The sequence below is a fragment of the Scardinius erythrophthalmus genome, assembly GCF_964197995.2.
Source record: "Scardinius erythrophthalmus genome assembly, chromosome: 8".
Taxonomy (NCBI): Eukaryota; Metazoa; Chordata; class Actinopteri; order Cypriniformes; family Leuciscidae; genus Scardinius; species Scardinius erythrophthalmus.
This window is the reverse complement of record NC_138228.1, coordinates 46,227,705-46,370,018: the sequence shown is the minus strand read 5'-3', so window position 1 is coordinate 46,370,018 and position 142,314 is coordinate 46,227,705. Positions and strand designations below refer to the sequence as shown.

Below are 142,314 nucleotides of genomic sequence, written 5' to 3'. Positions count from 1 at the left end.
TATCACACTGCACTCAAACACACACACATATCTGGAGAATTATCACACTGCACTCAAACACACACACATATCTGGAGAAATATCACACAGCACTCAAACACACACACATATCTGGAGAAATATCACACTGCACTCAAACACACACACATATCTGGAGAAATATCACACTGCACTCAAACACACACACATATCTGGAGAAATATCACACAGCACTCAAACACACACACATATCTGGAGAAATATCACACAGCACTCAAACACACACACATATCTGGAGAAATATCACACTGCACTCAAACACACACACATATCTGGAGAAATATCACACTGCACTCAAACACACACACATATCTGGAGAATTATCACACTGCACTCAAACACACACACATATCTGGAGAAATATCACACAGCACTCAAACACACACACATATCTGGAGAAATATCACACTGCACTCAAACACACACACATATCTGGAGAAATATCACACAGCACTCAAACACACACACATATCTGGAGAAATATCACACAGCACTCAAACACACACACATATCTGGAGAAATATCACACTGCACTCAAACACACACACATATCTGGAGAAATATCACACAGCACTCAAACACACACACATATCTGGAGAAATATCACACTGCACTCAAACACACACACATATCTGGAGAAATATCACACAGCACTCAAACACACACACATATCTGGAGAAATATCACACTGCACTCAAACACACACACACATATCTGGAGAAATATCACACAGCACTCAAACACACACACATATCTGGAGAAATATCACACTGCACTCAAACACACACACATATCTGGAGAAATATCACACTGCACTCAAACACACACACATATCTGGAGAAATATCACACTGCACTCAAACACACACACATATCTGGAGAAATATCACACTGCACTCAAACACACACACATATCTGGAGAAATATCACACTGCACTCAAACACACACACATATCTGGAGAAATATCACACAGCACTCAAACACACACACATATCTGGAGAAATATCACACTGCACTCAAACACACACACATATCTGGAGAAATATCACACTGCACTCAAACACACACACATATCTGGAGAAATATCACACTGCACTCAAACACACACACATATCTGGAGAAATATCACACTGCACTCAAACACACACACATATCTGGAGAAATATCACACTGCACTCAAACACACACACATATCTGGAGAAATATCACACAGCACTCAAACACACACACATATCTGGAGAAATATCACACTGCACTCAAACACACACACATATCTGGAGAAATATCACACTGCACTCAAACACACACACATATCTGGAGAAATATCACACTGCACTCAAACACACACACATATCTGGAGAAATATCACACTGCACTCAAACACACACACATATCTGGAGAAATATCACACAGCACTCAAACACACACACATATCTGGAGAAATATCACACTGCACTCAAACACACACACATATCTGGAGAAATATCACACTGCACTCAAACACACACACATATCTGGAGAAATATCACACTGCACTCAAACACACACACATATCTGGAGAAATATCACACTGCACTCAAACACACACACATATCTGGAGAAATATCACACTGCACTCAAACACACACACATATCTGGAGAAATATCACACAGCACTCAAACACACACACATATCTGGAGAAATATCACACTGCACTCAAACACACACACATATCTGGAGAAATATCACACTGCACTCAAACACACACACATATCTGGAGAAATATCACACTGCACTCAAACACACACACATATCTGGAGAAATATCACACAGCACTCAAACACACACACATATCTGGAGAAATATCACACTGCACTCAAACACACACACATATCTGGAGAAATATCACACAGCACTCAAACACACACACATATCTGGAGAAATATCACACTGCACTCAAACACACACACATATCTGGAGAAATATCACACTGCACTCAAACACACACACACATATCTGGAGAAATATCACACTGCACTCAAACACACACACATATCTGGAGAAATATCACACAGCACTCAAACACACACACACATATCTGGAGAAATATCACACAGCACTCAAACACACACACATATCTGGAGAAATATCACACAGCACTCAAACACACACACATATCTGGAGAAATATCACACTGCACTCAAACACACACACATATCTGGAGAAATATCACACAGCACTCAAACACACACACATATCTGGAGAAATATCACACTGCACTCAAACACACACACACATATCTGGAGAAATATCACACTGCACTCAAACACACACACACATATCTGGAGAAATATCACACAGCACTCAAACACACACACATATCTGGAGAAATATCACACTGCACTCAAACACACACACATATCTGGAGAAATATCACACTGCACTCAAACACACACACATATCTGGAGAAATATCACACTGCACTCAAACACACACACATATCTGGAGAAATATCACACTGCACTCAAACACACACACATATCTGGAGAAATATCACACAGCACTCAAACACACACACATATCTGGAGAAATATCACACTGCACTCAAACACACACACACATATCTGGAGAAATATCACACAGCACTCAAACACACACACATATCTGGAGAAATATCACACTGCACTCAAACACACACACATATCTGGAGAAATATCACACTGCACTCAAACACACACACATATCTGGAGAAATATCACACTGCACTCAAACACACACACATATCTGGAGAAATATCACACTGCACTCAAACACACACACATATCTGGAGAAATATCACACTGCACTCAAACACACACACATATCTGGAGAAATATCACACTGCACTCAAACACACACACATATCTGGAGAAATATCACACAGCACTCAAACACACACACATATCTGGAGAAATATCACACTGCACTCAAACACACACACACACATATCTGGAGAAATATCACACTGCACTCAAACACACACACACACACATATCTGGAGAAATATCACACAGCACTCAAACACACACACACATATCTGGAGAAATATCACACAGCACTCAACACACACACACACACACACACACACACACACACACACACACACACACACACACACACACACACACACACACACACACTCACACACTCACACACACACACACACACACACACACACACACACACACACACACACATATCTGGAGAAATATCACATGCGTTCGTGTGGATTTAACGATGAGTGACTCTCAGCTCTGACCAGAATGCAACAGATTAGCCATTATCTCCACACTTTACAATAAGGTTTAATTTGTTAAAATGAGTTACTAATAATGCACAATACTTCTACAGTACTAATGCTCATTTTAATATTTAATAATACATTTTTAAAATCAACATTAGCAGTGTTATTTTGAAATAGCTTTTATTTTTATATTTTTAGTTTTCATGTTCATTTTAGTTCATTTTTAGACATTATTTTATGTGCATTTTATTATTGTTTTATTATTATTATTTAATATTGCTGTTTAGCTTTCATTTATTTTTATTTCCATTTGATGTAGTTTTAGTCTTTTTTTTGTTCGGTTAATAATTTTAGTGCTTTTCTAAGTTTTTCAACTGATATTTATATTTTAATTTACTTCAGCTTTAGAAATGCTTTTAATATTTTTAGTTAACGATAATAACCCTGCACATTAGTTAATGCACTGTGAACTAACATGAACAAACAATTAACTGTATTTTTTATTAACTAACATTAAAAAAAGATTAATAAATGCTTTAAAAATATACATTGCATATTGTTAGTCCATGTGAGCTAATGCATTATCTAATGTTAACACTTTATTTAACAGTGTCCTTGTTACATTATGTAACATGTAGTTACCGTAGTAATAACAGTAAATTATGCATAATTACATGAAACTAACCCTCAACCAAACCCTAATCTTACCCTAACCCTATAGTAAGTACATGTAGTTGCTTAATATTACTCATAACTTAAATATATATTTACACCTTAAAATAAAGTGTAACCTCCGTATTAAAGTGTAATTATGCATTTAAGTAATAATAATTAACTGCATGTACTTACCATAGAGTTAGAGTTAGGATGAGGGTTAGTTGCATGTAATTATGCATCATTTACTGTTATTACTATGGTAAGTACATGTAACGTGTAACAATGACACTGTAAAATAAAGTGTTACCGGGTTTGGTTTAGTGTTAGTTGCATGTAATTACGCATAATTTATATGTATTACTACAGTAACTACATGTAACATGTGTACCTGCAAAATAAAGTGTTACCAATAATTGAACTTAAAGGTTTTATTGTAGTAGCTGAATTAGCTGAAATATTCTCTCCTTAACTTTACACTGACGTGGACTGAATTCGATCAATGAATGGAGTGGCGTGTGATTGGACTAAACCCCTCAGAGATCCTGTAATTCCAGTCGGAGAGCTCAAATTAGCGGCTGTTTTGAGGGTCAACAGTGGAAACAGGGAAATGAAGCAGACTTGATGTTGCGGGAGTGGTTTGTTGGTGTTTGCAGTCAACTGCAGAGAAGGAATGTCTTTATATGTATTTACACACAACACTGAGTATCTGAAAACTTCAGTGGACTACAAATGATCAAAACGTGCAATCACTGCTTTCATGATTGCATCGGAATAACTCTCCGTTAGAAGGCATCGTGTAAATGTGTTGTTTTGCAGAACAACTGGCCTTGATGGAGTGATTCGCAGTTGGCCTGCTTGTCGTTTTCGAGGATTTGACCTGTCAGTTATGAGAACCCATCAATAGGGTTTTAATCAGCATGCATCTGGATTAGACAGCTTGACTCCTCCCAGCCCGAGCATCACTTAAATAAACCTGCTCCCCCTGAGGTCCTGTTCAGTCTCTCTCAGTCTCATCCCGTTCAGATCTCGCTCACAGACGCTTCAAACGCACAATCCCTGGGGAAAATAGTGATGGACATGAAGGAGTTTTGCCTGAGTGAGAACTTCCAGTTTCTAAACCAGCACAAGTAAGTGTGGGACTATCATTGTCTCTTTAAACCTGCGACACTGTAGAAAATGTTTCATTATTATCTTTGTTTACGTGCGGTAAACTTCACAGTAATAATGCTTATAACTGTCACCATAATTTCAGCCTAAATTGAGTTTCATCTACATTTTTCCTTTTCTTAATTTTCATAGTAATAGAGTTTTAAGAAGTGAAATTAACATGTGCAGGTTACCACTTTTGCAACTCTGATTTAACTGTAAAACGCCAGTAATTAAGCTTCAGTTTACTGTTTTAATGGGCTGAAATGTTTGTGGTGTGCTGTTTGAACATTGCATGTCATTACAAATATGTAAATAAAGCTTCATTTGTCATTAGATATCATACAATCACTATGCAATGCTTATGACAACTATTTGCTGTGAAATGTATCTTAACTGTATACTGGCACGATAATGTTTGTTAGCTGTGCAATAATTCATTTCTAATAATTTTGTACTGACGCATTGATGCATCCTTTATGCATGTTTTAGCATTATTCAGTTGTTTAATTAGGCTAATTCAGTTGGCATAATTCATAATTCATTTACACACTGTTGTGCCACTCTGATATGGCACAACTTTCATTTAGGAAGTGTGTCATGATAGTCAATGATGACTAATCAAATATTTTGGTTACACTTTAGTAACACTATTTTACAGTGTACTTGTTACACATGTTGCATGTAGTAAAAACTACAAATGATGCATAATTACATACAATACTCTAAACCAAACCCTAATCCTAACTCAATAGTAAGTACATGTAGTTAATTATTAATATTCAGACCTTAAATCTATAATCAAACTGTAACTTGAACACCTTAAATAAAGTGTAACCGTGTCCTTGTTACACAGTAATTATACATTTAAGTGTCCTTACTCTAGAGTTAGGGTTTTGGTTTAGGGTTAGTTGCATGTACTTATGCATAATTTGTAGTTATTACTATAGTATGTAAGTGTAACAAGAACACTGTAACTAGCCTCTTAGGTCATTACACTGACGGTAACACTTTATTTTACAGTGTCCTTGTTACATTACATGTACTTACCATAGTAATAACAGTAAATTATGCATAATTACACGCAACTAACCAAATCTTGATCCTACCCTAACCCTATAGTATGTGCTTAGGCCTATACTTAAATATATAATTAGGCTACACTGTAACACTGACACCTTAAAATAAAGTGTAGCCAAATGTGGTTCCAAACTAACACTTTAAACTCACTCCATCCTTGTCAGCCTCTTGGATCCGTCCACCTCTGATGACCCGCCGTCCCCGACCGATGCGCCGCTCAAAGCCGACCCGCTGAGCCCCTCGTTCGGCCTGGACAGCAGCGCGACCCCGTTCAGCCCCGGGAGCGCGTCGGACAGCAGCGGCTACAGCGTGTTCTCCCGCAATCCGTCTCTGAACCCGGACTCCCCGGTGAGCTCCAGCTCCATCTCCAGCACCAGCGCCACGGCTCTCTTCCACCCGACGGGACACACAGAGTCTCTCCTCAGCGACTTCATCCCCTTGCTGAACCCCGGGCCCAAGCGCCTGTGTCTGGTGTGCGGAGACTTCGCGTCCGGGTACCACTACGGCGTGGCGTCGTGCGAGGCGTGCAAGGCCTTCTTCAAAAGAACCATTCAAGGTGAGCACAACCGCCACAACACATTATCACTATATTCACAAGACTAATAAAAGTCAATATGAACTTATATGAGCAATGCATAATGTTAATTCTTCTTCAAAAGAACCATTCAAGGTAAACACAGCTGTCACACACACACACACACACACACACACACACAAAAGGTTTTGGTTGCACTTTATTTTACAGTGTCACATGTAGGCCTATGTAACATAAATAAAGTAAATTATGCATAATTACATGCAACTAACGCTCAACCAAATCCTAATCCGGGTTAGTTGCATGTAATTATGCATAATTTATAGTTATTACTATAGTAACTACATAACATATGTAACGATGACACTGTAAAATAAAGTGTTAGCCTACTAACATTTTAGTATATTCACAAAACAATAAAAGTCAGTATGAACTTATATGAGAATGCATGATGTTAATTAGTAACTTAATGAAAATGAGAGTAGGAGTGTGTGAGAGAGGGGCTTATGCTGTTAATGAATGCATGCAATGATCAATATCACACGAGCTAACTATCTGTCTGACATTGATTTGTGTGTGAAGACTCAGTGTGCTGTTTTAATCAAAGCACCTCAGACGCCGTGCTCTATACATTTGACATGGTTTTAGTTATTTAGGATGGTTTTAAATAAGTAACACTTTATTTTACAGCGTCCTTGTTACACGTTACATGTAGTCACTGTAGTAATAACAGTAAATTATGCATAATTATATGCAACTAACAAACCCCAATCCTAACTCTAACTCTATAGTAAGTACATGTAGTTAATTATTATTATTCAGTACTTAAATTGCATAATTACACTGTAACATGGACACCTTAAAATGTGTAAACATTTAACCAAAAGTGTAACCAAAAGTGAAAATGATGAGGTATTTGATGAGGTACTGCTAAGAACTATTGCCAATGATTAATAATAATTATTTAATAAAAAAAAACTTTAATGTAAGAGAATACATTTTTATAAATAGAATATCAGCAAGGATATAATATTATAAAGAATTAGAATTGTTGCATATTGGCGCACATCGAATATACAGTATATATATGGAATATAATCTGGCTGTGATATGTTGTCTAACAATTTAAATCTTTACTATCACTTTTTATCAATTTAACACATCCTTGCTGAATAAAAGTATTAATTTCTCTCAAAGAAAAAAAAAAAAAGATTGATCCCAAACTTTTGAATGTTAGTTTATATTTTTACAAAAGATTTCTATTTTAAATAAATGCTGTTCTTTTTTAAAACATTTTATTCATCAAAGAATCCTGAAAAAAGTATCAAAGGTTATAAAAAACATATTAAGCGGCAAACTGTTTCCAACATCGATAATAATTCATCATATTAGAATGATTTCTGAAGGATCATGTGACACTGAAGAGTAATGATGCTGAAAATTCAGCTTTGATCACAGGAATAAATTATATTTTAAAGTATATTAAAATAGAAAACCCTTATTTTTAAATTGTAATAATATTTCACAATATTACTGTATTTTTGATCAAATAAATGCAGCATTGATGAGCAGAAGAGACTATAAGACTATAGTTTCCAAACTTTTGACCAGTACTGTATATATATATAAAGTTGTGTTCAAAATAATAGCAGTGTGTTTAAAAAAGCTCAAAATCCTTATAATAGCTTTTATTTCAATACACGCAAATGCATTGGGAACACTGCACTTCACTTCTCAAAACATGAAGAACAATTTATCAAATCTGTTATTACTTCATAGAAAGGGAAGAAAAAGGAATATTATATTATATATTATATTAGGAATATTATCCTGTGAACAGGTATTCCAGCCCAGGACGACTGCACTAGACCACAGTTACTCTGCATTTCTTGGTTTTGCCTTAAAAAACAGCATTTGTGATGTCTCCCCACAAGTCCTCTACTGGATAGGGTCCGGGGATTGGGCTGGCCACTCCATAGCGTTACTCTCGTTGGTCTGGAGCCGAGACGCTGCGCTCTTACGGTGTGTTTGGGGTCGTTGTCTTGTTGAAACTCCCGTCTCAAGGGCATTTCCTCTTCGGCATGAGGCAACATGACGTCTTTAAGTATGTTGATGTACTCAAACTGATCCGTTGTATGCGATAAATAGGCCCAACACTAGTGTGAGAAGCATCCCCATATCACCATGCGTCACTCTTCACAGTGTACTGTGGCTGGACATCAGTGTTTGGGGGTCGTCTGAACAACAATCTTGCTTTCATCAGTCCACAAAACTCTTTAGGCCAGTCAGCAGGCGCACTTCCATTACAGATTTGCACAAAACTTTTGGGATTTTTTCTAAATGTTGACAAAAAACTATTGTGAAATGACGGCGTTTCCATTAACCGATGTTATGCGACTAAAACTTCATTTTTCCTCTCGAGATCAGTAAAATAATTCCAAAAACCATGGCAATGGACGTTGGTAGGATTCTGTACTATATCCCGGCCACTGCACTGGCCATTATTGTTAATCGAAGGAGATGTATGTGTGTTTTCCAAGCATTAATGGTGAGGAACGACCCTTATTATACTTGAGAGAGGCACATATGAGGTGTTTCTCCCTCAGTTCTGCTTCGAGGTCTTGATTGTGGCATTTCTTTGAGGTTTAGAATCCATTATTGCTGTAATTATTTATGAATTTAATAAAGAGCTCTGTCTCGTATTCTGTCCAAACACACCGCGTCATCACGTCAGCTGACCTGTAAATGCGCAAAAACTGTTTCCATTGCAGTTTTGCGAAATATTCCTTTTTAGAATTGCCTGTAAAACCTCCTCATGCGAGCAGAAAAACTTTTTTGCGATAAATGGGAGTTTTTGCGAAATTGACGTGTTTCCATTGGGCGTATTTTCAATTCGCAATTTCAATTTGCGCAATTTGAAAGGTAATGGAAACACAGCTACTGTGTTCTTTGACAAATTGTCCCCTCTTCATCACATGTTGTATTTTCAACAATGGGACTTTGCGGGGACTTCTTGCCGATAGCTTGGCTTCACGTATCCGTCTTCTCGTTGTTGCTCACGGGTAACTTCAGATCTTCTTCGCTCACCCTGGAGCTGATCATTGTCTGAGTCTTTGCCATTCTTCGATCCATTCAAATGGCAGTTTTCCGTTTTCTTCCACGTCTTTCTGGTTTTGGGTTGCCATTTCAAAGCATGTGATATCATTTTCTGCACTTCTTTATATGTTTTCCCCTCTCCAATCAACTTCTTAATCAGAGTACGCTCTGAACAATGTCTGGAACGGCCCATTTTACTCAGATTTTCAGAGAGAAATGCACTATAATCCAGTACAGTACGGCCTTCGTCCTGAGATAAGGGCCACTTGTTTGACACCAGTTTGAATAACCTCACTAATTGAACTCCTTTCAATTAATGATTCAGTTACACAGCATTTTGCTTGTCATTGCTGTTGGGTCTGCTGTTTTCTATTACATACTTGCTAGTACATTATTTGCCATGTAGAAATATAATTTCTACCAACAACAGTGATTGATCTGGTTAGTGATGTTGGACTGCTATTATTGTGAACACAACTGTATATAATTAGGCTTCTGACTGATGGATGATTTTTATTGGCTTTGGCCTTGGGCAGACAGAGCACAAGTGTAAGCAGTGTGTGTGTGTGTGTGTGTGTGTGTGTTAACATATCAATATATTGATAAAGTGTTCAATCACATAATGGATGCTCTAATCACACAGAGTCTTGTCCAGTGTTGTGTTTCACACACATCTATTGATCATTCTTAACTGTGGAAATGGGGGAAAAATGCAGGATTTGCTTCTCTGGCGTTAATGGGTGTTGAACAGCCGTCAATACACTCAACACAAACTTTCTACGTCTTGCTATGATTATTAAATTACGAGGCAGTGCAAATCAATAGTTGAACTCTGTCTGGACTCCTATGGATTTCTGTGTGAAAGCTCAGCTTGTGAAGCGTGGACTCTCAATGTATATATAATAATATAAGCGAGTGTTACAGCTCTCAGTGTTGTGCTTTTATTAACAGTCCACTAACGGCGTGTCCTGAAGAGAAGTAGATTGCTGTAGAAGTATTCAGAGCCACTGAATAAACCTTTGTTCAGCCTTTGACGAGAGTTTGATGTGTTGGTGTTTCAGGAAACATCGAGTACAGTTGTCCCGTGGTGAATGACTGCGAGATCACCAAGAGACGGAGGAAGTCTTGCCAAGCCTGTCGTTTCCAGAAGTGCCTGCGCGCCGGCATGATAAGAGAGGGTCAGTCCAACATGAGTCGGATAGATCTGAACAATGACTTTTATTTTAGCTTTAGATGTTTGCTTTGCATGGGTAAATAAGCCGTGCCCATATACTGTATTCCACACTGGCGAAAAAGCTCATTTTGTTATGCAATATTTCACAAGATATTAGCAGCAAACCAATCCGAGGGAATATCGTACATGTGCTTATTTTACATTAAGCCTCCATTAGTCAACATTGTCTACATTTGTTACTGTATTATTTATTCACGTTGGTAAATTAAATGCAGCTGTTGATTGTTAGTTCCGTTAAATAATATGAACAGATGCAACTTTGGATTTTAATAATAAATAAATGTGGAATTTAACATTAACTAAGAATAATTAATGCTTTACAAGTCATTTTCATTGTTTTTCATGTTTACCAATGCAGTTGTTAATGAATAAAGTGTTACTGCTTATAATGAAATTGAACACAATCTTAAATCATTATTCTTCATTTTATGTAAAAAGGTTTCTTTGTTTTGCATATTTGTTTATTATTATTATTTTTTTATTATATTTTCACTCACAGGTTTTATGTTTCCATCCACCATAAATTCTGAAAATGCACATAAAAAACGCAATAATTATAATTATTATTTACCGAATAAATCCCTCGATTCCCATGACTTTGCCTCAGCAGAGGCTGTGATTGGATAACTAGACTAACCAGCGGACCAATCGCATCGCAGCATCTCAGATGTTAGTTTGGTGTTTCTGAAACGCCGGAGTCGAAGTGTGTGATCAGGATGATTTGGTTTAATTCCCTCCAGAAGCGTCTCACACGATTGCGTTCCCGAACACGCTGCTTTATTCTCAATTGTTTTATGCAATATTCCAATTTTGCATTTGTGCATGTCTTTGTATTTTTTAGTAAAGGTGTCTTGACAAGAATAATAAACAAGTAGAATATTGATTTGGCTTAAACAAGGTGTTGTTTGCCCGTACCTGTTCAGGTGTGCGCATGGACCGCGTGAGAGGAGGCCGACAGAAGTACAAGCGCAGAGCCGACTCAGCACTTTCTCTCTTCACCAAAACACCTTACACACATCCGAGCAAACCAATCAGTGAGTCTCACCACACACGGGTCCACATTCATTACAACAGCCTTTGCTAACCACTTTTACATCTTTAACATCAACAACACTAGAAACTGTCGTCAGTGGATTATGTGTGAGGATTTAACATGATTAAGGGTTTAACTTCATCAATAAAGCATCATCTTTTCCCTTCCAGGAAACAAAGTGATCTCTCAGCTTCTGGTGTGTGAGCCGGCTCCTCTGCGCGCCACTCCTGACCCCGCGACCCCTGACAGTGACCTTAAAACACTGATGACCTTATGTGACCTTTTAAACAGGGAGCTCCTGGTTATGATTGGCTGGGCTAAACACATACCAGGTACACATTTAGACGTTGTTGAGCTCAGTATATCAGGGTTCGCACAAGTGCTTGAATTCGGCTTTATGAAACTTAAGTCCTGGAAAACCCTTGAAAACAGTCATATTTACTTTAAAAGTGCTTGAATTATTGAAAGAAAATATATGTGAAATTAGTGTTTAATTTTTTTGCTAAAACAATCTATTCATGCCAAATTAACGCTCGTCTGATATATAGAGCCATTTCGCATGTCTATGACTGTGATGTTGCTCATATAAATATCCAAGTATATGATATGATATATACATAGATGTGTATAAATATCCAAGTATATGATACAGCGTTCATTCTTCAGCTAAAACAAGGCTTCATGCTTTTGTAAAACGGTTACTCATACTCATTCAAAAAAATCATTTTAATATTTATTTTATTCCTAAAATAAACACCAGCAACAAAAAAATATAACGTTATAACACATTTATATGTTATAACACGTTTGATGAGTAATTTACAGCGGCTTCGAACGCGGCTCAACCAATCAGAATCAAGGACCGGAAACTATCCGTTTTATAATAAATCAGTTTGAATAAGAAAGCGATATCTTTGTCATAGTATACTTTCAGTGGTTAAAGTTACCAGTCATTGCATCCGCTGCACTTTATTTGTACCATTTTGTTTATTTTTATTTATCCATTTACATTTTTTAGAATTTGAAAGACATTATTTAACAAGAAGTCCTTTAAAACCAAGAAAGTAGTGCTTGAAAAGTCCTTGAATTGTATGTGCCAGTGTCTGTCTGAACCCGGATATACCCCTGTAAAGCCGGCTCTCTCCCCGCTCCAGGGTTCTCCGGCCTGTCTCTGGTGGATCAGATGGCTTTGCTCCAGAGCGGCTGGATGGAGACGCTGGTCCTGAACGTGGTGTGGAGATCTCAGGCCTCGGCCGACGAGCTTCAGTTTGCGGAGAACCTCCGCCTGAGCGAGAGCCAGAGCCGAGCCGCGGGACTGCAGGATCTCTACACGGCCCTCAGACACCTGACCCTCAGGTACCAGCAGATGAGCCTGACCCAGGAGGAGATGCTCACGCTCAAAGCCATGGCCCTGGCCAACTCAGGTATACATCACCATAGCTCACACACTTACACAGATGCTTCCGATATATAAAGCCTAGAGTTGGCTTAAGCTTAATAATCAGTAATAAAAATAAAAATGTGTTACATATTATATTATATATTACAGTTGAAACTCAAAAAATGAGAATATCGTGCAAAAGTTCATTTATTTCAGTAATTCAGCTTAACAGGTGAAACTAATATATTATATAGACTCATTACATGCAAAGTGACATACTTCAAGCCTTTATTTGTTATAATTTTAATGGTTATTATGGCTTACAGCTTATGAACATTTTAAAAATTTGGGGTTTTCATAAGCTGTAAGCCATAATCATCAAAATTATAACAAATTGAAATATCTCACTTTGCATGTAATGAGTGTGTATAATATATTAGTTTCACCTTTTAAGTTGAATTACTGAAATAAATGAACTTTTGCACGATATTCTCATTTTTTGAGTTTCACCTGTATATAAATTCAATATTATAAAATATAATACAAAGCTAATTACATAATAAAAGTAAAGTTATATAAAATTCAAAAATATTAATTACATTATTATGTATTATCATAAGATAATGCTATACTATGTTATATAATATTATATATAAAATACATAAATATTAATTATATTATTAAACTCAACTAAATAATTTTAAAAATATGAACAATAAAACAAAATATTTTATTACATTAAGTTTTATATATACATATATAATATAAATCTCTCTCTCTACACACACATATATATGAATAGAAATGCATTATTATAATTTTATATCATTATACAAAGCTAATTATCTAATTACAGATAACAAATACTAAAACTGTTATATTTTATTGTATTATGTTATATATAAAAATACACAAAAATGATATACTATTATAATATTTATATTATTATACATGTTATAGAAGTATTATAATAGTTATACGAAACTACATATATATTCATAGAAAATCGTTATAACATATTATTATTTTACAAAACTAGTTTCAAGCGCTGAAGCGAAGTCTGTAGATCAGAAGGTTATAAATACAGTTATGAGTTCTGTATAAACAGATTCAGCGCGTCAGAAGTGTGACTAGTGGATGTGCGAAGAGGTTATGTGTTCATTAACTGTGTGGCGTGTGTGTTTATGGTGGTATTGATGCTTTTATGGTTGTATTGTGTTTATGGTTGTATTGTGTTTATGGTTGTATTGATGCTGCTTAAGAAGCGTTCAGGGATTGCTTAAACTCTCTAAATCTGGTTTGTTTGATAGCAATTCATTCTACTTCATTTTAGTTCCCATTTCCAGTCTCAGACTCAAAAACAATCAATAGGGATCTAGCCGTGCGGAGCGCAGATCAATAAACCATTAGCCGTGTCTCCCAGCCTGCATCTGACCACAGGGCAGATTCGAGTCGGACAACACTGGGAAACTATTGTTTTTGCTCTGGACACAGAGAGATCTGGACAACAGACTAGCTCTGCTAGTCCATTAAGCATCAACAATGGGAGTCGCATCGGCACTGATCCTCCACTCGTCTCCGCACTCCGACCTTCAACCAGATACATATTCTGAATGTTTCAATCCAGTCTGACTTCTGACCTATAATGCTGCCTGAACCATAATCATAATCATAATCATACTCGGTTCGCTCGCTGGCCAGAGGAGAACTGAGTCTGGCTTCTCCAAAGGTTTTCTTTTCTCCATTCTGTCACTGATGGAGTTTCGGTTCCTCGCCACTGTCGCCTTCTCTCGCTTTAGTCTTGTGGCTTGCTTAGTTGGGGGCATTTCATTTAATATTCAACAATATTATTAATCTATTGCATTGACAGCATTATATGAGAACTGAACTGAGCTGGACGATTTTCTCGGTTTTCTCCAGAGCGGCTATATATATATAAATAAATGAACTAAATTAATAACTTTTTTACAACAAAAATGAACCATCACTGAACTCACTTAAGCTGGACTGTGCATATTTTCTCCTAGAAACAAACTTTGTTGCATTATTTTCCTGTTATCACTGTAAAGCTGCTTTAAAACAATCTGTATTGTAAAAAGCGCTGTATAAATAAAGCTGACTTGACTTTAACGCTCAGTCGGATGCCGTACATGACCTTGCCGATGGTTTGCCAAATAGATGTGACTGGGAAAACTATTGTTTTTGCTCTGGACACAGAAAGATCGTAGTAGGCCAGTCATTTTATGAAAAAAGGTTGAACAAATTGCAACAGAAGCAAACTCAACTGATTTTGTATCCTCAGTATGTCCTGAGTAAGGAAAAAACAAGTCCCGAAGAATCCCATTAGGGGAAGTTTAGAAAAAGACCCAAATATAGCCATTCATACGCCTATTCATTCTTTCTCTCACGTGAATAGGGTAAAATTTTTAACCTTTAGATATCACCATGACAATTACTGAGTTGATTACTTGCATCAAGACAAACAAAAAATGTATTACAAGTTTTTTGAAATGGTTTGTTAACATGTACAAATGGTGCATAATCTAAACCGTGCATAAACGGTGCATGTGGTATTTATGCAAATTAGCACATACGTAATTAGATTATTCACTGTTTGTCCATGATGCATTTTTTGTTTGTCTTGATGCAAGTAATCAACTCAGTAATTTTCATGGTGATATCTAAAGGTTACAAATTTTACCCTATTCACGTGAGAGAAAGAATGAATAGGCTATATTTGGGTCTTTTTCCAAACTTCCCCTAATGGGATTCTTCGGGACTTGTTTTTCCTTACTCAGGACATATTGAGGATACAAAATCAGTTGAGTTTGCTTCTGTTGCAATTTGTTCAAGGTTGACCCCCATTCTGGCTTAAAATGACTGGACTAATAGCCGTGCTCTGCTAGTCCATTAAGCATCAACAATGGGAGTCGCGCAGCTTTAAGCAAACACAACAGAGTGTTTAACCCTCAGTCGGATGTGGCATGTGACCTTGCCGATGGTTTTCTTCCAGACGCGGAGAACGTGGAGTGCGCAGACGCCGTGCAGTGTTTCCAGGACGGGCTCCACGAGGCGCTTCAGGAGTACGAGAGCGCGCAGAGGCCGGCGGAGCCGCACCGGGCCGGGAGACTCCTCATGACGCTCCCGCTGCTCCGACAGACGGCTCACCGATCCGCTCGCTGCTTCAGCCGGATACACACGCAGGGACGCGTGCCCATGCACAAACTCTTCCTGGAGATGCTGGACGCCAACATCTAGACCCGCACACTGTGGACTGAGAAGGGGCGCTGATAGACAGTGTGGGCCTGATGAAAGAATATGAGGATGGGTCCGTTACACCCGTTCCAGTAATAAAGCCGCGTTTCAACAATTTGTCCCAGGAACTTTTTTTTCCCCAACCTGATGCTGTCTGCGTTTCCACCGCGATCTAAAGTACCGTGAAGATTAGGCAGATTAGTCCGGTGACGTAGGACTGGATTTCATGCGCTGATTTTAAAGGTGCTGTGTGTAACTTTTTAACTCTACTAAAGCATAAAAATACCTTAATATGTTTGAGGAAACATGCTAATTTCACACACTCGTTTCTCTGGAAAACACGCCTACAGCCAGTTATTTTACTTTGAAACGTGCGTTTCTGGGCTGGAAAGTTAGTTTTTGTTTTGGTCTGTGTGTTTCTGCACCCAATTTTCATTGTCCAATGCGCTCGTTCCTGTTGCGTGTGCTCAGACTGGCGACCCGCGTGATCGCCGTCGAGTCTGAGGAGGCGGGAGAAGCAACGATCTCAGATATTTTGAGTTTGGACTGCAGTACCTATTTCGACCACTAGTTGTCATTCTTACAGACTGCACCTTTAAGCTTAATAAAGCCTGAACCTCGTCATCGGTCCATCAGTCGTATTTTTTAAACTCCATTGTTTATTCGAATAGCAAACAACTGTTACTGCACGAAACCAAGTCAATCAAAATGCGGCATGAACTCGACCAATCAACATGCTGATTGGTCGAGTTCATTACGCATTTTGATTGGTTGGTCGAGTTCATTCCGCATTTTGATTGGTTGGTCGAGTTGGTTGGTCGAGTTCATTCCGCATTTTGATTGGTTGGTCGAGTTGGTTGGTCGAGAACCATGACTGTTCCCTGCTGGTGGAATGATCTGCCTAACTCAACCAGAGCGGCTGAGTCCATAGCCACTTTTAAGAAACGGCTGAAGACGCTTCTTTTTCGACAGCACTTGATCCAATAATACTAACACTTTCTCTGCTACTCTATTCTATTCTGTTCTATAACAATAAAAAAAAAAAAAAAAAAAGTTCTGCGTTAAATTAAACTGAGAAGGGTCATAGCACTTGCATTTTGTTGTCCTACTGTTAGTTTAACTGCTTCTATTGTTCTCAGTTGTAAGTTGCTTTGGATAAAAGCGTCTGCTAAATGAATAAATGTAATGTAAAATGTAATGAGTTCATGCCGCATTTTGATTGGTTGGTCGAGTTCATTCCGCATTTTGATTGGTTGGTCGAGTTCATGCCGCATTTTGATTGGTTGGTCGAGGTCATGCCGCATTTTGATTGGTTGGTCGAGTTCATTCCGCATTTTGATTGGTTGGTCGAGTTCATGCCGCATTTTGATTGGTTGGTCGAGGTCATGCCGCATTTTGATTGGTTGGTCGAGTTCATTCCGCATTTTGATTGGTTGACTCCGCGCAGCATTTTATTTCAACCACCTTCTGTTGCGTTGCGTGCAATAACAGTTGTTTGCTATAGACCTTATTCACAGCAGCGCCATCTTTGATTTTTAGGCTGTGAGGGACAGACATGCATCTCTTCAATGGGCTGTACTGTTATTTCATGTGTTTTGGGATTGTTCTGCTCATGAAACACTGGAAAAATATCTTTCCAAGAAATTTCAGTTAACAAAAAACTCCCGACAAGCCGTGGAAAACCGTAAGTAATCTTTATACCGCTTTTTACAGCGGATGCCATTGGAAACACGGCTAGTCTATCACTCACAGCCTCGCTTTCATGGCGCTGCTCTGAATAAGGTCTATTCAAATCAACGATGGAGTTTAAAAAACACGACCTATGGGCCGACGACGAGGTTCAGGCTTAATTAAGCGGATGAAATCCAGCGGGAACTGTAAAGTCGCGCTCAGTCCTACATCACCAGACTAATCGCCTAATCTTCACGGTACTTCACGGCAACAGGCGAGGAAAACAGTTCCTGGGACAAATTGTTCCGGGTAATTTCGGTGTAAACGAGGCTAAAATCGATCTCTGGGGGCCAAATGTGCGAAGGCCCTTAGAATAATCCTAACGTCCCACAGCGGCGCTCCTGATAAGGCTCTGGGATGCTGTTATAAAGCAGAAGAACCTTTCACACAGAGGTCAAGGGTCACGTTTAACACAACAAAGCAGCTCTTCGGAGTTTGGCAGCTAAACTGCACTTGAAGACGAGAGGTTAATATCTCTCTCTGCCTCGCTGAAGCACAATCTTTTACTATTTATTTGATATGAAATTCATGGAGATTATTGTTTTATAAGGTGTTGGCGATAGTTTAGTTTTTTTAGCATTTTACATGATATATCAATATTTTTCTTTTTTATATATATATATATATATATATATATATATATATATATATATATATATATATATATATATATATATATATTTCTGTAGGGTTTCTTTTTTGTCTAGATTTGGGAATTTGGTTAATATCGAAGACGCTATATTTCTGCATAACAGTCCCAGCGCTCAGCATCATAACACAAATATAGTCGGCAGGACATCGTCAAGCTATGGAGCCTTTCTACTTATTGTCTAATTTATTACAAGTACCATCTGCTGTTATTTATATGAAAATAAATTATTTTTTGGGAAATTTCAAGAGTGCTTTTTTCCTGATATTGATAACTGAATGAATGCATTCGCATACAATAACTTAAAAAGAGTTTTATTCAGTGTTCTAGAAGGAATACAGTAAAAAAAAAGTAATAACTTATCAAATGGTTCATGTTCAACACAACAAGATTCGTTGAATTCACAGCGTCCGAGTGTCATTACAATCATCACCATTCAGTTTACATTTAGGGATCACAACTATAACAGAATTATATCTGGTATTGATACCACATTTTCAAGCATTACCATAAACGGGGTAAAATACTAGAAGGTTTTTAACAAAAAAAATCTGATAATATGAACACTGATCATTCAGGACTGCAGCTTTCTGCATGTTTGGGGCTCATATTCGGCCACAATCAAATTCAAGCCGACTTTAAGGAGTAATTGAGGATTTTACTATAGTAACAGTCCATTTATAGGCAGACTGATCCTATACAGCAGTGAAGACGGTTCACAATCACCCAGAACACAGTCTCAGGCGTGACAAGCTGCCAGATCTGCTGGATCAAGAGTCGGACGGGTGGAAATTGCACTGAATGTTTGCTGAATATATATATATATATATATATATATATATATATATATATATATATATATATATATATATATATATATATATGAATATAGATTTGTGTTGTGTGTGTGACAGAGCTGCTCACTCCAAGCATTGCTTACACTATTGCCGTCCTCATTAACTCACGTCTACACTGGCTTACACATGGTTTTGTTAGTTATTGACGTAAATGCATTTTTTTGTGGTAACACTTTACAATAAGGTTTCATTTGTTCACTACTTTAGTTAAAATTAATTAAGAATGAACAATAATTCTACAGCATTTATTAATATAAATTAATGTTAATTTCATTTCATTACTAATACATTATTGAAATTAGGGCTGCACGATATTGAAGAAAAATGTGATAGCTCATTAAATAATGTGATATTCGATATGATAATGCTTAAAGTGTGTAAAATAAACACAAATTATCTTTAATATATATTTAAAATTATATAACCTACATACGCGTTTCACATTCTTTATGAGACTAGAAAACATCCCCACAGCTTCTGACAGTGGACATCAGTGTTTTACTGTATATAAGAAGTGTAAACCGCAGGTTATCCTACATTAGGGTTATTTAACAACAGAAACTGAATAATCAAATGTAAAAATAAAAAACTGCTTAGTTTTCACTGTATGAATTAAATATATCCTGATTCTTATTAAAGCTACAAAAGATATTCAGCCGAGAGCAGCGAGTGATTTTCTCTTCATGTTATTGTCACGATATACACATCTGCGATATTTCGATATATTGTGCAGCTCTAATTGAAATCAAAATTTGCATTTGTTAACATTAGTCAATGCACTGTGAACTAACAGACATGAACAACTGTATTTATATGAACTATTGTTTTGTTCATTGTTAGTTAACAAATGAAGCCTTATTGTAAAGTGTTACCATTGTTTTTACATATTCAAATAAATATGTATATATATATATATATTTAGAAGAACTACTTATTCCAGACATAAACAAATTGTTTGATATTTTATGATTATAGTCATGTAATCACAGTGTCTGTTCCCAATTTGACCAGTGGGACTTTTTTGTTTACAGATACTTTTAGTGAATTTTAAGTAAGCGTTACATAAAATAAGTATTCATTTAAATTCATCTATGTTTTGTACATCTTATTTTCTACCATTATATATTTATATATGCCCACCCTGCTCTATAGATATCAGTATTAGCATTGACTATTAAAAACAAAGTTAGCAGTCGAGCACAATTGCATAACCCTGTTAATCTGAACAATGTTCACAGATATTGGCATCTGAGAGCTCATGCTGTAATATTAACCAGAGCTCAACTAACCAGAGCTCAACTAACCAGCAAGACGTACTAAACAACAAAGCCTTGAGAAGCTGAAGTGTGTAATGTCTGCGCCAGATGGAACTGATAAACCAATCAATAATTCAGAGGCTGAAGAGACACACCCCTGATCTGCCATTGGCTGGCTAAACACACAGTCCCGCCCCCAAACTCACTCGATTGGTTGAGCCAGTGTTGCTGATGCTCTAGAGCCACAGTGTTCCTACGTTTCAGTGATTTTCAGTTGTCTCCGCATATTTACGCTTGGGAAGTTTATAATCGCGCAAAAACATAATAATCAGCTTTAAAGCTTGTCCATTTTTGTATAACAAGATTAAACAATCCTGCCCTCACATTAACATGACCAATAAGTGTCAGGAGTAAATATAAAATCACATGTTTCTTTGTTCAAAAGAAAAAGTTACGGAATGTGAATATTCCCCTCATTTACATGCGATAAACATAATCTCATAACTCCACATTCAATATTATAAGGCACACTGTGATACTGATATATTGTAAAGTATAATACATCTCTCAGAAGCTGGTTTCATTCATATGAGGTTTAGGGCTGGTGGAAGGAGGAGAGGCGGGGCTTTCTGGCCCGGGTGCGTTCTCATTGGACGGGCTCTCGCTGGTCGGAGAGGTCAGAGGTCGTCTGGGAGACGTGGGCGTTTGTGATCTAACTGGACTGAGGGGTGAAGGAGACGCGTTTGGCGCCGCAGGAGCTGGTCTTCTCATGCATGGTGCTGATGATGATGATGATGATGATGGTGGTGTTGATGATAAGCACGGCGCTGGCAGGGCTGAGAACGACGATGGTATTCTGAGTCCGAGCCGGGCCTCGAGCTCGCTGCACACCGCTAAGCTCCGCCTCCCCGGGTCCAGGCCGCCCGCGTCCGAGCACTTGGCCCGCTCCTGACAGCGCTCCACGAAGCTGCCTCTCCGGATGGCCCCGAGGCCGTCCCGGTCCCGGCCCGGGTGAGGGCTGCTGCTGGCGCTGCTGGCCAGAGAGGACTGGCTGAGGCCGAGGTGGGCCGGCAGCTCGCGGGGCTTACTGAAGGGAAGCAGAGGGACCTGACGAGGAAGACTGCCGGAAAGAGGAATCGGGCCCCGGAAACCAGCGCCCGCTCGAGTGCTTTCACTGAACTGAGACTGGAGGCTGTGGGGAAACACGTGAGAGGCGAATAAGCAGAGATAGAGCCAAGCACTTTGTATATTATTGATCTGCCGGCATTATAAACAGTTAATCGGCTGATGGAAAGTTCCCTAACTCGCCATATGGTAAAAAACTGCAATAGATCTAATGGGATATTTAAAGTAGTTTTACAGCAAATACTATTAAATACATAGACTTTGGAAGTAAAAACGAATGATTATCGTATAATTTACAACAAAAAAATTAAAATAACTTTTCATAATGCTTATTTGGGGACACTTAATATTCAACAATATTATTAATCTATTGCATTGACACCATTATATGAGAGCTGAACTGAGCTGGACGGTGACATCACGGTTTTCTCCAGAGCGGCTATAAATACAGTACCAGTCAAAAGTTACTATTTTTAATGTTTTTGAAAGAAGTCTCTTATGCTCAACAAGCCTGCAGTAAAAAAAAAATAATATTAATATTATGAAATATTATTACAATTTAAAATAATGGTTCTCTTTTTTAACATACTTTAAAATGTAATTTATTTTTGTGATGCAAAGCTGAATTTTCATCAGCAAGTACTCCAGTCTTTGGTGTCTTATGATCCTTCAGAAATCATTCTAATATGATGATTTATGATCAATGTTGGAAACAGTTGTGCTGCTTAATATTTTTTTTATAACCTGAGATACTTTTTTCAGGATTATTTGATGAATAAAAAGTTCAAAAGAACTGTATATATTTAGAATAGAAATCTTTTGTAACAATATACACTACCGTTCAAAAGTTTGGGAACAATAACTTTTTTTTTAAGAAATTAGTACTTTAATTCAACAAGGATGCGTTAAATTGATAAAAGGTGATGGTAACGATTTATATTGTTAGAAATGTTTTTATTTTGAATAAATGCTGTTTTTATGAATAAATGCTGTTAACGTTTTACTCATCAATGAATCCTGAAAAAAAGTATTCCAAAAATATATATTAAACAGCACAACTGTTTCCATCATTGATAATAACTGAGTATCAAATCATCATATTAGAATGATTTCTGAAGGATCATAAGACACCAAAGACTGGAGTACTTGCTGATGAAAATTCAGCTTTGCATCACAAAAATAAATTACATTTTAAAATATATCAAAAAAGAGAACCATTATTTTAAATTGTAATAATATTTAATAATATTACTTTATTTTTCTGCAGGCTTGATGAGCATAAGAGACTTCTTTCAAAAACATTAAAAATGGTAACGTTTCCGAACTTTTGACTGGTACTGTATATAAATAAATAAATGAACTAAATTAATAACTTTTTTACAACAAAAATGAACCATCACTGAGCTTTAAGCTGGACTGTGACACTATTTTCTTCTGGAAACAGACTGTGTTGCATTATTCTCCTGTTATCTCTGTAAAGCTGCTCTGAAACACTCAGAGCTGTAAAAGCGCTGTATAGATAAAGCTGACTTGACGTACAGGACAGAGAATATAAGTTTAATACTAGAACTTCACTCTGTGTAAAATTGTTCAAACTGACATTTTAGTGATGGGACTGCTTATCTACTCAGTCTGGATGATGCAGTAATTACAATCACAGGGTTTCTGCAGGTTTTATGAAGGTACTTTTAAGACGAAGTAAAGAAAATGTAAGGAATAATTGAAGGCAAAACAATTACATCAATATGTTCTCTGTCTGAGAAACACAATGAGCTGTAGTAGCAACTCTTCAGAGTTTGAAAATACAACTTCTTCCTACAGATATGCAGGATTACTTGTTCACTCATTTTACAAAGAAGTGGCTTTAATCACTCTATTCCCAACCAATAGAATATGGAAATAACTTTTACTCGGATCACTCAGCAGAAAAGTATTTTATCTTCACAGTCTTCCAAAATGTTTTCCAGTGCAAACGTCTAACGATTCTTAAATCAAGATACATTTACTAGAGATACAAAATTACATTAAATATTAAGTCTTGTTTTGTGGTATTGGAAAATAGGACAACAACATTTTTAATAAATGTATGCAACATTTAATGCGATTACTTAATGAATTTAAGACATTCTGCTCTTATTTAAGACCTTTTTAAGGCCTTAATTTGTGTAAGGGCATTTAAGTATAAATGAAATGGTTAGTTCACTTAAAAATGAAAATTCTGTGATCATTTTCTCATCCTCAAGTTGTTTCAAACCTGTATGAATTTCACAAAGGAAGACATTTTGAAGAGAGTTGGTAACCAAACAGTTTCAACAGCGATCCATCAACTGTTTGGTTACAGACAATCTTCAGAATATCTTCCCTTTGTGAAATTCATACAGGTTTAAAACAACTTGAGGATGAGAAAATGATGACAGAACTTTCATTTTTAAGTGAACTCTTCCTTTACTGAACCCGTGTCCTTTACATATAAGTGTGGGAAGGTGTGTGTGTGTGTGTACCTGCACATAGAGTTGCGAGAGGAGTGTGTGAGAGAGGCCGCGGGACTCATGTCTGGCGTTCGGGTCAGAGCCAGATCACACTGGTCCAGAAGCTCCAGAAGCTCCTCTTCAGTGGGACCGCCCAGAGCTTCAACACACACACACACAAACTTATGATTACAGCACATACACTGCATTTCACAGTCATTATCACACGGCTCTGTGGAATACTTGATTCTGATTGGTCAGTCGCTCCATCCAGTGGTGTGTTGTTCCCAGATAACAACGGCTGAGAACAGAAACACAGGCTCATCCGGGTCACTGGAGTCGGCAGCGCTATACGCTCGCTACGAACGGGTTTTCTTCATGGAAGTTTTGCGTTTGGTGAGCTAATAAAATATTAAAACTCAGTCGAATCAATATTTTGTGTAGAGTTATTTAATTATGCCATCCAGTATCGTGGACTCGCTCTCTCTCTCGTTTCATACAAACGCAGCAGCGGCCATTTTGTGACTATTGTTTTGTTCACTGTTGGATTATAAGATACAAACAGGCACGATTTTAAAACAGTTTAATCTGAATTCAATATATCTGTGACCTCCATAATTATTTATGTGTTGAAATGCTGTGTAATAAGGTTATGACTGTATACCATATCTCGCCGCTGAAACTGCTCTCTCCACGGAAGCTCTGCGTTTAAGAGCTGATAATATATTTCAACTCAGATCAATATTTTGTGTCTAATTATTTACTGATGTGGCAATTAGCCGTGTAATAAGCGGGATAGTGTACATCCAGCCGGTTATTATCTCAGAATAAACCCCTTCAGGTGTGTGTGTGTGTGTGTGTGTGTGTGTGTGTGTGTGTGTGTGTGTATGTATGTGTGTGTGATCTCAGAATAAACCCCTTCAGGTGTGTGTGTGTGTGTGTGTGTGTGTGTGTATGTATGTGTGTGTGTGTGATCTCAGAATAAACCCCTTCAGGTGTGTGTGTGTGTGTGTGTGTGTGTGTGTGTGTGTATGTATGTGTGTGTGATCTCAGAATAAACCCCTTCAGGGGTGTGTGTGTGTGTGTGTGTGTGTGTGTGTGTGTGTGTGTGTGTGTGTGTGATCTCAGAATAAACCCCTTCAGGGGTGTGTGTGTGTGTGTGTGTGTGTGTGTGTGTGTGTGTGTGTGTGTGTGTGTGTGTGTGTGTGTGTGATCTCAGAATAAACCCCTTCAGGTGTGTGTGTGTGTGTGTGTGTGTGTGTGTGTGTGTGTGTGTATGTATGTATGTGTGTGTGATCTCAGAATAAACCCCTTCAGGTGTGTGTGTGTGTGTGTGTGTGTGATCTCAGAATAAACCCCTTCAGGTGTGTGTGTGTGTGTGTGTGTGTGTGTGTGTGTGTGATCTCAGAATAAACCCCTTCAGGTGTGTGTGTGTGTGTGTGTGTGTGTGTGTATGTATGTGTGTGTGATCTCAGAATAAACCCCTTCAGGTGTGTGTGTGTGTGTGTGTGTGTGTGTGTGTGTGTGTGTGTGTGTGTGTGTGTGTGTGTGTGTGTGTGTGTGTGTGTGTGTGTGTGTGTGTGTGTGATCTCAGAATAAACCCCTTCAGGTGTGTGTGTGTGTGTGTGTGTGTGTGTATGTATGTGTGTGTGATCTCAGAATAAACCCCTTCAGGGGTGTGTGTGTGTGTGTGTGTGTGTGTGTGTGTGTGTGTGTGTGTGTGTGTGTGTGTGTGTGTGTGTGTGTGTGTGTGTGTGACGTGTGTGTGATCTCAGAATAAACCCCTTCAGGTGTGTGTGGGTGTGTGTGTTTGTTTGTGTGTGTGATCTCAGAATAAATCCCTTCAGGTGTGTGTGTGTGTGTGTGTGTGTGTGTGTGTGTGTATGTATGTGTGTGTGATCTCAGAATAAACCCCTTCAGGTGTGTGTGTGTGTGTGTGTGTGTGTGTGTGTATGTATGTGTGTGTGATCTCAGAATAAACCCCTTCAGGTGTGTGTGTGTGTGTGTGTGTGTGTGTGTGTGTGTGTGTGTATGTATGTGTGTGTGTGTGATCTCAGAATAAACCCCTTCAGGTGTGTGTGTGTGTGTGTGTGTGTGTGTGTGTATGTATGTGTGTGTGATCTCAGAATAAACCCCTTCAGGGGTGTGTGTGTGTGTGTGTGTGTGTGTGTGTGTGTGTGTGTGTGTGTGTGTGATCTCAGAATAAACCCCTTCAGGCTGATGAACACCCCGCGGATCACCCTGTCGGGGTTTATTCTGAGATAACCACCGGCTGGATGTACACTAATGCGCCTATGCTCACCTTTGATATCCACTTTCCCAGCGATCTCCATTGCCGTGGTGAGGTCCCACATCTGGATGCTGCCGTTGCTGTGTCCGCTGAAGAGATACCGGCGGGGCCTGGAGCCGATGCGACTCGATCCCTCACACTCATGCACCACAAACGCTGTGATGGACGTCCCGTCAACTGAGCGCACCTCACACACCCTTCAAAGGGGAGATCACGATTAGCACCTCCCACAAGTGTTGCTCAATACGCAGTCCAAGGATGTCTTCTAATCAGTTCATTTAAAGGGTAACGCTTAAAGTCGTACAAAATCTTTCTTTTTAGTAAACTCTGTGTGCACAAACAATGTTCTCAATGCTTCATGTGTAGAGCCCCTGGTGACACTTCCAGCACAGTTTCATGTTGTGTCGAGCCTTCTTAGTGTTTTAAAAATAGTGATTTTTGATGCTATCATAGAAGTTCCCCATTCACTCCCATTCAAAAGGCATTTTGACCGAAAATGAAAATACGGTCAAAGTTAAAAGTGGCGTTTCCATCCTAATTATGCTTTTAAACAAAAGTTTGACTCGGGTAGATTAACAAAAAGACCCTAGGTTACATTTTGGCGAGAGTTACGCTTTAAGCAGTCAGAAGTGTTACTGTTGGACATGTAGTTTGTGTAGAACAACAGTTTAATGGCGGTTATATTAAACTGACCTCTTCCCATTGGAGGAGAGCCTTACGTAGAGTTTATCAGTGTCAGGAACCACACGCTGGATGAACACCTGCTGCTCGTCACGCTCCCCGTACGGCCCTGCAGGAACAAGCGGCAGGCACACATCTGACCCAGGACCAGTGCAGCACATAAATACATATACTCTAGCGGTCAACATTTTGGAATAATACGTCTTTGAAAGTGTCTTCTGCTCACCAAGACTGCATTTATTAGATCAAAAATAGAGAAATCAGTAATAGTGGGAATTTGTTTTATATTATTTATTTTAATATATAGTAAAGTAGAATTTATTCCTGTGATCAAAGCTGAATGTTCAGCATCATTACTCCAGTCTTCAGTGTCACATGATCCTTCAGAAATCACTCTAATATGAGGATTTGATGATCAAGAAACATTTATGATTATTATCAATGTTGAAAACAGTTGCTGCTTCATATTTGTATAGACTGTGATGCACTATCCAATTTAAAAGTTTGATATAAGATGTTTCGTATAGGAAATGAACACTTTTATTCAGCAGGGACACGTTAAATTAAATAGATCAAAAGTGATAGTAAAGATTTTAATGTTACAAAGGATTTTGTGTTATTAAATAAATGCTGTTTATGCAACTTTCTATTCTATATATAAAAAAAGGCAGTTTCCACAAAAATATTAAGCAGCAAAAACGGTTTGCAACATTGATAATAATAAGAACCATTATTAATAATTGAGGACTAATCATAACTGATAACTGAGCAGCAATTCATCATATTAGAATGATTTCTGAAGGATCATGTGACACTAAAGACTGGAGAAAATGCAGCTTTGCTCACAGGAATAAATCACTATATATCACAATATAAAACAGTTGTTCTAAATTATAAAAAATAATAAAATAAATCCAGCCTTGGTGAGCATAAGAAACTTCCACTGAAAGATCTTAATTATTCCACACGTTTGGTCCTGAAGCAATGAGGCTGTTTGAGAATGATCATTTCACCGTACCGATTTCAGTCCCGGCAGCGCAGCCTCCATGACCGTCGATGTCGTCCAGTGAGAGGATCTTGAAGGAGGTGAGAGGAGTGGAGCCAGGCTGGGTGGAGATCATGCCTCGAAAGCGCGTCACCGTCCAGGTCCGGACGTGATTGTTGTCTGCACACACTGCATGGAGGAAGACATATCAGCATGAAACGCTGAAACCCTATTGTAATTGTAAGGATTTGTAAAACTGATCGTGCAGGCCGAACCGTAAGGCCTTGAGACTTGACCAGATGGTAGGCCTCAATTTGGGGACAACCTATCAGAGTATGACCCCGATTGGCCCATAGGTGGCGCTACAGCAACCAAAAGTACAAAATCACTCATAACTCTTGTGTCTAGTGTCTTACACCACTGTGATCCCTGGTGATTCAAGGCAGACAAAATGTGTATCTCCAATTTCAATTTAGAAAAATTTTCTGCTATGTCGAATTTTGTCCAAAACCTACTTTTGCGAACTAGTCCCTGGTTTTTCGCCCGATCGGAACCAGACCAGTCTAGGACAATTCTCTGTACTCTCTAGATCAATAATTATTGAAAAAAAAGTTTAACTTTTGCATTTGGATAGCTAACATTTTATGGAGATCGGACCATAGGTGGCGCTATAACTGTTAAAAAGCTTTAAAAACCACATATTTCATTAGTAAATTGCCTTATCTGCTTAAAGGCCTTAAATGCTTGAACCCCGATAAATGCTGCTTGCTGCTTTAATTATACTAGTGATTTTACACCTTCTATCCGCACTGTATTCTGCATATGTGATATGTGGAGCACAAAACCAGTCACATGGGTCAATTATCTGAAATTGAGATGTATACTAGAGGGCTGCAGTGGGATTGAGTCCCGCCGGGTCCCGCGGGACCCAACGCAAATCTCGCGGGAGAGGGCGGTTTGAACTTTGCTGAACTTTTTTTTTAAAAAAAAACACTGCGGGATCGGGAGGTAGCCTTGCAACATGATGGAGATGTCAATAATGGCGCTTTTCCACTACACAGTACCAGCTCGCCTCGGCTCGGCTCGACTCGACTCGCCTTTGTTTGGTTTTCCACTGTGTAAAAGTTGTAACTGTATCTGCTTCCAGGTACTTTTTTTCGTACCACCTCCGGCGGGGTTCTGAGCGAGCTGAGGCGATACTAAAATGTGACGTGAAAACACGTGCAAAAAAAATCTAAATATTGAGAAAAATTAAAGTTGTTCATTTATGTTCAAGATATTGCTGCATTCACTCACAAAAATATTTGTTTTATCTATTTTTGGTAGTAAATTTACTAAATATCTTCATGGAACATGATCTTTGCTTAAGGCGAGACACGGCAGGCAAAAACATCGGGTTTTTTTTACTGGTCAATTTTGAGATTTTTGGATATTTGTCTTCAATAACATGTCTTCTTTCAGACTTGTGTTGAAAAAAAGTCTGAAATACACATTTACGTCTTTATTTTACTACACGGTGTCTGTGCGCGTCTGTAGATTTCTCATAAATTCAACAAAAGTTGGCGTTCTTAATCCTCACGCTGCTCCTGTCATCACACACCGCTGGAAAGCTCTCTCTCTCTCCTGTACAATGCTGTCGGATCCAAATATGGTCATTTCCTTTTTATCAGCAACCAATCGTGAAAGTAAAAGGGCTGAATGCGCAATCTCATTGGCTGATGATAAATCTTTAAAGCCCGTTTTCTCAAAATGACTTTTCTCTCCGAAATCTCCACTTCAGTAGCACCGATATACACTAAACTTTCCAGTCTTGTACCTAGTTATATTATGAAGACATTTACTGAGGGATTTGTAAATATATTATTCCTAGCCTGATTTATATAACATTTTATTCCAAAAAACATGGCGAAAATATTTTTTTAAAGGCTATTGACAGTATATTCTGAATTACAGGATAACGTTTTTCGTCATTTGTTTTTTTAAATATATGCAAATTAGTGCATATTTAATTAGATATTGCCTAATTTGCATACAGAAAACTTGTAATACATTTGTTTCTCATCTTAATGTAGGTAATCAACTGGGAAAGTTTCATGGTGCTATCTGCTAGTTACATTTTTTACCCTATTCACCTGTAGTGTCTCGCCTTAATATCCTCATGATTTTTGGCATAAAAGAAAAATTGATCATTTTGACCCATACACTGTATTGCTGGCTATTGCCACAGATAAACCCGTGCGACTCGTGACTGGTTCTGTGGTCCAGGGTGACACATGACCGAGGCATGGCCTCCTCACCAGAGATGAGGTGTTTCTCAGACAGCATGATCTTGGTGACGGGACTGCGGTGAACAGAGAAGGTCTGGAAGAGCTGGGGACCGGATCCCACCGTCTCCGGATGCTGGACTATGACACGCACTGAGCCTGAGCTGGTGCCGTACGCGATCTCGATCCAGTTCCCACTGTCACCTGAACAAACACACTCATCACACACATGACACAGCACTGTGAAGAAGAACAAGTGTGCTTAATTATGCTGAATGTGCACTTGAGTTTCAAATCTTAAAAGTATATATATTACAAAAAACTGTTCTTGCAGATAATATAATATTAATGAAATCACTTAAGTACACTTAACTACAATGATAAAGATAGATCTACAAATCGTTCTTAACATAAAAGAAAAGCAGAGTCCACACCACAACTATAACGATAATTTCCAGATAAAGACACTGACAGCCAATCAGAATCCATCGTGCTTTAAAGAGCTCGAGCATTTAAAGCGGCAGACGACAAAACCGCAGCGCACACTTATAACATCGTGAACGATCACATGCGCTGGTGTGGACGCTAATATAGTTGATCATAATCAACTTGGTGTGAACGGGCCAGGCTGGCGTGTGTGTGTGTGTGTGTGTGTACTTGTACAACTATCTTTGTGAGGACCAGTTTGAGTTTTAGACCATTGGAGTGAGGACAAAGAGAGTAAAAGTGAGGACATTTTGGCCAGTCCTCAGTCTCTGAGAGCCTTTAAAGGCCTGTTTGAGGGTCAAGACTTGGTTTTAGGGATAAGGTTATAATGAGGTCAAGGGTCGGTTTAGGGTCAGGGGTCGGGTTAGGCACTTAGTTGTGATGGGTAAGGTTAGGGTAAGCGGCTAGAGACTGCATTGTGTCAATGAATGTCCTCATAAAGATAGATGTACAAGAATGAGTGTGTGTGTGTGTGTGTGTGTGTGTGTGTGTGTGTGTGTGTGTGTGTGTGTGTGTGTGTGTGTGTGTGTGTGTGTGTGTGTGTTACTTGTTTTGGGCGTCAGGTAGACACTCAGAGCAGTTATAGCATCTTCAGTGGGATCTCGGTACAGCTCGGTCACCAGCAAATCATTATCCTTCATCCGCAGCGGGAACTTCTGCACATCTGAAAGAGGATGGGTGATGACGTCAGTGATGAACATCGGAACAGTCATGAACACACAGTAGAGCTGGACGCTATTCTTTAATGTATCCCAATAAATGACAGCTTCAGCAAGTATAAGCTAACGGCATCCAGTACATCACAATATCACTGTCTTAGCTTCAAACTCAACAATAAACTGTTTATATTTTATAACCCAGTAGAAATGCCTTTATTAGTGATTACATGTGAATAAAAGCCTAAATTAAACATGCTAATCATATAAAGCAATCGTGTCTCTTCAGAAGACTTGAGTTAAACCGTCATAATTCATATGGATTTATTTTACAATTTCTTCATGATTGTTTTGAACTTTTGAAACTTTATGATTGTTTTGAAGCATCAGAGTTTTGGGTGAACAGCTGGACTGTCAGTCGAGGTTTATATTTGGTTTAAATCGTCAGTTGTATTATACTCTGTTAGTGCTTTGGTTGTGAGAAAAGCGCATAATAAATTAAATGTATTATTATTATCTTTATTTGTGTTTTGAAGATGAATGAAAGTCTTACGGGTTTGGAATGGCATTAGGGTGAGTAATTAATGACATTAGATTATTTGATCTGATTATGCATTAAAACTTGACAAACATAAAACAAAAGATTATTCCGGTTTGATCGTCACTTTACCTATATAGTAAATAGATCCATTATTACATCCCAAAATGAGGAAAGATCCGGCTGTGTCACAACTGTTGATGGGAACAACATCCTGGTTCTGCACAGAATGAAGACATCATGAAGTGAGCACTTCCCTTAGTTTAGATGCATCAGACGTAATGTGAACAAATGCAGAAACATCAAACTAATCCCGAACAGTCCTGGAGCTCGACGTACCTGCCAGTGTTTGGTGACGGCGTTCCAGACTCCCACTTTACCCGTGTGACTGGTGGCAATCAGCTGATTCCCCACAAAGAACAAAGCCTCAACCGGCACATTCAAGCTGAACACACCTGTGGATCAGAACACACACACACACACACACACACACACACACACACACACAGATCAGGAACTTTGCTTAACATTTACACATAAAAATAAATAAATGTATGATATAAGAACGTACCAATTTCATTGCCATTGCCATCAGGGCAGATCGCCCACAGAATGATCTCAGTGCCCGACGCCACAGCAACCATCTTATCGTTGTCTCCCAGTGAGCCGCCCATGACCTTGGCATTCAGAGCCACCCTGTCAATCACCCAGTCCAGTCGAGGGCTGGTGAAGACCTGCTGCCATCCAGTGGACTCTTTGACCCTGAGCGTGAGGGATGCCGTATGTCAATGTGTGCATCCAAATCATTTCTATTGGTGACGCATCTTTACAGAGAAACCCTACCTGTAACAGACCACAAACTGGGCATAGCCCACGGCGATCCAGTTATGATGACCACATATGATCCTGACCATGCCTGGATCCGAGACCGGACCTGAACAAGAGCACACGAGGACAGAAATTTGCAGAAATTAGCATTTTAAACTGGTATGAACTAAGGGTGCACACCCCTTAAATGAGTCAAATATAATGGATTAAACCACAGTAGAATTGAGAAAAATAGAATGCAACAAATCAGAGTAGAAATGAGTAAAGTAAATCAGAGTAGAATAAACTAGGGTAAAAATTATTTGAGTAAAATAGAATAGAATAATCCAGAGCTGAGAAGATAAGAATGACTAACTGAGTAGAAATGAGCAAAATAAAACAGAACTCAATATAAAAAAATAGAATAGAATAGAACCAACCAGTAGAATAAAACAGAATAAAATAAAGCATAGTAGAAATGAGAAAAACAGAATGCAAATCAGAGTAGAAATGAGTAGAGTAGAAATGAATAGAGTAAATCAGAGTAGAGTAGAATAAACTAGAGTAAAAATTATTTGAGTAAAATAGAATAGAATAATCCAGAGCTGAGAAGATAAGAATGACTAATTGAGTAGAAATGAGTAAAATAAAACAGAACTGAATACAATAAAATAGAATAGAACAAATCAGAGCAGAAATTTAGAGAATAAAATAGAACCAACCAGTAGAATAAAACAGAATAAAATAGAGCATAGTAGAAATGAGAAGTATATCCAGAGTATAATGGAATAGAACTGATTAGAGCAGAACTGAGTAAAATAGAATAGAATAAACCAGAGATGTAGGACTGAAGAGTAGAAATGTGTAAAGTAAAACAGAAATGAGTTGAGAATAAAGCAAATCAGAGTAGAAATTAGGAGAATGAAATAGAATAGAATAGATTCAACTAAACCTAAAAAAAAATGAGAAGAACTGAGTATAATGTTACAGAACAGATCAGTAGAACAAAATCAAATAGAATAGAGCACATCAGAGTAGAAGAGCTGAACTGAGAAGAGAAAAACAGACTAAAAAAAGAAAAGCCAGAATGAAGTACAATAGAATAAAACAAAACAGCATAAACCATGCACAGCAATTAGTAGGATAGAATGAAAGTGAGTAGAGTTAACCTGAGTAATAAAATAAAATAGAATAGAAATAAGTAGAATCTAGCAAAATAGAATTGAACCAAGTAGAACAAAATAAAATAAAATAGAATAAACCACAGAATTATGGAAGATTGTTTCCGCCACTGAATAATAAATAAATAATGATAATTGCGACTTTTTATCTCACAATTCTGACTTTTTTTCTCACAATTGCGATATATCAAGTCAGAATTGTGAGAAATAAAGTCGCAATTCTGAGAAATAAAGTCGCAATTGCGGGATATAAAGTCGCAATTCTGAGAAATAAAGTCGCAATTGCGAGATATAAACTATTCTGAGGTAAAAAAAAAAAAGTCCGTCTTTTTTTTTCCTTAGAATTGGACTTTATATCTCACAATTGTGAGTTTATATCTCACAATTCTGAGAAAAGATGTCAGAATTGTGAGATATAAACTCGCAATTATGTGTTATAAAGTTATACTGTTATACTTTTTTTCTGACTTTATTTCACGCAATTCTGACTTTATAACACGCAATTCTGACTTTATAACACGCAATTCTGACTTTATAACACGCAATTGCGACTTTATTTCACGCAATTCTGACTTTATATCTCGCAATTCTGACTTTAGAACACGCAATTGCGACTTTATTTCAAGCAATTCTGACTTTATAACACGTAATTGCTACTTTATTTCACGCAATTCTGACTTTATATCTCACAATTCTGAGAAATAAAGTCAGAATTGCGAGATGTAAACTCGCAATTGTGAGATAAAAAGTCGCAATTATCTTTTAAAATGTTTTATTTTGTGGCGGAAACAAGCTTCCATACAGAATAGAGTAAACCAGAGGTGGAAAAGAATAAAATAGAGCTGAGTAGACCACAGTTAATCAGCAGAATAGAAAATAGAATAACTAAAAGTAAACAGAATAGAACAAAGCATGTCAGAGTAGAATGGAATATAACATTATGTGGAACAGAATTGAATAGAGAAGTAGAACAGAACACCTGGCACTCGCTCCTCGATGACCGCTTTACCCAGAATGCCAGCGTTGCCCAGGTTCGGTGGCATGGTGTTGCTCCTCCTCACAGGGGCTCTTTCCACCGGCGCCGAACGGCCACCCATGAACTGGGGTCCTGCCACGCTGTGCCTGTTCCTGCGCTTCACTGGGTACACTGTAACACACACACACACACACACGTGTTCATGACTGAAAGATGCAGAAAGGCGTCGTCAGAGCTGGTGTGTTCTGTACCTGGAGGCGGCAGGTATCCATTAAACAACACGTTCCCACAGGAGGAGCGATCCAACTCATCACACAACTGCAGCTTTCTCACTGAGGAGGAACACACACACACACACACACTGAACCTTCATTTCCTTTCATAAACACATGGATAACACCATGAGAATGACGGCGGCGCAGATCTTACCCAGCGGCGTGATCCCATAGAACTCTGCCTCGTGCATTAATAAGTGAACCTCTATGGACCTGCCATAACAACACTTTCTATAATAAGAGACTTCATTTCACAGAGTTAAATAATCCATATCACCGTTAACAGACTATCTAACACATTTATAAAATATACAAACTATCTGACACACTGGTTTACCTGGGGTGAAGCTCTTTCGTGCGCAGGAAGTTGAGAATGGGCGCAAACAGAGATGGATCTCTGTCAATGAAAATCTGAAAAGACAGATTTTACATAATGAACATTTCAATGGCTCAAAGAGTAGAATATAAAATGTAAAGACAGACTGATCTGCAACATATATTATTATTATCAGCAGCATATGAACGGAAGAGAGTAAACCTTACCGCTCCTGTCTCATCTTTCAGTGTTGATATCCGTCCACTTAATAAACTACACAGAAAATAACAATACTTATTTATTATGTATGCAGCTGAAATTCAACATCAATTTTTAAATGTCCTAATGAGACCTATGACAAAATCTCGGTAATCATAGAGGAAGGAAGGGTTTGATCAGTTTTAGCTTGATCTGACACACAAACCTTGAGAAGAAGGAGTCGGGAACCCAAGTCAGAGTCTGTCTGGAGGTGCTGAACCTGAGTGTGTATATTCACACAGAGAAAGAGAAAGAAAAGCGGTTTGAGGGTTAGAGATCAGGCCTTTCTGCTGCTTCTGTAGGTGTGCAGATGTTCATTACTGTCTCAGTGAGCGGGATGATGCTGAAACGCTACTGCAGACTAGGCCTAGGTGTTATGAAGACTACACTAAAGTGTCTAACAGTTCTTAAGTGTGTTAATGAAGTGTGTGGCTTGTTTCGAGCAGGATATACAGTTGCTTCAATACACAAACCTTTTGCCCCCGACGTTAAGATGAATGATTTCTCCAATCCTCGCCATGATCATCGGTTTCAAGGCAAAACATTCATATTGTATTGGATATTTTAATAGGTATTTATAATTTCGTCATGATGAAAGCTATTTACTTGTACTAGCCGTTGTAAGGAAACAGCGAAAGAGCGGATGTTGCAAATTACTTGCGGAAGTGGAAAGGCTCTGTATGTATTTCAAAATAAAAGTCATTGACTATATAATATAAACCTCATAAATGCCTTCAAAGAGACTGATCTGCAACATTATTATCTCTTATTATCAGCATATAAACAGAAGAGACAAAAGAAATGTAAGTAAATATAATTATATATGATCAACCAACAAAAAATAAATAAAAAATAATTAACCTTAAACTAAACATTACTTCGTATGAGTTACTTTGTTTGCAGCTGGAGTCTCAACAAGAGCCCCTCGCTTTCTAAGGTGGCTTTTGCAAACTTGTAGCATCTGTAAAAGGGTATTTTAATGTCTGCTTTCCTTTAAAGAATTCTATTTTGTTCCCCTAAATATTTGCATGACTTCAGAGGGGCAATAATCTTCGTATGTGTGTTATGAGTTGCTCACAGATCACATTTCTCATGCATAACAACACACATAGATATATACACCTATGAACAACACAAAGCACTGCTCTTTGGGCATTACGGTATTCACATCTTTTGTGTTTTTTTTATTTATTTATTTTTATTTTATTTTTTGTGTGTTTTCAAAGAACTTCGTGAAGAAATGAATGCATCCAGATGTATTAAAATGCAATTTATTAGTATCAAAAGATGACGCATGGAATTTATTACATTTACTTTGCGTAGTGTTTCAAACTCCACAAGAGTGTAAATGGTGCAAAAGTAAAGTCATGAGAGCTACATAGTAACTGAGAATGTGAGAGAATTGTATGTAGGCCTACATTTTATTTTCAATACTTGCCTAATTTCAAGGGGCAGTTTTATGTTTATGAGGAGATTTCTTATATAAAAACACATGCCATCCATTTATGCAAAATACAAACTTATACTAAACTTGATAAAATGCAATATATTGAAACATTTTAACGCCTGACAAATGCTAATATTTATGACCAAAAAGTAAGATGAAGTTCTGATGCTTGTGATGTGAATAAATTAGGTCTTTATAACAATATAGCAACAACATTAACTAAGATATAAGGTATATGGTGAAGAAGTCACAGCTGAAGGGCGTTATAGGCACGACACGAAGCAGAGCGATGGATATAAATATCAGTCGTCACTCTATATCTCTCAATACTTGTCTTAGTATGATGTTATTTAAATGATTAGTAAATGTGTACATATATATATATATATATATATATATATATATATATATATATATATATATATATATATATATATATATATATATATATATGAAGAGTTCAGATGCAAAAGCCTCTAAGTGCCATCTGAAATTTTCTTCTAGAATGATCATTTTTATCAAGCTTGTATATTTAAGTTCAATAATTTCACTTAAATGACAATTAATAACGAATCTTCATTGCCATGTAAGTGAAATTATTGAATTTAATTATATGAGCTTGATAAAAATGATCATTCTAGAAGAAAATTTCAGATGGCATTTAGAGGCTTTTGCATCTTAACTCTTCATATATATATTACATCATATATTTTTTTACATGATTAGTGTTATAAAGCTCTGTAGTTTCAAAACATATAGCGAAATGCAAAACAAAACCTAAACCTTCCTCAAAAGCCTGATGATCATATTTGAAACATATTTTTAAATGATTTTTAACGAAAGCTGTGCACGAAAGAGAACAATGGGGTTATAGACGATGAAGGTGTCTTGACATCAAGGACTGCTTGTTTCCAGAATTGTAGGAGTCCAGAGTGAATCTCTGCGGTTTGCTTTTATTAAGGCAGTTCAGGATGGAGAAAAACCTGTTACGATTAAACGTTTTCAACTGGAGTTAACAGCACGTTTATGAATTAAAGTTTGTTAAATCTGAGGTTGTTGTTGTTGTTTTTTTGCTTGTGTTTGTTGTTAAAGCGTAACTGTCGCCAAAATGCAACCTTTTTGTTAATCTACCCAAGTCACACTTTCGTGTAAAAGCATAATTAGGATGGAAACGCCACTTTTAAGTTTGACCGTATAGTTTTCGGTCAAAATGCCTTTTGAATGGGAGTGCTTGGGGCACGACTATGATAGCATCAAAATCGCTATTTTTAAAACACTAAGAAGGCTCGACACAACATGTAGAGCCTCTGGTGATCCTCCCAGCAAAGTTTCATGTTGTGTCGAGCCTTCTTAGTGTTTTAAAAATATGATTTTGATGCTATCATAGTCGTGCCCCATTCACTCCCATTCAAAAGGCATTTTGACCGAAAACTATACGGTCAAACTTAAAAGTGGCGTTTCCATTCTAATAATGCTTTTAAACGAAAGTTCGCCTCGGGTTAACATTGGAGCAGTCATTAACCTGTAAAATTATTGCTGACAAACTACTATCCAAATGTGCAGGTATACTGAAATTATTATCGCAGAACAAGGCATCTAGATTTCTCTATCAAGATAGTACTGGTTGTATCATTGATTCAGTGTCATTTCGATTATGCATGTTCTGCACGGTACTGTGGATTATCAGTTAAACTTAAAAACAGTCTGCAAGTGATGCAAAATAATGTTATCCGCTTCACCTGTTAAATGCACCCCCTCGGACTCATATTGGTAGAGATGCTTTTAAAAGGGTAGGACTGCTGCCAGTACATGTTAGAGTGGAGCAGTTAAAGTTGAATCACATGTATAATGTTATAAATGGCTCTGCTCCCAAATATTTACACACCCTTATAAAAATGGTTTATACTCAACATAATCATAATACTAGGGCTAGTGTCCGTTCTTGTAAAGTGCCCAGAGTCAACAATGCAGCTAGAAGTTCTTTTTTTTTATACAGGTATAAAATTGTGGAATAGTTTGCCGCTTTCCATTAAAATTGTAAATTCCAGATGGGCTTTTAGACAACAGGTTAAGGCTTTCTTGTGGAATAGAGTAGCCGACCTTTTCAATTAGAGTAGAATTTAATATTTTATGTGATTTAAGATTCTCTGATTTTAGAACTTTGGATGATTTGTTCTAAATGTTTTTGTCTTCGGCTTGTAATTGGTCTTTATTGTTAAATGTTTTAACACCAAGGACCATGTTGGAAATAAGTGTTTACACTTTAACATGTTATCCTTTGGATTATGTTGTCTGTCTAATCCAAAATAAATCAAATAAAAAAAATCCGGTAGATTAACAAAAAGACCCTATAGGTTGCATTTTGGCGAGAGTTATCCTTTAAGTAAACTGAATTAGATAATATTGTATTATCTGTCTGATGATGTTCAGTTATCCATCCATAACCAAGAGAATTACTAACTTAAGAAGATTTTACTATTCTACATGAATAAAGGTGATTTTTGGTCTTTCCCACATTGCAGATTGTCTCAGATGACTTGCACTAAGAGCACTAATATGTCTATAATTCCTCTTATGAATGAGTTATCTGAATTTTCTCTTTTGATTTGACTAGGACACATCCTGGGGTTTATAAATGGGTGCGGATTTAATGTTTTAACACATCGCAATATGTCACAGAAGTCTGAAATGTCCCACATTAGGGCAATTCACCCTATAGTAAAAAGCGCTATAAACAAAGTGACTTGACTTGAGCCTCTGTAGTGATAAACTCAACTATTTTTGCAAAGCGTTTATTGCTGGAGTCTCCATCATGAACAGTACAACGCTGTCAGTTCACAAAAATACCGACAACCTCGTTAAATCACAGGTATGTGTTCTCAATCACCACATCTCTGATCGTCTCCTCTTCACTCTGAGGCGCTGGAGAGCAGGGGTTCTCCTCCTGGACACACACGGGACTCTGCGCCTCGGGAATGTGGGACTCATGGTCCGCCGGTCGTTGGGAACAGCAGAGCTTCTCCACACACTCGTTCCCGCAGCGCAGACTGCAGCCGGACCCGCCGGAGGGTCCCCCGGGCCCGGAGAGGAGCTCGGGCTGCACGGTGCAGTGCTCGATGCCAAACACACCCAGCACTTCTTTAATCTTCGCTATGAGATCGTCGCACTCCGCTGCGGTCAGCGCGTCGGGACAGTGCACGTGCAGCGACGCGACCAGCAGCGCGTCAGACATTTGCCACACGTGCAGCTCGTGCACCGAGAACACACCGGGAACCGCGCTGACGCACCGACGCACCTGATCGACGCACACGTGCCGCGGCACCGCCTGGAGGACCAGCAGCCCGTAGCGGTGGAGCTTCGGCAGGGCCGCGGAGAGCAGCAGCAGCACCCCGGCCGAGGAGAGGCCCGCGTCCAGGTACACCAGCAGGTGACAGTCCGAGTGAGGCCGGTGACAGTGCGCCTCGGACAGCAGGAGAGCCAGCCCGGAGCACAGCACGAGGAGGGGACACAGCAGATCCTGGATCACACTGAGGATGATGCTTCGAAACCGGGACACTTCAGGAGAACACCGCGGAACTGGCAGGTTAAAAACAAACTAATTATTGTGTGATTATATCATAAAAGTTTGGAATAATGCATTTTTTAGATAAGTCTGCATTGTGATTAAAGGCTGCATTTATGTGATTACAATGCTGTAATATTGTGTAATATTATTACAGTTTAAAATAGCTAGCCTATTAACATATCATTTAGGCTATTCCTGTGATCAAAGCTGAATTTTCAGCATCATTACTCCAGTCTTCAGTGTCACATGATCTTTCAAGAATCATTCTGATTTGCTGCTCAAGAAACATTTCTGATTTTTATCAATGTTGACATTTTTTGATGCGTAAAATGTATTGGAAACCGTGATACACTACCATTTAAAAGTTTGGGGTAAAAAATGAATGCTTTTATTCAGCAAGGACACATTAACTTGATCAAAAGAGACAGTAAAGACATTTTAATGTTACAAAATGTTTCTATTTCAAACAAATGATGTTGTCTATTTTCTTTTCATCAAAGAAACCTGAAATTAAATGTAAAATCGTTTTCACAAAAATATAATTCAGCACTGATAATAATCATAAATTTTTCTTGAGCATCAATTCATGAATGATTTCTGAAGGATCATGTGACACTGAAGACTGGAGTAATGATGCTGAAAATTCAGCTTTGATCACAGGAATAAATTGCACGTTATTATATATTCACAAAGAAAACAGTTATTTTAAATGTTAATAATATTTCACAATATTACTGAGTTTGCTGTTTTTGGTTAAATAAATGCACCCTTGGAGAGCAGAAAAGACACACATCTCTTCTTAAACACAGATCCAGCTCTGTTGTTCCTCTCTCTCACCGGTGGGTTCGGCGCCGGTCGGCTGACGAGGCTCTTCTGGAAGTTTCTGAATGATTTCCTCAGATCTTTCCCCGATACTGGACTCAGGAACTGGTTTAGTGGCGCTGAGGTTTGGAGACTCAGAAGAGCCTCGATCAGGATCCAGAACACTGGAAGCGTCAGGGTTGCAGAACATCAGTGCGTCATCCTGAAGACCATCTACAACACAACCATCATCATCATCATCATCACAGACCTGATGGATCATAAGAGGCACGAAACATCCGCTCACAGAAAGTGGAACTGACTGCATATTCTGTATTCACTGTATCACTAAAGAAATGTGAAATTAAATGATCAATATATTCTCATCACTGATCATTTCTACCACTAAAGGTCCTTGCACATTGAGTCAAAAAAAAAAAAAACAAAAAAAAAAAACTCATGTTGTGTCAATCACGTTTACACACTGCCTCCGTCATTAAAAAAAATCGGACCGGGTTCGATTTCTCGCGTTTTTCGCATCCGTAGCAAGCATTCTGAGAGATGTTTTGACAATGCAGATGACGAATAAAAAAAAATTTGCATTTTCAGATTGGGTTTCTGTGGTTTAGGGCTTTTGGTTTGGATTTTGAGTGAATTTAGGGCCAACATGAAGACATTTAGCATGGAAATCTTGGCATCTTTCCAACTTTGGTTTTACAGTGAAGACCTTCTTCCTCGATAATATTGAAACTGCATTAGTGTTTCAGCTCTTTAACCTGGACGGCCATTTTCACTTTTAATCATATGATTAAACGCATCTTTGTTTAAGGGACGGCAAACAGAAAAACTGACCGGGATCTTGAGAGAGAGACATCAGAAATCCCTGTATTATCTTTCCTCTCGTGTTCTAGATTACTTCCTCAATCTCTGGTCATTAACACAAATATGTAATCAAAAACACCTTTGCTTTCTGATGGAGAATGAGCTCCATCCATCCCTCCACTCCTCCGTCTCCAGGCCAATGCGAGTACATTTAATATCAGACTAGCTGCTCCGACCACAACAGACAGGAGTGGGTGCTGAATGGCTTCTGGCTGCACGAGGTGTGTGAGGATCTCCAGACTGATGGACACACACTGAGACGCCATCAGAAGAGCGGAGATCAGGACGCCGAAGGGCTCGAGACGCTTCCTTCTGTCCAGATGCTCATCAGACGGAGCTGAGCTGGGATGATGCTTTAATGCCGACAGACACAACTGTAAGAATACGTAGAGTGTGTGAAAGCTGTCCACCGCGATCAGGAGGGATCTGCAGATTCGGCCGACCACAATCTCACACACCAGGAGGACCAAGGTCAAGACCAGCACACACATATGAGTGGAGATCCTCGCCATTGACCTGCACAACACATATATACCAGAAACAAATGATATGTGAACAAATGACACATTAGCATACATAAAATAAAAATAAAATAAAAAGTACATTTAAGAATATACTTAAAGGATTAGTTCACTTTCAAAAAATGTGTGCTGATAATTTACTCACCCCGATGTCATCCAAGATATCCATGTCTTTCTTTTTTCAGTCGAAAAGAAATGAAGGTTTTTTGAGGAAAACATTCCAGGATTTTTCTACACAGAATGGACTTCAATGGCAAACAACTATACCAATGTTCAAAGAAGGTTCAAATGTCTCAATGCAGCTTCAAAGTCTCGACACGATCCCAGTCGAGAAATAAGAGTCTTATCTAGCGAAATGATCGGTCATTTTCAAAAAAAAAAAAATATATATATATACTTTTTAACCACAAATGCCCGTCTTGTACCATCTCTGAGGTGCGCCACGCACTGCGTCATCACATTGGGAAAGTTGGTTGCCATTGAAGTCCATTCTGTGGAGAAAAATCCTGGAATGTTTTCCTCAAAAACCTTCATTTCTTTTCGACTGAAGAAAGAAAGACATGGACATCTTGGATGACATCGGGGTGAGTAAATTATCAGCAAACATTTTTTTGAAAGTGAACTAATCCTTTAAGTGCAAACTGAATGTTTCTGGACACTGTTAATTTAATGCAATTAAATGCAAATGTGTTTAAATTTGCCATAAGTTATAAACTTAAAAATGCTTGTTATGACACACTTAAGAATGACTTAAAGTCAAACAGGGCTTTCAAACTTCTTTGAAACAAGTTGTGATGATGGCTTCTAAATGTGGGCGGGGCTTGAGTTTATCTGTGGGGAATTGATTGGATGGTTGTGGTTTATTGGTGGAGTGCATGTGTGTGACAGGTTGCCCCGCCCTCATCATCAGAGAAGAGAAGTCGCTGTTATTCTGATTCAAGATTACCAGGAACATGAATTTATAACAATAATTATGATGTGCACGGATAAATCATTTAGAAAAAATACTGCAATATTCCATAAGAATATTGTTAATTGTGACTAAGTACATCTTTATGTGTCATTTGCTAATTCTATTGTCTTTGAAATGTGGTTATAATAAATGTATAATATATAAAATACGTAATAATAAATAAATGATAAAGTGTACTGCTGAATGACAAGCATTCATGGTAAACTAAAATATACTTGGTCATTTCTATTGAAACTTGTATGTCATATTTTTACAGTTTTACATAATCAAATATCACACTACATGTGCTTTAGTATTTTAGTCAACACATCAAAATAAGTGTACTTCTTTAAAACAAGACAAAATATAATTAAAACAATGATTTAAAATGCACTTTAAAGTAAAACTTTTAATTTGACATTATTGGAAAGTTCACTTTTTTAAAGTATTCAAGTGCACTTAAGTGGCCTTTAATTTCATTTATATTAGATTTTAGAGCAAATGCACAAAATTCTCGCAATTGTGAGGAAAAAAAGTCAGAATCGTGAGATGAAAATTGCCTTTATTTTTTATTCCGTGGCAGAAACAAGCGTCCATAAAAACGGGCCTGGTTAAATCTAAAGTTGACTGATATCTTGATGTTCTCCTCTTCGCAGTGAGAAATGTTGAGGAGTTTGTTGTAAGAAACACCAGAGATTGGACATGAATACTAAGTCTCAAAGAAGTGTGTAAAAATCAATGGAATGCTCTTTCTGGACACACTCCAAACGATAATAAAACACACTAAAGCAGCGAGTGAAGGTCCAGCAGGGAAAACAGCCAATGCCACTTTAATCTTTATGTGCTTAAAGCTCAGATGGAGAGACAGTAATGCCTTTACACTGGCTTAAACATGTCTGGGTATAAACACTTATATATTAACTTGCACTAATAAGCCCTTGGGTTCAGCAAAAGATCAGCAGTGTGCGTGTATGTATGTATATATATATATATATATTATGGCAATTAAATGCATTTGTACCCCCACATTTGTACTTGCTTTAATTTTAGTTAAGTTGAATAAATGTGAAGATTATTCTAATTAATGCACATTTAATGAGAATCAAGAATTATATATATATACACACATAATGCATAAATGTACTGTACATACATATATATATATATATATATATATATATATATATATATATATATATATATATATATATATATATATATATATATATATATATATATATAGGCCACTGTACAGAGAGTAAGTTGACATTAATTTCCTTGTCCTGATAAGCTGAAAGTTAACTGACACCTGTATTTTATTATAGGCTACAATTTTAGTACAAAAGAGTGCTCATTCGGATACAAACTTATGGATTATCTTATGAATACTTCATACCTCATATTTTGTTATATGTTTACCCAAAATAGGACGATGTGAGCATTATGCACCTCTAAACTTTATAATATATATATATATATATATAAAAAAAATAAAAAAAAAATGGCAGGGAGTGCTTTAAGATTTTCAGGAAGGCCTAACTGGTAGGATATAGAGAAATTAGAGATGTGACGGTGATAAAACTCTGGGTTACATCGCTTAGCCTATAAAAAGCTGGTGCAGTGTGCATTTTACTTTCACTTTCAATTCACCCTTTGCGTAGAGTTTGATTGGCAGGCGATGACCAATCATAATCCGCCATTTTTGTCCGAGAAAGTAGTCAGGAGAGTTAGTAGATTAACATCGGTGGATTTGGATAACAGTGTGTCTTTCCGCCTTAAAACATTCCTGATGTTCATTCATGTGATTCATGATGCTATAAATCAGAGGTCGGGAACCTATGGCTCGCGAGCCACATCTGGCTCTTTGGCAAAAATCATGTGGCTCGCGAGGTCTCTAACCCTTTACCAATAAACCATCGATGAAAAACAATTAAAACACATCAACAGAGATCGGCTCTCTGCAGAAAAAGCAACCAATTACAATTCCCTTGTTGTAGTACAGCCTACTGAAGTTAATGAAAAGTTTATGATAATAATAATATTAAAGTTGTACCGGCAAAAGTGCGTGTTCAGTGCTGTTCGCGAGTGTCACGAGTCACCACAGCAATCAACTAACCGCTTACGTTTCTGTGGTAACCTACAGCTCCTGCACTGGGATTCAAGCTGGCGAAAACCATTCTAGAACAGCAGCAAAAATGTAAAAGTAGACTTTATAAACTTTAATATAACATTTTATTGAAACGGGTGCTTTGCTGCGCATAGAGACATTTCACCCGCTGGTAGGCTACTTTCACTTTTGCCGCAGAGACCCTTTATGTAAATGTGTCGTATTTTTGATAATCCGCGCAGATTTCAGTTGACGAATCTGTTTAAAGTTATTAAAAACAAAACATGAATGAATGAGAAAGAAAAGAACAGGATGTGCTTTATATTGAAAAGAAATATTAAAAGCGCGATAAGTCGCGAAAGAGAACTGACAGGATACTGTGCGCGCGCTCCGAGCGCAACACGGACAAGCAGCCTTTGTCTTGGGTTGCGCGCCTAAACGGCCAAATAAACACAGAAATATATCAAAATGCTAAGTCGAGTATTCACGTAAACACAGCAGATAGTACTGTGTGCATTCATTCTCTCTCACACGCACACAAAATGGTATATGCTCATCACTTGGTACTCAACCTCACAGTGAAAGCCCTGCAGAATTAATTCCATATTCCAACTTATTTATTGTTTGCTGAATATTTGTTAATAATATTAATAATTAAATAATATTAATAATAATTACTACGGTTGAATTTTTTATTGAAAAAAGCACGTCTTTAATATTAACTTTAATAATATATATATAGGCAATTTTTTTTCCTACTGTGGCTCTTTTGGAAAAATGCATTATCCAAAAATGAAAAAATGGCTCTTTGGTCAAAAAAGGTTCCCGACCCCTGCTATAAATGAACCAAGGAAAAGATGATCGGTTCACGAGCAGGCAATTTGTCACGACACATTACAGAGCCACAAAACAGGCCTATTTATGGTTTCATTTTCTTTGACTGACCAAATTTGAAAGTTAAGACTTTGTTTCATATTAAATGTTAACTGCTCAGTCCTGTCTATCAGCGCGTTGTCAGTGTCCTAGCTGTGTATTTTTCACGGCATTAATAGCTCTAACTAAGCACATACTCGCAGCAGTCACGTATAGCCTAATGAAGAGCTTTTCTTCGGAAGAGTTTTTGAAGAAGCATGAAGAGTTTTTCTCTTAAGCGAAGAAGCCGTTCGCCGGAGATGTGTTAAAAGATAGCTGAGTGTATTCATGATGATTAGGCTGCCGTGTGGTGAACAATCGAGTCCGGTTGAAGAGATGAGTCCGAGCTGCGTCAATAGCAGAGGAGAAAGACCGCGAAATTTAAAAACACGACTGTTATTGTGTCTCGAAATGTAGTTTTAAGAGTTTCTCAGTTGAGAATGTAGTTGTTTGAAGCTCAAATATGTTGTTTATTTGTTATAAAAACACACTAACAACGCGAAATGTTTAATTTCACAATCTATAGCTTCGGTTAAATATATTAAACATATAAGTTAAAATACATTAATGACTCGTTATAAGAGCCATTCCACCGAATGGGTGACATTTATGTCCCCAGAACATCATATGTAAAAAATTGCATGAAAATTAACTCTAAAATACATTTTATTATTAAGCAAAATGTCCTGCATATTAAGCTAACTACAAATTATAAAATTTATAATTAAAAACATTAATAAAAACTACATAGAACACAAAAAAATAGCATTTTCTGCATGTCCCCACTCTCTGTCTCTAAACTTTGCCATGAAATATAATGATTAAAATCCTTCAGAAATCTTAAGTTTTGGGGATTGTTGTATGACTTAATATCCAATGTATTTAAAATGTTTGTTTATTTTTATGAGAAAAAAATATTTTATCTAATATTTTAGATAAAATACACATTTTAGTCATGTCCCCGGATTTTCACTCAGTCCTGTTACCCTAACACATCCCCCCCTCTGAAAAACTTGGAATATTCCACAAGACACATTTTCAACAGGAAGTTGCATCATCTTGATCTTCTAAAGGCAATGGGAAGATCATAAGTTAGTCCTCTTATTTTAATTTCTGTATATTTGATGAAATTGTAACTATGACTGAGAAGGTCAATCTCAACATACTTTCCTGTTACCTAAATAATTTCTTAGAATGTATTTGTTTATTTTAAAGATATTAACTTTTGTTAAGTCACTAGAATTTGCTCAGTGTCCTCATGCTATTAGCATGTATGCTATGTGGCCATATGTCATGTATTTGAGAACTTTTTGCTTAAAAACTCAATCCTGTTACTTTCAGTCCTGTTACTTATATGAAAAAATAACAGGAGTGAGTTAACGTAACAGGAGTGAGTAGAGTCCTCTGTTTTGATGATTTAATACTGTAAATCTTATTTCTCTTTCCACCTCATTTGCTGTGAAGTACTACTAGCATATAGTACATCACTTCAACATAGAAATCTAAGTCATGTACACTCTCTCTCGTGCACACACATATGGACACTCATTCCTGTTACCTGTTCCTCATTCCTGTTATGAAATAGTTCATTCCTGTTACCAAGTGTTCATTCCTGTTACTATTATTTATTTATTTTCTAAAAAAATAAAGTTAAACCACTTTTTTTATCAGTTTTGTTTGGTCCATCATTTATACAATTGTTTAATAAATTAAATTATAAAAAAAAATTATAAACTTGAGGCTTCGGTCTTCTTTAAAATGAAAAAATGGCTTTGTGTTTTTTATTAAAATACACTTTGCCTTAATATAGTGATTTTTTTGTCACAAATATCAGTTATTTGAACATATAACCAACAATATCTTTAAAATAAACACTTTCTTGTGGGGAAAACAAAGGAATAATTGACATGCTTTTAAACATGCTTTTTAAATGTCGCATGAGTTTCCGTAACAGGACTGTGAAAACATGCATCCATCTTCTGCTTAGAAACCTTGTAAAAAATTAAATAAAGTAGCCTGAGATTGACCAATACACATTTTGAATAGGTAAATATTTGAGTATTAGATTCAGTGTTGAAAAAAATAAAAAAATTAAGTTTAATTTTTAAGAGTTACAACAAGCAAATGTCACCCATTCGGTGGAATGGCCCATAACGTAGTACAAACTTCTAGAATAAAGTGATTTTGTATTATTTGTAGCCAGGCACTAAAGCGATTACCCATAAAACGTGCTTTGAACCAATCGGATTGCTTGGGTCCTAAGCTCGGACTCGATTGTTCACCACACCGGACTCGATTCTTCACCACACCGGTATAATCCTCACCCTGGCGCCGGGTCTGAGTGAGGAGAACTCAATACTTTCGCGCGTCTTTCTGTGGGTTCTTAGCCTAGAAATCTAGACGCACCCTAGCGGCAGCAAAATGTATTTCGCAGCCAGGTACGTCTAGCAACTCTCAATAAACCTTCTCGCTGCAAAAACCCAGATTGGGTCAGGCCAATCACGTTTTGTATAGAGTAGGCGGGGGCGGTCTTAACAATAACATACACGACAGAGTTGCGACGGTTACCTGGCTGCTGCTACTTGAAATGGCGGCTGCTGATGGAGAACAACGGTCTTTCGAATCGGCTTTGGCCGCGACTCTGGAGGACTTGGAGTTAAGTTTTTCTTTGAGAAAAGAGCAAAGAACGGCACTTAAGTCATTCTTAAAAAAAGGAAGATGTGTTCGTCGTTTTGCCGGCCAGATATGGCAAAAGTTGAATCTATCAACTAAGCTCCGCGATTGCGTGCGGAGGGAATTTGAAAGACAGCCGTTTATCCCGCCCCTCGGATTGAGCCGTGACTATGGTGAGTTTCCAGACCTAACATCTTGATGTAGGTCTGGCTTGCCAGGCTAGTGGGTTCTCCTTCTCTCGCTCTCTCTCTCTCTCTCTCTGCGTGTGTGTGTGTGTGTGTGTGTGTCACCTACGCAGGACAGACAGTGGGTCTCTTTTGTCTTGTCGTGCTTGAATGGTCATTAATAAGAGTGTGATCATACAACGCTAGTCAACGGGTGACAGAAAAAAACGGATAATGCCTTAACTGCGTTTAAAACTTTACAGTCTTCACTGCATAAATTATAGTTAAATATAGATTAATCCTTCTTACAGCTACAAACGTCATTCAGTCAAGAGCAGTGAGTGATTTCCTCTTTGATTATAATTAATGACAGACAGCAGCAGGTTTATTAGGCTGCTGTCACTTTAAGACCTTCAGATTTTTTCACAACCCTTTCTCTTTACATTCCTTTAAGACTTCATTTAACTCATTTTAAGACTGTGCTTGCGATGATACTCGACAAATCGGGCATTTTGGCATAATTTTGTCTATGTGACAGTAGTTTGTGTGCACAAATTATTCACTATTCACACAAACAGGAGAAACACAGACTGGTTTAAAAGCATTTGCATGAATAAGAGCGTGGAGATATATTGCAACGCTATGACAGGATGACGGGGAAAACAAATACAGCGTTAATTGAGTTAAATATTTTAGAAAAAAAAATAATCACGTGCGTTATATAGGCCTATACATATTCCTTTTGATTTTATAGGCTACATATTGCACCCGAGTTTGTTTTTTATATGTAGGCTATATGAAAATTTTAATGAAGATGAATCACGATTCAAAACTATTTTAATGTGCAATTATATATTTAAAAAGTGTACATTATAATATTTTATATATATATATATATATATTCTTAGCTATATAAATGCCTCATTCATTCATTAAAATAATGCTTGTTGAAGTTATGCAACATTGAAATACAGATCTTATTGCTCATTTATTGAATTATTTTCACAGTTAAAATGATGGAATATTGTCAAAACACAACATTATCACTCAAATGTAATTCTGTAAAATCAGTAGTACCTGTTTGAGGGAGTCCTGAGAGCTTCAGAAAGTCTTCACACCGGCATGGGATGCTGTTCCCAAGTTCCCAGAGCAGTGGAGGGAGGTTTATCCCGGGAGAGAGAGAGAGATGTGTGTGTAACTGTAAGCACTATCATGTGAGGGATCCTCGGTCTGTCCGCTTCAGGGCTGATGAACTGGAAGGAAGGAGTAAAGCACTTCTCTTCTTCTCTCTCCGCAGGATTTCACCTCACTTTCTCACGGCTTGCTCTCAGAGCTTCACGACTGACACGCAGAGGGGGAAACGTGTACGGAGGGAGTTCACATGGAAAGGCTGTGGCTGAAACGGCTCTTTTTAACTCTCTGAATGCCTGAGGGAATCTCCACACAGCTCTGACAGAGAACACTAGGCCACAAACTAACACGTCACATTGAGTTTGACAACCGAGAGGCTCTTTAAAGCACTAAACCAACAGCCGGACACAGTGAAAACACGGCATGAATGCGATGGACGAAGCTCTTACCTGAGCGGAAACACTCGTGTATAATCAGAGAGCTTGTGTTTGTTCCCCGTTGACTCACAGCACAGTCCAAACGCTCCCGATTTAACATTAGCCTGTAACTCTCGGACCAGAAAACTGTCAGGTTGATCAGTAATAGTGGTAATAACACTCTGATACTCTGATCAGATGCTAATGAATAACAGGGAACAACTTACAGTTTCCCATAAACACTTTATTATTTATTTTTGCAACTCCTGTTCTCTTGATGAAACATGACACATCTTAATGTCTAATTTTGACTATCTATCCATCCATCCATCCATCTATCTGTTTGTTTATCTATCTATCTATCTATCTATCCATCCATCCATCCGTCTATCTATCCATCCACCCGTCTATCTATCCGTCCGTCCATCCGTCTATCTATCTATCTATCTATCTATCTATCTATCTATCTATCACACTGTTGTGAATTATGGTTTTTCGCAAGCCATCTCGAGTATTTTCATAAGGATAATGTATATTTATAATGCAATAACAGCCTTTATCACTGTATATAATACTATACAATAATTTATTTTTGATTACTATTTGACTGATAGAATTTTTTTTTCTTCTTCAAGATTTCTATAGATATCGTGATATATCATTATCGTGAATTATTTTGGCCATGATAACCATGCAGTGAAAAATATGATATCTTGACTGCCCTATATAAATAATATAACAACTTTTAATGTATCTATCTATCTATCTATCTATTGGTTCATCCATCCATCCATCCCTTCATCAATGCACATTCTACTTTGAAATGGTCCATTAATTCCTCTCAGACCTCTGGGGTCTCCCTGTGCTTATGTAAGAATCACTGAGGATTACATGGAAATTCCTTCCAAGCAGATTTATAACAATAGACCCCGAGAGTCAAATACCTTAAAAATCCCTCCTATATGCACAGAACATCCCGAAGTACAGCACGGCCCGACAACGTCTAGATGACCGGGAAATAATGGGTAAAAAACGGGCACAGAATCTCAATAACTTCTGAGGACTCTATCATCAGTGCTTTGATTCCCATCTCAAGTGTGTGTGTGATTGTTTGAGGGTTTAGCAGAAGCTTGATAATCTCAAACATATTGCTCTCCTGCGGCAGGGCCGTTTGATGGTGTGTTTGCATACATCTCAGGGTGTGTGACATACCAGACGGCACGCTGGGCAACCTGTGCAAACCAACAACAGAAGCTACACGTCTCTCCTTAACACTTCATAATCACTTTCTTTAACATTAGCAGTATTATATTAAATAATTCTTAACTAAATTAAGTTAGAAATGACTTTCATTTTCATATTTTCTTCACAGACTTGTCAGCACAGAATCCCCAGAACTACAAATATGCTTTCACTTCCTTCCCAAATTAATATTTTAAGTTAACAGATACTGCATTGTCTAATTTTTGTAGTCATGTTCACATTTCAGCAATTTATACTCCTGCATATATAACTGCTTTTGAGACTAAAACAATAACCGTAATAGAAGATGCAACTTTTAGACGCAAGACGTTTCATTGTGGAAGTAAGATTTTTGATCCACTGCTGCTTCAGTGTAATGAGTGATTATAATCAAGGTATTAATCAATATTTTTCCTTCTATATATCAAATGAGTTGAATGACTTCTCTAAGCTTGTGAGATTTGACTAATTTCTAGAAGTTAGGCTACCAGTGTGATTATGGGAAATGTTCTTTCGTGTGTTCTTTAAACATCTGTATTTTGTATCTCTGAGAGGTGTGCAGTAACAGTGCGGGTTACAGAAATGAATTATGGACTTGTTTAAACGTGTCAAGACATGCATCTGCTTTTCTAGGGTACCCTAGGGTTTCTAGTGGGCTTGAGTGACCACTTCTTAGTTAAAGTCTTTACTTCACGGTTAGATGTAAGTGTCCTCTCCTTGAGAGAAAGAACATGTTATCTTGATGTTTTGGGAAGAGTCTCTTGTTTATTGTTAGAACCCGACCAAATCCAACCTTGAAGAAGCTGTGTGTGTGTGTGTGTGTGTGTGTGTGTGTGTGTGTGTGTGTGTTTGTGTTTGTTAGTATTCTTGGTTATAGGTTAAGGAACAAGTGGCATTATTGGAGATTGACTTGTTTTATTCGACTAGAAACGCGATGTATCACATTTATGTGATACATTTACTATGTTTATCTATTTCTTAGCCTTTTTTATTTTTTCTTGTGTGTGTGGTGAATGGTATAACTGCTGTGTGTGTGTGTGTGTGTGTGTGTGTGTGTTGTATGTAGGGTATAACTGCTGTGATCTTTGTAACTACTACGAACTCCTGTGTGAGTCTTGAAGCTGAACTTCTGCTGATGAAACTGCAAACTATCTTCAATAAATCTGTCTTTAATTTATTATAATTCTAACTCTTGTCTTAAATTGACTGCAGTTCTAACTTTAATTAATTATATCTGGTCCTTGGGTCTTTAAAGGGGTCATCGGATGCCCATTTTCCACAAGTTGGTATGATTATTTAGGGTCTTCGTGTAAAGTTTGTAATATAATATAATATACTGTAATATGTTAGATTTTTTAGAGTCACTTGTTTGCTTTAAAAAGTCTTTTAAAGTGTCAATGACGTCATACACATCGTACGACCAGAGATACTGCTTTACGGCAATCCTTCAGTCACTCTGGTGCTTTCAGCTCTGCACTTTCTTTTCTCTCGAGGCATCGACAGCACAGCTGACACAGGTAAACACACAACACAGCTGACACAGGTAAACACACAACACAGCTGACACAGGCAAACACAACACAGCTGACACAGGCAAACACAACACAGCTGACACAGGCAAACACACAACACAGCTGACACAGGCAAACACACAACACAGCCGACACAGGCAAACACACAACACAGCTGACACAGGTAAACACACAACACAGCTGACACAGGCAAACACACAACACAGCTGACACAGGTAAACAACACAGCTGACACAGGCAAACACACAACACAGCTGACACAGGTAAACACAACACAGCTGACACAGGCAAACACACAACACAGCTGACACAGGTAAACACACAACAGGAAAACACACAACACAGCTGACACGGGTAAACACACAACACAGCTGACACAGGCAAACACACAACACAGCTGACACAGGCAAACACACAACACAGCTGACACAGGCAAACACACAACACAGCTGACACAGGTAAACAACACAGCTGACACAGGCAAACACACAACACAGCTGACACAGGTAAACACAACACAGCTGACACGGGCAAACACAACACAGCTGACACAGGCAAACACACAACACAGCTGACACAGGCAAACACAACACAGCTGACACAGGCAAACACACAACACAGCTGACACAGGCAAACACACAACACAGCTGACACAGGCAAACACACAACACAGCCGACACAGGCAAACACACAACACAGCTGACACAGGTAAACACACAACACAGCTGACACAGGCAAACACACAACACAGCTGACACAGGTAAACAACACAGCTGACACAGGCAAACACACAACACAGCTGACACAGGTAAACACAACACAGCTGACACAGGCAAACACACAACACAGCTGACACAGGTAAACACACAACAGGAAAACACACAACACAGCTGACACGGGTAAACACACAACACAGCTGACACAGGCAAACACACAACACAGCTGACACAGGCAAACACACAACACAGCTGACACAGGTAAACACACAACACAGCTGACACAGGCAAACACACAACACAGCTGACACAGGTAAACAACACAGCTGACACAGGCAAACACACAACACAGCTGACACAGGTAAACACAACACAGCTGACACGGGCAAACACAACACAGCTGACACAGGTAAACACACAACAGGAAAACACACAACACAGCTGACACGGGTAAACACACAACACAGCTGACACAGGCAAACACACAACACAGCTGACACAGGGAAACACAACATAGCTGACACAGGGAAACACACAACACAGCTGACACAGGGAAACACACAACACAGCTGACACAGGGAAACACAACACAGCTGACACAGGCAAACACACAACACAGCTGACACAGGCAAACACAACACAGCTGACAGGCAAACACACAACACAGCTGACACAGGCAAACACACAACACAGCTGACACAGGTAAACACACAACACAGCTGACACAGGCAAACACACAACACAGCTGACACAGGTAAACAACACAGCTGACACAGGCAAACACACAACACAGCTGACACAGGTAAACACAACACAGCTGACACAGGCAAACACACAACACAGCTGACACAGGCAAACACACAACACAGCTGACACAGGTAAACACACAACACAGCTGACACAGGCAAACACACAACACAGCTGACACAGGTAAACACACAACACAGCTGACACAGGAAAACACACAACACAGCTGACACAGGAAAACACACAACACAGCTGACACAGGTAAACACAACACAGCTGACACAGGCAAACACAACACAGCTGACACAGGTAAACACACAACACAGCTGACACAGGCAAACACACAACACAGCTGACACAGGGAAACACACAACACAGCTGACACAGGTAAACACAACAGGAAAACACACAACACAGCTGACACGGGTAAACACACAACACAGCTGACACAGGCAAACACACAACACAGCTGACACAGGCAAACACACAACACAGCTGACACAGGGAAACACAACATAGCTGACACAGGGAAACACAACATAGCTGACACAGGGAAACACACAACACAGCTGACACAGGGAAACACACAACACAGCTGACACAGGGAAACACAACACAGCTGACACGGGTAAACACACAACACAGCTGACACAGGCAAACACACAACACAGCTGACACAGGCAAACACACAACACAGCTGACACAGGAAAACACAACACAGCCGACACAGGCAAACACACAACACAGCTGACACAGGTAAACACACAACACAGCTGACACAGGTAAACACAACACAGCTGACACAGGCAAACACACAACACAGCTGACACAGGGAAACACAACATAGCTGACACAGGGAAACACACAACACAGCTGACCCAGGCAAACACACAACACAGCTGACACAGGGAAACACACAACACAGCTGACACAGGGAAACACAACACAGCTGACACAGGTAAACACACAACACAGCTGACACAGGCAAACACACAACACAGCTGACACAGGCAAACACACAACACAGCTGACACAGGGAAACACAACATAGCTGACACAGGGAAACACACACACACACACACAGTGCCATCAAGCGGTCTCTCTGGTCGTAATCAGTCCTTCACTGACCAATCAGTGTTCATTAGCAGAATGCTAGCGTGTTAGGGCAACAACAACTCAACCTGTAAGAAATCAAAAGGACACAAGTACTCGTTCATTCAACTTTCGACCTATAACCCATGTTGAACTTGCAAAACCTACAATCAAATCTGAGATTTCTAAACGGCAATCGGGTGAAAGAGACAAATTTAGCCGTCTAGCTCCATAGACTCCCATTCATTCTGCACTCATGGGCGATCGCCCCCAGTGGAACTCTGGTGGAACTACAACCACAATTCGGTGCAATAGGACTTAATAGGGAGTGGCCAGGCTCTGGTATAGAGCTGGTAAGTCCTGCCCCTTCCGTAAAACCCCACTGGACCTCTAGATTGAAAAATCGTCAATGCAAGTGAATGTGAGAAAATAATTATTTTCTGGTCCCGTTTGAATTTTGCCATGAATGTGAACATATGTTGTCTGTGAATTTTTTATATAACTTTTCATGTTACGAGTTTGACAGTATATGGTATGATTCTTTGGCTAGCAGTTGTGGAAAAGACATAACGAGAAAGACTACATGTTGCCTATGTGACGTCACCTCATAAAGTTGACTTACCCGTGGTTTTCGCCAACCTCGACGATTTTGTCCTATCCCTAAAAGAAGGCGGTGAAGTGCACCAAAGACACAGCCATGTTTAGCGGGATCCGTGAGCTAGTGTCCGTGTGCTAGTGGTGTTGACGTTTCAAACGCGTCGAAAGCAGCGAAGAGTTGTAGTCCACAAAGTGCTCTCACACAAAGTCTAACCGTATCAAACTTCTACCCGCTGAATTGTAGCATTCTTTACACGAAAAGTTATATAAAAAATTCACAGACAACATATGTTCACATTAATGGCAAAATTCAAACGGGACCAGAAAATAATAATTTTCTTCCATTCACTTGCATTGACGATTTTTCAACCTAAAGGTCCAGCGGGATTAGCGGAAGGGGCGGGACTTACCAGCTCTATAGACCTTATGTAGCCCCGCCCCTTTTCAGTGCTGCGCTCGTTGTCTTGACTTCCGGTCTGTATTTTCACAGCGATTTTGCGTGTTTATTAATGATTAATGAACGGCTTGTTTTAAAATCTTCCCGGTCGACTGACATTTGTTAAGTCATCTGCTTTAAACATTACAGTCCTCATGATAACTTTCGTTAACTTTACATTAAGTAAATCCACTTCAAAAGCTAATTACTCCTGGAAAGCAGCGCCACAGAAATATACAGAGCGACCGCAAAAACGGAAGATAAAAAGACAATGTGAATTTTGCATCCGATGACCACTTGAACTGTAAGTTCCCTAACAGTCCGCTACAGGTAAATACCTAAAAGTGCAGTAACCAGTAAAACCACTTCCACTACAAACCAGTGTGTTTATGATTATAAAATAACATGATAAACCAGCTAGCAATATCAAGCCGCATGTTTTCTACAGCTGAAATAACGAAAAGCGGATGATACCAGAATTCTTGCACAATCATGATTCCACCAAAAAGTGGTGTAAAAATAAGGTCACTTTTAAAATAATAACTCCGCCCTGAAAGCAAATGTTAAGTATAACTAAAAAAATGCAATTAGTGAAGTTACTTTATGAAAACATTCACCACACATGCTACTTTTGTCATTACATGCATTTATTTGAGAGGGAAAAGCCATACACATCTCTTTGTGTTTACCAGTACAGTTTGATTAATTTAACAGGTAATTTTAAAAATTACTAAAAATAAAGCATTACAAACATTGGGTTGGGGGCACAGAAGTGTAGATCTCAAGGTCAAAGACAATCTGGATGTAGAGGCAAAGCTCCTCCGAAGCCTGGCAGACTGAGCTCTGCTTTCACAGTCAGAGCCGACATCAACCAGACGAGAAAGAGAAAGAGAGAAACCGAGAAAAGCACCAACCACAGAGCCTGGAATGGTGGCGAGTACTACATTTATCGGGTCAGGCCTCGCTGCGATGTCACAAGCTTCTCGTTTGTCCTACGTTGGTGACATCCTCTGAGGTAAAGTTTAGTCTCTAGTGTCTCCAGCGGCAGTAGCTTCACACAAGTGTAGTGTTTTCTTCATCAAGTCTTGTGGTCCGACTGCCTCTTTGTAAATGGCGGCTTTCATACCCAAACACACTCTTGATTTACATAATATACTCTCGCAGAGCTCCGCCCCCATTTATATAAATCAACAGAGCCCCGCCCCCTTTCCCAAACCCCAACCAATCAAAATAGGAAAAAACTTTAAACTTAATATTTGCTCTTTATAGAATCTGAAAATATACACCAAAAGGGGGAAAATCCCACAATAACAGATTAAAAAAAAAAGAAAAAGAAGAAGAAGAACAAAGAGGAACAGGGAGAGAGAAGAAAAAAAAAAAAAAGAGAGAGAGAGAGAGAGAAAAAAATAATCATCACACAACAGACTCGGGTTGTTTAAAATAAATACAAACTGATTCAGCCAAGCAGAATAAAGAGCTGAGAAAGGTTTAAAGGCAAGTCCTGTCTTCGGATGAGTACGTATGGTGACACACAGGGTTACCAATGGAAGACAGAATGAGTTTATGTGTATTTGTGTGTGTGAGAGAGGGAAGAGAGAGTGAAAATTGTACAATTCATTCGCCTTGAGTCGTCTGGATGATTCGCTGAAGATCAATAATTACCCAGCCGAGGCAGAAGCCGCTCGTTCCTCAGGTTTCAGGCGCGCTCGAGGCTTCAGAGGTGCTGGTTGATGGTGAGATCAGACGTGGATGTTGTGGCTGATTCCTGAGCAGCAGCAGGAACGAACGGAAAGCGGATGTGTGTGTCACTTTGGTACAAGTCTTTTTTTTGTGTGTGTGTGTGTGTGTTAAGGAGACAATAATAATGACAAACGCACACATACACTCGAGTGCAACGAAGCACTCGCTAAACAACTTCCACCAGCCGGATGAGATCTGAAAGCCAAAACCAATGAAATGTCTTTGCTCAAAGTGTTCCAGCTGGCCAGTCTTTCTAACGCATTACAACCTCCAGTCCACGAGGGGGCGACGGTGAGCAGCGGCGCGCCACGGTCAACAGCATGAAGTGGTTGAACAGAAGAAGGTCGCCGGCTAGCGAAAAGCGTTTCTCTGCATGTGCGTCTTTGGTAACTGAACACCATCGCTGGACGAACATACTGAACAACTTTACGGCAACTCACCAATCACAGATGAGGTTTTCGTAATTTGAATATAATGCCAATTTTCACAAAAGGTCGGTCATTCGAGGGAAGACGAGTTCCCGGTGTTGTTTTGAAAGTTTATGGAAAAGACACGAGAAAGACGGAAAGAGTCCAGAGGAATATGAGCCTCTTCTGATTCTCACTACACGTGTGGACCCTGAGAAGAGACAAATGCGGGTTAGCTTAACCAGACTTCCTCTTAAAGTTATTATTCCATGGATTCCTTCATAAACATGGGAATTTTCTTGCATTACCTAGGTTACAGCATTATGGTGCATCTCTGCTGGTGTCCAGACTGGCATCAAGGAGAAGCTCCTCTAAATCCTGCCCGCAGCTCAGCTCTGCAGTCACGCTCACTAACACACACACACACACACACAAATTATAAAACGGTTAGTTTTCTGTGTTCACAAGTTTCAGTCTTTTCAATATAAAAGTCTTCTCTACTGACTGACTCACTCATAAAGGCTTTGCCGCCGTCTACTGGCGAAATAATGTAACTTCGGTCAGGGACTATTTTTTCTAGCGGAAGGAATGCTTATTATTGATTTTACTTCATGAAAGTTGCATTGATACATATTTTTTGGCTTTAATATTTGTATTGTGTGGTAACTGTTTTATAAAAGCAGTCAAGGCTAGCGCTGTATCGTGAATAAGTCACGACTGAAGGGGTTTCTCCGCTTCGGGTCGTGTCTAACAACGCCCTTCAGCAGTGACCTATTCACGATACAGCACTAGCCTTGAGTACCTTATTGCTTACGTATCATTCCCGGCACGTTCAAAAACACTATCGAGAGGATATATTGTCTTTGTGCTTTCACTATACTCGGGTTAAAGGGATACTCCACTTTTTTTGGAAATAGGCTCATTTTACAACTCCCCCAGTTGAGTTTTGGCGTTTTCGAATCCATTCAGCCGATCTCCGGGTCTGGCGGTACCACTTTTAGCATAGCTTAGCATAGATCATTGAATCGGACAGGACCATTAGCATCTCTCTCAAAAAAATGACCAAAGAGTTTCGATATTTTTCCTATTTAAAACTTGACTCTTCTGTAGTTACATCGTGTACTAAGACCGACGGAAAATGTAAAGTTGTGATTTTCTAGGCTGATATGGCTAGGAACTATACTCTCATTCCTGCGTAATAATCAAGAAACTTTACTGCCGTACCACGAGTCCAGCAGGCGTAATGACATGACGCAGTGCCTGAAAATAGTCGACCCTATAGTCTACCGAGCTGGGGACTATTTTCAGGCGCTGCGTCATATCATTACGCCTGCTGGACTCGTGGTACGGCAGCAAAGGTCTTGTCCGATTCAATGATCTATGCTAAGCTATGCTAAAAGTGGTACCGCCAGACCCGGAGATCGGCTGAATGGATTCGAAAACGGCAAAACTCAACTGTTTAACTCCGGGGGAGTTGTAAAATGAGCCTGTTTCCAAAAAAAGTGGAGTATCCCTTTAAGTCCTGTTCACAGCTCAGTCCAATATGACTAAATGGTGCAAAAGTATCACTATTTCACCACAGTTGTGAGCTTATGAGTTGCGGCGAAGGATCCGGTAACCCCGGTAACAAAGAAGCTGCGCTACTTCCTGTTTCTGAACATTCAGATTTCTGAATTCCCAAATACTTAATGGGCTATTTACTTTCAAATCTGTTTATACTTTAAAACGTTTTTTTACACTTTAATCTGGAACTAAAACACACCCTAGATATTGTATTGTTTTAAAATGTTCAGAGTTAAACCTATTAGGAAAACAACACTTAGGTTTTGTAACTTAATTCAATACCGTGATAAAAGCGTCAGCAATTGTCGTGATATGAAAATCTGATACATCACATGCCTAATTTAGACCAATGCAATGCGTAAAAATTGTAAGATGACAAGATTATTTATAAAGCGCAATTAAAAACAATGTGCTGAATGAAAATGCAAATGCACTCGCTTAAATTAGGCGGTGCTTAAAGGACAACAGAAACACAGTGAGATCGGGAGACCTCTCCGTAACACCAACAGGCCTGAACCGGCGCGTTAACAGCAGATTATTCATATCCATTTATTTATTGCACCATACAGTCGCCTTGGTCTGAACAGGCCTTGATAGCAAGAAAACACAATAAACTTGATTAAAGAAAATTACTGTTATAAGTATATTACGTCCCATCTTCCAATGAGCAATTCTGGAAAAACATGACTCACTAAACTAACTGCATGTTATTACTTTCAGTGATGCCAGTCTCAAAATCAAAAGCAAGTGTAAATTTACATATTTGCATTTTGCAACAGATTTTCTTTAATATATAATAAAAGAAATGCAGACAAAAATTCATGTTTTTCGTGCATATAATTGTCTGGTAATATTTTATAATAGGGGTGAGAATCCCCACGATATGATTTTATTGTGATTTTAAACATTTAAGTCATAATTATAAGAAGTCGTAATCTGGCAGGGAGTAAATATTAATTAATAAATATTATAAAAAAATATTATATTGAGTTTAATCAAACTGAAAAGATCGATACTTAGAGTCCGTGTATCCCCACGCAAAACATAGCAATACTCTAATGTATCGACCTTTTTCCCTCAATCCCTATATTATAATGTCATCTAATCAACACTGAACAACTGAATAATGACTGTTTACTATTGTATTTTTAGAGAATTGAATTCTGTTTGCATCACTGAATCATTATGTTCCTGTTTATCTCTGTAAAGCTGCTTTGAAAAAATCTATGATTGTATAAAGTGCTATATAAATAAAGGTGACGACTTCACAGTGAGATTGATGTGAACAGGTCTTAGGAACCAAGGAAATGTAATTTAATCAAAATAAATATGCAACAATATTGTGTTTTATACAGACAATCCAAGTCTCCATTGACTTTGCATTGTGTCCTTGTCATTTCTGACTTGTCTAACAACGTCTAAAAGCTGCTATGTGACGAGGTGTACAGCAAACAAGCTAAAAAAAACAGAAATACATTTTTATAAGCTGTCAACCCCAAAAAACGAGTGTTTAAGGAGACAAAAGTGGGTACAGGCTGGAACGAATGGGTAAATTGTGGGATCCTGACACTAAAAATACACTATGTGTGCAGTAAACATTTTGTCATTGGTAAGTAAAATATCCAAATGTCAGTTTAATATACTATATTTCTGTAAGCTAAGCTATCCTGTCGCCGATTGCGTTCCCCTCCAGTGGCCGTCAGTTAGTTCGACAGCTTATAAAAACTTATTTCTGGGTTTTGTTTAGCTTGTTTGCTGTACACCTCGTCACATAGCAGCTTTTAGACGTCGTTTTGTTTTTGTTATAAGTCAGAAATGACAAGGAGGCAGCTTCACACAACGCACAGTCACTGGAGACGGTCGATGACGTGGAATATGAGGTAATCCACTGGTAACTCACCATGCTCCATAATGCAGCTGGCTGGTTTGAGTCCCTCTGCCTCGAGCAGGTGAAAGGCAAACTCCGGCTTCAGCCCATTGGGCAACACTATTCCCGTGCTCATAACCGGACAACCTTCTTCTTCTTCTTCAGGAGATCCCTCTTGTGCACTACTGCCCTCCGCTTCCAGGAGTTCATGACCTCCTGTGACCTCCAGCTCTCCAGGGTTTCGCGTCCCGTCCGGAGACGGTCCTGACTCTGATGGCTCTCTTTGGGTGGGACTCGATTCCTGCATCTGGTCCTCCTCACTGGTCTCTTGTGATGTTTTTGTCTTAGCATTTACTGGCACCTCCTGCTCTAAGTGAGTCTGACCGAGTCTAACTTGGCCTTCAAACGGCGTAGCGAGTTCCTGTTGCTGAACTTCATCAGAATGAGTTGCATTCTCTCGCTCATCTGCAAGCGAGGACGCTGACGTGTTCATTACTTCGTCGGGCGCTGGTGTCGTTTCTGCATGCGATGTTAACGTGCTGAGCTCAGACTCTGCAAGTTGTGTTGATTTCTGCTCAAGCGCTTGTGAAGGTGCATCTAAAGGTGCTTTTATGTGGATTTGTGTGGGTGTTTCAGATGCTTGGCTCTCTACCGCCCTCTCGAGGACACATTTTGGCAATGCAGTCGCTTGTTGCTGCTCAGGAGGGCTTTCAACACGCGTTACCATGAAGATTTTGTGTCCTCTACCGGGACTAGACACAGAGAAAAGGCGGCCAGGAGATGATGGGGCTCCGGAGGAAACATTGGCCTCGGTCACTTTAATTCCCGAAATGAGTGCTGGAGATCCCGGTAGAGGCGGCGCCAAGGGCACGACCTTACAGGTGTTTATTGCAGGAATCGGTATTGGAGAAGTGCTCTGTGTAGACGCACTCGACGCCGCCAGCATCTCCTCCTCATCCTCAGTGTCTGAGTCGGAGTCGTCTTGCACTGTCGTCTCTTGATGTTTGACTTCTTGGCTCTCGGATACGTCCTCTTCATTGCCCTCCTCGGTCGAGTCTCTCTGAACAGCAGCGTTTTCTTCCTCGCTCTTCTCAGCAGACGCATCTTCCTCATCCTCCTGAGCTTGCTCCTCTGTGGCGATCTCTGGCATTGAGGCGGACTGTCTCATTTTCTGTTCTGTTTCTTCCTTCTCTTTGGCCAAGATGAAGTTCCTCTTGCAGCCGTTCTGAATGTCGGCCAGCAGGCCGCGCTGTGTCTCAATGAAACTCTTCACCTGTACCAACACAGAGGAAAAAGCTGTAGTGCAGTTATGCAATAACAAGAGATCAATGCCATAGTTACGTGTGCCGAACACTGTAGTAAATAATTAACTAGTTAGTGGAAAAATAAAATAAGAGGCTCCAATATAATATATATAAACAGCAATATTTACCCTGATCTTAAAGGGCACCTATTATGGAATTTTGAGATTTACCTTTCATGTAGTGTGTAACATAGATCTAAGTGAACAAAAACATCCTGCAAAGTTTGAAATATGAAAGTGCACCGTATATAAAGTTATTGTCTTTCAAAAGTAAGAGTCGACTCTGAGTCATTTTTATGAATCGTTAGAAAGACGACTTTTTCTCTGACTAGATGACGTCAACTTGTCAAGTTATTTGAATACGATACGTCCACTTATTGCACTCCAAGGCCAGGGAAAACTTGAAAACATCATGGCGGCAAGACGCTAGGTGTGTTCGACATCGGCTGCGGCTGGATGTAACCGTTTATATACTGTCTATGGATGTAACCGTTTATATACTGTCTATGGATGTAACCGATCGGCGAGAGTAGCCGAGTGCAGGCTGTAGGAGCTGCAGACGGAGACGTGAAGTCGGACACCTTCTGGTTCCCGTAGTGACCGCTCACGTGGTGTTTGCATACTTTACCACAGCTGAAGTGAAATAAATGCAATATTTGCCAAATAATACACAGATGTTTCAGAGACATTTTCATTCAATACTTTATGTACTGCTTCATACAGCGTCTGTTTGAACAAGAATAAAGTTCAACATAAGCTACTATCAATGAAGTGGAGTCTACGTTTATTAATCAGTTTTAATTTGATAAACATGACACAATATAGCCTAACATCGCAACTACATGAAAAGAGTGTTTACTGTTATAAAAAACGGATTTGTGAGCTTTAGAGGAACTAAAGGTGTTCGAATAAACACGCAAGCTGCATGAAGTCGAACAAGCCCGCTGTGTTCTGAAGTGCGACACAAAAGCAAACTTTTCCTGCACAGAGTAACGTTATACTGATCACAACTGACTGGGTCATCTGGCCAATCACCGCAGATTAGCGTCACGCAAAGGAGGGGTTTGGAAAAATGAGTCGTTGAACGAATCATTTGGGAGTCGGTGAGCAAATCAGGTAAAAATAAATGCATATTATACGACAACAAAAGTGTTTTTTTGTCATTGCATGCATGTAAAACTGTTGTTGGGGACTCCCAAAACAACATTAGGAACATTTTAAATGTCATAATAGGTGCCCTTTAAAAACTAATCCAACATGAAGACTTTAAAGGGGTCATATAATGGTACATGCACTTTAACAAGTTGATCATACTGAAATGTGTGTTGGCAGTGCCTTAAACAACCAGCATAAAATTATAAAAATCCATCCAGTGTTTTTTTTTAATCTTCTTATATGTTTCCCCCATCTCAAATCAAGCCGTTCGACCGTGTGACGTCACATGGTCGGACGCCCCAGCAGCCTTTCAACACAGACCCACAGCAGAACACAGCAGTCAATGTTGATGTTCCTAAATCCGAACCGCTGAAGACGCAGTGGCTGAGTTTGTTTTCGAAGGGAATATTCCCCACGATCAACGTCAATGCTTTCATGTTTGCGCGAATCATTTCACACACCAGACTGCTTTACAAAGGGTCAGTATAAAGCTGGTTTTGCTAAGAAGCTGCTCCTGAAAAAAGGATCGGTACCAACTATTCGTGTTCCTGCTGCCCCTCCAGAAGAACTGAGTGAGTGTAACGTTTTATTAACCTTTATATTAATCTTTATATTAATATTATTGTAGTGTTGTCAAAAGTACCGGTACTTCGGTACCAAGTCGGTACAGAAATTTTTAAAATGTTACGATACCAGCATTTCTGTAGTACCGAGTACCGGGTATATTCGGCACCCAGTAATAAGCAGCTGCTTTCAGTCGCTCCGTGTTTATCTAAGTGCGGGGCTCCAGACTAACTTTTTTTACTAGGACTGTAGCCGATATATACCACAATATATATAGTTTCTGTGAATATTAAACCGCAAAATATTAACCCTGCATGTTCTGCTTGTCTCTGTGTGAATGAATGGCGCAGACGCGCGGTTTCATTTACCTCACACACACACACACACAGACGCACGAGTGACGCTCGCGCTGTTTTCAGTCTCTGCTGCCTCACGATATGATGACATGATGAAATTCATCTCCAGAGCCGCTCTGAGAGTCACTTCATGAGCATTTTACCGTTTAATTTGAGAAAAACTATCGTCATATCATACACACACAGAAACTCAAAGGTCTTCACGGCAACCCGTCAAAATAAAAGTTCGGTTTAACTTGAAGAAATTTACAGAAATAATTATATTAGGCTACTGTACAGTAGATGTAGCTATGTCTCCATGTATTAAAAATACTAATAATAATAACTACTAATAGTAACAATAACTAAGTAATAGTAATAGTAACTAATAATAATAATAATGTGTGCATTTGAAGGTTGCTTGTTTCACTTGATTTTTTGAAGTAATATTTACGTTTAAACAGCATGTAGCCTTCAGTGCTTTTATGTATAATTTACTTATGATTACCGTCATAAATAGTAGGCTAAGTCATTGAATTGAATTTAATATTTTTTTCAAATAGTTAAATAAAATAGAAAAATAGTTCCAACAGATTTTGCTGTGGTACCGAAATTGGTACCGAGAACCGTAAAATTTTAATGGTATCGGTACCGACTACTGGAATTTTGGTACCGTGACATCCCTACACTCAGGTACATTACGGCATGTTTTCTATGTATGACGTTCTCAATATAATTCATAATCCCACGTTTATAATGAACAACGCGTTATGGTTATTGTGTTATTGTGTTACGGTGTACGCACAGAACAGAGGGGTGGGGTGAGCAAAGCTCATCATCATTTAAAGACACATGCACTGAAACGGCGTGCTAAAAACAGCTGTTTTTGACCAGGGAAAATTAGTGTTTTCTTACAATACTAATGAGAATTTTTAATTAAAGTATATTACAAACTTTTCATTCATACCCTAAAGAATCATAATAATTTGTACAAAAATGGCATTATATGACCCCTTTAATATTTCTCATGGAAATGGAAATTGATAAAACTTACCATATCTAATGTCGTATCTGGCTTAACGCTCTCATGCACATTGCATGTTGTGAGATAAAGAAGGATCAGGAAACTAGTCTAATTAAACTGGAAACGTAATGTCCAAAAAAAACAACACCACATTGAAACTACTGTTGCGACATATTAGCATATTAGTGTTGTAAAGTTGTAAATATACTCAGTCCTACTTTATATCAAGCTAAATCTTTCCCCCTCCCCTTTAACAAACCCTCACCGTCTCTTTCTTGGGCTCTCGGTCCAGGTCGAGTCGGAGCAGAGATGTGTTGACCTTGAAGGCGAGGGAGAGAGCCATGAGGCCGCCGGTCTTGATCTCGTTCTCCCGCATGTCTAGCCGGAGGAGCCTCGGACTCTCCGCGATGAACTCCGCTATAGCGACAGCTCCTATAACATGAACAAGCACACGATCATCTTCGTGCTCACACACACTCAACACAAGCTGGCCTCTATAGGGCTGCATGATACTGGGGAAAAAACGTACATTGCGATATTTTGTTTTTCGATTGATTGATTGATTACTTTATTATCCCAATGGGGAAATTTTGTTGCTTGCTTGTGTTTCAACATAAGTACATACAAAGAACCAACAATATACATACATAAATATAAAAACACAAAACCCCCCAACAAAACTAATCATCACTGAGACCCGCTCAGTAAACACCAACACTACCTTTCATTTAACAATTTTACAGGAAGGATTTTTCCCCCCTATTTTTTAAAAATGGCTAGAAATCTCCGACCCGAGGATAATCTCTCAAATTTATCGCACAGAGGATGCCTATTGTCTGATATGATGTTTGTAGCTTTACTAAGGCATCTGGTTTGGTAAATTTGTTCAAGACCTCTTAGAGGTTTAAACTCCAAGTAGTTTACTCGCAATACTTTCTTAAGCGAACTCTGTAGTTCCACTGTGACGTTTCCAAACCAACACTCTTACATTGAGACGCTTACAAAAAATGACAACATCTTCCTAAGGAAGTATAGTCTTTGCTGTCCTTTTTTGTACACAGCTTCAGTCCAAAGACAACCCCGAGGACGTATTTATACTCATTAACACACTGAATCGGCTCCCCTTTAATAGTGGTCACACTCACTGAAGACTCCGGCGAGACACTACAGGTGAATAGGGTAAATTTTTTAACTAGCAGATATCACCATGAAACCTTCCCAGTTGATTACCTACATTAAGATGAGAAAAAAATGTATTACAAGTTTTCTGTAATTCAATGTTTAAATATGCAAATTAGGCAATATCTAATTAAATATGCACTAATTTGCATATATTTTAAAAAACTAAATCTGAGTATTGGATAAAGCCAGGTTAAAAATTATTTTTTCATTGTGTTCACATATTAGATGGGGAAAAAATTAGAGGGATTTATGGATATCTACTTTTGTTATCCTGTAATTCAGAATATACTGTCAATAGCCTTAAAAAAAGGATTTTCGCCATGTTTTTTGGAATAAAATGTTATATAAATCAGGCTAGGAATAATATATTTACAAATCCCTCAGTAAATGTCTTCATAATATAACTAGGTACAAGACTGGAAAGTTTGGTGTGTATCGGTGCCACTGAAGTGGAGATTTCGGACTTGGAGAATGAGAGGAAAGTCATTTTGAGAAAACGGGCTTTAAAGATTGATCATCAGCCAATGAGATTGCGCATTCAGCCCTTTTACTTTCACAATTGGTTGCTGATAAAAAGGAAATGACCATATTTGGATCCGACAGCATTGTACAGGAGAGAGAGAGAGCTTTCCAGCGGTGTGTGATGACAGGAGCAGCGTGAGGATTAAGAACGCCAACTTTTGTTGAATTTATGAGAAATCTACAGACGCGCACAGACTAAGTGTAGTAAAATAAAGACGTAAATGTGTATTTCAGACTTTTTTTCACAACAAGTCTGAAAGAAGACATGTTATTGAAGACAAATATCCAAAAATCTCAAAATTGACCAGTAAAAAAAAACTCGATGTTTTTGCCTGCCGTGTCTCGCCTTAAGGTTTGACATTTCACACCAAGAAATAATGTGATTTAAAACTGTCCTCGTCCCCTGAAGGAGACTGACTAATGCAGTATCATCTGCAAATTTGATTAGATATCTCCCTGAATGGGCACTTATACAGTTGTTTGTGTACAATATAAACAATAGGGGTGAGAGGACACAGCCTTGTGGGAATCCAACATGACTAATTTATTTATCCGACAGTGATCCACCCACACTCACTCGCTGTACTCAGTTACTCAGAGTCCCGCAACCACATAATCAGTCCTCCATCTAGGACAAAGTTTATATTACGATACAAAAACAATTTCACCAGATGATTTGAATAGCTCTATTTGAAAATAATTAATCATTCTAGAATAATTAGGGTGATTTTGTAGAGGATTGAATCTGCGTAGAAAATTATAAAAAAAATTGTTTAAAAGCATAGATAAATACAATAGAAGAAAGATACAATTGAAATAAGCAGTGCTTTATGTTTGTTTTAGGTAAATCTAACAGTATTCAGGTACAAAAATTGAATCATCAAATGTAAAATACCAGTCTTCACTATACAAATGAAGACCTAAAATGACACGCATCAGTTTTCTTTCTCTGTTTACGACACATAACCGACTGTGTTTACGAGGATTCTCACCGAGACGTGAGATTGTGCGTGCACGTGTCCGTTTAAGCTCTAAAGAGAGAGAAAGAGAACTGAATCCGGCGTTCACGTGCTGTGCGCTCGGCTCTGTGCGCGCACAGAAAACTCGACTTGCAAATGATAAACTTTCACTCTATGATGGTTAAACTTTCCAAATAATCCGCGAATCACATGCATTCTGAGCATCTGGCGCATGCGGATCAACTACGATCCCTATACTTGACATCGCATATCCTGCGATGTGACTATTACGGATGCGCACATCGCGATATCGATGCTAAAACGATAAATCGTCATCAAAGTCATCCATCTTAGATGAAGCAAATTCATTGTGGTCTTGTGTAAGTTCACGTTTGCACTCCAGATCTTACCTTCACAGGAGAGTTTGGTGGAGGCCAGACCCAGCCTGAGGATGGACCGGTTCGCTACGAGTCCGTCTTTCAGTTTGTGCACTCCTTCGTTCCCTACTGCGTTATGGCCCAGGTTCAGTGTTTCCAAGCTCTGAGTGTACGGCTGCAGCAGCAGAGCGAGAGAGATGGATCAGTGAAAGTAAAAGAGTGGAAATAGAAAAAGAAAAACAATTGAAGGAACTGAAAGTGGATTAAATATTCAGTGTGAACTAGGTATGCACCGGTGAGGACATCTTTACACCGATAAATAAACTTACGACAACACCGGGGTGGGGGAGGTATAATTTGCGAGAAACAGGGAGCAATCAAGAGAATCAGCTGCAATCAAAATTGAAATCGATTTTAAATGCACACTCGCTTTTTACATTCGCTTTCAAATTCGCAATCATGCATATTCTGATTGCACATTTGACAAGATCTCTCCTTACTCTTGTCATGTGATAAGTGAAATCTGACTCCAGTTGCTCGTGCTGTTTGGAGCAGAGCAGACGCTTTCAGTTCATAATTGCAGTGCCCGTTGTTCAACTGAACTAATGGTAAATGGTTATGTGATGGATATAAACTCCGAATTCAGAGGAAAAGTTCAAAATTGCGAGATGTAAACTCAAAATTCAGAGAAAAAGTAAAAACAAAATGTGAGATGTAAACTGAGAATTATGAGAAAAAAAAGTTAAAATTGTAATATATAAACTCAATTCCGCGAAAAGGTTCAGGATTCCGAGAAAAAGTAAAAAATTGTGAGATATAAACTTAGAATTCCAAAAAAAGTAAAAAATTGTGAGATATAAACTTAGAATTCCAAAAAAAGTTAGAAATTGTGAGATATAAACTTAGAATTCCAAAAAAAGTAAAAAATTGTGAGATATAAACTTAGAATTCCAAAAAAAAGTAAAAAATTGTGAGATATAAACTCAGAATTCCGAAAATTTTAAAAATTGTGAGATATAAACTCTAAATTTTAAAAAACTCACATCTGCTAGAAAAAATTCAGAATTGTGAGAAAAAGTTTTATTCCATGGCGGAAACACACTTCCATAGGAATCTAACAGGAACTACTGTATTCTTGCAGTAAAGCGTGTGGACGTACGCTCAGACACTGTTTATAAACCACACAGCCTGTTCAGAAGGCACGCACACACTGCAGTGCATTACACACAAGGCTGTGAGAATGTGTGTGCGCCTTTAGTTCTTAATTAACAAAAAGATGCCAGGACACACGTAAACACGAGCGCTGCACGGTCAGCATCTGCCAAACAGCCACAGTTTCCACTCAATCTCCATAATGACCATCTGACTGAATGAGGACAGGCCTCATCTCACCGCCATCTGATCGCGGTGGACATGCTGTAGTGCCAGTCATTTCATAAGGCGGCATAAGGGGCTTTTGTTATGTCGTATATGCAATACCGGTCAAATATTAGTATTTTTTTATGATTTTGAAAGGGGTCTTATATGCTCACCAAGGCTGAATTTATTTGATCTAAAGAGTAAAAACAGTAATATTTAAAAATACTGTTTTCTTTTTAATATATTCAAAATGTAAAAGTAAGAGTTTTTTCAAATAAATTAATACTTTTATTCAGCAAGGACACTTTAAATGGATCAAATGTGACAGACTTTTATAAATGTTATAAAAGATTACAATTATTATTTCAAACAATTCTGGTTCTTTTAACTTTCTCAAAGAATCCTGAAAAATAAAATAAAATCGAAGTACATATTTGACAGTTTAAAGACTGATTGAAGTGTGAATTTTCACAGTGAAAATAATTCAAAGAATGTAAGAAGTCAAAATTATGTTTGATAAGGAACAAAAGAAAAATGAGAACGGTCCTGTTGGTTGATCTCTGTAGTTTGATCACCCAAAACATCTGTGATTACATTGTAAGTATATCGAGCTAGTAAAAAAATATTTTTTACAACCGCAAAAATATTAGACCTGAAACCATTGATATTATCATAAAAAATGGTCAGGGTTTTTGTTGATGAATAGTCAGTCAAAAAATAAATCACCCTGATTAATCTAATAACGGTTAGATTAGTCGATTATTAAAAATCTAATAACGGTTAGATTAGTCGATTATTAAAAAAATTATTAAACTAACTAGAAATTTTCATTGTCAATTAATTGATTAATCGTTAATACAATATTACTAGTATTTTCCTATTACTAAATAATCAGCTTTTTTCCAAGCACTTATATTTAGTAGTATTAGTATTATTATTATATGTAGTACACAATTATATTTGAGTAATACTTAATTTTAGTGTCTTTGTTACATGTACTTAGTTTAGTAAAAATTTTGGTTACACTTTATTTTAAGGTGTCAGCAGGCACGTTTCCATTACAGATTTGCGCAAAACATTTGCGATTTTTTCTAAATGTCGACAAAAAACTATTGTGAAATGACGGCGTTTCCATTAACCGATGTTATGCGATTAAAACTTCATTTTTCCTCTCGAGATCAGTAAAATCATTCCAAAAACCATGGCAATGGACGTCGGTAGGATTCTGTACTATATCCCGGCCACTGCACTGGCCATTATTATTAATCGATGGAGATGTATGTGTGTTTTCCAAGCATTAATGGTAAGGAAAGACCCTTATTATACTGTGAGCGGCACATATGAGGAGTTTCTGGGTGTTTCTCCCTCATATCTGCTTCCAGGTCTTGATTGTGGCATTTATTTGAGGTTTAGAATCCATTATTCCTGTAATTATTTTGTCTTATATGAATTTAATAAAGAACTCTGTCTAGTATTCTGTCCAAACACACCGTGTCATCTAGGCTACGTCAGGTGACCTATAAATGCGCAAAAACTGTTATAGGTTATAATATTTTGCAAAAACGAAATATTTATTTTTCGAATTGCCTGTAAAACCTCCTCATGCGAGCGTAAAAACTTTCATGCGATAAATGGGAGTTTTTGCGAAATTGACGGGTTTCCATTGGGCGTATTTTCAATTCGCAATTTCAAATTGCGCAATTTGAAAGGTAATGGAAACACAGCTACTGTTACAGTGCAATTATGTTTTTAAGTACTGAGTAATATTAATTAATTACATGTACTTACTATAGGGCAGGGAACGGCAACTGGCGGCCCGCGGGCCAAAACTGGCCCGCCAGCAATATTTTCTGGCCCGCCGGATTATTATGGAAGTCCTAAATGCTGCACAAAACTCTTCCAATACTTGAGAAAAGCCGTAGTCGCGCGGCGATTTCACCGCCGCATACTGTGTGAAACACACATAGGGAATCATGCGGCGCGGGATTACATTTTAAAGTATAACTGTACGTTCAAACTGGACGCGAATAGCGCGTCAAATTCGCGCCTGCCACGTCTAGTTACGCTTGACCACTTTGTGTCCATTCGCGCGTCAAAAGACTGTAGCGGTCAGAACTCTGGTGTACTTTGGACGGAGCGGGCGGTCTGACTGACAATAGCCCATTCCAACACCTTTTGACAGCGTATCCGCACTTAATTCGGACCACCTGTAGGCTACACCTAGCTCTGAGGAGCTGTTTGGTACTGAAACCATTGTCAGCCAACAACATTCTTTTTTTGCAAGGATGTTTGAAATAGTTCGGCAGAAAATAGCCTACTTCATTTGTCAGTAGGGCAATATGATTTTCGTTTAGGTTGCTTAGAAATTTGAGTGATAGGCTGCTTTTGTCCTATTTAATTTATGTTATTTATATTTCATAATTTTTTTCTTTGGCATTTTTTTCTCTGCTGACAGTAGGCCTACAATGTTAAAATAGCGTAATATTTATATTGCCAGACCTCCTTAAACCTTAGGTGTGTATGTGTGTGTCCCGAATAAATAATAATAATAAAAAAGGAATAAAGTTCCAAAGTCGGACTGTAAGCGAATGAGGCATGATTCACACCTTTATTAAAATGGCTGTAATCTGTTACCACAATAGTACTTGATCTGTTTTAAATTATTTCCTTGATATATGCTTAAGGTGTTAAATTCAAAATAAAAAATCAAAATTAAAATTAGTCTAATCCAGTAATACATTTTTTCTATTTTTGATCTGAGTACAATCAGAAAACCCGTCGTTATTTGTTTTTTCATTTTAGTTCAGGAAATAAATAATGGAAAAACAAGTAGTTTTTCATCTTTTTATTTTTGGTTTTAATTTGAAAAAACGATTGAACGAATGATCCACGGACAGTGACGGACCCATCATATTCTGCGATTATAGGCCTATATAAGAGTATTTAATTTGTATCCATAGGCCTACTCTGTGTAGCTGGCCCGCCACCTACTGGCAAAAAAAAATATTGGCCCTCGGCCAAAGTTACTTGCCGACCCCTGCTATAGGGTTAGGGTAGGATTAGGGTTTGGTTGAGGGTTAGTTGCATGTAATTATGCATAATGTACTGTTATTACTATGGTAAGTACATGTAACAAAGACACTAAAAGTGTTACCAAAATTTTAAATCATGCATAATTACAAAAACTAACCCTAAACCAAACCCTTTAGTAAGTACATGGTTGCTAATTAAGATTGTGCAGAAGTTCATTGCATAATTACACAAAAAAGGACACCTCAAAACAAAAGTGTAACCTCTATTTCTTTCAGTGAAAAGACAATGAAAATCTGTGTTGAGCTTGGAGTGAATTTTGTGACGAAATCCCGTTTTGCTTTGTCGTGTTGCTCTTGGTGTGAATAAGCCCTGTGAAACTGTCCATGGAAGCGTTTGAGACATAATAGTGTGGATGTTTACCAGAGCGGCGGTCAGGTAGCCCATGCCATTGTGTGTGAGCTGGTTGTTCCAGAGCACCAGAGTGACCAAACCCTTCCTCTGCTCCTTGAGACCCTCACATATATACGCCAACCCTGAGGAAATACACACAAAGAGCTAAAGAGTGCTACAATTGGCTGAATGACAAGTACACAGATTTCTGGAGGAGGAGAGCAAGCGGAGACACGAGGTCAGACCTGAGTCGAGTATGTGATTGTTTCTCAGGTCCAGAATCTGGATGTTGTAGTTGAACTTCAGGAGGTTCCCCAACTGAGCCGAATCCTGCAGACCGTTCAACTTATTGTCAGCCAAATACAGCTCTCTGAGGTTCATGTTCATCTTCAGTGCCGTGGCTGCACACACACACATGAAACAAGTTGCCTTTTAGTTGCTTCATTCATTTGTGGAAAATGGTTAACCCTATAAATTAGAATCAGAATCAGAAAGAGCTTAATTGCCAAGTGTGCTTGCAATGCACACACAAGGAATTGTTCTCGCTTACATATACATAAAACAACAATACACATAATAATAGCATTTAAAAATAAAAATTTGAAAAGTATATAAACCTAGAATAGACATATTTACAGATATTAACGCATGTACAGTCAAAACGACAACAGAACTCGTTCAGATCCTCAGCCAGTTGTTGATTCCCAGCAGACTGAGGTGGCGATGTCTTGTAATTGGTGATGATCCACACTGATGCAGGATTGTTTTTCCAGTTTTTAAGAGTAGCTTCTTTTAGCTTCTCTTTAATCTGTGTTTTTGGCCTGTTTGTACAAGAATTTTCCCCCACTTCTGTAGGCATTTTCTTTGGCTTGGCAAACCAGGGTTGATCATTATTATCACGATGTTAAGTAAGTTCTGGTAGGAACGCACATGTTCTCACATAAACTGATGTAGTGAGTTCATCTAGATCAGTGGCTCCAGCTTCAAAAACACTCAGTTCAGTCGAAACAGGCTTGTAGATCACGCTGGTCCATCTCTTTACAGTCCTTACTGTAGGCCAGGGATGCACCGAATACAGATTTTTGGGGTTCGGCCGAATACCGAATCCACTGGTTAAGATTCTGCCGAATCCAAAACCGAACACCGCATCCTCAGTCCATTAACACAGTAAACACATTAATGAAGTAAACAACGTCCACGGCAGTGTATTTTTCATTTTATTTTATAAAAATATTGGCAACATTATGCCAGGATGACAAGTGGGAAAAACTATTTTGACAATTGCCATAGGCCTATGTGTACCCTATCTCAAGATCCAATCAATATCCAAAATATTAGCCTTTTAGATGTATAAGGCCCGCTGTTTGTTCGGTGTAAGGCTAGCAAAGCTGGTAATGGTCGTCTGGTAAACACAAGTTTTTAATCGTGACTGTCCTTTCTTTGCCGTTCCTGAAGTTGCTGCATTTTGGCTGCTGTCTGTCGATTCCTTCATGCACAACTCGTATTCTTTCGGATACGCAAATGTTTTAACAGCGGCGATGTTGTGTATTGTTTAGGGTCCTTGCCACCACGAGACAAATCGGCATTTCAAATTGAACATGTAGCTCGACTTGAATCGCCTTCTTTTGACTGAAAGTACTGCCAAACAACACTTTCTGCTCACGAGGTCCATTTCACTTTCTCACAGCCGACTGCACTCGAACAGTCCACCTTCGTAAACACCTTCCCGTAATCAACGGTGGCGTGACGTCGACTAGCGTAGCGCACGTATTGCAAGCCAAGGTCCCCGTTAAAAAGCCCAATACTCGGCCGGAGCAGAATCCTGGATTCGGTGCATCCCTACTGTAGGCTCAGCAGATTTAAGTTTTTGCCAGTATGTCGGGAGACAATGGACCAAACATTAGTCAGAGAGTCCCGAAACTGCTCTGGGAACAGTGATACGTGTCCGGTCCAGTATGATTCTGCCTCTGGTTGGGCATGTACTGGGCTGCCTGGATTTAGGTAGTTCACGAGGTTTGCTTAAAGTCCCAGAGAATAATAACAACAGAGTCCGGGTGATTTTGCTAGACGTCTGTGATGTGATCAGCCAGTGTTTGCAGCGCTGTGCTCACGCAGGCTTGAGGAGGGATGTCAACATTAAACCAAACAAGAAAAACTCATGCAGAAAATAAAAAGGCATTCAAAGGCCTCTAAATTATCAATGGCCAAAAACTTGTACACAATCTACTACATGCCTTCTGTCATCTGACGGATAGTTCACACTCTTTTAGAAAGTCATAATTTGTATTTATCGTTATTAATATTTAAAGATGAAAATTCACTCGACTAAAACAACAGGTTTACTTGATTATCCATACTTAGTACAATTTTTTTTTTTTTTTTTTTTTAAATCATGACAAAATGTGAGTATCAAATAAGATACATCAGACTTTTCATTAATCATTTTTATTTAGAGGAACAAACTGAGCAAAAATATGCAGTTTGGTGCCCATGCTGATATGTATATGGCCACATTCTGATGTAATGCTTCTAATGCAAACCAATGAGATCTTAATGACAGCATAGCAGACTACTTACAGAACAGAACATGCATATCGTCACTCTATCTGACAATAATGTCTCAGTAAGCTGATATTTAAATGCTTAGCTTTATGATCAAAGCAATTAATGCAATGCAATAAATTATGGTTGAGAAATGAACACAAATAAACCTTCCTCAAAAGCCTGATACTCACATTTTAACAAACAATATGGATAATCACATAAAACCTAAGTTGTGTCCACAGTGTTCCCGATAATTGTTTTTTGCATGCATTACCCAGCAGCATTAGCGGTCGTCCTGAGATGCCGGCGTTCTCCAGGTGCAGGACCGCCAGGCTGCCGCTGATCCGCAGCGCTCGGGCCACGAACGGGGCCGAATGGTCCAACAGAGGAGTGTTACGGGCGTCCAGGTACTGCAGAGAGCTCGTCTGGAGGAGACACACAGATGGATGAAGATGAGCACACCAGCCGGAGCGGGTTAAAGGAGTAGTTCACTTTAAAATAAAAATTAGCCCATGAGGTCATCCTTAAAAATATTTTGGTTTGCAGTAACAGAAAAAAAAAAGGTTGGTAGGTAGCTCTATATTTTTTTTTCAAGATTCAATGAAAAAAAAAAAAAAAAAAAAAAAAAAAAAGTGAAATTTTGGTCATGGTGATTACGTAGGTATTTATTTAATCAAATTTGCATATCGTGACATCACTGACTGGGTCTTCAACCCGTGCCTTCGGGCGCACCATTGCAAACCTCATTCTGATGCAGGTTATCTATACCACAAACAATTTGAAATCTTTGTCAAAAAACATTATTGCATTAATTCCAGCTGAAATGGAAAATTTTGAATAAACATAAAAATAAAAATGAGGCAGAATCAAGTAAAAAAGAAGCCACTAGATTTCAATGAAAGTGGATTTTCAGAGGGAAACAAATAAATTAAAATGACTTTAGAATTCACAAAATAACAGTTAAGTGCATTAACATGCAATGTAATACCTATGAGAAAACATGTTAATGTGTTACATTTGGGATGTTTACATCTGAACCTGTGTGAGTTTGAGCGGTGACCGCGAACATTTTATTTACTGCAGCCGCAGTCATCATTACCAAGCGCGAACCCAATGAAACGAGGCGAACGTACAGGTCATAGTGTGACATGCGTAAACCAATGGTGCAAACATAATCATAGATGACGCCACAGGGTTTTATTTAAAAGAAAGAACGGAGCCTACATTTGTCTGTAGGCCTAGACAATTTATATTCACAATACTTCGCTTCAGAAGGCCTTTATTATCCCACAGGAGCCGTGTGGAGCTCGTTTACGGTGGATAGATGCACGTTTCTGAGCTTCAATCTGTTGGTTGCGATCCACTGCCATTAGAGAGCCAGGACATTTTTTTTTATTTAAGTCTGATTGTATTTGTCTGAAAGAAGAAAGTCAAATACACCTAGGATGGCTTGAGTAAATCATGGGCTAATTTTCATTTTAAAGTGAACTAATCCTTTAAGGGTTTTCTTTTAGAGTGGTGTCATGTTGGCGTTAACAAGTTAATAACTAATGATCTTTGCAATGGAAGTGAATCAATCAAAACTAACTTTAGCCGGACAATAACTTTATTCTAGAGCTGCTGTAAAGCCTAAACCATCTCTGTTACTGTAATTTCCTATTATCACTGTAAAGCTGCTCTGAAACAATCTATATTGTTAAAAGCGCTGTATAAATGAAGATGACTTGACTTCAGCTGTTCCTAACGAGTGTGACATGAGTGTCAGTCCCGGTCTCACCTTCCTCATCATGTGTGCGGCGGCCTGCCACCCGCGGGTGCCGATGTGCTTGTTGCTGGAGATGTTGAGATGAGTGGCGGATTCATAGTACTCGATCATATCGAACAAAGCTGATGCTCCCTGAGAGACAGAAGAAGACATGCTCTTATTATTTTTTATTTATTCAGTACAGCATTTCAGAATAAAGAGCGAATTAATTGCTGTGTGTTTTGTTTATTCAGGAGAAGGAGAATTTGAAAGGGATGTTTGCAAAACACACACACACACACACACACACACACACACACACACACACACACACACACACACACACACACACACACACACACACACACACGCAGACAACCTGAGATACCATGAAAACCACCTGGCGCTCCTGTTCAGGGACTGATGAGGGAAACATGTCTCTATTATCGCTAAGGCATAATTAAAAACATTATTAAAACACATATTACCATGGTGCATACACAAACGGTCAAAAGTTTGGAATAATTGAGATTTGTTTTGTTTTGGAAATAAGTCCCTTCTGCTAATATCAGTAATATTGTGAAATTTTTCTACAATTTAAAATAGCTGTTTTCTATGTGAACATATTGTAAACTGATTTATTCCTGTGATCAAAGCTGAATTTTCAACATCATTACTCCAGTCTTCAGTGTCACATGATCCTTCAGAAATCACTCTGATGATGATTTGCTGCTCAAGAAACATTTATGATTATTATCAGTGCTAAAAAAAAGTTTTGCTGCTTCATATATTTTGAAAGTGTGATAATTTTTTTTTCTTCAGGATTCTTTGATGAATAGACAGCTCGAAAGAACAGCATTTATCTCTTTTATGTTTTTAAACCTTACTCCACACTTTTGAATGGTAGTGTATCTCAGTTTTGATAATATCAGAAATGTTTCTTCATTTCATTTTTTCATTTATTTTATTTATAAAGCACAATTAAAACAACGTAATGTTGACCAATGTGCTGTACAGTCACACAATAAAATTACATAAATAAAATGTACTTTCACACAAAACAATGACTAACAAACATCTGTTAAGTGCCTCTTGCTAATTGACCCTTCGCAGGGAGTTTGATTGACAGGCGATCTGACCTATCATAATCCGCCATAAAGGGGGCGGGTCTTTGCGAACGGTCAATTAACCTACTGAACCAAACACTAATTCTAGCAAATGTAATTTCAGGTTTCGTTTCAAATAAGCTAAAGAGAGAGCCAGTCTAAGATGTAGAGGTACATTATTCCAGCGCTCTGGAGCTGCTACAGCAAATGCCCGATCAAAACTCAATTCCAATCCAGTCCTCTGATTTGCTGATCTGAGAGACCTTTATGTATATGAAGGAGATGCACTAAGTATGGTGGGGCCGAATTATGCAATGCTTTATACAAAAATCAATCATTTTAAATCAATTCTGAACTGCACAGGCAACCAATGAAGTGAAATTCAGCGAGTTACAATAATCTAGTCATGCAGAAATAAAAGCATGAATAATCCTTTCAAAATCACTGGAGGACAAGAACGGTTTACCTTTGCTATTGATCTTAAATGGAAGAAACAAGATTTTACCACTGAATTGATCTATTTGTCGAATTTCAAAGAACTATCAAATTGGGCACAAGGTTCTTCACTACAGATTTACAGAAACTCAACGAGTTTTGAGTGTCAGGGGTCCCGAACCCCCAGATGATTCTTGATCATCAAATCAGCATATTATAATGATTTCTGAAGGATCATGTGACACTGAATAAATTACAATATAATCACATAGAAGAGTTATTTTAAAAATAATTACATTTAATAATATTACTGTATTTGATTACATTATTGATCAAATAAATGCAGCCTTGGTGAGCATAACAGGCTTCTTTTTGTAAAACATTTTTTACTTTTGAGCGGTAGTATATATATATATATATATATATATATATATATATATATATATTAGGGATGTTGCGGTGACGGATTTTTTCCACCGGTTAATCGACGTGTAAAAGAACCGGTAATCCCGGTGTCACCGGGGTTGCGTGTCGGGGATTTCGGTTGGCCGAAAATGCGGACGTGCACACGTCTCAATTTACTTTCACTTTAATTAGCGGCAATTCAGTAGCATTTGTTTGAATTAATCATGGGTTAATTTATTTTATTCTTAATAAAAATACACAAAACAATAAGACACTCGCTTGTATTACACACATCTTTATTGCAAAATGAATAATAACTTAACACACCATGTAAAACTAAACAAAAGCACTTATGAAACACCTTTAAAGTGTTTTTATTAACAAAACGAACCACTGCACACATCGTGCAAGTATCAAACAAGAAATTATATAAAAAAAAAATCACTATTCGTTAAATAAAGTGCCTGCCTTTTTCAGCAAAAAAAAAAAAAAAAAAAAAAAACACCGCACAACGATCGAATATGAAACGAACGAACATCAAAAACTTTGTTAAATAAGGTAGCCTACCCGAATAATCACTGGACACTTAAGTGCAAAAAAAACTAATATAAAAATATTAAACTCACGTTTGCATTTCTCTTTGAAACCAGATCTTCCGCCATTCTTTGCCAGTTAGCTCGCCTCACTCTCCTCAATGATAAATGAAATCGGACACCTGTTGCTTTACTGCGGCGCTCGTTCCGCTTACGCTAAATTACGAAGGCACGTAGTCACTAACTGAATTAAGTGCTTTATTACTATAGGCTAAAACTTCAACACGATGGGGACGGTGCCGGTGGTCAAGTGCTATGACCGGTAGGTGGGTTAAACACCGTGTATCACCGGTAACACCGACTATCGCAACAAGCCTAATATATATATATAATATAATATAATATAATATAATATAATATAATATAATATAATATATATAATATATATATATATATATATATATATATATATATAATACACGCTCGCAATACATGGCCCCGGTCATCCTCTCCTTAATACAGTGCAGTCGCCCTGTCCCATGTGCAGAAAAACACCCCCAAAGCATGATGCTACCACCCCCATGCTTCACAGTAGGGATGGTGTTCTTGGGATGGTACTCATCATTCTTCTTCCTCCAAACACGTTTAGTGGAATTATGACCAAAAAGTTCTATTTTGGTCTCATCTGACCACATGACTTTCTCCCATGACTCCTCTGGATCATCCAAATGGTCATTGGCAAACTTAACACGGGCCTTGACATGTGCTGGTTTAAGCAGGGGAACCCTCCGTGCCATGCATGATTTCAAACCATGACGTCTTATGCCTGGCTCACACTACAGGTGTTTTAAAATCCTAACCGATTTTGAAATCTGGTTGAAGCACACACTTAAGGAGAATCTTTGCAGATTTTCTTCACCCAAATCTTAAACATGCTCACACTACAAGGTTTGAAAATCGCGGTGCACCAAATGTTATTAAGATTATCGTGCCAGAGGAAGCGCCTCACGTGATCTCAGGCAGCAGATCTGAAGTGTAAAAGCATGGAAACATATGGGATATGCATTGCCATGAGACACACACACATGCACGCACATACACACGCACAGAGACTTTGAACCTACCGGTACTTTGAGTTAAGAGCTTAGATCGGGCCCAAAAAAATCAAGCCCGACCCCTACCCGAGCCCATGCACGTTGTGTCCGAGCCCGGCCCGGCCCGGCCCAACACAACACATTAACATAACTGTAATTATGAGCCCGAGCCCGATTTAAACCCGACCATTTTTTTAATACGTGGGCCAGGGGCGGTGCGAGATATTTTTTAACGCAGGTGCTGAGGGGGTGCTAGATGTATAGCATATACTATTGCAAAAATTGTCCACTTAATATTTAATATTCAATCATTTTAATTGTCACAATTAAAGTAGCCTATTCATTTTATTAAATTGACCAAGCACAACATTCAGCATTCAATCAAATATTGATTAAAGATTTATTATTATTAGGCTAATAATGTTAACATAATATACTATCGTTATTTCGACATAATATGTGTGCGTGCAACAAGCTAGATGTGCATTTTTAAATCCGGTGACGCGTGCATTGATTTTGAAATCCATTTCGTTTTAACACGCTTTTTAGTTTCGGTTTCATTACTGAACATGTAACGTTACTCGCCTTTGTGCCTGCTGACCACAGCGTAACACTTATTTATTTAGCAATAAATAAATGGAGATAAAAACGCATATCGAGTTGAGTCATTCAAAATTATCTCAAGGGAAATTCCTTCAGCACGACAGCCCTGCTGTCTTGACAGCACTGACGTAATCACAATCTTGCTCATACCGATAAATATCAAACATGTTTGATATGATCGGGGCGAGCCCGATTTGTGTGAGAGCAGATCGGGAGGGGCAAGATTCGATCTGTGAACGCCTCACATTACCAGATAATCTGCGCCGAACATCGGAACCGATCGAGGTCCTCGACAAGATTTTTTCTCAGATTCTCGGGAGGGGTAAATCGGGCATAAATCGGCCTAAAACTCCTGTAGTGTGAGCCAGGCATTAGTGTATTACCAACAGTAACCTTGGAAACGGTGGTCCCAGCTCTTTTCAGGTCATTGACCAGCTCCTCCCGTGTAGTTCTGGGCTGATTTCTCACCTTTCTTAGGATCATTGAGACCCCACGAGGTGAGATCTTGCATGGAGCCCCAGTCCGAGGGAGATTGACAGTCATGTTTAGCTTCTTCCATTTTCTAATGATTTCTCCAACAGTGGACCTTTTTTCACCAAGCTGCTTGGCAATTTCCCCGTAGCCCTTTCCAGCCTTGTGGAGGTGTACAATTTAGTCTCTAGTGTCTTTGGACAGCTCTTTGGTCTTGGCCATGTTAGTAGTTGGATTCTTACTGATTGTATGGGGTGGACAGGTGTCGTTATGCAGCTAACGACCTCAAACAGGTGCATCTAATTTAGGATAATAAATGGAGTGGAGGTGGACATTTTAAAGGCAGACTAACAGGTCTTTGAGAGTCAGAATTCTAGCTGATAGACAGGTGTTCAAATACTTATTTGCAGCTGTATCGTACAAATAAATAGTTAAAAAATCATATATTGTGATTTCTGGATTTTTTTTTTTTAGATTATGTCTCTCACAGTGGACATGCACCTACGATGAAAATTTCAGACCCCTCCATGATTTCCAAGTGGGAGAACTTGCAAATAGCAGGGTGTTCAAATACTTATTTTCCTCACTGTATATATATATAAATATAATCATTTCAAGGTAACATGTCCAAATGTAATTTTACTATATGGCAACCATTAAATAAATGTGTGATGATGATTAGTTATTTTATATTACAGTTATATTATAGATTTTAATTTCATCCTGGATAAGAGCCCAGACTGTGTCCCACATGACGCTGCAAGACATGCACGCAAACATGCATTAGCGTGCATGTTTGTACATGTGAAAGTGTGTGTCTTGAAAGAAAATATGGTTTTGTTTCCAACATCTTTACACTAGAGATTTACACTGTCCTATAAACAGCACGAGTCGTTCACTTTTCACACAGTGACCTCAGACAAGCCGAGACAAAACGCCTGAAATACTCACTTGATAGACACAATGCAGAGCAGAAGGAGAGAGATGTCGTTTACACCTGGCATTAAGATGCGTTTTGGTGGATCGGATAACAAGTAGACGAGGGATAATATTTACGCATTAGGTCAGTAGGCGGAGAGTAGACGGTGTTTTTTGGCTGTCCGGTCGAATGCGTTTTCGACTACCTCTGAAAGTGGCCGAAAGTGCACAAGTTCAAAACGTTTTAGACCCCTTTTACACCAAAACGCATCTTAATACCAGTTGTAAACAGGGCCAGAGAGAGAGAGAGAGAGAGAGAGAGAGAGAGAGAGAGAGAGAGAGAGAGAGAGAGAGAGAGAGAGAGAGAGAGAGAGAGAGAGAGAGAGAGAGAGAGAGAACATCTAATACCTATGATTGGACAGAAGAAAGAAGAGATAGACACACAAAAGTCAGTAATACACACACACACACACACAGTGATGCACTAAAATCAAACAAGCAAATAAAATGACTGACAGGTGATACCTTAATAAAGACCACATAGCTATTTTAGCTAACTTGTTGAGAGCATGTGATAACAAAAGTTTAAAAAGCAATTCTAGACACCATTTCCAAACTTTCAACAATATGTTCAAGTATGTGTAAACGGTCCAACAGAAAACAGCTCTTTCTGACCAGTTTAAGAGAGACATCATTTACTCAAAAAACATTTTACAATCCAATTATTTCTAAATAATCAAGATGGCTGCGTACGCTAGTGCACGGAGTGATATACGTGTTATTTTGCTTTTGTGTGTTACAGATCTCACTGGAAGAACAGCCTGTCACTCTTCATAATGGAGCATGACGTCCCAGTCCACGCCTCCAGTCACCTTGCACAGCTTAAAAAACAGTATTACCACTATGTAAGGCTGGGAAGGAGCGACTGTCCCGCTGTATTAGACACACTAGGCTTAGGAGTGAGTGCCACCCCTGTGCATTTTGTTTGCTTGGACATTTACAGAGCGTTCACATGCACGTTCTTAACCAGATTACGCTTAACCCGACAATGCTCTTTTGTGAGTTATCAGCGTACAGGTGTGCATGTACATGTAAATGTAAAATGTCCAGTAAATATTTAAGTAATAAAATTAATATCATAAACGTGCGATTAGTCGACTATTGGCTTAAATGAACGAGCACTAGTCAACTACATAAATATTTAGTCGGGGGAAGTTTCTTAAACAATGCTTATCATCTTGCACTTCTCTGTGAGGGGAATGTGTTTGACTGAGGCACATACACACTCTCTGAAGACTGAAGCGAAACCCAGCGGTGTTTAAAGGGTTAGTTCACCCAAAAATGAAAACTCTGTCAGTAATTACTCTCCCTCATGTTGTTCCAACCCCGTAAGACTTTCGTTAGTCTTCAGGACACAGATTAAGATATTTTTGATGAAATCTGAGAGCGGTCTCACTAGGTAATCGATATCTGCCATCCCAGAAAAGTTAGTCAAGACATCGTTAAAATAGTCCAAGTGACTACAGTGGCTCAACCTTATGTTCATCAAGCGACGAGAATACTTTCTGTGCGCAAAAAAAACCAAAACAAAAATAACAACTTTATTCCACTATTCATTTTGTTTCTGGATTGTACGTCAGAACGGAGGCTCACTATTGGCCAGCATCACACACATGACCAGCATCGGCCAATAGTGAGCCTACGTTCTGACGTACAACCCAGAAGTGCTGCTGTTACACAACATGAATAAAGTTATTTTTTTATTTCTTTTGCGCACACAAAAAGTATTCTCGTCGCTTGATGAACATAAGGTTGAGCCACTGTAGTCACTTGGACTATTTTAATGATGTCTTGACTAACTTTTCTGGGATGGCAGATATCGATTACCTAGTGAAACCACTCTCAGATTTCATCAAAAATATCTTAATCTGTGTCCCGAAGACTAACGAAAGTCTTACTGGGTTGGAACAACATGAGGGAGAGTAATTACTGAAGGCATTATCATTTTTGGGAGAACTAACCCTTTAAATGGTCCGAGCTCTGATGAGAAGCAGCATATGGTGTTGTGCTCCACCCTGAACACACACACACACTATAAACACAACGTCTGCATACAATACACACAGAGGAGGCGGGACAGGGCTCAATGTTTCTGGAGGACCCTGAAAACAAACACAAATGTGCAGTTCATGGCCAGGGTTTAAAGGTAAGGAAGATTAGGAGCGCAGCAAATGCTTTCAGACACAGGAGAACAACAAACATGCTGAGAGTTCACGGAGGCACAGCCGGGGGACACACACTTCCCATGGCCAGTCAAACGTCCAACGACTGGAGAAGGAAAAACTGCCCCCAGACAAGCAGTTACAGGCAATAATAATAATAATGCACACAAATAATATAAATAACTAATAAAATACTGTAAGTCAACAAATAAATATAAATAAATAAATGCACATTTATTTATATAGTGCTTTTGACGATACACATTGTTTCAAAGCAAAGTGTAAATATCTACACACAATAGTAATACACTATACTGTAGTAATACACTATACTGTAGTAATATAGCTATATATAGTATATACTGTATATATATATATAATAATAATACATATATTTTATTGTGCTGATTAGAATGTGTCTATATAGTACATTTAACATCTTTTATTTCACAATAGCAAATAAACAAATGAATAAATACAAGAAGTCTGTCATGGGAATAAATAAATAAATAAAACCAGTTTTCCATGACACATCTCCCTTCAGTAGTGGTGTTCAGGAGTGAGTGTGTGTTTGTATATATGGAAGACGTTGAGATATCCACCCAGCTTATGACTTATGGGAAAATGAACTCAAAGCATTAACTCAAGCTCAGTCCAGGAGCGGCCTCAAGTAACCTTTGAGAAACAGCCTGAATTTATGTCTCCAGAGCTCCTAATATCTGTGTTTATGTATCACACCAGACAAACGTAGCCAACACGGAAACACAGCACAACCAAACACACAACACAACCAAACACAACTGAGGCTGCTTAGCCACTAATTAAATGTGCATAGATGTGCAATAGGACATTTTGATAGTGTAACAGCACTGATAACTGAAATCAGAGCACTGCACACGCCATCACAGAAGCTCAGGCCGTTTTAAAGATGGAAAGTAGAGATGCGCCGATTGATCGGCTGGTGACCGGAATTGGCCGATTTTCACGTAATCGGCCGTAACCGGCGACCGGCCGGTCAGTCTGACAAATGCCGATTTTATGCCGGTCAAATGCACTCGGGCGCCGCATGATTAACATTGTGCAACATCAGCATCACACGTGCACACGGAGCACATGTAGAAAACCTCGTGAATTACGTCCGTTCAGACCGCAAGCGCGTATTTTTTTTTCGGCGTGCATATGTTAATCAATATGAGTGCATTCACAACGGGAGCAGGAGCAGCGCGAGCGTCAAGCAGGAGCGTCGCGAGCAGTGAAGCGCGTGTTTCGGCGCTGAGTCTATTTGCTGCACTGCTCGCGCTCAATTAAAGGGAAATCACACTTTTGATGGAAAATAGCCTAAATAGGGTTTCACAAAAAAAGTGCCCAAAATGCACAGAATTTGCGTGTTTTAACAAGAACTGGAGTAGGCTATGTCAGAAAAGAAAACAAAGACTAATATTTTTATAGAAAATGTAGCCATTTAAACTTGTTTTATTATTCAGTTTGAAGTGATTGCAATAGGCCTGTGTGTGTGTGTGCGCTTTGAGAAATATCTTTATACTGCAAGGCTATATATTTATTTTATTTTTTATTTATATATTATTTTATTGCCATTCCCTGTTTTCATACAGACGTTTCGTTTGCTAAATACATATATCACTGATTCTTGAGATAAGGGACAAAACATGTCCCCCATCAAAATGTTGCAATTTGCCTTAAAAACTATAAATTATTTAATTTAAAAGGCTTTAAAAGTTGGATATGAAAGACTTGTGTATGTTTAGACCCTTAGTTTTGTATATATTTATATTATTTCATAGAATTTTATAAAATACCGGCACTGCACTATGAAAGCCCATGCAAATGAACTCGTCCTCCATAGAGGTCACAAAATCAAAATGCAAAAAAAAAGTGTTTTAAAATGCCCAAAATGCACAAATATGAATATGAGGTTAATTGGATGGCTTAATAAAATATCACAAAATACTTAAAGTGAACATTGCATTATTTTATACATTAACAATAGCCTTTCAAAATCTGTCATCAATTCATGTCAACTCCGTCAGAAATGTTTCAAATTCTAAATAAATCAGGCATATTTTGGTCAACTTAACCCTGAGGACCCCCTTTGACTTCTATCTGTTGATGAATGCAGCAGTCCAACACATGGTCTCGTAAGTTTACTTTTTTATATATATATTCAGCAAACAAGTTGAAATCCCTGTGGTCACAGCTTTTATGTGTCAACACTGTCTTCAAAGTAGGGATGATTTCAATCAAGAATTTTGAAATAAAAATTGGTAGTTTTGTTTAGTTTAATGGCAGCTGGCAACTGAGGAAAATAAAAATGGCTACCATTTATTAGACGTGATTAAGTTGAAAAAACATGTTGTTTTGTCAACTCCGTCAGATGTCAACTCTGTCAGATATTTTGTCTGACGGTGTTGACATGTAAGCTGACGGAGTGGAAAAGTGCTTCCAAGGACTCATTAAGTAATGTATAACAACTACATAACATGATAATATGATCTAAGTATACATGTTGATTGACTTAAAATATCTTAATATACCCAAATGCCACATAATAACTTTAATAAAAAAGTATTTTTAGTTAGCTCTCAGCCTATTGTGTCCTCTTGCAAATCATTTGTTAGATTTACATTTTAGTTCAAATATACACTGAACAAAATTATTAACGCAACACTTTTGTTTTTGCCCCCATTTTTCATGAGCTGAACTCAAAGATCTAAGACTTTTTCTATGTACACAAAAGGACTATTTCTCTCAAATATTGTTCATAAATCTGTGTTAGTGAGCACTTCTCCTTTGCCGAGATAATCCATTCACCTCACAGGTGTGGCATATCAAGATGCTGATTAGACAGCACGTTTATTGCACAGGTGTGCCTTAGACTGGCCACAATAAAAGGCCACTCTAAGGCCTTGTCCACATGGACACGGGTATTTTTATAACCGTGACTTTTTTTTTTTTACGCGGTTCGGCCGTTCGTCCACACGGAAACACAGTATCAGGTCACTGAAACCGAACATTTTTGAAAACCCCTGCCGGGGTGAGGATTTTCAGAAACGCCGGTTGCAGTGTTGTGTGTAGACAGTAAAACCGGGGTTTTTGCTTCAGATTCAGGCTTCTGATTGGTCAACGTGGCTTTACGATTAGGGTTATATCGCCGCCTGCTGGTGTGGCATGCTCTTGACAGTGCTTGATAGCGTGTTTTTGCGTTTTCATTTAGGCGGACATTTCTTTTAAACAGAGTATGTGTGGACGGGATTTTTTTTTTTAAAACACAGGAGGAAAAACTCCAGTTATAAAAATACCCCTGTCCGTGTGGACTAGGCCTAAAATGTGCAGTTTTATCACAAAGCACAATGCCACAGATATTGCAAGTTTTGAGGGAGCGTGCAATTGGCATGCTGACAGCAGTAATGTCCACCAGGGCTGTTGCCTGTGAATTGAATGTTCATTTCTCTACCATTAACCGTAGAGAATTATAGAGAATTTAGCAGTACATCCAACCGGCCTCACAACCGCAGACCACGTGTAACTACAACAGCCCAGGACCTCCACATCCAGCATCTTCACCTCCATGATCTTCTGAGACCGGCCACCCAGACAGCTGCTGCAAAAATCGGTTTTCATAACCAAAGAATTTCTGCACAAACTGTCAGAAACCGTCTCAGGAAAGCTCATCTGTATGCTCGTTGTCCTCATCGGGGTCTCGACCTGACTGCAGTCCGCGTTGTAACCGACTTGAGTGGGCAAGAGCTCATATTCGATGGCATCTGGCACTTTGGAGAGGTGTTCTCTTCACGGGTGAATCCTGATTTTCACTGTACAGGGCAGATGGCAGACAGCATTGTATGGCATTGTGTGGGTGAGCGGTTTGCTGATGTCAACGTTGTGGATCGAGTGGCCCATGGTGGCGGTGGGTTATGGTATGGGCAGGCGTATGTTATGGACAATGAACACAGGTGCATTTTATTGATGGCATTTTGAATGCACAGAGATACCGTGACGAGATCCTGAGGCCCATTGTTATGCCATTCATCCACGACCATCACCTCATGTTGCAGCATGATAACGCACTGCCCCATGTTGCAAGGGTCTGTACACAATTCCTGGAAGCTGAAAACATCCAAGTTCTTGCATGTCCAGCATAGTTACTGGACATGTCACCCATTGAGCATGTTTGGGATGCTCTGGATCGCGTATACGACAGCGTGTTCCAGGTCCTGCCAATATCCAGCAACTTCACACAGCCATTGAAGAGGAGTGGACAAACACTCCACATGCCACAATCAACAACCTGATCAACTCTATGCGAAGGAGATGTTGCACTTCGTGAAGCAAATGGTGGTCACACCAGATACTGACTGGTTTTCAGACCCCCTCAATACAGTAAAACTGCACATTTTAGATAAATCGGGCCGATATTTGCGGGTTTGACGTGTATTGGCATCGGCCGATACGCGGCTGCTGCGTTCGCCGATAGTTTTTTCCCGGCATTATTTACAGACAGGCGTCCGTGGGCAGCTCTGTGTTGCTGGAGACGCTGCAGTTCACGCACAGCCCATGCACTGCCCCTCCCACACTAGCAGAGTGCTGGAAGCCTCTTCAAGACAATGGCAAGTTTTAAACTTTCAAAGCATCTTTTAACTGTTTGACTTAGCTGAAATATTGACATACACTTTAAAAGTGGAAACACGTTGCTCTATATGTGCGTGCAACTAAGCAAGTTTGTGGGTCCAAATGGAAAACGCGAATGCCTCATCTATAAAACTGCTTGTCATTGTATTTAGGGAGCTGCAAATAGCTAAGTTTGAGGCTATCCATATGCATACGGCAGCTGTTACGAACACTGGTCATAGGATTAAATAATGCCGACGTTGTTCCGTGATATTTGTGGGAGTTTTATTCAGCGACCACCTGGCTGAGGTTTGGACGTGTGATCATAAAAGCAGCGACGCGGTTGCGACACATCGCGCTCGTTTGTCCAGGCGCTCCTATGCCGTGGTGAGATGAAAACATCGAAACTTTTTAGGGCCTGTTCACATATCGCGTCTTTTGCGTGCTCAAGTTCGTTATTTCAAATGTAGGCGCGCGGTATGCACGCTCATTATGGAAGCGACGGGCTCGTTTTTTCCAAGCGCGTTCGCGCCGCATCGATATAAAAACATCTCAACTTTTCAGAATGCCGCAAGCGTGGTGGAATAATACGACAACATCGAAAGATCGGCCGAACAGCTGATCATAGCTGGACAGGGCGGGTTTTTATTTCTCATCTCCATAAATATATTCGTAAAGGGCAGGAAATAAATTAGTCCTTCTTCCTCCATGTCATCATGGAGAGCGCAGTTCATGGCTGCATAGCAACGACAGACGTTTATTATGCTGCTTGCTTGTTGCTACTGTGTGCAATAGTGTAATTATTTTATTCATGCTTAAATATTTATTTTCAGAATTTACTTAAAGAATTTGAATTATGCTTATTATTTATTTTCAATAATTTTAGCACTGAACTTTTTTTTACTTGTTCTACCTCACATGTTTTTAATATTTGTCAAATATTGTTTTTTTTTTTAGTTCAATAAATGTTCCTTATTTTTATTTGAGAATTGTAACATTTGTTATCATCATTGTGTCATTTTTATGATTTAAATTGAGTGAGCAAAAGCAGTATCGGCTCCAAATATCGGCCCAAGAAAATCGGCACCCCGTATCGGTCATCGGCTAAGGCTGATGAAAAAAAATCGGTATCGGCACTAAAAAATCCATATCGGTTAGTGGCCTTTTATTTTGGCCAGCCTTAGGCACACCTGTGCAATAATCATGCTGTCTAATAAGCATCTTGATATGCCACACCTGTGAAGTGGATGGATTATCTCCGCAAAGGAGAAGTGCTCACTAACACAGATTTAGACAGATTTGTGAACAATATTTTGAGAGAAATAGGCCTTTTGTGTACATAGCAAAAGTCTTAGATCTTTGAGTTCAGATCATGAAGAATGGGGGCAAAAACAAACGTGTTGTTCAGTATAGATGACCAACAGAGGACCTCCAGATACATTTGCTTTTTTCTTTTGATACCAGGAACATTTTGACATTTTCATGTGTGCCAAGATCCTGACACCAGGTACTCTTTGTATGAAGTTTGATACCCTTTCCCTTGATACTCTCTCCCTTTGCCATGTCAAAACTAGGTAAATATCTTTAATCAGTTTTATTCTCGATTAGTTTGTCAACACCGTCATTTGTGTGTCAACACTGTCATTTGTGTGTCAACACCGTAAGATGGAGGTTTTTCATTTATATATAAAAAGGTATGTTTCTTTTGTTCGATTAAGTGTGTTCATACATTAAAACACCAACTTATCTACATGCATCAGTGTCTTGTGCACAAAACCACTGAATGTATATTTTAAAAATTAAAAAATTAGTAAACTAAATGAAGGTAATTTAAAATGGCTAATTCAAAAACAATGTAAAATAATATTAAAAGTGTATACAACGCAATTTATCACTTAACCTTGCTAAGGCACACCATTTCTACACACTTAAAGACTTTACAGTGTTGTTGAATTGATCAAACACACAAAAAAAAACATTTTCATGTGTCAGACGGAGTTGACAAATGTCAGGTTACTAAGTGAGTAAATGTCAATTTTTATAAAAAGTGGTTAAATAAAAAACCTGTTCCTTTTCATAGTATGATAGATGAGACCCGTGTTTATGAAGATATCCAATTCAAATGAATGTAGTATCGATTTTTTGTTTGTCACTTTTCAAAAGTACTTTTGTCCCTTATCTCAAGAATCAGTGATATATATATATAAAATTATTGGATATTGAATGTGAAAAGGAAATGGTTCTTCCACAACACTGCACTTTAGATGTGTGTGAACTATACAAATTGTAAAATGTTCTATTACAGAAATTATATAAAATAAATATTTGTGTGTGCTGTAAAGTGGTTAGAAAAAATGAAATCGGAATCGGCTAAAATCGGTATCGGCAGGTCAAACTTAATGAAAAATCGGAAATCGGAATCGGCCCAGAAAATTGTAATCGGTGCATCTCTAATGGAAAGAGAACAAAATGAATGACTCTACGGTCAGAAAGCTAATCAGCATACGGTGGAAATGAGATAAAAAACACTCACGTCTTCGTCCAAGTTGGTCTGCTCCAGATCCACTACTTTAAACTGCACCCGCTTAAAGATTTCCTCCAGAGATTCACATGATTTATAGTCCAGCTTCTCTCCTGCGAGAATGACAAAATGATAAAAAAAATATATATATATTACTTTCAACTTTTGCACTGATATGGTTCTTTATATTTTTTTATAACGACACAGATCAAAGCCAAACACACGGCTAATCTCATGGTTTTTCTGCAACTTTATTATTTACAGTAAACCTGAATGACTTGAGGATGAGATCGGCTCGTCTATGGACACACACCCATTAACTACACAAACTAAACAAGCATACAAACCAGTCTCAACATGCTGAACTCAACGGAGGGTGTGTGTATGCGAATGTATGAAAACATGTGACATACAGGGCTCCCTAATCTTTTCATCAATTAATTTCCATGAGATTCCCATGACTTTTTCTAGCTGTTCATAATTCATGAACTGTAACTACAAAGTATACTGGATTGATATTTCATAGATATATCATCCAAAAGTTTGGGTCCTGAAGATTTTTGTAATGATTTTCTAAAGAAGTCTCTTCTGCTCACCAAGTTGCATTTATTTGATTAACAATATAGCAAAAACAGTAATATTGTGAAATATTATAAGTTTAAAATGTCTGTTTTCTATGTGAATATATTGTATATTCCTGTGATCAAAGCTGGATTTTCAGCATCATTACTCCAGTCTTCAGTGTCACATGATCCTTCAGAAATCACTCTAATATGATGATGTGATGCTCAAGAAACATTTCTGATTATTATCAATGTTGAAAACAGTTTTGTAAAAAAAAAAAATCTGGATTGTTTGACAAATGCACAGTTTAAAAGAACATCATGTAATTGAAATATCAATCTTTTGGAACAAAGTCTTTCATGTCACTTTTGATCAATTTATTACATCCTTGCTTTGTATTTTATTATATCACATTATATTGAATAAATGCAGTAAGATTATGAGAAATCTCATTCTTTTGAATGGTAGTGTATACAGTATATAGAGAGACTGAACATCTTTTAGCCAATTAAATATATTAAATAGAAAAACTCACATTAACTAAAGACATTCTCATGATTGATTACATTTATATGACTGGAAATCACAATTTAAAATTCCCAGAACGTTCAATGACCGTCCGAACACTGAACGCTGTGATAAAGCCCATTTTCAGCTCACCTTTGAGGTCTAGGCACTCGTTTCGCTGTGTCAGGTCTTTTAAGTCCTATGGACAAAAAAAGAAAAAGAAAGATTACTATTAAGAGATGAATGTTTGATTCTTATTGAATAACCAGCCAAGATCATTAATGTAACTCTAGTCAGAAAAGTGTGTGTGCAATGACAAGTGGTTTGAAGAATTGAAGATTGAAGAATCAATAAACTGACTAATACACTCGAGGTCAATTGAGATACAGAATGAGTTTTTTTGAAAAAAGGTTTTGTGTGATAGGCATGTTTATGGGTAGATTTAGTGTAAGAGGAGAGAATATACAGTTTCTACAGTAAAACAACCATAACATCTATGGAGAGTCCCCACAAAGATAGTGAACTAGACGTGTGTGTGTGTGTTCAGTAACATGTCTCGCACTGGAACTAGGGGACTAAGAGACTAAGAGCTGAAAGTATGCCAGTATAAACGTTGAATTCATACGTTTCAAGGCTGTGTAAACACTAGGACGTCTGTGCTGTGAAACACCAGGGGCCGCTGCCCTAAACCTGTTCTCCGATCAGCAATCTCTCCAAAGCATTCAGAGTCACCACCTGACATTTAACGCTGCCATGCAAACAGCATCTGACCCTGAGCTTTCTAATGTGACTTCAATGAGCCTTGTGTTTCTGCTGTTATACAAACCACCTGCGGTCATCTTTTCCTCAGCAATCAGAGACTCGGGTGGTGTGCACTTGTGCTGGTGAGGAGGGAAACTGTATTAAAGAGGATCTATTATGCTTTTTTTCCCATGTTCATCTTTCTTTATTGTGTAATGTTGCTGTTTGAGCAAAGTCCCTCCAGCGGGAGTTCTTCTCTATGTCAGTGTCAGTGTTTCTGAACTCCTGAAACGCCTCCATTGTAGTCTTGAGTTTCTTCCAAGAACGAACACGTCACAGTATTCCTCATTATAATAATTCATACGCAGAATAAAGGGGCGGGGCCTGGTTGAGTTAGTTAGTAGTGTGTTAAACTGGCAGTTATGGTAAGGGGCGGGACATTTCACAAACACACTCGAAGCACTCGACCAATCACAACACACTGCTCCAGCCGACCAATCAGAGCACAGTGTGCTTTTCAGAAGGAGGGGCTTCATAGAGACAGGAAGTAAACAGAGCGTTACTGACAGACTGGGAAGAGAGGAGCCGCAACAATGGAGAATATAGGGAATTTTTTTTTATTCAAGAATGAAAACCTACGTAGTAGATCCCAAAACATCTTTATCAAGCTCGTATATTAAAGTTTAATAATTTCACTTAAATGGCCATGCAAATTACCTATTAATTGTCATTTAAGTGAAATTACTGAACTTAAATATACAAGCTTTATAAAAATTATCATTCTAGAAGAAAATATCAGATGGCACTTAGAGGCTTTTGCATCTGAACTCTTCATATATATATATATAAATATATATATGGCCACTTGCCATCATAAACGGAGCATTAATCTTCTTAGTACCTTTTGTCTCTCTCTCTCTCTCTCTCTCTCTCTCTCTCTCTCATTTCTTTTATAGGCCTGTTTGTGAAGTCATTTTTCCAGGGGTGACTAAGCAATGAAGAGAGAGGAACACAAGCACAGACTGAGGTGGTGGAAAAACACATACGTACACACGCACTCAGTAATGACCGGCTATTTTTTGCCCCGGGGACTCCCAGTGGAAATTTACCACGGTGCCCTCAGAAGGATTTAACAGGCCCATGTCCTTCTGCACAACTACAGGTTTACACGTATTGCACCAAAAATGCATTTCATGAAAAAAGTACACTTGCAGAGAAAAATAAAGGAACGGCCGAGAAACAGATGGGAAACACAAAAGAACGGGAACGGAGAGAAAGAGGGGAGGAGAACGACAGCATGTGCTGGTTGGTGAGTGATTGTGGGTGTTAGCTGGCATCTCTGTGCAAACATCAGGCCACGATAACATGATGGCTCTCTTTCTGTCCGTTTCAGTGACTCAGCTAGAAGCAGACGGGAGAAACTGCTCACTCTCTCTCTATCCATCGCTCTGGTTCAGCAGGCATGCACGTGTCCTCCTGCCTCATCAAAACACACTGCAGAGTCTCACCTGAAATCTTTCATGCATTTTTGAAGTCAGCATGAAATCAAAAATCACCCTGTCTATTTTCTCATCATGCATTCAGGTCCATTTTGATATGCAAGCCTATCGGTGAACCATTGCAGTGTGGGAAATTTACCATCTTTTCATCTCAAAGTGAAAGTTACGCAACAGTAGGTTTCATCAATTCGGACCATTTTTGGGCAAGCATGAGTTATAAGTTTAAATGAATTTAATTAAATCAATTTATTACTCAATTGGGGTTGATACTGGAAATTCTCAGATTGTATATTCTTAAAACTTCATATGATATATATTTTTCTTGCATCACAGTGGATTTTCTGTGTAAAATTTGAAATTTCTAAAAAAAAATTAGATAAAAGGGCTAAAAGTATTAACATGGTTTTATTATCAAGGTTTATTTTTCGCCAACAACAGCCATAATTAGTTTTTCATGACCATTCATTCATTTTATTTTATTTATTTTTTTGCTGCAGAGCCATTAAGACTTTTGTAGTAACGTCAAATTTGAACCTTTGAAAATCATCACATTAGTAATTTCAATGCATAATTGCTTCTTGTTATAGGAAGTTAAACATTAGCTGACAGAAAACAGGCACATTCCCGTTGAGCTCTAACCAAACCATTATAACGCTACATGCAAATAACCCAGAATTTGACTGGGGGGGTGTGTGTGTCATCAGGACAGGGAGAAATTACCGTTTGTTGACTCGGTTTGGTACGTTTACAACGCTGTGCCTGTAAGAGGCTTTCAGTGAGCGAGCTGCAGCCAGAGGGAGTCAGGAGGCATGTGACTGGGCCAATGCCAGAGGTCAGTGAGGTTATATGTTTGTGATCAGAGTACAAATGTAATCCAGCCCAACGGGCCAGCTGGGGATACAACAGAGATCATTAACGTGCACGATCAAGCTTCCCTTTCTTCAGTGAGGGTGTAATTTATGGGGAGTTTGGGCAAAAATGCAACCCAAATTCAAGATAAGGGGTCAAAAAATGAAAATGAAAAGTGTCAATTGCGGCATTTCATCTAAATCTGCTCACGTTACATCAAAGACTTCTTTTAGCTTTTTTTTTGCAATGTTGAGCATTATAACCAATCATGCATGTTTCTGTTAAGTGTATGAATGCAATGGCCAATCAGAGGTGTTTAGATTAGTCACCAGCAATTGAGAAGTCAGCTGAAAGTTTTGTTCTGCACTCTTGCGAACTCTCTTATCATAAACAACAAAGTGCAGCTACGATGTAAACAAGAGATTAATTTTGAAGTGATGACAGCTTCAGTGATTTTAACAGGAGTTATTGCGAGAGAGCATAACTCTGTGACCTTGCACTACACTAAAGTCACGGACTGCGTGCTTTGCTCGCTTTCTGTATACAAGTTATACTTTTTCTTTATGATCTAAAATACAATACAATACAACTAAAATACAAGCCATAATAATGTTATGTCTTGATTTTCTAATGCATTAAAAATCTATAAATTAATTCATAGTTCTCTACAAGAATATGACAAGCCACTTCCCCACACATAAATTATGTATTCTATTAATCAACATTAACAATCATTATTACAACATCAAGAGCAATATTCTGCAATAATGATGTCATAATATTGCCCTGTAATGAATTCATGTTTTTTTAATCATATGTAGGCTATCATTGTGCAATTGTTGTGTAAATACATGTATGCCACCTTTGATCAGCATTAAACAGTCTGTGTAAATAAACATACCATGTCAGATGCAGCTTCTGTTCCACCTTTGCAGTATAAAGATGTCTTTTGTTCATGTTGATAAAATTGGTAACAATCAATAGCATTCTGACGGATTAAGGTAACTGGTTGAATAAATGTAAGTATTTGACATAAAAACAACACAGATTCATATAATATGTTATCTTAATCAAATATTGCAAAGCAAATATTGCCTCTTAATGGAAAAAAAGTTACTTTCTGACCCAGGTGTGAATACAATGCTTTATGACTTCGAAGAGGACTTGAAAGAATATGTAAAGAATGTCCAGCATGCTTTGCAGGGGTGTTACCTGTATCTGTTTGAGCACTTTGGGGATTGGTTTGCAGTTGAGCTTCTGGCATGCTTGTCTGTAGGCATTCAGAATCTCCTCCACAGTCACATTCTGGGCTGCAGAGACAAAGCCACACAGAGACAAGGTCAAAGGTCACGTACAGTGTATGCAACACATCATCATTCTCATCAAATGGAGAAATAAATAAAACAGATAAAACTATTTCTTCACAGCATTAAATTAAAGCCTGAATCCAGCTCAGTAGGTCCTGTAATAGAGCACATGTGTAGCATCTGGACGAGAGAGAGAGCGAGAGAGCAGGGCTGCTCGATTATGGCAGAAATCATAATCATGATTTTTTTGTCAGTATTGAAATCACAATTATTGGTGGGTGATATTATCAAAGTCTTAATTCATTATATGAGTCATTTTAAAAGTAAGTGAAATTTCAAAATGATCAATACTTCAGCAAAAACTAATACTAGGTTAATTAATGCAAGTAAAAAGTCATCAAAGCAGTTACAGAAGACGAGTAAACAGTTAGCAATAACAAACTAATTACAAAAAAAAATGGCAAAACACAACAGAACAAAAATACTAATTAAATAAACAGTGGTTTTAGTTTTTTCAGGAAGATGTACTAACAGTGGTGTTCAGATGAGTAATAGCCTACAACAGAAATTGAATAAAGGGTAACACTATTTTTAGGGTTCAATTCTCACTATTAACTAGTTGCTTATTAGCTAGGATATTGGCTGTTAATTTGTGCTTATAAAAGACATATTAAAGGAGACATATCATGCTTTTAAATTGTTCCTTTTTTCATATAAATCATACATTTGTAGTCTATATAAAGCGGAACTGCAATGCTTGGGTCTGAATTCCTCATTATTATAGCTCCACAAGCCCCCTTTCTACCCCTTTTCTGATGTGCGTCTGAGAGCAACTCGTTTTGGTGCGGTCTCTTTAAATAATATTGAGACACTTCATACCCCGCCCCCTCTCCAGAATGCAGAGGTGACACTCGGTTCAACTCCACCCCGTTCGGCCATTTTTGTAGTCTGATAGCAGAGATACGATTATCTAGCGGCACATAAACTTTTTATTCACACATTATTAACAAAATGTCAACAACGGAAGACTTGTCCAGCCAGCCTTACATGTTCGAGCCGGAGCGAGATAAAAATGAAGACGACGAACCTGCAGAACAACGTCTTCATATGGATGTATCGCAATGGTGTGTTACTGTATTTAACTGTTACACATTGAAATTTGGTCTTCCGACCTTTTACCACCGTGTCGATTTATTTTGATTAGTATGTGCGAGGGAGAGAGAGCAAGACAGCGTCTAGTTTGGAGACGGTGATGTCTTGTTTACACTTTTGCCTGGCTCTGAAGAGAGAGAGTGAGCGCGCGCGACCGGGTCTCTCTCTCTGCTCGTTCTTTCAGTCAAACATGCGCCACAAGCGCGGCAGTTCATCTACATTAGACGGTGTAATAAAGCGTGTGGGTTACTACATCCAACAACCGAACATTTTAACTTACCCTCTCGTAACTTCTGCATCCTTTAGCTTGGACTACAAAATTGCAGCGAGAAATAATAATGGCGGATTGCTCGAAGTGTTGGGCCGGAAGTCAATGTCCTTATTTGGCAGTTCCGCTGCAAATACTGTGACGTTATAGTTAAAAAAAACGTCATAGATAACAGAAAAATCGGAACAGGTTGAAAAATATGACCAAAACAGAATATAAAGATATCAACGAAGCACCTGAAGAGAATAATTTCATCTTTTCTGTACTTCTAAACACTCCAAATATACAACAAAATGCATTTAAGGGCTAAAAAAGTGCATTTGGCATGATATGTCCCCTTTAATGCCTTATTCTACATCCTAATCTTATCCAATACCGAAACTTAAATGCAAAAAAAAACAACCTTACTAACTATTAATAAGCAATAAATAAGGAGTTTATTGAGGCAAAAGTCATAGTTAATACTGACTATGTATTCCCCACACTAAAGTGTTACTGAATAAGTAATCCAATGTAAAATAACACTGCTGTGCTGTATACATTAAATATAGACTAATCCTTATTTAAAACTACAAAAGTTATTCATTCATGAGCAGTGAGTGATTTCATCTTTGTCTTTTCTTATTTGATTAACATTAATGTTGGCTGCGGTCACTTTAAGAGCTGCACGGATCCAATATACTGTTATACGCGCGTTTCAAATACACTTAAGTCAAGTCAAGTTTATTTATATAGCGCTCTTCACAACATAGATTGTATCAAAGCAGCTTCACAGTATTAAATTAAAACAATACATCAATGTTTGTTTCTAGTGGAGCGTCCACGTTTGGTAATGCTGATCAATGGTATCGTTGATTGATTAATTCAATTAAATATCCCCAAATATCCCCAACTGAGCAAGCCAAAGGCAACAGTGGCAAGGAACCGAAAAACTCCATAAGGTGACCTAATGGAGAAAAAAAAACCTTGGGAGAACCCGGGCTCAGTCGGGGGCCAGTTCTCCTCTGGCGTTTATGAACTAGAGACCGGATTTAACTGTAAGATTAAAAGTATTATATGAATGCCTGGCTGAAGAGATGCGTCTTTAATCTAGTTTTAAACTGGGAGAGCGAGTCTGAGCAATGAACAGTATCCGGAAGACTATTCCAGAGTTTTGGTGCTAAATGTGAAAATGCCCTCCCTCCTTTGGTGGACCTAGATATCCTAGGTATGACCAAAAGCCTCGAATTTAGTGACCTTAAAGAGCGCGATGGATTATAGGGCGATAGAAGATCCGTTAAATAGACTGGAGCTAAGCCGTTTAGGGCTTTATAAGTCAGTAGCAATCAGAGGTGTAAAATACTTGAGTAATTTTACTTGATTACTGTACTTAAGTATTATTTTGGGGGATTTTTACTTTACTTGAGTACAATTAAAAATCACTACTTTTACTTTTACTTAATTACATTTTTTAAGAAAATTTTTTACTTTTTACTCCTTACAATTTTATTTATAGTCAAAAAGTACTTAATTTTTGGAGATCACTTCATTCTATTTTCCCTTGCTATTACCAAACCAATTGAATTGCGCTGATGCCTAGTTTAATTAAAATGTAATTTATTCTGCCAATGAGATTCGTTTTCACATTTCACCAAATTGGTCAGACATGTTCATTGGTCCTTTGGAAGTGACGTCATGTCGCATCTATTACCACAATGCACAGCACCTTGACCTAGAAATTAGAGTAATTATAACAGTCAATCACAGGGGGGCAATCCAGCAGCCGAAGAGCGTACCACCCCAGGGCGCCGCCATTGGCTATCAAGCCATCACCTGCTGCTAGCTTTCCATTGACTCCCATTCATTTTGGCCTCACTTTGACAGCGAATAACTTTACATCTGAGGCGCTTGAAGACCCTGTTTGCCCATTGTTTATTTCTAAAGAAACTCGACAATGTATGAAAGGCTCCATTATCTTGTATCTTACATTATGGCCCCGTAGAAGCAGTTTTTGTAAAAATTGGCTAACGATTGCGTCATAACCACGCGACTCTCTGGAAATTACCGTATAGACAGGAGGAGAAGCTCGCAGTCAATCGGGGGGACGTGGAGGCATAAAGTCAAGGGAGAAGCCCATAGAGAATCATAAAGTTGCTCCTGCTCCTAGCTCATGGACAGCTACTACTCACGCTCTCCGTCTCTGCAAGTTAGATTTCTCTTGGCACAGCTACTAGAAGACTTACAACGGTCAGCTCACGTCATATCTACGTCGTCAAACTCAGATTGAGCCTGCGCAGTACGCTCAGCCATCAGGAAGTGAGTGCTTCTAATTTGCTTCACTTTTCTCCGTTGAAATCTATGGGGTCGCTGTGTCCATTTCTTTTACTGTCTATGGTCAATCAGTGGAAGAAAATGGAGGTAGAACGTGATTCAGCTGCGAACACAGTCCAAAATCAGCCACAGGACCAAGAGCACCCGTGGCCGTACCTTAGCGAATTCTTTTCTTTTAGTGGTAAAAGCATGTTTAGTGGATTGTTTAAAGAATGTTGCATACTGGCATTAGATAGTAGTCTGATAATTAAATACAATTAAATACAAACAGTTCTAAAGCAGGATAAAACCTTGTATGTGGTTCATTCACTTAATGATTTTAGAGATTAAAAGCTTAAACAAGAATCTCTAGTTTTTATTCTTGCTGTTACTTTTACTTCTTTAATACTCAAGTACAATTTTAATGTGGTACTTTTTTACTTTTACTCGAGTACGATTCTGGCCAGATACTTTTACTTTTAATTGAGTAAAATTTTCCCTCAGTACTTGTACTTTCACTTGAGTAACATTTTTGAGTACTTTTTACACCTCTGGTAGCAATACCTTGTAATTAATACGGGACTTTATAGGTAACCAATGTAGTGATGATAAAATCGGTGTTATATGATCATATTTTCTTGATCTAGTTAGAACTCTAGCGGCTGCATTTTGGACTAACTGTATCTTGTTTAATGAGGATGCAGGACAACCAGCTAATAAAGCATTACAGTAATCTAGTCTCGAGGTCATGAATGCATGAACTAGCTTTTCTGCATCAGAAACTGATAGCATATTACGCAGCTTAGCAATGTTTCTAAGGTGGAAAAAGGCTGTTCTTGTAACATATGAAATATGATTTTCAAAAGACAGGTTGCAGTCTAATATAACACCCAGGTCTTTTACTGTAGAGGATAAAGTAACAGGACATCCTACTATGTTAAAGTTGTAGAGTGAGAGGTTTTGTGGGTGGTTTTTTGAACCGATAAGTATTACCTCTGTCTTGTCTGGATTTAATAAAAGAAAATTACGCGTCATCCAATCTTTTATATCCAGTGTTTCCCCTACAATGTATTAAGCAGCGGCGCATCAGTAATATCACTGATGAGTCGTTCACATTCAAATATTTCAAATGTGGGCGCGCGGAAAGCGCACTCATAATAGAAGCGACGCGGCGACAGACACAACGACAGACGCAACGGGAGAGCGAGCAAGCGCTTGTGGAAAGGAGAAAGCGGTACGAACTTTTCTCCGTTGAAGTCTATGGGGTCGCTGTGTCCATTTTTTTACTGTCTATGGAAAATATGCCGTCCCGCCCCTCCGTGTTCGGCGATCAGGTTTCATTCTCGCGCTGCTTGTTTCGTAACTTCACGTGCGGGTCTTTTCCGCTCGGTGGTTGCGCCGCACTCTCCGTTCTGTGTGTGTGTGTGAGTGTGTGTCGGCGCATTGCGCTCTCTGCTCAATGTTGCGCTCCGTGTTTGCGCTGCGCGTTCTGCTTCTTAACGGCCCAAACGCCGATCATGCACTGGAAAAGCAAAGTCCGCTCAAATAACGTTAAATTTCTCAGTAGTAGACTTCTGTTTGCAATAGCCCTACTGAGCTGGAATAGCCATGCTGGGCAACAATGGTAAAATTACCTGCTCTGGTCACATGCTCTGGTAATAAGAGCTTTGTATGACTATACTTTATTTTGATAATTAGTCAAAAAATAAATCTGTTAAATCTGAGTATGTTGCAGAACTGAATGAAGAATAATATATTGATGTTTTATATTTTAATATAGGGCTATTTTCTGTCCAATTTGTGTGGACATTTTTCTTTTTTCCCCCTTTTTTGTTTGTTTAATTTAATTAGTGATTCTACATTTAAATATTGATGATTACAAGTTTGGGGGAAATGCGATTAATCACAGCATTACACTTGAGCCCCTGCCCCTGATGAACTCTTTGCACGTCCCTGGAGGTTAGTGAAGTAAAATAGGCAAGCTAGTCACCTTTTAAACTAATGAAAAGTTTCATTTGGATTTTAATGTTCAAAATGTCTACAGGATAAAATAAATGAAAGTACTGGTTACATGATGATGTATCTAAGTGCTAAAGTGTGTTACAGAAAAAAAGATCAGTAGTGCAGGTGAGGGAGGAAAGAGTTTCATTTTTCCACTATAAATTTCTACCTTACAGCTGAAAATTAACACAAAAGAAAAACATGAATAATCCTGTCCTAATCCTGTTTATGACCAGTTCAAGGTATGTGCTGCAATAATCATGCCTTCTGTTGATGGTATGTCAAATTTGTATGTCTCAAAATGTCCATTTCTATCCACAAAACTTGCCAGAAGTCATGCTTTAAGGGGTTATTAAAAAAAAGAAAAGAATCTTGCACCCCCGGACCCCCCGCGACCGGCTTGGTAACAACCTTCGGCACGTAACAGCACCGCTGCTGGAAAAATTTCTAGGGGGAAACACTGATATCTTTAACACACTCGTCAATTTGGATAATTTAGCGTTTTCATCCGGCCGTGATGAAATATAGATTTGAGTGTCATCAGTAGAGCCCGACCGATATGGATTTTTGGGCACCGATGCCGATAAAAAAAAAGCCAGATACCGATATATCGGCCGATATTATTTCTGTGTATATTATAATACAGTAGCAATATTATTTATGTGTATTATAGTACAGTAACAGTAAGTTTGGACACACTTTACAATTGGTGTGTACAAACTTTTGATGGCTACTAGAGCCCGACCGATAAAGGATTTTGAAGGCCGATGCCGGTACAAATATTTGTTGGTTTTAAATTTATTTTTTATTTTTTTCAGAAACGCGCAACAAAACATTAACAAATTTCCTTAACATTAGTTATTTGTAGTTATTTATGAGTTTTAACTAAAATAATATGATAATGCATTTTAAAAAGAAACTTGTTTCTTTTATTGTCACAACAGAACAGAGGAACATCAAAATATATTAAAGTTCTGATAAATAAAATGTATAAAAATACAAACTTAAGATTTTTTTTAAGACTAAACGTTTAGTCCTTTGAACAAAAACAACAATTTCACATTCAAATTGACAACAAATTCAAATTGTCATAATTTACTCTCTCAAGTTGTTTTTTTCTTCTGTTGAAAATAAGTTATTTGGATGAATGTGGGTAACCAAACAGTTGATGTACCCCAGTGACTTCCATAGTATATTTTTTTTTTCTTTGGTAGTCAATGGGGACCAGCTACTGTTTGGTTACCCACATTCTTCAAACTATTAATATTAGAAAAATATTAGAAGGAAATTAATACAGTTGGAACAACATTAGAGTGCCTGTAAATAATGAGATCATTTTTATTATTGGGTGAACTATCCCTTTAAGGACAAGCGGCAATGTGTTTACAATTGCTACTGTCTCTTTAAGAGCTGAGCACGACACGTCTAATGTACACGCATTTAACAAGCAGATTTTCTCTCAATTTTTGCCTTTACTTTAGACAACCGACTTTGTTTATGTAAGTCTTGTGTGTATTTAACAGTATTAGCACAATAATACTCGAAAGATAACTTAGTCCAGTATCCAGGTACTGGTAGAAAGGCTTATAGTGCATGTGAGCTTCACATGTACGCGCTGAGAAACGCGCATCAGTATTTAAAATTAAATGTTTAACCGACAAAGCATTAAAGCACATGCACATTATGAACTTTTGTGAACTGCAGTGTTAACATTTTATGTGAATATAGCCTACGTCGCGTTGTTCCGCTTCACTCTCGGCTTATTTAACCGCAGCAAAACTGGACATGAGTCACGAATTTTGTCATCCTTATTTGAGTTAAGAGAACTGATAGGGATGTTCTTTTAATTGTTATTCAAGCAATGTATGTCTCGTGAGTCGTGACCAACTCACCATGAACACACTTCACCGCTGATCTCACTCGCGGTTCTCTCTGCCCGACTCGGGCTGGATCAGGTTGCAGTCAGAATGTGAGGCGCGTTATACACGAGTGTTGCCAACAGGGACGGTGTAGAGTGCCCTCTGGTGGACTAACTATACAACGGCAACCCTCATAACATGGTTGAAGGGTGTTTCGTCCATTTTTATTTTATTTTTGAAATATTAATTTATAGGCCGTTATAAATGCCGATACCGATAGTTTTGAAAATGCCTAATATCGGCCGATAATATCGGCCTGCCGATATATCGGTCGGGCTCTAGTCATCAGCATAACAATGGAAACTAATTCCATGTTTCCTTATAATATTTCCAAATGGCATCATATATATTGAGAATAACAGAGGGCCTAACACAGATCCCTGCGGCACTCCATAGTTTACTGGAGTTATGATCGATTTTCTCCATTTAAATAGACAAAATGGTAGCGGTCTGATAAGTATGATCTGAACCAGCTTAATGCTTGTCCTTGAACACCAGTGTAGTTTTGTAGTCGATCTAAGAGTATTGTGTGATCTATAGTATCGAACGCAGCACTAAGATCAAGTAAAACTAATATTGAGATACAGCCTTTGGTCAGAAGCTAAAAGTAAATCATTTGTGATTTTAACAAGCGCAGTTTCAGTGCTATGGTGCGGCCTGAACCCAGACTGAAACTTTTCATAGATCTCATGCAAGAAAGAGCCCAGTTGGGCGGACACAACTTTTTCTAGTATTTTAGACATAAAAGGTAGATTTGAAATGGGTCTATAATTTACTTAAGACATGACCGACTGTGTTGACGTCTCCTTCGGGGCTTATTGCGCTTTTAATAACGCTATTTAATATCAAGCACGTCCCGCAGTTTAGCAACAGTAGAGTGCATTTTAAATCACTCACTTGTTCGACTGATTTGGATGTTAAGTTTGACATAGCCCACCGCTGTGAAGGAAAGGAAAGTGTGCGGGACGCGATTTACCTCGATTATCTGGTTTTCATAATCGTTAGAAGCAAAGTTGAAATCAAAATACGATTAGCCTAAGTGCACAGTCCTACGAGAGAGCAAACGGATCTGTCACTGAGTCTGGGAGGAGATCAGTGTGTGTACACTGTGATTCTTGAGCGCTCTCAGTAGGGCCTTTGTGTAACACACACACACACACACTAAAAAGAATCAAGCGTTCTAGACCCTCTAAGCGCTGTCTACAGTCATATGACTTCATACATTCATACTTATTGTTTTGAGGTGACACATTCGTACAGTTCGCAAGATGGTTTAAGCTCAAATATCAGGGCCCTACAGTGTGAACATGTGCTTGCATTTGCCCTGCGGTGATACTACAGTGTTATTTGTTATGCAAATACATTAACCATAACATAAAAGTAGGCGACTGAAATCTTAAAGCAAAGGAAGCACCAAAACCTATTACAAAACAACTGTTTTGGCACAAAAAAATACTTCAACATTATAGGGAGATATCAGAGAAAAGAATAAAAAAAATGCTTAACATAACCCACTTAATATATATAAAAAACATCCTTTCAATCATCATATCACATTTAGTTTTAATAGTATGATTATTTAAAGAGTTTCTATGGTTTATTCTTATATGTATAGTGCATTAATAGCGGGAGAGACGGGACACAGCGAGCACCGGGAGAGTGTACACGCGTGGCTTTGTCTGTGTAGATCCAAGCGTGAAAGCGTGAGGACAAAATTAAAGTTTACAGAATTGTGACAATACTACATACAACTACTATATATAAATGTTGAATATATGTATAATAATCCAATGGAGGAATATTTGTGGGTCCTGATAATAATAATATTATTTTAATAATAATACAGTAATAAAAAAAACCCTTTTTATTTTGGCTTAAAATATCGCAATAGTATCGTATAGTGAGCTCAGCATTGCGATTTGTATCGAACGATGCAGCAGCGCATTAACGGCGATTAATTTGCGTGTAAAATAAGCTGTTTAAAACGTGCATTCACCCGATAAATTTTCCCATCGAGATGGTATAGCCTAATCAAACACACTGTATCTTGTGGAGCGCTTTTACTTGCCACTTTTTGGAAACGAAGCATAAAAGTGGACTTGATTTCTTATCCTGCTGCGCCCTCTATAGGCCATGATCAGAGACCAGTCGATGTCAAGCTTAAGCGTCATGACAGAACATTAAAATCGACTTGACGACTAGTCTGTGACCAAAGAGACACAAAAGTTAAAATTCTGGTTTATTTTCACCCTGTTGATTACCACATACACATTTGGACAGCATACATCTGTGTGTATAAATGAACGGTAAACATGTTTACAGTAAACCCAATCACAATGCAAGCTTTGCAGGACTGAAGGTTCAATGGGAAAAGTCAATTTTGTGTTTCTGTTCAAGCATTCTTCAGTGATTTTACTGAATTTCTTTACTACAGATGACCCCTAGATTGAAGGAAAATGACCTAGTGTTTTCCAAAACCTCATTTGAAAGTTCAAACAATGGAAACTGGATCTGGAGAATGGTGGTGGATTGATCGCTCAGATTGACAGGTCTTGATTTACTATGTGACATAAAACAGGAGCGCACCGCTGAAACAGTGCTGGAAGATCAGCACTCATTAACCAGGATCTTGTTACTTATTCTATGTATTAATATTTTATGCTTTGTGGTTTTTACACATGTAAGTAGGTCTTATGTTCAGTAAAACACTCTTGACACAATTTTTAATTGCTTTGAGATTTTCAACACAATTTTTGACCCAGATTCATGTCAATCACGAATAATAACAAACTACATATTTTTCTTTGGGGGGGTGGGGGGTGGGGGGGGGGGTCTCAGCAGTGTTGTAACATAAGAACCTTGAAAGTCAAAACATGATAAAAATCTATTTTCGTCAAAATTTGAAAGGATTTATATCAAATAAGACCATGTACTTGATGCCACTTAGATGTGAAATCATTGAAAATGCCTTCAGTGTGATAGGCCGATCAAGATGACAAGAAAACGATAGTCATATCGGCTGCAAAAATCATGATCGGAGAATCCCTGATTATTGTACATGAGGTCATCAGGTTTAAAATAACCTGAAATATTCCTTGTGCAGAAAAGTAAAAACACTGTCTTCAAGAGAAAGACTCACAGAATCAAAGTGCTATAGAGTTTCTGTTGTCTTTTTGCACACACAAACGTGTAAACACCCGAGAACACCAGTGACCATGTGACGATGTGCTGGTTGATGACTCTAATGATAATTACCCGTTTGGATGCAGTCCTTCAACGCTTGCTTTCATCTAATAAGCTGCAGACTAATCATGACCAGTCACTTTACATGGGCTATAAATAAAAATGAACACATGAACGAATGAGACGATTCAGCTACGTGTGTCTTTCATCTTCTCCTCTAATTAAACTAAAGTCTGCTCTGAAAGATTTCCAATCGCTCATTCTCCATGAGCGGAGCTCAGGAACGTCTTCTGGAGTCTCAGCAATACTTTTGTAATCCAGTCTCTCCAGTTTTTAATAAGCAACACCAAACCAATGCTCAATAATTACAACAGAAACAGCAATGTCGTCAGGACAAAACAGTTAGTCACATTACAAACGTTTTTGGTTAATTGAAAGATTGGTAACTATAAGGTTCATTAGTTAATGTATTAACTAACAATGAGCAAAACATCTGTTACAGTATTTATTAATCTTTGTTAAAGTTATGGGTTACACTTTATTTTAAGGTGTCATTGTTACAGTGTAATTATATATTTAAGTACTGAGTAATATTCAAAGACTAAAAAATATGGACAAAGCGTCTGTTACGTCACCCATAGACTTTCTGAAGAACGGGTTTGAAGCCGTTTATAGGGGGTATGGGCGGCGCCATCTTGGAAAATCTTGGGAAATCCTAACCCCGCCCACCTTCTGACGCAGCGCGCGTCTCTCAGCTCGCTCTGCTACTCCGGTTATCTCTGTGTATATTTTAGGCAACGAAATATGTTATAAAACACCATACTAACTCTTTTCGTTTTCATTTAAGGAAATCTTAAACATTGTAGCCACACAAATGTGGTTCAGGCAACGCGTATTGATTATATTCACTGCACATAACGTTTGCCTATTTATAAAAAAACTAAATATAAAACACAAACCTGCCTCTTTTCGTTTTAAATATAGCCTAATATAAAAATATTAAACATTTTAATATGGTCCAGGCAATATGTGCATTTGTACTAAACAACAGATGTTGCAGTAAACAACATTACAGATAATATTCGTTGTATTAAAATTTAAAATGACAAAACTCAACCCAGTCTCTTTTTGTTAAATTTCAGTTTTATCAATATTAGCTATTATAAAAGTATAAGTAAAAGGTAAAGGTACAAGAAGCTATACAAATAAAGCAAACAATTCAGTCAAACATACAAAGTCAGCGCTCGATCTAGTCTAACCATACAACGGTAAAGTTAAATAGCTTATAAAGTTATGAAACTTCCCCACAGCCTAAACGATTGGCCAGGGAACAAATTATAGATTCACAAGACCAAAAATCGCCCGTTAGATATAGACAAGACGAATTATATCTCATGTTTAACCACTACAGAGTTGCCTTTCCTCGGCTTGTCGTTCTGGCGTTTGCCGCGGACTCTGGCGTCTCTGTAGTGGTTAAACATGAGATATAATTCGTCTTGTCTATATCTAACGGGCGATTTTTGGTCTCGTGAATCTATAATTTGTTCCCTGGCCAATCGTTTAGGCTGTGGGGAAGTTTCATAACTTTATAAGCTATTTAACTTTACCGTTGTATGGTTAGACTAGATCGAGCGCTGACTTTGTATGTTTGACTGAATTGTTTGCTTTATTTGTATAGCTTATACTGCAGGCAACTGCAGGGCTCCAGACTGCGACCAAATGGTCGCATTTTGCGACCAAAATTTGAGAGTGTGCGACTGAATTTTACACCCAGTCGCACATGTGCGACCAGTAATTTTTTTTTTTTTTTTCACGTTAAACGTGGAAGGGGCGCGTCAATGAATCTGGAATGTGTGGCAGGCCAATGAGTGTGAGAAGAATAGGGAATGGCCACTGTAACTGGCTAATGTGTGGAGGGGGAGGGTCCTAGAGATAATCGAGCGCGCGTAAACGTCCGTGGGAAGGAGACGGAGACAAATATCAATGTCACGGACAGACACAGTCGGATGATGATGATTCAGAGTCAGAGGTTTGTAAGGTGATAAAGGCCTGAACCCACTATTTTCGGGAAGACTGGCTCCGAGAATTCAGCTGGTGGAGGTACTGTAAGGAGATGAACTCCATGAGCTGCGAATGTTGCAGTCGCTACCCCAGAACTGCGGGGAAAACGAAGTTTGCAGACAGTGCAGGCACTTCGCAGTTTAAACACTCAATCTCAGCCTCAAGCATAGAGTGTGCCGTGACATGTTAATAAATAAAAACAAAATGAAAGTGGAAAAAAACTGCGCTACTCAGCACTCATTCTGCTTCACAGACCGTTTAATAGTTCGACCCAATAATAGACAGCGCAGAGCTCCTCTCGCCAGTCGCGGGCCGATCGCGATCACCCGAAACAGTTACATCGTGGAGATCCAGTGAAGAAATCCATTGAGTTCGCGACAGAATTAATAACATTGCTGCGAGATCCAGTGAGAAACATTCAGATTTGACGCAGAATTCTCTGTTATAAACCATATCAGATCAAACAGCGCTGACGTGGAAACCAGGAGAAACATGTGCAATGAGCGAACAAGTTATAGAAGGCTTTAGGTCCACAGATCAGCAACATTCACCTTGGATTTACTGTAGTAACACTTACTGTAACTATGGTATACTGTGGTTATAACAGTAGCCTACACATATCTTCCAGCACTTGAAAACTATAATACCATATTTAAATGTTATTTTTAATGTGTTGACCAAAACATTTTTTGTTCATCCTTTAAAGATTGTACCTATTTATAAAACTAAAAGTTTCAAGAAGAAGGAAAACTCACACTTATTTTAAAAAAAAAAGATAAAGATTAAATTACTATTGTAAACATAGCTGCAGAGGATGCTTACTGGCTATTTTCACTCCCTAATATCTATTTTGTCACTCATTTTGCTTTTGAATTAATATTAAGACATTATGAATGATAATAATTAAAGTTAACTTTATCTATACACCTCAAATTAAGCTCAGTGCTTTGTCATCCCACAGTGCTACTAAATACTTTCTGTAGAACTTAGTGCCGCTGCCCTCAAATGTTAGTCTGGAGCCCTGTGAACTTAAAATAAAACTGCACATTGTAATTTCTGTACGTTAAGGCTATTTATTATCAAAGCATTTGTCAGTAATACAGTTATTTTGGGGGAAAATGTGAATAATTGCAATGCAAGGTGATTTAAGGTGTGCCCCTAAATTTTCTGCTTGCGCTCCTAAAATTTTAAGTCAGGGGCTACAGCGCTCCTTATAAAAAAAGTTAGTCTGGAGCCCTGAACTGGATACAATTTTCATAAATCTTTATAAATAAACCACAGATTTGAGCTTTAAACAACTACATTCTCACCTGAAAAACTCTTAAAACTACATTTCATGATACAGAAACAGTAGTATTATATGTCAACTGGGTAAAAAAAATGGCGCTTCTTATGTTGTCATTCTCCGTGGCGCTGCCTTGTCAGCTGTCAATCAAGCTGTCAATCAAAGTTAACCACGCCCTTATTGTCATACATTTTATATCTAAATACGATCTAAACTAACGAGTTAGAAAAAAATTCACCCCCCTCACAGTTGTCAGGCACTCGGAACCTATCGAAAAATACAATAAAAGTCCATGGGACCAACCTGTAAAAACATGAATTTATGCTGTGAAAACGGACATTTTAACATGGGGGCTATGGACATTTGCTCCCTTTTGGGACCTGCCTCTAGCGGATTTTCGATGTATTGCAGTTTTTCGCACTTCCGGGTAGGCTTCATTTTTCAGATCAGAATGTTGCCGCTTGGTAATATTAAGCAACGGTAAGCACATGTAACATATGTAACAAATACACTAAAAAAAGTGTTAGCATGTTAGGTAATAGTAATACAGCTGTTCTTTGTTTGTTCATGTTAGTTCACAGTGCATTAACTAATGTTTACAAATACAACCTTTGATTTTAATATCGTATTAGTAAATGTTGAAATTAATATTATCTAAGATTAATAAATGCTGAAGAAGTACTGTACTGTGCAAAAGTCTTAGGCATGTTAATATTCGGTTTCGATTTCCAGCCACGAGCAACCAGAGTTTTCAGTTTCAGCCGAGAATTTTAATTTCGGTGCATCCCTATTAATAAGGATTAATCTACATTTAATTAGTAATTTATGCAGGGAAGACTGGTCCGTATGCTGTGTCAGACTGGGCAGAGTCTGAGAAGGGCAATAAACGTGCTCCGTGTACTCTGTGAACAGCATGTCCTTGGAAAAGCATTAGCTTGGAAAGTGCGTACTAAGTCTCAGCATGGGTAAATGTTCCCAGATAGAAAAAGCATTCCAACTGCACTCAGATAAATGCCATTTCATTTCAATTGTTGACTACATGACAGCTGACTCCTCCAGTAGTTTCACAGAAGGCAGAGCAGCAAATGGCATTAGAGTATTAGATGAAATGACTTAGTCATCATCATGAAGTGTCTTTAAAGAGGAGGAAAGCATGCATGTTTTTCAAGTGCAGCCTTCGTCTTTTCACCAAATTTGCACAGCTATTTGGACACGCCATCTGGGTAGATTTCATAACCTTAAAAAACATCCAAACGTGATTGTGGGGGTGTGTGTGTGTGTTTACCACTTCCAGATTCCAAGTAACACAGACCTGCACAGTGGTAAGATTTCAACATGGCATTTGAAAATGTTGCGGTGATACAGATTAGCCACAACACTAAAGCATCCCAGTATCCGTTCCTAATGCTACATCCACTACGTACATAGGCTATATAGATTATGGCATCACGAGAGTGGGGAGAATTAATGAAGAACTGTCTATCAGCAAACAGTCTTTGGGGAAACCTGTGGTCTGCATTCCTCTGAATGGCGTCTTTCCAACAGGGCCGTTGGAGAACACTTACTTGAGTGTGTTGCTGAGCTGGCCAGACGTGTAAATTAAAGACTGCTTCTTCAGATTAAAACTCATTACACTTAGATCAATGCACAGAGACTGGTACTGCAGCACACAGTCCTAGCAAAACCTGCAGAAACATGACAGTTTAAAGGGATAGTTCACCAAAAAAAAAAAAGAACATTCTGTCATCATTTACTCGTTCTCATGTCATTCCTAACCTAATGACTTCCTTTAGATGTTTGAAGAATGTTGGTAACTAAAGAGATTTTGATGAATGATGCCAATGGCTGATACAAAGCTGATTTAATTTAAATATAGTAAATAACAAGCTGCATTGAAATTTACATCTGAAAGAACACGTGTCAACTGACTTCATGCATCTACTCAAATTCACCTTGCCATCAGTTGGTAAAATAGCCCTAAAATCACAGAGAATTTTAATTTAAAACTAGCACATAATATCTGAAACTAGGGCTACACGATTAATCAGAACGAAACCGCATGCGATTTGGCAAAGTCTGAGATTTGATTAATGTGCAGCTTGTCAGTGCAGCACGGCTCTGAGATCAGCAGTAAATGCTGTTCGTCTGAAAGAGTTTTAGAAAAAAAGTAGTATTTTTAGTGCCTGATCGCCTCATCCAGCCGCTGAAACTGCTGTGCTTTCCATAGACGATGTGTTGAATATATCAAGATTCAACATCTAAAACATTTGAACTTTGATTACTGTTTCTGATAAGCTTTGTGTGATCAAGCACTTTATTTCTATTTCATAATACTGTACAACCAACACAATCTCAGGGCAATTCATAACTATTTTAAGTTTTGGGGAATTGATGGATAATTTGTGTGTTTTCATACGATCTTCACGCTTACTTTTGTCCAATAATCGTACCATTTTGTACAATTCACACCAGATCTGCAGTTAATGATCTCTACATTTCCACCTCCCTTCCCTTTACCTCTGTACAGATAAAACGTTATCAAAAAAATTATTCCAGTTCGCATGGATCCTAGGGGTGGGGGAAGAAAATCGATTCTTAGATGCATCGCGATGCGGATGTGGACGATTCTGAATCGAATCACAAATGTTAACAATCAATTTTCCCCCAGGATCCTCCAACTTAAATTCAAGGCTTTTTAAGACCTTTTTAATACCATTTCAAATGAAATTCAATGCCAACTTCGTACCAATTCCGACAGAAGTATGAGGGGAAAATGTCAAATCTGTATACATTTTAAACCCTAAAAAATAATTATGTACAAGTAGACTACTTGAATTAAATAATACATTTTATGTAAATTATCAGTCATATAAAATATATACGCAGCAGTGTTGTAGCGTGCACGTGTGTAGGCCAATGTTAATTTTGGCAGCCATTTTTGATTTAGTCTTACTCTTCATCTTCAGACGAAAATGCTTATCGGTCTTAGTCACATTTGAGTCATTCTGCCTTTCATAGTTTTAGTTGACGAAATGTGTTTGCATTTTTTGTCAACTTTTAGTCATTACTTTTAGTCAAACTGCAGTTACTTTAATTTTGGTAGCTATTTTATATGTAGTCTTTAGACAGAAAATGTCATAATTATTCTCTCTAGGCCAATTCGATTAAGCTTATGAGAAATAAAAATTAAGCTAACAGGCTGTATTGACATTGCACTCTTTAGCAGTAGCACTTGTGCAATTCTACATATCCCTTTTGTTTGGAGTGCCGTACCCCCTCTCTTCCACGACTGCAGTCACATCTTTACATTAAGGGACAACATTTGCCCCATTTAATCGATTTTTCCATTTAATTTTTCACCTTTATACCTTTAAAAAATAAATAATGCTTTAAATAAAACAATGTTCAATAAATATTCAATGTTAAAAAACGTTTAATATTAATAAAAATATGATATTAAAATCGCCAGTAGGTGGCGGTTACTCATTGTCTTTGTCAAAGCCACAGATTTTGTTGCAAAATAGAGCAATAAGCCTGACAATACTGTTTAAAATGTAGTACATCACTTAATGTTACCCCTTTTTTTTTCTTCTTTTTTTTTTTTTTTTACTGTTGTATAAAATCAATGTCACATTTGAAATCGTGTGGATAGTCGGGAAACATTGCATTCTTGCTCGCATAATGATCAACATTAAAAACACTGCTGTATATCAGCCTGCATTTTGATCGCAGATTTAGTCGCACAAACAGCGCAAGCGGCTCGTGACAGATCTTCTCAAATGAAGATCGCTGAACTCCAGCTTGTCTGTGTTTTCAGATCATCCGCGCTGCTTCAACAATGTAGAGAGAGCGCGCGTGGATGGCTGTGGCCAGATACTACTGAAAAGACCGGGTAGAAAACATGTTCTTTTAACAGAAAAGCTCTGATTAGTAACCATAGTAATGGGTGCGCACGCTTTCGCGCGTTCTTCTATGACGTGAAGCACGAGGTGCACTCAACGTTACGCAACTAATTTTTAATTAGTCTACATTAGTAACAGTTAATTTTGTTACGGTATGAATTTAATCATAGAAAAGGCAAAAAAAAATGAAGACCTTTGTAACGAAATCCAAGACTTTGTAGGCCTATACCAAATTCAAGGCTTTTAAGGCCTTAATTTGAGATTATCAAATTTAAGACTTTTTCAATGCTTTTAAGACCCCGCGGGTACCCTGTAAATGTTAATTGATAACGTAATGTTGACGGAACGCAAAAGGTGCCTGGACAGTCCTCATGACGGTTGAGCGAGAAATCCGGCCGGCACCTTCAGCATTAAAATCTAGCGTAATATTGGCTTAATAAGGGTTGAAGGGAAAAAGGACCTGGATAAGAGCCAAAGGTTATGCAAGTAGGGCTCCACCACAGACTCAACACGCAATCAAGACACTTTACAGGGCTTGTGCGGCACGCTCGGGCTCCACACTGCGACCAAATGGGCAACAAGAGGTCGCACTGGTGTGACCACCACGTTGTCCAATTGATAAGAGCTGCAACTTCTGTTACATACGAGAAACATCAAACGAAAGGTAAAACGAAACTGCGCTATTTGTTTGAGCTGTGGTGCGCGGACCGTTTAGCGCAGCGCAAGCTCAGAACAGGTTTACTTGTGGGCCAATCTCAATCACGCGACACTGTTATTTACACAGCGCTGGGAGATCCAGTGAGAAAGTGTTTGAATTCACCGCAGAATTAATAATATTGCAGCGAGATCTAATTGGAAGCATTCAAATTCGGCACAGAATTCTGTTATAAACAACACGTCAGATCAAACAGGGCTGACGTCGAAACCAGGACAACTTCAAAGCTACACCGTGTAATTTTTTAAGTTGATTCTTAGCAAAAAACACTTTGTTCTTTCAAAATGATATGCGCTCATTAATGTGCAATTACTTCTACTAACTAATCAAGTATTCTTGTGAGCGTAGAATTTGCCATTTATAATACATACGAGCGAGTCGCTCGAATGGCGGCAGCCATGTTGCGCCTCCATCTTGAAAATACATTAGCCAAAGGAAATTCTGGAAATTCAAGCTTCGCCTTTCTCGCTTTTACACTCAGTGGCGCCGTGACGAATGCGAGGGGGAGATTACTCGTGACTGCCGGCAGATTTGAAATAATACGGCCACCGTAGGAGTTAAAACGCCCTCGGAACGGGAGGGGCTAGAAAGTAATATTCAGTTGGCAGTCATAAACAATTTCACCGCTAGATGGGAAAAATCCTACACAGTGTAGCTTTAAAAGTTTTCACCCAACTCGGAAAAGGCAAAGCGAATTACAAACTCTATCGCAACATTTATTGCCAAATCACTTCCAGTGTTTCCCCTATAATGTATTAAGCAGCGGGCAACAAGCTGGGCAACAATGGTAAAATTACCTGCTCTGGTCACATGCTCTGGTAATAAGAGCTTTGTATGACTATACTTTATTTTGATAATTAGTCAAAAAATAAATTTGTTAAATCTGAGTATGTTGCAGAACTGAATGAAGAATAATATATTGATGTTTTATATTTTAATATAGGGCTATTTTCTGTCCAATTTGTGTGAACATTTATCTTTTTTCCCCTTTTTTGTGTGTTTAATTTAATTAGTGATTCTACATTTAAATATTGATGATTACAAGTTTGGGGGAAATGCGATTAATCACAGCATTACACTTGAGCCCCTGCCCCTGATGAACTCTTTGCACGTCCCTGGAGGTTAGTGAAGTAAAATAGGCAAGCTAGTCACCTTTTAAACTAATGAAAAGTTTCATTTGGATTTTAATGTTCAAAATGTCTACAGGATAAAATAAATGAAAGTACTGGTTACATGATGATGTATCTAAGTGCTAAAGTGTGTTACAGAAAAAAAGATCAGTAGTGCAGGTGAGGGAGGAAAGAGTTTCATTTTTCCACTATCAATTTCTACCTTACAGCTGAAAATTAACACAAAAGAAAAACATGAATAATCCTGTCCTAATCCTGTTTATGACCAGTTCAAGGTATGTGCTGCAATAATCATGCCTTCTGTTGATGGTATGTCAAATTTGTATGTCTCAAAATGTCCATTTCTATCCACAAAACTTGCCAGAAGTCATGCTTTAAGGGGTTATTAAAAAAAAGAAAAGAATCTTGCACCCCCGGACCCCCCGCGACCGGCTTGGTAACAACCTTCGGCACGTAACAGCACCGCTGCTGGAAAAATTTCTAGGGGAAATTTGTCCATTTGTTTAATTAATAAAATATAATACAAGTTAATTCATTATGGATCATTACAAAATACTTTGTTTTAAAAGTACCAATAGTCACACAGTGAGAAAAAACTAAATCTGTATAGAAAAAAAAAAGCATCAATAATCGTTTTATCATCGTATCGCAGCCCTCTGAATCGTAATCGAATCGTGAGGTGCCTAGAGATCCCCACCCCTAATGGATCCGCGGAAACGACTAGAAGTTCTGTATTCTGCAGATGCCGTTCAGTCGAGGTGGATCGGTCGAGCTGGATCTCGGAGGACTTCGAGGGAAAGCTGAGGGAGGACACATCACTGTATTGTGCACTCCTAGAGTAACTTTAGTAAACTTATGTAATGCAAAACATTACATCAAGTACACCAGTGACAGATAAAACAATATGAACTATAAAGTTAGGGAACATTTCATAGCACAATTCAAAAAAGGCAGTAAAACTAAATTTTTTACAAATCTCTTTAAACCCCACCACACTATCCAATCCATTCAAACGCATACTTGCACATACTTGCAAGTACACCGTCGACGTAAAAGCAGCAAACATTAGAGAACCGGAAGAGCTTGTAAAAAGGCGTTCTGAATACACCGCGCCCCTTTTTCTTTCTGAGCTGATGTGTCGATCGCTTGGAAATATGATCCATTTCAACAATACGGTTCAACAAAATCAGTACATTTACACCAAACCCTATGGTTTTGAAGGTCATTGACAGGAATGTTATGCAGTTATACAGGAATGCAGAAATGCATCTTGATGACAACTTGGAACACAAAAAGCTTGTCCTGGAGCAAGCCGTTAAAGCTAACCACAGAATATCATTTGCCAGTGTAAATGAACTGTGCCACTTTCCTGTGAAAGACATCCTTGAAATTCTCGGGAATAGTCTACTTCCCTGCCCTGAAACTTCTGAATGTTAAAGGTACAATATGTACGAATTTTGTATCAAAATATCCCAAAACCACTTGCACATTCATTTCTAAATGATTAAATATGATGTAAAATAAATAAATATAAATTATATATATTTTGGCTTTATCTCGGCCGCCCCTTCTCTCTAATTTTTTGCCAATCAAAAAAAACAATATTGGTCAACCACTAATCAAGATGGCACATCACACAAGTTTATAGAAGTGAATCCTTCTGGTAGAAATATAATTAGGTCTCAGTTTATACAGATTCTTTGAGTGCTCAAACTTCTAACTGTAAAGTACAGCAAGTACTGGTCTTCCTCAGAGCGAAGATAATGACAGCTCCTTTAAACTCTGATAAAGATGATATGTAAACAAAAGTTAAATGTTGGCAATTAACGTGAGGTGCTGTCAGCAGACAGAATCAGGCCCCTCGGGGGATAGGACAGAAACACTCGCACACTTGAGCAAGACTGCATGCGGTCCTCCTTTCCCATCAGACAAGCCTAGACATCAGCAAGTTCATTTCCTCGGAGCAGAAGGCCTGAGGCCAAACGCAGCACAAAAGCTAGTTTTGGTAATGTGTTTCTTCAACTATGGGCACTTTTGGCCCTGTAGATAGGCTACACTGATTTGCAGGGCTGAAAAAAAAAAGATTCTAAAATAGATTTTTTTTATTCCAGAATCGATATTAATTCAAATTAAAATGCTTTATTTTTGTCCTTGCTTGTATGAGGTTGACAGAAGTTAGCCACTTTCGTTCCAACAGAGCATGAAATGTGTCGTTATCTTTGAGTGTTGACTGTCGTAATCATAGATATCATATAAAGGCTAGATGTCTTAAGGTGGAGTCACTTCCGGCATCCCCGGCGGCCATCTTACCACAGTGCTCTGTGAATTAAGGTGAGTGATCAGCACGCACACAAATACTCTTATCTCGCTGAAATCTTGACGGATTTACAAACGGTTTGGTTTCTTACAAACGTCATTAACGTGGCTATAATTCTTTCATATGGAAGTCCATTTGTATAATTATTCATATGTATGCAGTGTCATAGCTACATCTCTGACGTTTATAACAAACCAAACCGTTTGAAAATCGGTAGAAAATTGAGCAAGTTATGGTTATTTAAAAGTACATGCACCATGTTACGAGTGAGCGAGCACCCTGTGGTAAGATGGCCGCCGTGTGCGGACGTCGACCTCCATTGGCCAGCAGCGCGGACGAGACATCTAGCCTTTATATGATATCTATGGTCGTAATAATATCCCAAATGAAGACTGATGGCCAATACTTCTGCGTCGGGTACATGCAGTTGGTACGCTGTACCCTGATGCACACCTCCTCAAAAATGTAACTACACGTCACGATGACGCGGACCGCAAGATCTGTGATTGGTCGGCTTGGTAACATCGTGTTTCCTCTTACGTATTTCTGGCGTGTTCTTCTGCAGCGTCCGCCATTTTTAAATTCAGAAGTTCAGTGAAAGTTCAGTGAAGAACACGGAAATGGACCAAGTGACAGAGCGATTGGTTGAAGAGGTGCGGAAGTACAGCCATATGACTCGTCTTCAGCAGAATCAAAATCAATCAACAAAATCATATCGCAACATTCACAGCTGCGTTGGCGCTGACCCGGAGAGAGTCGTCATGAAACAGCTTCACAAACAGTATTTTCAACATCATAGTATCATTATTTCTGTGGTGCAATAGTTAAAATTATCATAGAAGTACTGGGAGAAAAGTTTAAAGTTGATAAAAATCGGCTTTTGATAGAAACTTGGTGCTTGAAATAACGCATTTATCGTTTACATAGTTTCGCCACTGAGTGGCGACAAGTGACTGTTAAAAATGTATTTGTAATTGAATCATTTATTCAAGAGAATGTAGTGCTGTATGATGCTTATGAAATAAGTCAAGATGTGATGATTTGTTTTTGTAATTATGACCTATGTATAGTGTATGATTTAACATTTCCTGATGGTCTAGTGTTAAAAAAATTGCAATATCGAACCGCAATACTTGTAGAATCGCAATTCTTATAAAAAAATAAATCGCAATACATATCGTATCGGCACCCAAGTTTGTATCGTCCCAGCTCTACTAATTTGTCCACTAAAGTCCAACAGTTTTCCTCGCACATCACATGTCTCATGTTTCAACTCAAGCATGCTCTCCTCTGACACACTCATGTCCTTGATAAACAAGAACAAAAACTTTTGCAAGACCTTTATAAGGAGCAAAACTGTTAATTTTGACAAATTATGGAACTGAGAGACAGTTGTCACTTTGCCACAATAATGACGCCATGGAAAAAAAGTTCCCAAGATCTTTATATAAAGTGACTGTAATAATAAACAGAACCCCTGAACATTAAAGCTGTTTCCTGAAAAGTTCTACAACTTTAATAAAGCTCCAATGTTTCAGACTCAGCATAAAGTTGCTCCCATAGTTGAAATACCACAGACCAAATGAGATTGTGTCATAAACAACAATCTCCTCCGTAAGCCTCCCAATAACTCACAGACCAACATACCATAAAAAATGAAAGCAATCTTCTATTCCTCCTATAGCTCTTTGAACTCATTGCTATTGCCCTAAAGTTGCAGTGACAACGAAAGTCAGACTTTTATAAAAAGGAAGGCCAATCATCGCTTGGGTTGGTAAAAGGATGTGATATTTTCATATTCATGATGAGGAAATGCCACCATTTCTTTGTTTGGAAAGAGCAAATTAGTCTGATTAGCCTGTTAGGTGCCCTGAAATGATAAAGCATCATACTAATAACACCAATAGATCTAGATAAAAGTAAAAAAACCTTTGAAATGGAGCAAACCAAGCAAAAATAAATAAAAATGGTTAGTTAAAATTAAGAGGCCAAACTTGACCAAAGTATTCTTGCAAATAAACATCATTGAAAAACTGAGTGATATTTTATGGCATGAGTCAGAAGTGCACGAGGGCCGGCGCTGAGGCTCTCAGGGACGCCACGGGTCAGTCACATCTGAGCGATACGGCCAAAAATAGATCTTCACACACCACCTCATTCCAGCGGACCTCAAAGTCATTCACACAGCAGTGCCACGGTGTGTGTGTGTGTGTGTGTGTCGAGAGAGGGAGAGAAACACACCCACGCCCTTTCCCTCTAGCTGAGACACATCAACAAGGACCTGAATGAAACCATCAGCAGCGTTTAAAAGTGTCAAATCTCCCTCTGGACTAAGCTAACATCTTTAGATATTATCTATTATTTCACATAAAATGAAATGGATTGTAACAAAATAAAATGAACAAAGCGATAAAGTAAAAATAAATGAAACGGTAGAAACTCAAAATGGGTTGCAGCGGTTGCAGGTTTGTCACATGGCAGGTTTTTAGACCGGGATCCTGATTAATGATCGATCAGACGGCCGCACATGAGTGATATCCGCCCTGTAAGCCTCGGGACGTTTAGAAACATCCAAATCCAGGAACTATAGGTGAATAACATGAGAAAATCATCATCCAGATAAATTATGGATATGAAACATATGGTAACACTTTATTTTAGAGTGTCCTTGTTATATGTTACATGTGCTTACCATAGTAATACGAGCATAAATTATGTATAATTACAAGCAATTAACCCTAAACCAAACCCTAATCCTACCCTAACCCTATAGTAAGTTCATGTTGTTAATCATTATTACTCAGACTTAAATATATTTTACACTGTAACAATGACACCTTAAAATAAAGTGTAACCAAACATATTGTCACATTAATTCCTACTAAATGAACAAAATGAAATCTTGTGACAATGGCACAAAAAAAAATTACAATGAGCTGGAAATTATAAAACTACAACATAACCATCCATAAATTCATAAACATACAGAAGTGTTGCATCTGATGCACAAAAAATTACTGACCCGTATAGTTTAACATTCTCACGGATACTTCCAAAACTATCAATTATTTCTGCATTTTGACAAATGCTCATCAGTGTTAGGAAGGCATTATCTGTTATAAATCAGCATAAATGCAACAATACATATTTAAGTTTGCACAACTAATCAACTGTTTGGGGTCAGTAAAATATAGATATTATTATTACAAAATATTTCCATTTCAGATGGTTTCTACAAAAAAAGTGCATTTTACTGTATTTTTTTAGATCAAGTAACTGCAGGCTTAGAAAGAACAATATACATATAATATATGTAAAAAACAATCTTAATATACATATACATGTATATTAATAGATACATACATATACATGTATATTAATAGATACATACATATATATATATATATATATATATATATATATATATATATACATATATATATATATACACATATATATATACATACATATATATATATATATACTGTATAAAAAAAAAAAAAATCTTACAAACCCCCAACTTTTGACCGGTAAAGATTTTGTTATAACTGATTCTTTTTATCTTATTATAAACATCCCTAAAAAACTTCCCTAAAATTTGTTAAAGTCATCCTGTGGTCAATAATTATATCCATAATTAAAACTCATCTTTGATCACCAAAATGACATATTTTAACGTTTTATTTGTTTTGTTTTTCTTGAAAAAAATGTCTTCATGCCTTTGAATAGCTTGAATGTAACAGTCTTGCCTCATTTAGTATACGCGGATCTATGAATATGCAAATGAGTTTGAGGTTCACTGCAGTTTTAAGGAGAAAATACTCAGCAATGGTGTCGACTTTGAATTTACACATGGTTTGTCTTAAAGCATATTAAAAACACCACATAGACACATAAACAACATTATAAGCTTTAAGGATTTTAAGTCATCATTGTAACTATAAATAACAGAGAACAAACAGCTTGGTTTCAACTGAAGTCAATGATAGGAGACACACAAACACTATAGTGACCAGAAACTCCGGGTCAGAGGAAAGGGAGTAGGAAACCAAACTACAAAAGTGGGAAGTTCAACTCAGAATATAAGGAAACTATAGAATGTACAGTACAGTCACGTGACCTAAACTACTTCCTCATGCCTAAATAACAAAGAGAACAATGTGTGACTGTGAAATAAGACCTGCCAACACCTGTGATATAAAAGCGAGCCTAAGATCAGCTTTAATGCGATCAGGGTTCACTCACATGGGTAATTAAACAAACTATAGTAACTCCTTTGCAATGTACTCCTAGTTGCTCTAGCCTAAGTCCAATATTTGCAAGGACAGCGACCAAGTACACTGTGCTCCGCTCAAAGTCATAATAATGGCGGAGCAGGATCGGGATTGCGGGAAATCTCCACGGACAACATTACTTGGAAATTACCCAGCAACCTTTGAGCTAGCTGATCAGATACCTACACATTACAGGCTATTACCACAAATATCCTGGGATAACGGCACCTAGATCCTTTCAAATGCACATAAAACTGTCTTTTTCCAGAATAGGTTTAAGTAATGAATACGAAGATACCAAATTACACAATGCTTTTGCTTTAAATTAGTAAACACCACTAATGATCTTTCAAACGAACGTACATGTAACACTTAAAGTTGTTAAACTTGGTTAATACATTGCGTATCATGGACTAACAGCAAACAATTTTTACAGAATTTATAAAGGGTCACACATGAATAGGCTACTATTGTTCATTGTTAATTCAAGTTGGTTCATAATACATTAATGTTCATTTAAACGACCTGAAATGTGACCCTGGATGACAAAACCAGTCTTGAGTCGCACGGGTATATCTGTGGCAATAGCCAACAATACATTGTATATTATCCATTTTTCTTTTTTGCCAAAAATCATTAGGATATTAAGTGAAGATCATGTTCCATGAAGATATTTAGTAAATTTCCTACCGTAAATATATAAAACATGTATTTTTGTGAGTGAATGCAGCACAATCGCCAACATAAATGCACAATTTTAAAGGCGATTTTCTCAATGTTTTGATTTTTTTGCACCCTCAGATTCCAGATTTACAAATAGTCGTATCTCAGCCAAATATTGTCCTATCCTAACAAATATATCAATGGAAAGCTTATTTATTCAGCTTTCAGATGATGTATAAATCTCAATTTAAAGGCCCATGTGACCTTGGTTTTGTGGTCCAGGGTCACAAATGTGTCAGAATAAGAAATTAGCATTAACCAAGATTAATACTATAAAAGTGTTGTTCGTGATGTTAGCATATATTATTGTTTTTGTACATTTTTGCAACCTAAAGGTTACGCAGCCGAGCCTATAATCATATTTGAACGCAAACCAATTACATACATGTTCACAATTATATGTCTATAATCAATAAATGATACCAGTTAGTTAAAGCTCAAGTCAAGTGTCTTTGACAGACTTCTAACGATGACTAAATTGAGTTATAGATTAAAAGAACTAGGCTAAACCAAGTACAATATCAAATGTTGATATGTTGAGACTTCCTTTATACCGTGACACGACTAAGTAAACAAACAGCGGCTGTCAGACTAAACATTGCATGTATTGTGTCTCGACGGCTTTGTTGTTTTAAGCGTTGAGTTTCCACACACACACACAACACCTTGACCAGTGTGATAGGCGAAGGAGATTCCCCACAGGGTAAACAGAGACACACCTCAAAGCCTTTGGCCTAGAAAGCAAAGAACGAGGCTGTTAGCTATATGTTGCTGGCTCAAAAACATCAGACACGTCGCAGCCGATCAAACCGAACGATGCGAGGCACCCTGGGTCATTGAGTTGTCTACGAGATGCCGAGACCTCAGAATGAGCTGTACACAACACCGTCTGGAAGAGTTGGAGAGGTTTCCCCACACGCAGGATCGCAAAAGCTTTCTGCAGTTGTTATGGAGCCGTTGAATGACCCCGGAGGACTTGCGGATCAAATGTCACATGGAGTCTTTCAGGAAAAAGCCACCATTCTCGGAGCATGACAGGTAACAGAAGCCATGTTCAAAGCCTTGGCTTCAACTCTTCAACTTCAATTACGCAAACCAGTGCAAGCCACAAGAGACGAACTCTTAATATTTAAGGGTTCAAAATAACCAAATAGCCCACTGTGTGTATCCGAGTATCCGACTGGAATCAGTTCTCAAAGATCTACACTGTGTATCGCAGGTGTTTTGGTCTGATGTGTGTACGCCCTTTCATTTTCTGAAAATCTGTGTAGGTTTCTATGACTGTGATGTTGCATTGGAAGGCCTCCAACACTTTGCAATGCTTTCTAGCACACAATAAGGACTACTACGTCTAATAAAGCAGAAATGTTGGCAGGCGCAGCTTTATTAGGAGTGTGGAAACGGGCGACTTGCAGCGGCTGGTGAAGACAGGCTGAAACGGATTAGATTTGAACAGACCATATATAGCTCGAAATGGATTTTTTTGCCAATACGTTCAGATTCCAATCGGATACGCAGATATTGACAGTCTGAAAGATCCACTCACCGTGTCTCCAAGGGTCCTTCGGCTCAACGGCACCAGAGACGATGTCCTCGTCTGATGGAAAGGTCACTCTCTTTGACCCGTGCTTAATCCCAACTCCCTCGTCCGGTGTTGTAGCCGAGACGGGCACGTCGTCGTCCCTGCGTTCCTGCGAATGCAGTTCGATGACTGATATTTGTGAGTTAACACTAGAGGCACTTTCCTCGCGTTGAGTCTGGGCCGCTGGTTCGAGCTCTAAAACCCCATTTTCATCGAGACTTAAATCGACTCCGATGTCCATCTCGCCATCATCTGCTTCATCACCACCACCATCTCCGACAGAGCAGTTGATCTCTGGCGGTTCACTTAAACTCTGTTGCAGGTCACCGACAGAACCATTAAAGGGGTCGGCGGATACCGCAATGGATCCATTGTTTTTACTATGCGGCGCTTTGAGCTCTGTGGGACCATCATCCTTTAAATGGAGGTCTTTTAACCTGGCCAGGACGGCAGCGTCCCGTTCCCCTTGGTCTCCATCCAGCGTGTCCCGGGGAAGGATCTCTGGTGATATAGTGTTGTCAGGCACATTGCACAAATCTATAGCATTGCACAAATCTACAGCTTGCTCCTCGCAATTCATCTTCTCATTTCCAGGGAGCTGGAGCACGCCACTGCCCGTCGAACACTAAAAACAAGTTACAAGTTCCCTCAAACACCTCCAATGCAGTTCAATTCCAGGGAGAAACCGTTCAAGATCTCCTTAGTGAGTGCATCACTAACTAAAAGTTCACATCATAGAAGCGCCTGTTTTTTGTATGCCCTTAAATGCACTCATACATTGCTGTAGTCTTGATTTTTAAGGGTTGCATCAGGAAAAGCAGTATCTATGTGCTCTAATCAAAGTTGTAAACACCTACAACATCTTTCACAGTCGAATTGAATCAGTTCTAGCCGCATTAAAAGTCTCACATGCACTTCATGTTGACATTCTCAGCAATCATTGTATTTTTAATGCCCCTGTCCACCATTACGAATAGGAATACCGATGAAGAATAAGTTAAGATGCATTTAAAGCAAGTATAAACAAGCCGTGGGATGATGAAGATTATGCTGATGAAGACCAGGCTTTCTCGACTGGCCTGCTGTCCCACACCAAGACGAATAAAGTACTAAAACGGACTCTTTAGGCCAATCATCTAAATGATTAACGCTCCAGTGGTGTTTTTAAGCTGTCAAGACGAGGAATCCTGCACTGTCACTTTCCGTGTCGCAGTGAACAGGAATAAACACAGGCGTCACAGTCCGGAGCGCGCGCTCATCCCCAAAAACCGCCACGAACCGACTCGTTTCCTCCGTTTAAACACTCTGTTCGGGCCGGCTTGTATGAACGATGCTTTTCACATCGCTTAAACGCACAGACAAGCGGAAAAAAGGAAAAATATTGGCCCCGTTGAAGCTCCAGTCCGGACCGACTGTGTATGTGTGTCTGTTGACTGTTCGGAGGTACGTCATCATCACCCCGGTTGGAAACGCCAGGGAAGGTTTCAGCAGGCGCACTTTCGGCGCTTCTACTTGAGCTTTGTTTTATTTATCAAGGAAATGCCAGTAAAATTACAGAGTTGCTCATGTGTTGTGTTTCTTGGGCAGATTTTCATTCGCAGCAATTGCGTTAGTAATTTATCTAGATTAGCATTTATAATAAATCACTATAAAAATATCTCAACGAATCAGTTGACGTTTGATCCCTTCCAAACAGCTGTCACGTTGGATGGTTTATGACGCGTGTTACAGAGAAAAATGTATAATATCTAAACATATATATATGTTAAATATATATGTTTTAAATATATATATAAAGTTTCGTTTTCCTATGTACATGGTATTTACGAAAATACACTGAATAACTATGCAATATATATATATATATATATATATATATTGCATAGTTGTTATTCAGTGTATTTTATATATATTGCATAGTTATTCAGTGTATTTTCGTAAATACCATGTACATAGGAAAACGAAACTTTTCAAACCAAGTATTTCACATATGTATATACATAATATATTAGTCTTTTAGAAAAAGCACAGAAATAGAATGATTTTCTATGGCAATATTATTGGTGTTATATATATTGTCCTTTACTGTCTGGAAAACATATTTTATATGATATTATATTATATTATGTTTATATTAAATATATTTAATGTATATCTACACTGATTTTCGTCCAATCACACGCTTGTACAGTGAGTTTGCCCCGCCCCTAACTCTGCAATCATCGCGAGCACAAGCACGGCTGCATCAGAATGAGTGTAACTCCTCTTGTGAGAAGGCTACCTGACGTTTAGGTAAATGTTGATAACCTTTGCATGTTTACCACATGGTATTTTCTGCAAAAATGTTGTTTCTTAGGTGACATTATTAAGTTTATGTTGAAAATGTATACAAGTCTCACACAACACGTGTAACTCACCTGAACTGTGATGTTATTCTCTGTGTTTGTGTTATTGCTCTGCTATACTGTATATGATGTTTAAGCACTTGGCCCTGCTATACAGTGGTGATGGTATTACCATAGGCCTACTGAACAACTGGCAGCACACAACACATTTTCATAAACCTTGATATTTATAAGAATAGCATGGTATTGCTACATGTCCAAACATCATGATTTTTTACTATGGTACACGTCCAAGGTCTGCTAATCCTCCTCATATCATTTTAGTTTTCAGGGGGAGTTTATGAAATAATTTTATGAATACTTGATCACGTCAGGTGATGAAAATACTTGTTTTATTTATTTATTTATTTTTGACTGTACAAAGTTTTTAAATCTTTACAATACATGGAAGGTACACCTGAGTTTGTGTTCACTGTAATATGTTCATCCATCTCACCACTAGAGGTCATCGACACCTCAATTCTCATTTGAATCCTGATCGAATTCAAAATAACAATACTGATGCTAAATAAACAGAATAATAATAAAAATAATATAAAGAAAGTAGAAATAAGTTAGTGCTAAGTGAGCTAATAGCTAAATGTATGTTTGTATAAATGTGTAAGTACCGGTCAAAAGTTTGGAAACTAATATTTGTAATTTATTTGAAAGAAGTTTCTTATGCTCATCAAGCCTGCATTTATTTGCTCATAACAAATACAGGAAAAAATATATATATATATATTGTGAAATATTATATAAAAAATAAATAATCGTTTTCTATTTTAATATAGCCTATACTTTAAAGTGTAATTTATTCCTGTGATCAAAGCTGAATTTTCAGCATCATTACTCCAGTCTTCAGTGTCACATGATCCTTCAGAAATCATTATAATATGAGGATTTGCTGCTCAATAAACATTCATGATTATTATCAATGTTGAAAATAGTTTTGCTGCTTCATATTTTGTTTTTAAACCTGTGATACTTTTTCCGGGATTTGATGAATAAAAATGTATTTTCTAACAATATAAACATTTACTGTCATGTTTAAAGAGCCTTTTTCAGTGAATCATAGGTATGATTATGATTTAGTGAGGAAGGCTGATTGTCGAAACGTTTGATTGATCTATATGTGCTTTGTTGGGTAATAAAAAAAATGCAATAATTAATTAAGAAGACACAAGCGAGTGCGGATCTTTTGTTTTGCACTGATCTACGTAAACACACACACACACATACACAAAACGGTTGAGTGCAGTGAATATTAGATAAACATTAAGCAATAAGCATCACAACTGTTTCCAACATTGATAATAAATCTGCATATTAGAATGATTTCTGAAGGATCACGTGACACTGAAGACTGGAGTAATGATTAAATGAGGCGAGTACACGCAAGTACACACACACTGTGTTTATATACACACAGTAGGCTATATAGTGTATATATACACTATATATATATTTATATACTGTACTATTTTATGCATATACACATACACAAGCACAGGCGCATATGTTAATTTAATTAGCCTACATTTAATCCAACCGCACAGATCATAGTAGGCCTGCTAGTTTGTTGTACAACTGTATAATGATAGCGAGTGTAATTATTGAAAGGCTGTTGCTTGGCTGTATAGTCAGACGAGTCACTTATAGCTTTCCAGGCCCTTGGTGGCTTGCTCCCAATCCCAGGGCCCAATCCCAGTCGAAATATCAACAAGCCTCCATTACAATCCTGAAGCTACTAACCCAACCACTCAGTTCTTCATAAAACGGCTCTAATTATGCAGGCCTGTCTAATGTGTGATCTGACCCTTCATCTGCGCAGAGGACAGAAACGATTACCAGAACACTTCTGCAATGCCGTGTGGTTTAACACGGCGAGAGCGAGACGAGAAACAGAGACCTCCCACAGGTGGCGGAAAGTAAATATTTTAACATCAAATTGGAGGCACTCGCTTAAGCTTGTTTTGCGAAGCGATTTTTCTTGGTTGAATTATTAATGGCTACTTGCGGCCGCTGCCAAATGCCCGGTTTGAGGAAAACCAAATGCATCCTCTGCACTTTCTCTTTAACCAACCGTGAAAAAAAACGGAGAGCAAACGTGGGGGAAAAAAAGATGTGGCATCACGGCTCTTCGGTTCGTCGCCGGCGGGCTCTCGTCAGGTGCGGACGAGTTTCTGACACCGCAGGAAACCTCAGATCTGTCTGAACTTCCTGTGAAGTTGCACTTTTTTAAGCCTCCCTCAGAATTTGATTTATTTTGCACACTGCGCAAACGGATCCAACAATGATCCTTGTCATAGGGGAGGCTGCCGTCTCCGTCAGGTTATTACTCACATGTGCTCTTCTCCAGAGATCCATTCAGCTGACATCAGTTTCAGGATTTCTGAGATTTATCTGCCTGGGTCATAAGAAAGCCATAGGTCTTTGGACTTAAAGAGTCAAAGTTCACAAAATGTGTTCAGATATCAAAAGGCGCTGATATATGTGGGGAGTATCGGGAGCATTTGAAGTGTGTTTATCCCATCCATCTTCTTGCGAAGTGAAAACAGGAGACGGCTCGATCGTGATGTTTGCGTTGGCCTTTCCTCGGGGTCCGTGGTGTGTCTCGCAGTGATTCTGCTCTTCTTTCCACCTGTTTCTGCACCACCATCTATGAGGTGTGTGAGACAGGTGCAGTCTCTCCTGCCGGGAGCCTGATCTCCCCCAGCCGGCTGTAAATCCACAAATGTGGCGAGTTGGAGGATTTCACTGCTACTCAGTCTCAGGTCGTCCCCCCCCCCGCCCCATGTGCTTTGCTTTATGGAGATGTCAGGCAGAAGCTGGGGGAGAAGCCTTTGGGTCCCAGGGAAAGAATTCATCTTCTAAATACACCATATATAAGAGTTAATCGCTAATGCCTTTCACACACGTATAGGGAGTGAGAATGAGGCTTCGGTCAGTGAAGTGCTGAGAAACAACGACTTTCCTTGTTACATTTACATTGTAAAGCGTCCTTGAGCACTTTATAATACAACTTATTATTATTAAAGTTACAAAAAATACATTAAGCATCAAGTTTACACACAGCGCCTCTGCACTTATTCTTTCTCTCAACATGGAGACACATGGGGCAACAAAGTAGCATTACTTGTTTGAAAAGTAACTCATCTTGTTGTAAATTTAAAAGTAATCGTTACTAGTTACTTCATAAGTAATCTGATACGTAACTCGTGGTACTTCTAATGCGTAACACAGCAGTGTTCGTGGGACGCTTCTTGTTTCTAAAATATTTGCTATAAAATACATTTCATACAAACAATCAGTTCAGCTTCTCAACTTGAATGCAAAATATACACTACCATTCAAAAGTTTATGGTCAGTACTGTACATTTTGAATACTTTTATTCAGCAAGGATGCATTAAACTGATCAAAAGTGACACTTTTAACAACATATTTTCTTTTTTAAATAAATGCAGTTCTTCTAAACTTTATATTCTTCAAAGAAGTTAATTCTTGAATAACTGCTATACGGCTGCCTTCATCCAGTCGTACTACATGTACTTTATTAAAAGTGTTTGAATGCTTCAGATTTAAAGTCCCTCTGTCAATCATTTGATCCCTTAAAACTCATCTTTGTTCACCAAAATTATTTTAAAAGTTTTTTTCCTTGAAAAAAAGTTCTTCATGACTTCAAATATCTTGAATGTAACTCGACACCCTTGTCTCACTTAGTATGCGCGGTTCTATGAATATGCAAATGAGCCCCGCCTCCACTCACTCACTCAGCTCAGAGATCCACTGGTTGACGATCACACGTTGATCTGATTGGTTACAAGGTAGTTTGTGACGTCAGAAACACCAGTGATTTCAAAGCATGTTTTTGAGAGTGTCTTTGGTTCACTGCAGTTTTAAGGAGGAAATACTCAGCAATGCTGTCGACTTATGAATTTACACATGGTTTGTCTTAACCTGTTAACCGTTGCCAGAGCGCGGGCGCACTGAAGCGGTTTTTTTTATAAATAGTTCAAAGTTACTATCAGATTTAATGTTATACCTTGACAAACTATACATCATTACAAAGATATAAGACTCAAGTTTCAGAATTTGACCACTATTGTATTCTGAGAAACTTATAGCGACAGTTATTTCTTAATTTGTGTCAGGAGTTATGAAATGAAAAAATGAGTCGATACCTTTGATATGAATTATGCGCGTCAGCCGCTTTCATTCATAAAAAAACTCCCGTGCCGTCGTCATGACAGCGATACACAAAACAACGTCCTTCCGGGCTTTTAGCTAAAAAATGTGCAGATTTGGAGAAATATTGATATATTCTCATAGGTTTACATCAGATTTCTATAGACAGGAATAATATTTATTGAATTTATACCCAAATGCGTCGATGTAATCATTATGAGCGTTTGTATACTCTGTTAATGCGTTTTCAATTCATACCAATAGCATGAGGGCGCCCTCGCCGCCCTGTGCACAGTATTAGAACATGAAGAAGTGCCATAATCATGTGACAATCCAGGAAGCCTCGAACACACACACAGCTAACAACAGATCGCGCTGTAACATGGAGAAACAGTCGTTTTGAAGACAATAAACATGTTTGCTATGATATTTGAGTTACCTGTGTTTTTCAATCCATGCCAGGTATTTCCATAATAATAGATTATATTTATAATGTAATGCTAATCTATATAGACTATCATTGTGCAGAACAGTATACAATAGTATATTTTCTGTCTGATTTTTTTATCTGAAGCCAAATTAGATCACAGAAAATTATTTAAAATACTCGATTTGCTTTATAAAGTAAGTTTATAAGCACAAACATGGTTTTAATCTCATAAATTGTCGTGTATTGATGGTGTGCTAAGCTAACATGCTAGCTAGCCCTAGGTGCACCTGCCACCTAGAAGTTATATTTTTATTATTTTTTGAACGCTTACTGAAATGTTTCTTTATTCAAGAAATGCATTTAAAACAGTTTAGAATGTAAGGGTGAACTTTGAGAAAATAAATTAGTGACTGAAACCATATGAATAGCATGTGAATAGCCAGTCGTTAGTAACTAATGCAGACAAAAGAAATGCATATTTAGAGCCATAACCTGGCTGGAGAGGTGTGAATGTGTGCAGGGGGAGACTGAGACTGAATGGGGCTCGTTTGCACCACAAAACAATAAAGACAATATACTGCATAGATGGTAAGAAGATGACACTAAATATCAGTAGCATTTTAGCATCAAATCAAAATAAAGTCACATGACATGGTCTTGAAAAACATTTCACTAAATACAGAGTTTTGGACTTATTATCTTAAGATTTTAAACATAAAATGTTTAGACATGTGGCATTAGCTGTAGTGCATTTCTAGACTGCTCCAGGGCCAACTTCAATTTTATTTTCATGAGGATGTTTCATAAAAAATAATTTCTAATAACTTTACAAAACTTTGAAGCTATTTATAACAATTTTTGTCATTATGACAATAATTAATTCTACATTACAATAAACTGCCAGGTGTCAGCTTTCAAATGAGATCATACTTGTGCTTTTAGTACAAAGGGTTCATGAACTGTATCTGTTTCAGTTTGGGTATGTCATTTCTTGGGATTTTTCAAAAGTGGGGTTGCAGCTTAACAGGTTAAAGCACATTAAAAACACCACATAGACATTAAAAACTGGATTCTCACCACTGGGAGACTAATATGTTGGCATGTTTCTGTGCTGCACAATTGCAATGGTGTTTAGGAGGTTTCTCGATGGTTTCTCACTGAAAATGTATTCCCAAGTTGCTCGGATCCTATAGTTCAATGTAAATGTGCTGGATTTTTTTCTCCGGTATTAAATCAGGCTGCCCTAGAAAAGTAATCTTGAAAAAGTGTAAACAAGCTGCATGATTTGAAGATGCCTATCATCCAGTTTCCCAGACTACATTATTAGTTATTTCACAGATAAGACCTCAGTTTGGAATTTGCGAGATTACACTGAAACGTCTGCTGACGGTCCAGTAAATGGCAAGAAACACTAAGCGACTAGACTGAACACTTTATATGCGCATTATGTCCCCGTTTTCACTAATTCCCAATTTTTTGTCATTTACACACCCATTTTGACATTTTGAAACCCATTTTCAAAAGTTTATGTTTTCAGGCCCCCAATAGCCTACGCCTACGCTGTTGACGTGTAAATAAACATAAGTTTTCAGTTTTTAGTTAAAGACCCTTAAAGTCTCAGCGGGAACATCAGATTCATTGCAGCATAACCCGACCGAATGCTCATCCTTATTGGCAATTGTCATGAAATCACCCTTGAAATCACGTCCATGTTTATTTCTGTTATATGCAGTTGAGTACAGGACTGCACTGAAGGAGAGAGAGAGAGCAATATAAAGGTTAAGTTTCTGGTTTTCCAATCCCAAAGGACACTCTTTATAAACAGGCAAACATTTTGGGCTTGTGTGTAATGAATGCATATACACGTGTATTTATACAGATGGTACATATTTAGAGAACCTCACATGAACACGCACACGGGCTAAATGCAAAGTGTCAGTCTATAAATAAATTCTCAGGCTAAATTTCTGGGATTTGTTTTAGCATAAGGAGAAATATTCATAAACGCCTTCATAAGGGGTCAATCATGGGACACTCGTTGATGTGGTTATTTTTAAGGGAGAGTTATTTCTTTTTTAAAGAAATTAATACTTTTATTCAGCAAGACAATAAAGACATTTTTAATGAAACCAAGAATATAAATATCAAACAGCACAAAATTGATTTCAAAATTGATCTTCAACTTCAAAATTCATATGCTTTTTGAGGAAAATTCAGCTAAAATAGAAAATGGTTTCACACTTTTACAATATTTACTGTTTTTACTGTATTTGGGGGGTTTTAACCCTCAAAATGTTTGAATTTTTTTCAAAAATAATAATTAAGATATATACACCTAATGTGTATTCATGGTGTAATGAAAGTATATTTGATGACTTTTGACTCGGTTACACCACTTGCCATTTTCCAAACAGAATGTGGTTAAAAATGCTAAAACCGTTTTGCAATGCCATATGAAATACCATTACATTTCAAGAACTAAAGCAGGTTTTTAAAAGACTTCTCCTCCTCATCAACTCAAGACACTCTTATATGTCACTGACCCATATATAAACATGCAAGGCAATTTGTAAAGTAATACCCACACTGCAGTGTTTATACGTCAGTGTAAATTCAGAGTTCAGTCAACACAGACATTAATCAAATCGATCTTTTGACACGCACGCACGGAAACACAAACACCAGGCCTACATGCTTCCCGTCATTTATCCCATCAGTTCTGTCGTTTATTAATGAGCTAAAGGACTCAGATGGCAGACAGGGGTTAAAACGCGATCCGCTCTCACCCTTCCCTCGGTTTACCTCTCTATCCCTCTTTCTCTTCCTCCTCATTTCCCTCAAGCGTTTCTTGGTCCTCAGGACAGAACGGGGGTGAAGGAAGAAGGGATAGGCCATCGCCGGCTGATAACTTCCACATGTCTGTAAGGTTTTTAAATTAAAAAAGCACCTCTTCTCCTTAAACCCCGACAAAAGCAACAGAGGAGATATAAAAGCCGTGGACCTATTTGATCTGCGACCGAACACCTGCGAGTGGGGACCGTTGACAAGTCAGCGCAATTTCTCTTCCTTTTCCATGTCATCAGAGAACAGGCGTCCTGATTTCCCTCCTCTTCCTTTCATACGGCCATCTGTGCGTCCATTCATTGAACTCTACCTGTGCTGTTTGACCCTCTTTCCTCTCCAAAATGAGATTAAACGCTCTTCATCTCTTCCTACGCCCCAACTCCCGACCCAAAGGACAGTCATGTATGAAAGTACGTGAATGCAAACTGTAGAAATTTAGCAGAAAGTTCTAGGCTGATTTGGCTGTTGCTACTGGAATGGTGGGTCCATTAAAACTCATTCAGTCATCAAGTACTTTTCCCAGTTTATTTGTGGTGACATATAGGAGTAGACATTTCACAGATGGCAGTGATGGTAATTGTTGGTTTCTAAAACCCATAAACAAAACCATTAATTAATACAAACACAATTGCAAATCTTAAATCATACATCTGAAATCAGCTTTAACAATCAAATGAGTATAACATTAAAGAACTACTAAACAACTAAAACTCAATATATCAAACACATAATCCTTTAAACTAAACAATCAAAAAGGAAACTTACATGGTCAACAACGCAACAATTCCACACAAGCCATGTCTGAACAACAGCTTTTTGGTTCAAACAAGAGGAGACTGAAACATAATTAGTAAGGGGCCACAGGTGCTCTTTATCAAGACTCAGTCAGCCAATCAGATCACAGCAGGATTTTCTACAGCCGCCCCCAAATATGTTAACATATTTGTATTTACAGAAAGTTCATGTGATTGAATTATCAGAATCAGTCAATTCAGGAAGAACAATCAGACGGCTGACTGGACGAATTAAATATTTCCCTTTGCTGAAAATCTCAGCAACTCTCACTCTTCCATCAGAACTTGGCAAAATCTTACTGACAGTTCCTATAGGTCAGTGTCCCCGAGGAAGCTGAGGTTCCACAATCATGACGATGGCAGAAGGAGCAATAGGATTACCATCAAGTTCCCACTTTTGACGAGTCTGAAGACTTGGAAGATAATCTCGAACAAAACTGACCCAGAAACGATCCGCAAGAACTTGGCTGTGTCTCCACTTTCTACGGGTAAGTAGTTCTGAATCTGCATACACCACTTGAGGAAGAGATGCATCTCGCCGCCCCATCAGTAGGATATTTGGTGTGATTGGATCAGGGTCTGAAAGATTTGAAGATACATAGCCGAGAGGTTTCGAGTTTAACAACTCCTCAATTTCAACGAGCACTGTATACAAAACTTCCTCTGAGACTACTTGTATTCCCAAAACTACTCGTAATGCCGTCTTAACAGACCGTATCTCTCTCTCCCAAGTACCTCCAAAATGGGGAGAATATGGCGGATTGAATGAGAATTTAATTTGCTGTTGGGCAAGTATCTCTTGGAAAGAGGGACTAAGCTGCGAAAATGCCTCCCGGAGTTCTCTTTCTCCTCCCTTGAAATTAGTTCCTTGATCAGATAATATTTCATAGGGCCTACCTCTACGGGCTGCAAATCTTCGAAGGGCCAAGAGGAAACTGTCAGTATCCATACCAGAGAGGAGTTCTAAATGAAGACACCGTGTCGTCTGGCATTTGAATATAATGCCCCACCTCTTCTCATGTCGGCGACCTACTTTGACGGTTAAAGGCCCAAAACAATCCATACCTGTCGACCAAAAGGGGGGCTTATACAGGCGAAGTCTGGAAACTGGTAGATCAGCCATTCAAGGAACTGAAGGCACACCTTTCCACTTCCTACATTCGAGACATGATCTCTGGATCTTCTTTATCAACTGTCGCCCTCTCAGAACCCAGTATTTCCGACGAAGCTGAGCAAACACTCTTTGTGGTCCTGGATGGCACAGAGTGGAGTCATAATCAGCAACCAAAAGTTTGGTAACATGATTCTCAGGATCTAAAACAATTGGATTAATAGCTTCAAGATCCAAATCCTCGCTCTGACGAAGTCTTCCACCCACTCTTATCAGCTCTGTAACGGGATCATACTCTGGTGCCAAACCAACTAAACGGCTGTGTGAGGGAGCTCCATGACCATCTTTAAGCAGTTTATATTCCTCAGGAAAATCTTCCATCTGGGCTTGACGCAAAATACATAATTCTGCTTGTGTTTGAGAAGGTTTAGTCTCAGCTCTTAAGTCCAAAGAGAGGTGCTCAACAGTTGCTGCAATCAACTCGGACCAGGTATTGAATTGAGATGCATCATACTTTAGAGAGTTTACTGATGCTTGATTAAGTCCACAAAACAAAGGTTTTCTCAGCTCTGTCCCAACCTCCTCTGTTCTTAAGGCTGGAGATTTTGGCCATTGCTGATGGGGCAAATATAGAAAGGGAGGTCCTTGAAACCAGGAACTGGTTGCGGACAATTGATCAAGTCTCTTGCCCCGAGTGATGTCATCTGCTGGATTACTTACAGTGTCAACATATCTCCACTGATCCGGACTAGTATACTCAAGAATCTCTGTAATACGGTTTGCCACGAAGATCTTGTACCGGTAGGATTCGGATTGAATCCAGGTCAACACAGTTGTGGAA

At 38.4% G+C, this 142,314-nt stretch overlaps 4 protein-coding genes across 5 annotated transcripts; 1 reads left to right on the top strand and 3 right to left on the bottom strand.

The window, feature by feature from the left end:
- Positions 1–5,030: 5,030 nt before the first annotated feature.
- On the top strand, positions 5,031–16,829 carry esrrd (estrogen-related receptor delta; the record flags this gene model as incomplete). Its single annotated transcript, XM_081372486.1, has 7 exons — positions 5,031–5,086; positions 6,350–6,741; positions 10,878–10,994; positions 11,974–12,084; positions 12,254–12,415; positions 13,238–13,507; positions 16,478–16,829. The coding sequence occupies 7 exons, from the start codon at positions 5,031–5,033 to the stop codon at positions 16,720–16,722; spliced, it is 1,353 nt and encodes a 450-aa protein (XP_081228612.1). The 3' UTR covers positions 16,723–16,829.
- Positions 16,830–20,900: 4,071 nt separating this feature from the next.
- On the bottom strand, positions 20,901–37,200 carry shkbp1 (SH3KBP1 binding protein 1). The gene is made up of 18 exons (XM_081373245.1): positions 36,992–37,200; positions 36,685–36,738; positions 36,488–36,533; positions 36,282–36,355; positions 36,099–36,157; positions 35,921–36,001; positions 35,673–35,840; positions 33,549–33,639; positions 33,277–33,467; positions 33,045–33,160; positions 32,838–32,925; positions 32,059–32,175; positions 31,059–31,229; positions 28,795–28,950; positions 27,789–27,885; positions 27,108–27,292; positions 24,839–24,965; positions 20,901–22,404 (listed from the first exon to the last, which is right to left on the bottom strand). The coding sequence occupies exons 1-18, from the start codon at positions 37,042–37,044 to the stop codon at positions 21,780–21,782; spliced, it is 2,499 nt and encodes an 832-aa protein (XP_081229371.1). The 5' UTR covers positions 37,045–37,200; the 3' UTR covers positions 20,901–21,779.
- Positions 37,201–40,828: 3,628 nt separating this feature from the next.
- Positions 40,829–42,800, bottom strand: LOC308694398 (proton-coupled zinc antiporter SLC30A1; the record flags this gene model as incomplete). The annotated part of the gene is made up of 2 exons (XM_081371902.1): positions 42,336–42,800; positions 40,829–41,560 (listed from the first exon to the last, which is right to left on the bottom strand). Exons 1-2 carry the CDS (start codon positions 42,657–42,659, stop codon positions 40,829–40,831), a joined length of 1,056 nt encoding a protein of 351 aa, XP_081228028.1. The 5' UTR covers positions 42,660–42,800.
- Positions 42,801–59,080: 16,280 nt separating this feature from the next.
- Positions 59,081–131,180, bottom strand: ppp1r37 (protein phosphatase 1, regulatory subunit 37). 2 transcript variants are annotated; one of them, XM_081372584.1, is made up of 14 exons: positions 129,686–131,180; positions 100,826–100,923; positions 100,515–100,559; positions 96,678–96,723; positions 95,466–95,566; positions 80,553–80,672; positions 79,050–79,200; positions 76,477–76,632; positions 76,262–76,374; positions 71,483–71,624; positions 68,675–68,841; positions 64,062–65,301; positions 60,907–61,008; positions 59,081–60,809 (listed from the first exon to the last, which is right to left on the bottom strand). In XM_081372584.1, exons 1-13 carry the CDS (start codon positions 130,299–130,301, stop codon positions 60,920–60,922), a joined length of 3,084 nt encoding a protein of 1,027 aa, XP_081228710.1. In that variant the 5' UTR covers positions 130,302–131,180; the 3' UTR covers positions 59,081–60,809; positions 60,907–60,919. The 2 variants fall into 2 exon arrangements, with proteins under 2 accessions (XP_081228710.1, XP_081228711.1); XM_081372585.1 differs by lacking the exon at positions 100,515–100,559 and having other exon boundaries at positions 129,686–131,174.
- Between the last annotated feature and the right edge of the window lie 11,134 nt (positions 131,181–142,314).

What these genes read in the sequence shown, in the direction of transcription:
- shkbp1 (XM_081373245.1), bottom strand. Translation starts at nt 37,044, where the DNA reads ATGATCATGGCGAGGATTGGAGAAATCATTCATCTTAACGTCGGGGGC. An exon ending in TGAGAAACACCTCATCTCTG is followed by an intron (nt 28,951 to 31,058) that starts GTGAGGAGGCCA and finishes TCCTCCATGCAG; the next exon opens with TGTGTGCAGACAACAATCAC. An exon ending in CGCTGCCGGGACTGAAATCG is followed by an intron (nt 27,886 to 28,794) that starts GTACGGTGAAAT and finishes TTGTTCCTGCAG; the next exon opens with GGCCGTACGGGGAGCGTGAC.
- ppp1r37 (XM_081372584.1), bottom strand. Translation starts at nt 130,301, where the DNA reads ATGAATTGCGAGGAGCAAGCTGTAGATTTGTGCAATGCTATAGATTTG. An exon ending in GCTACCTGACCGCCGCTCTG is followed by an intron (nt 71,625 to 76,261) that starts GTAAACATCCAC and finishes CTGCTGCTGCAG; the next exon opens with CCGTACACTCAGAGCTTGGA. An exon ending in CACCAAACTCTCCTGTGAAG is followed by an intron (nt 68,842 to 71,482) that starts GTAAGATCTGGA and finishes TTCATGTTATAG; the next exon opens with GAGCTGTCGCTATAGCGGAG.